This window comes from Ambystoma mexicanum, chromosome 6p, assembly GCF_040938575.1.
Source record: "Ambystoma mexicanum isolate Mex_15411 chromosome 6p, UKY_AmexF1_1, whole genome shotgun sequence".
NCBI classification, from domain to species: Eukaryota; Metazoa; Chordata; class Amphibia; order Caudata; family Ambystomatidae; genus Ambystoma; species Ambystoma mexicanum.
Window position 1 is genome coordinate 1,428,506,419 of NC_090935.1, and position 144,179 is coordinate 1,428,650,597.

General features: G+C 46.1%; 1 long non-coding RNA gene across 1 annotated transcript; it reads left to right on the forward strand.

Annotated features, from left to right (window-relative positions):
* The first annotated feature begins 59,015 nt into the window (after positions 1-59,015).
* Positions 59,016-118,005, forward strand: LOC138510469 (uncharacterized). Its single transcript, XR_011280396.1, has 4 exons — positions 59,016-59,202; positions 115,975-116,100; positions 116,537-116,728; positions 116,956-118,005. It is a non-coding gene; the product is annotated as an uncharacterized lncRNA (long non-coding RNA).
* The last annotated feature ends 26,174 nt before the right edge of the window (positions 118,006-144,179 follow it).

A 144,179-nucleotide genomic window follows, 5' to 3' on the forward strand; every position in this document is an offset into this window, starting at 1 on the left:
CACTACACATCTCCTGAGTATCAAAATGACATGATCTCAGTTGTGGCAAATCTTATACGTGAAAATATCGTTAGGAAAGTGACAAAACACTTTGCAGGGTTGGTTGATGAAACCAAAGACATTTCACATAAAGAACAGATGAGCTTTGTGATCCGGTTCGTTGTTAAAGATGGGAACATTCAGGAAAAAGCCATGGGATGTTAACACATGGAGAAGTGGGATGCCTCCAGTATAGCTGCATCCATTGACAAATCTGTACGCAGTGCTGGCCTAGACTGGAAGAACTGTGTGGCACAATGCTATGATGAGGCATCAGTTATGAGTGGCTGTTTCAATGGAGTGCAAGCAAAAATAAAATAAATTGCTCCACAGGCAGTTCATATTCACTGTCATGCACATCGTCTAAACCTTGCGTTAGTGCAAACTATCACTAACATACAAACAGTGAAAGATTTTCTTCTCAACTTTGCAGGCTGTGTGTGTGTTCCTTTCACAAAGTTCTCCTCGACACAAACTCTTTGTAAAAGCTCAAACAGAAAGCGGTCTGGCAGTACACAAATTAGAAAGACTTTGTGGCACTAGATGGTTTTATTGGTACGCTTGTGTTAAAAAACTACAGGCTCGATTTGAAACCATTATAGTTGTTCTCAGTGTAATAGAATCATCGCAACAACGTGACAAGCAGGCTTGTTCAGAAGCCAGAGGACTTCTCCAAAATATGCAGTGCTTTGAGTTTTTGCTAACTTTGTTAAGTATGGAAGCAATTCTGAAAAAGATTAGTGTGTTATCTGATGAACTTCAGAGAAAGAATCTTGATTTGCCAGATGCGAGTGACCTAATTCAAGTGACAAGAACTGCCCTCGTCAACCTTCGACAAGAATGCCATTGGGTGAGAATCGTCAATGACGCAACGGAATTGGCAGAAAAATGTGGTATTGAAACTGTTGAAGACCACGACCGCAGAGCCTTACCAGTAAGGCAGCACCAACTGAGCAGCAAACTAAAAGAATACCTTGTTGATACTACTGTAGGGAAGAGGCCTGGACATTATGAGCACTCTGAGGATCGAATGCCACAGACTGAACGGATAAAGCAAGAGGTGTTTTTCTCCACCTTGGATAGGTTTGTAAGAGAGTTGGATGCTCGTTTTATAGATAACATGGGCCTTATCAAGGCTGCCGGCATTTTCAATCCAAGGGCTAAAAATTTCTTGGAGGACTCATCTGCAGATTTTCTTGCTCAACACTGCCTAGGGCCCCAAGTAAATTATGCTGGATTGCATTCAGGCCTTGACATTGCAAGACTGACAAGACTGACAAGACTTTAGCAGGTATTCACTCTGTCAGGTACTATCTCAATGAATATCCAACAGGCTTTTCTGAGGTCCTAAACCTGTTGGATCTGGTTCTTGCATTGCCGATTACAACAGCAACAAATGAGAGGTTCTTCTCCTGTTTGAAAAGAGTTAAAAACTATTTGCGAAATAGATGTGGAGACAAGAGACTTAGTGATTTGTTGGTAATGGCATGTAAACCTATGGAGGTTGACGAGGTAAATTTGAGTGATGCCATTGACCGATTTGCTGACATGGGACACAGGAGGTATCCTCTGAAAAGATGAATCATTATATTCTTTGACACTGTTAGATTATAGCTCAATTTTCTAGTTAGGTCTTTCTTTTCAAGTTCCGCAGACCTAATCAGCACCACATACAGTCTTCAAAACCATCTGCTACTCTCCTACACCAGCAGCCTCTTCTCCTCATGAAGTCAGCCATGATACATCGCTCATGCACTACAACCAGTTTGTCTTGCCTTCAGAACACTGCATGGTATGCTGTTGAGTTTTGTCAACATCCTATTTTTTACCAGTGGACCACTCTGGTGGTGATATTGCGAGGTACAAATATCCTTTAACATTAACATTAACATTAACAGTGAGCTAAGCAACAATGGACCATTACGTCAGAAACATCATGGGCGTCTTTAAAATGGCAGCATCTGCCACACTGCCGGCATCCTACAGATTTTCAGTCTAAGCAACAGCAAGACATTCAATTAGCATTTTCCTGTGAAGCCAGACAGGCACTACTAGTAGCACAGCCACAAGCATCTGTCAACCGCCAGTCTCTTAGAATTTGAGTAGCCTCTATCAGCATCTTGACAAGTCAATGAAGCAATGATGAGCCTTCTAAGCAGCAACTTCCTTTAAGCCAGTCACCAGCTGCCCCACAGCTACAGTTCTGTCTTCACAATGCCAGCACCGTATCCTTGATTTGTAGTCAACCTAGCAATGATGAGACACACCCAGTCAGTGTCCTCTGTTAAAACCAGCCCGGCACCATCCGCATCACAGCCAGAATTCTGTGAACTCAAAACAGCACCTGCCATACTTGCAGCCTCTTCTCTGCCAAACACCTGCAGCTCCACTACCAGAGTTATGTGTCTTCTTGATCTGTTGCCATTGAACTCTCACAGACCTCTCCTCTGGTTTCTGGTCACCTAAACAACAACCTGCCTTCGAGTCAGAATCTTCACCTCACATGCCATTGAAACAGCAGCACCGGCACGTCTGTTAAGCCACTGTTCTGCTCAATCTGGTAAGAAACTACATTTTAAGTCTTATGATCAGAGTGAAGGAAGAGCAACTTTTGGGCATTATCCCAAAATCTATATAATAGTACTAATTGTTGGAATGTGTACCATTGTGGAGAGGTGCGGGGTGTGGAGGACAATGAACATGTAGGAACAGAAACCTAGGCATATAAAGAGTGTTGGTGAGTGTGGGAGTAATGCAAAATGCAGCCAGGATTTTTTCCCCCATAAAATATGGGGACAGGACTGGTGAGGCTTTTGGTACTGAAGTTTGTATCCCTCAGTAGTGCACTGTATGCCTTGAACACATTTTGAACTAATCTTTTGGCAGCCAAAATAACACAAGAAAAAGAATCATTAAAAACTGAGGATGCCATACATGTTTTCTGGTGAAATATTCTCCCTCTCCCCTTTTATCCTGGCTTTTCTCTATCCCCATGCCCGCCTATCCGTCCCTGTCCCCCCAGAATGTGATTTCGCTCTGTAGTCCTGTTGAAATAACAGGGCAGATTCACATAAAGAGGGGATTGGGGTTCATACACTTCACGTGGCAACATGGACCATGTCACTGCTACATATGATGATCCATTCTTGTATGAAATGTCTCAATACACTGATATGGTAACCATTTTTTTTCTTAGTGCACTGAGGGATAATGCTTTATGAGGCCACTTCCTGTGATGTCATGGTGGGGCGTGGTCAAATGACATCACTGCCTTTGGGGTGTGGTCTAATGACATCACTTCCTGTGGGGCGTGGTCAAATTACATCACTTCCCATGAAGCCACTCTTGGGGACGTGGCACTGTGATGTCACTTCCGCTACCCCTGGCATTTTGGTGAAATGACGTCCCTGATGCCTGTGACCCCTAGCTATATAAGTTCCCTATTGCGCAGCACTGGTCAGTTTGCTTCCAAGGCTGATGTTTCAGCAAACCTTGCACTGCTACCGTGTTCCTATGCTGTACCTCGTACTGAATGAACGGGTTGGCCTTTCGCTTAAATAACAACCAGGGTGAGGTGATAAAAAAAATATTCTGATCAATTAAATACAAGATTTCAGGTATTGCATATTTAATGAGCAACTGGCTGTGCAGTCTCACTCGTCTAAGAGGGTTTGTGTACATTACACTAAACATGATTTCATCAAGATTGCAGAAAAAGACTGGGGCGGATGTTCCATAACTGGGGACGGACGAGCCCATAATTATTAGCCCACCTCCTCCATTCTGTTGCTTTGGTTCTGTAAGGGATTTTGCCACTCAGTTATGTTGCCGTCTAATGGGCTTGGCACATTTATTTTTATTGCGCCTAGAAAGCCATGAAATATGTTTAGAGCGGGGACGTATTTGGACCAATTGAGGTAAAAACAACTGATAATAATATTTTCATCGATAAAGGGCATGGAACGAAACAGGACTAATAGAAAATTGAAAATATTTGGCTTGGTGAAAAAGACGAATTGCTGGAATGTTAAGTAAACATTTTATTCATTTATGATAAATGCTTTAATAATACAAACATTTAAAAATAGGCTGTAGGGGCAGAGAGCCGGGCTATGGTTGCTCCATAATCCGATTGGGTGGCTCTCCACCCTCACCTGCCAAACCCACCCTCACTCTCTCTACCCCACCCACCCTACCTCACCCTCTCTACCCCGCCTACCCAACACCACTCTCTACCCACACCCCCACTCTCTCTACCCCCACGCACCCACACTAGACCCACTCTCTCTAAAGCCAAAAGCCCCCCTCTCTGCACCCCACATTCTCAACCCCCGTTATCTCGACAACCACCCTCTCACCCATCACTCTCTTTACCAACCAGACCCACACCAACCCTACCCCACACTCTACCCCCACCCTAACCCCACTCTTTCTATCAAAACCCACCCACCCTATCCCCACCCTCTCTACCCCTACTCTCTACCCCCACCCATCTTACTCCCACTCTCTCCCTGTACCCACCCACCCTACCGCCACTGTCGCTGCTTCCTCCCACCCTACACCGACTCTCTAACCCCACTCATCCATCCTACCCCCACCAACCCAACCTACCCCCATTCTCTCTACCTACACTCACCCACACTAGCATAGCCCTCACTTATTATACCCCCACCCAACGTACACCCACTCTCTGTACCAGCACTCTCTCAAATACCTACCCACACTCGCTACCCACCCCCACTCTCTCTAAACACCCCACCCCCACACATTGTACCCACCCTACCCCCACTCTCTCTACCCACCCACCCTACTCCCACTCTCTCTACACACCCACGCACTCTACCCCACTCTCTCTACCCACCCAACCCCCCACTCTCTACCCACACACCCTACCCCCACTCTCTCTAAAACCCTCACTCTCTTCCCACCCACACTAGCCCCACTCTCTCTAACCACCCGCCCTACCCCACTCTCTCTGCCCACCCTACCCCCACTCTCTCTGGCCACCCTACCCCCACATTCTCTACACACCCACCCGCCCTACCCCCACTCTCTCTACCCACATTACCTCTCTCTCTCTCTCTACCTACTCGCCCACCCTACTCCTACTCTATCTACCCACCCACATTACCCCCACTCTCTCTAGCCACCCAAACTAACCCAACTCTATGTACCCCAACTCACTTTACCCACCCACCTTACCCCCACTCTTTGAACCCCCACTCTCTCTACCCACCACCCTCCCACCACTCTCACTACCCATCCACCCACCCTACACCCACTCTCCCTGCCCCAACTCTCCGTACCCTCACTCTCTCTACCCACTCACCCACCCCACACCCAGGGGTGGACTGGGAACCAAAAGAGGCCCTGGAAAGAATGTTCAAAGTGCCCCATATTACACATGTTTAGCAATCCCAACCCATTTCTATGAGAAAATGTGGAAATAAAATAGATTACCACACAAAAGAGGCACAGGCTGCAGAGGCCTACTGGGAATTCTACATAGTTCACTATAGGCCAGTCCACCCCTGCCTACACCCACTTGGACCTACCCACCCAGCTGCCCTATCCCCACTCTCCCTACCCCCACTTTCTCTAAAACCACCACACTCTCTACCCAAACCACTCTCTCTACCCACCCAACCTGAACTTGTCTCTCTCCCCCATGCTCTCTACCCACCCACCGACCCCACTCTCTTTAACCCCACTCTCTCTACCTACCCATGCACACAAACCCCACTCTCCCTAGCCCCACTCTCTCTACACACCCACCCAGCCCACCTCCACTCTCTCCACCCCAATCTCTCTAATACCACACTCTCCCTATACCCCCAATCTCTCTACCCACCCACACTAGCCCCACTCTCTCTAAACCAACCACCCACCCACCCGCCCTACCTCTGCTCTCTATACCCAGCCAGTCAACCCCCACTCTCTCTGCCACCACTTTCTCAATCCACCCGCCATAACCCAACTCTCTCTACCCCCACTCTACCCAGTCTCCCTACACCCACTCTCTCTACCCACTCACCCTAACCCCAATCCCTCTACCTACCCACCCACTCTACCCCCACACTCTCTACCTTCCCACCCTACCCCCACTCTCTCTACCCCCACTATCTCCACCTACCACCCACCATAACCCCACCCCCTCTCTCCCTACCCCCACTCAATTTAACCACCCACTCTCCCTACCCCCACTCTCTCTACCAACACACCCCCGTACCCCAACTCTCTCTACCCGCCCACTATCTCTCTCCACCCATGCACCCCACCCCCACTGTCTCTACCCATCCACCCACCCCATGCTCTCTCTACCCACCCACTCCACCCCCACTCTCTCTATCCACCCACCATACCCCCACTCTCTCTACCGCCCTCTAGCCACCCACCCTACCCTCAGTCTCCCTACACCCACTCTCTCTACCCACCCACCCTACCCCCACACTCTCTGCCCCCCACCCTATCCCCACTCTCTCTACCCACTCACCCTACCCCCACTCTCTGTACCCACCTGCCCACCCTACACCTACTCTTCCTACCTGCAATCTCTCTAGAACACCCCCACTCTCCCTACCCACCCTACCCCGACCCAACCTACCCCAACTCTCTCTACTCACCCATGCACCCTACCCTCACTGTCTCTACCCACTGCCAAACTCTCTACCCACTCACCCACCCTACCCCCACTCGCTCCACCTGCCCACCCACCCTACCCCCACTCTCTCTACCCACCCACACACGCTAACCCCACTCTCTCTACCCACCCATCCACCCTACCCCCACAATCTCTATCTACTCACCCACCCTACACCCACACTCTCTTCCCACCCACCCACCCTACCACCACTCTCTCTACCCACCCACCCACCCTTCCCCCACTCTCTCTACCCATCCACCCACCCTAGCCCCACTCTCTCTACCCACCCACCCACCCTACCTACACTCTCTCTACCAACCAACCCAACACCCTCTCTCTCTAATACCCACAATCTCTCTACCCACCCACCCTACTCCCACTCGTGTCTACCCACCCTACCCCCGATCTTTCTACCCACTCTATCCCTGCTCTCCATACCCACCCTACCTCACTCTCTCCACCCACACATCCACCCTACCCCCACTCTCTCTACCCCCACTCTCTCTACCCACCCACCCTACCCCAACTCTCTCTACCCACCTATCCTACCCTCATTCTCTATGCCCACCCTACCCCCTCGCTCTACCCCCTCTAGCCACCCACCCTGCCCTCAGTCTCCCTACACCCACTCTCTCTACCCACCCACTTGAACCCCACACTCTCTACCCAACCACCCTATCCCCACTCTCTCTACCCACCTGCCCATCCTACCCCTACTCTTCCTACCTGCACTCTCTTTACAACCCCACTCTCCCTAAGCACCCTACCCCCATCCAACCTACCCCAACTCTCTCTACTCACCCATGCACCCTACCCCCACTGTCTCTACCTATCCCCAAACTCTCTACCCACTCACCCACCCTACCCCCACTCGCTCCACCTGCACACCCACCCTACCCCCACTCTCTCTACCCACCCACATATGCTAACCCCACTCTCTCTATCCATCCACCCACCCTACCCCCACTCTCTCTACCCACTCACCCTACCTACACTCTCTCTACCAACCAACCCTACACCATCTTTCTCTAATACCCAAAATCTCTCTACCCACCCACCCTACTCCCACTCTTGTCTACCCACCCTACCCCTACCTCACTCTCTCCACCCAAACATCCACCTTACCCCCACTCTCTCAGTCCCACTCTCCCTACCCACCCACCCTACCCCCACTCTCTCTACCCACCTACCCTACCCCCATTCTCTATGCACCCCTATCCCTCTCGCTCTACCCACCCTACCCCACTATCTCTATCCATCCACCATACCCCCACTCTCTCTACCCACCCGACCCCATTCTCTCTTCCCGCCCTACCCCACTCTACCCACTGAACCCCAACTGTCTTTACCCACCCACCACCCTATCCCCACTCTCTCTATCCACCCACACACCCTACCCCCAGTTTCTCTAAAGCCCACTCCCTCTACCCACCCACCCTACCCCATTCTCTCTACCCATGCATTCACCCTACCCCATGCTCTCTACCCACCCACCAACCCTACCCCCTCTCTCTCTACCCACCCATCCTAGCCCACTCTCTCTACCCAAACACCCACTCTCTCTACCCCCACTATCTCCACCCACCCACCCTACGCCCACTCCCTCTAATCACCCACCACCCCAGCCCCACTCTCTCTACCCACCCACCCTACCCCCACTCTCTCTACCCCTGCCCTCTCTACGCACCCACCCTACCCCCACTCTCTACCCCACTCTCTCTACCCACCCACCCACACTACACCCACTCTCCCTACCCCCACTCTCTCTACAAATCCACCCAGCCTACCCCCATACTCCCTTCCTCCCTCCCTCATACACTCATACACCCACTCTCCCCACCCACAATCTCTCTACTAGCCCACACTCCCAACTCACCCACCCACCCTACCAGCAAAACCCTCTATCCACCCACCCTAGCCCCACTCTCTCTACCCAGCCACCCTAACCCCACTCTCTCTAGCTGCACTCTCTCTGTACCCTACATCCCCTCTCTCTAACCACCCACCCCACGCCCACTCTATCTGCCACCACTCTCTCTACCCACTCGCCATACCCCCACTCTCTCTACCCCCACTCTACCCACCCACCCTACCCCCAGTCTACCTACCCCCACTCCCTACACATCCACCCACCCTATCCTCACACTCTACACCCACCCTTCATCCACTCTCTCTACCCACCCACCCTACCCCCACTCTCTCTACTCACCCACCTGGAAAGGTATGCCAGAGGACTGAGGTTTCTGCTATACAGTCACCATTCAGAAAGGTGCCCCAGACCGAATTAATCGTTCCCTAGCAATGACGAAGGACTCAGCCAAGGGCAAGTTAGAACTGTCCTTTATTGTCCATAACAGACAGGGATCTTGAGCAATCACAGTTTCTGGGCCCATGCCACGGGATTTTGTTACCAAATTGCAACACAACTTTGATCTTTCTCCAAAAACCTAAGAGCCCATTCTGTTGGGTGGCTGGGGTGATGGTACCTATAGAAGGCACCTATATCAGTTAGCTAAACGGTCCTTCCATGTCAGGTGGTCTTGCCTGAGAATTCCCTATAAACTATCTATTATATTATTGGAGGGTCACAGGACTACCATTGGCCCTTGCCCATTTACACACCACCTCAAGATTTGGCCTCCCTGATTGGCTGGAGCGGGTCTCCCCAGGCTTGGGACCCTGCTCTATTCCAAGCGCTCAATGTACCTTCTCAAGGTAATGAGAAAGACGGTGTTCCCCCAATTGTTGCAACTGGTATATCCACCTAGCCTGAGAGAGTGCATGTGGCCTACAATGTTTGTTGGGCAACACATGTATCAGTTCTTGAATGCTTTGTTGGGAACAGCTTCTCTTCCCACCACGGGTAAAGGGCTATTGTTCTGCTTTGTAATGTGGGTGAGGATCGCAAAACAGAACTTTTTCGGTCTGCAATTAGTGAGAATTGATTTATTCTGTTGTTTTGTAGTTTTGTAGGTGGCTCCTTGCCCCTGGAGTCGGGAATGTTCCAACCGCCATTGTCATTGGCTGCGAGCACTGACTTTTTGCTTCGTGCTGCAGAATCTGCATCTCTTTGTTCCTTATTCTGAGGCCTGTGGCTATGTGCAATTTCACTACAGTCGTTCTACAAAGTCCTTTTTACAAAGATTTTGTACAGAATGGCATAGGTTTTTAATAGGGCAACTTAACCATAACGTCCCTTTAACAAAGTTTTTTTGTAGTGAATTTTGGACATTTTTAGTAGGGCAACGTAACCATGATGTCCCTTTGACAAACCCTTTTTGAATGATTTGCATAGGTTGGCAGTACTGTAAGTGATTCATAACATAAGTTGACCAAATTTTTGTTGAGCATTTAGAAGGATTCCAATAGTAACATACTGTAAAGCAACATTTGACTTCACTGCCCATCTTTCTACGAATTTCATAGTAGCATATGCTGTTGCACAGCATGTGCACATGGTGCAGAACTCATACAGGCTTCACAATAATATGGGTGAGTCGTTGATAGTGCGGAAGGACATTGTATATTGTTGTACGAACTTGTAACTGCAACACTTCCCGTTCACAACTCAACAGGGCAAGTTTGCACCACAATAGAGCAAGAGTACATACCGAGGTCTTTGAATCAGTAAACCCCATTCCACCCTAAAAAAATGGGGGATGAATGCCATCACCAATACAGATTTTACGGCACTAACCCATTGCACCAAAAAAAATGATTTTTTTATCTTCAACCGGAATGCCTCTGGCGTTCCCGTTTGAAGAAAACAAATCCTTTTCCAAGATGGCCACCATGGAAAGGGAAGGTGAGCGTTGCATAGAAAGTGTTTTTGCGCTTTCCATTACAACTGCCAGAAAGTAAAAAAGAAAAATGTGTGACCGTAGTGGGCGAAGAAGATTTGTATTTGTTCTAAAATGTGTGGTTATCAACAACACCTTTAACAGAAAGGCAGTGCCTGGTGGACATGGCGACTGCAATACAATGTTTTGTCCCAACCAGTAAATGGCAGTATTTACGTCCCCGACATTGTGGTCAGTAAGCATACCTACAGCGTGCCCTTCAGAGACGAAAGGAGTACCGTGGATTTGTTATGTACATGATGACACTTGTGAAGTATGAAAACACTACCACATGTAAAACACAAAAGTGTTTGTTTGTGCGCAATGACCTTTACATAAATGTGTGGAACATACAGTGAATATGTTTGGCAAAAATGTGCGTACAGAAGGCAAAGAAGTAGTCTTCTAATGTGTGGACAAAATCACAACAAACCCTGTGAAGTGAAGTGCACTAATGGCAGAAATATTGCAAGCAACACCATTACCACTGACCTGTGCACACATTTTTGTGTAAGTGCCACAGGGTGAAAAGGGTGAACAAATGTGTAGTGAGAAGGTATAAGGAAGCATTGCCTCTGAAACATTTCTGTACAGCAAACACTTTCACTGCACCTGATCTCATTTTTCCACTTTTAGAAAGATACCAAATCTGACAACATAGCGTCTTCATGCAGAACTAATCTTGGTAATTGGGGCATCTGGGTAACAGAAAGTACCCTAACGGCACAAAAGCATAATAGATGGGCCTGAGCCTTACGTTGCCAAAGCAAGTGGTGTGCAATAGCGTTCTGGATAACGTACCTTGGCAGCGTAAACAAATGATTCCATAAAGACTTACGTACCGTGATACGGCACCTATTAAAGAACATACTGCAACCTGCAACGTAGCATGACAAATTGTGAAGGGGAACATAAAATGATTAAAAAACACAATAACATGTAAAAAGTAGTAAGGTGGTGGTGAAATGCCAAGCCCATACCAACAACACAGATGCAATCTCCTTGGGAAACGCGGCAGCCGACGCAGCAGTGAAGGAGGCCTTGTATTTCAATATAACACCAGCAACCGAATGCATTGTAAAGGCAGCCACTGTAGAGCCACTAGAAGAAGCCTATAGTAACACACCCATAGCACAGCTAAAAGAGCTACAGAGGAGAGCACCACCGGAGGAGCAAGAGTTGTGGAGCAAGCAGGGGTGCAAACAATCAGCAACAGACCTCATTTGGAGACAAGAGATAACGGGAAAGGTAGTGATGCCGGTGGAATTACTAGAAGTAGCATTCCAACAGCTACACTTCCCAGCCCATGTAGCGAAGCAACACATCACCGCAGACATCCAGGAACATTGGTTTTTCCCCAACTTACAGGAACACTTGTCAAAATTTGTCATAGAGTGCACAACATGTCAGGCATACAATTCAGGGATGACATGAAGGACATTGCGAGGCACTTTGCCACAACCAGCAGGGTCATTCAGGGAACGCCACATAGACTACGCTGACATGGGAGAGAGATGTAACGGAGCAAGGTATCTAATTGTGGTGGTATGTCCCTTTTCAAGGTGGGTGGAAGCGGCTCCATGTCCCCACCCAGATGCGAAGTGTGCGGCAAAGTTTAGTGCGAGAAGTGTTTTCCCGGTGGGGAATATGTGATGTGATACGTTCAGACAACGGCACACACTTTGTGAATGACCTTTTCAAGGAAGTGACGTCACTCTTGGGGGTAAAGCATGAACTGTGTTCTATTTATCATCCGATGGCCAATGGAGTGGTGGAAAAGATCAACGGCCTGCTCAAAAGTAAATTATCGAAGTTGTGTAACACATTAAAGAAAAACTGGGTGTATTGCTTGCCCCTAGCACTGTTCCAACTCAGAACGCAACCATGCAAGGACCACCATTTGAGACCCCATGAAATTGTGACTGGGAGGCGAATACACACACCATTCTTTCCGATTAGGAGAGCATCAGACGCACACAGGGGTGCCACAGTGCTGGGGGAAGAATTTAAGGAATAGTTAACTCAGCTGACGCATGCAGTACGCGGCTTAGCGCGACAAATAGCACCACCTTTTACTGAAAATGTGGCAACTCATACTACTATGCCAGCTGCAGACAGCCCAGCTGGGCCACTGATGCCAGGGGCACAAGTTTTGTGAGGAGATGGAATTCACCAAGGTTTCATGGCCCCTATGAAGTAAAACATAGTACGCCCACTGCGGTGAAAGTTAAGGGACTGAAATATTGGGTGCACCTCTCAGATGTGAGGAGGGCACGCGATAGCACACTCCCTCAGAGTGAACAGGAATGTGCAAGTGGCACTACAAATGAGGTTTAGAAACAATGACAATGTGATTTAAGGAAAAGAAAAAGGGGAAAAGAACCTGTAAAGGGCGAAAGTAATGACATGCTCTCTGATCTGCCACGCCCTATGTTCGCATCTTTCTTCCTTTCACTCTCTTTTTCATCACTATATCTCTCTCTCTCTCCCTTCTGCTATGCAATGCCTAAAACAAAGGACATAACTGAAACGAATGTATAACAAAAAATGAGTAAAAGTAAACGGAAGTAATGAGTAAACATGAAATGTAAATATATATATATGTACATATTATGGTGACTTAACAAATTTATATCGTCCCTCCAGGTGACAAATGGCCCAACGAAGCGCAATCACGGAGAATACATTAATGTTAGATAGTAATAGGGACGCCATTAGGGCTAATAGGTTTAGCAATATTGAATGCGTTTTGAAATGTGCTGCAGTTTTGTTTTCAGTAATGTTGTTTTTCATGGCCTGGTACTATACTCTCTTATCTCTGGTTAATGACATGCACAGAGGGGGGAGCGGGGCTAATCTGATACGAGAAGGTTCCAACCTAATATGGACTGAAGTAAAGACAATGTGGAGAGAAACATATAACATTGATACTAATGGTACAAATGTAATGCAATCTTCAGAACATGCCGCTGCAGATCCAACAATTGTCTCCTTGTTACATCGTGGCATTAATATGAGCAATGATTATGAATCGAATGAATATGATGCCGACTATTATTGGCCAAGCAATGTAGCCAACACAAGTACGCATGCACAGACAACCATAGACCCTACCTCATATTCCTCATATTACGCCGCTGCTACTAATGAGAATACACATGCCATATTGAACAGCAATGACACTGCCTGGGCTGGAATATTCCCAATACATTACCAGAAAGTGAGAAGCAATAAGGAGGGAGGGAGAAGGAGAAGGAAAAGGGGGGCGGGAGGGAAAATATACGACAATTATCATGACCTGGGGTTAGATGAAATAGAAGACCCCTGCCACCCTGATCAATCTAATAGATGGTATTCAGACATGAGTGCCACGGCAAAGCAAGCAACAAATGAAAGCTGCTATGTCTGTTCACTTATACCACATGCATCAGGAACACCGAAAATGTTGGTACCACAGGAAGTGCCCTTGTCGGAGGCCCAATGTTTGTTTGATTCATTTAGTTTTGTGCAGGATAAAAAGCACCTTCCAGGCACACACCGTCACTCTAGAAAGGCTGGAAAATGAGAGAACATGCACAAGCCGACGCCAAGGAGTAATTTGCCTTAAAGAGCCATTCCTTGTCATCAAAGGGGCGAGGTATGCAGAGAATAAGTGGCACAATGAAACTATCGAATGCAAAGCAGAAGCACTCCGGGGGCTATCTGAGGAAACCGTCCAATGGATAAAGGAAATGTGTGCCCCTATCTGGTCGCAACATGTCACAAAGCTAACATGGGTCACAGCATTGGAAAAGCCTATAAAAATACAAAAAGAAGTACCACAAGAACTATGCTTCCATGGGGAAGGAAAGGTGAACATGGGGGAGGCAAGGAAGTGCAACAAGACAGTAATAATACCTGATATGAAGAAAGGTACCGCGGCACTTATGGACATGTACTGGATTTGCGGCAAACAAGCTTACCTGCACCTCCCTGCATCCTGGAAAGGTACTTGTGCCTTAGCCACCCTCCATACACCCCTGATGGTAATACCAGAAAGCCATATCCAAGGAGCAGCAGAAGAATCGGCTGGCACATCGGCAGCAGGGCAATGGGCTGAACCATCGACAGCGCCCCAACTAATAATAACAGAACCGCCAGCATATGAACTGTTGTCAGAACATGAATTGAAAACAAAGCTATCATGAAATAAAAGATCATCTAACTATATCTCTTCTGAATCGTCAAAACTCCTTGCTGAGATTCCGCAAAAGTACAAGCTCTTTTCATCTGCAGAGACATTTTTCGCATCGCTTCTAGCTCCGGGGCTCCAAGCACGAGCAAATGCCAAATGGTTACAGATAGTGCGCTGGGAACTCATCCAACTGGCCAACGACACTGAAGAAGGGTTCAACGTTATAATAATAGAGCTCCGTGCCTTGCGCCTAATGACAATGCAAAACAGATATGTTCTAGACCTCCTTACGGCGATGGACGGTGGTGTTTGCCAGAAAAGTGGGGGGGGCCTGTTGCACATTCGTGCCATCTGAAGATGCAGATAATGGGACATTCTCACATGTGATAACAGCAGTCCACAACTTAGGAGAAAGGATGAGAACAGAAGGAGGAGCTGAAGAAAGCACATGGTTTGACAACATGTTCAGCTGGATACCATCATGGGTAAATGTGGCAGTGAAAATACTCGTCCCCATCATCGTCTTTGTGCTCCTATTCTTCTGCGTGTGCCAACTAGGACTCCGGTGTTGTGCAAAAAGTATGCCTACTTCAACTATGATGATGGTAACAATGGGCCGACCGACAACGGGAGCAACTATGAAAGATGCACAAATACAAACAGGGGAATATAACACCCCAAAGTACAGGATGACTGCCATCTACAGGCAATATGGGGACAGGGTTGATAATTTATATCACACCACAATCAAGGAACCAACTGAATTGCAATGGTACAACAAGGTTTGGGTAGACCTGGACGGGGATGGTGGAATATACTTAACATGTACTCCAGATGAATATGCAAGGAGAGGGAATAGCTTGAGAAGAGTATGCAGAGCATGGATGCCAATAAAGGGTACCCCCGCATGGGAAGAAGCAATTGCTGAAGCTGAGTACTACCGAAGGGAGAATGAAAAGAATAAAGTGTCATAATTCGTTACTTTAGATGTAACAAAAGGGGGGAATGTGTGGGAGCCAGGGGCCATCAGGCCCCTCGCATCCTTTACTTCCCAGTACAAAACTTGGACCAAGTGCCTCAAGTAGTGGGTTCACCCCTTGCCCTTATGCAATGTCAACTTTGGTTGACTTTCACGTAGATGGGACCACTGAGCAGGACACAGGGCATCCATTTTTGTACCCCCTTTCGACTCCATCTTGGTGACTAGCCCTCACTGCGATAGTACAAAAACGCTTCTCCTCCCTTTCCTCACAGTGGCCAGGCGCACAGGGCACATGGCCCCCACCCTCGTTCCCACTCTGACTGGAAAGTCTGCGGTTCCATTCTCACGCTGAAGCCGGAGTTATTTGCAACAACTAATAAATGTAACACATCACTCTCCCTCTGAGATCACTGTCCTGCATGTGAACCAACATGAACTAAGCCCATGGCTCGTTCATCTCCACAAATGTGTCCTTGCCCCCGCACCCTCGCCAGTGGAAACTTACTGCCATTCTGACCCTGTGTCCCTGCAAGGTATTCCTTTCATGTGTCAGACCACTGACCATGCCATGATGCCCACCCAGCAGACCCCCAACTAACATTAGACCCCTGCTGCTGCATATCGTGCCTAGCACTAACGAATGCCACATACCTGAGATTCTTGTGAGCACAGACCCACACTTCAACCAGTGTATTATAGTGGTCAAGACCCTTAACCTAAGGCCTGTATAATCGAAATGTTATTGATAGTGTAGAAATACGTGTGACTTTTATAGAGCCATGATGAACTACTGACAGACTTTGAACAATTGTTATTTAGTGCATGCATTGTTGAGAATATATTATGTTAGCTTAGATAGTGACCACCCTGCTTCACAGCGACTTGACCTTCACCTATTCGGAGCACAGATGTCTGACGTCCATCCTCCCGCCAACCAAGTAACCAACCTGGAGGAAGAGATGCCACCCACACCTAAGGCACCACGCAAACTAACCAATCCGGGACCAACGTAGTATTCTATGTTAGTTGCGTCACTTTACTTATAAAATGTATTGTAACGTGAATTTTGTCAGAGCGCTCTCAGAGATCTTTTGAATGCCATTTATTAGATAAACATTGCCTTGAACTCTCGTAGCCTGCTCTCTTTGCCTTTTTCCCCATCAAGGGTGTGTCTGTTTTATTCTTTTGCACGTAAAAGACGGGGAGGGCACAAACAGGGGTCATTACGAGTTTGGAGGTAACCATGGCGCTATTAGCGCCATGGCTGCCTCCAAACCCTTACCGACTCCGCCCTGGTGAATTTAGGTATTACCGCCCCATTCCAAGGTTGGCGGGGGCGGTAATTCCCCATTCACCAGGGCCTTTCCCCATTCCCATTTGAGCCCCCATAGGGCTCAATGGGAATGGGCAAGGTGGTAATAATGGTACCACAAATTGTGGTACCGTTATTACCTCCAAAGTCCCTTTCCGGGTCCCGTCCTTAATGCCTGGTAAAACTAGGCGTTAAGGGAGGACCCGCAAATTGGGGCCTCGTAATAGGGCGGTAAGGGATTACCGGTACTGGTGCCCTTACCGGTACCGGTAATCCCTTACCGCCCGGGTCATAGTGACCCCCAAAGACACAACAACACATACAAATATGAGCATATACAGGGAAAGTGAAGTAAGCAAAAAAGCAGCAAGCTAACTGATTATCTTTATGCACAGAAATAATTGCTCTTTTCAAAGCTGCTACTTCCCCTATGTATATGTATCACATGATGTGACTGGACCCTAAGGAAAGTAATGTGAGTACAATGTATACAAATATGAGCATATACAGGGAAAGTACAGTAATAAAAAAACAACAGAGCTATCAGAAAGTGCTGATAACCCTACTGATTATCTTCATGCACAGAAAGGATTGCTGTCTTTCAAGCCTGTGTCTTCCCCTATGTATATGTTTCATATGATGTGACTGAACCCTAAGGGAATTACTGTAAGAACAGACTTGAAGGATAAGTCTACAAATTTAGTACCTTTTCAATTTTTAGTTCCTGACTGTTACTGAAGAAAACCATGTAGCCTAGATATGTCAGTAAAGGAAAAAAGAGGGAGCCAGACATGTGATGTCATCAGTGATGTCATCAATGACATTTGTGATGTAATCTTTGATGTCCTGGGTGTTAGTCATAGCAGTGCACAGTGGTGGCGCAAGTTATGGTTGCTTAGCTTACCATAACTGGCGAATTTCAGGAGTTTTTCGGTTTTACTTTGAACCATAACGTCCCTTTAACAAAGTTTTTTTACTGAATTTCATAGGTTTTTAGTAGCGCAACTTAACCATAACGTCCCTTTAACAACGTTTTTTTTACTGAATATACATTTTCATGGTGTGAATTTGATAGATGTTTACTAGGATTCCCTTACTTTATATACATGTAACATAGAACATATAGAACCCCTGGCTAGTGATTTTTATGTCCGTGGACTGTGCGTATGTCCGCAAACGGACGCGGATGACATCAACACTACCCAAACACTCAGGGGGTATCTTAAATTGTTCTATCTTACCATATAAAGACTGCACAAGTTCAAAAAGCAGCACATAAACACATTGGGCCTCATTACGAGTATGGAGGCAGCCATGGAGCAATTAGCTCGATGGCTACCTCCAAATCGGGCTCCTTTACCGGGTCCCTGCAATGGGGACTTACCGGGTCATTCCGACATAGGTGGATCCGGTAAATCCTCCTTGCAGGAACCATTCCCCATTCACATTTGAGCCTCCATAGGGCTCAATGGGAATGGGGATGGAGGTAACAATGGGCACATTATAAGTGTCCCGTTGTTACCTCCCTCTTCCCCTCGCGGGACCCGGAAAAGACGTCTGGTTTTACCAGACGTCTGATCCGGGTTCCGCGAAGGGAACCTCGTAATACACGCTCCCGGAATGAAGGGGGCCGGTCCCGTACCGGCCCCCTTCATTCCGGGAGCGCAAGGGTCGTAATGAGGCCCATTATATGTAATAATAAATAAGTAGTGCAACCTACACATCTAACACATCAACCATCCATTTAAATACCATATGTAATAAAATGGAATATACTAAAACAAAAAAGATATGCCTCCAACATAATTACCTCACAGAAACTGCAGAGCTCGAAGCAACAGTAGATCTACACAACACTGCGAATACAATTTACCAGAAGCTAGTAAGTGAACTTCAATTTTCTTATATATTTCTAAACTTTTTATATTAGGTACACTAAAATGAATATATTTTTGTTTTTTAAACAGAAATGTGCAGTACTTTGGAGTGGCTTGAGGAAAATTTTCCACGTGAGCAAATGTCTGAAGACAGTCATAATAATGGTAGACACTTCTCTATATAAGCAAATTAATATTCATTACTCTGTGTACTTAACGTATATATATTTATTTTTAACAGACCATACAAACATTGAAAATAATACACCAAAAGACACATTGGAAAAGACTCTCCAACGCATGCAACAGAAAATAGACACGTTCAAGGAAAATTTCAATGGTTTGAAAGAGTTAGTGGAGGACCACATAAAAGAAAAAATTAAATACCATTGTCCCACATGTACCTGCCCCCCCCCTCCATGTCGCAGTGAACTATCCCCAAACCCTCAACACCAAGAAATACGTTTTGATGAGACTTCCATCCCTTCATCCCCTCCCATCCATCCTCTCCAAACCCCTAATTTCCCTGTATTTGTATCAGCTTCTGCTTCCTCGTCTCTTTCATAAATTGTGTATATGTATATAATAAAAAAAATGTTATGTTTCTTTGAATGAAATTCTTTGTGTCTTATTTTTTTTTTTAAAAGCAGTTAAAAGGTCAGCAGACAGCGTGCCTTTCCGGGCTGTCCGTAATTAACAAAATGGGGATGTCCTAAGAACACTACACCTGTCTGTGCCATTTGCAACTAAGATGGAACTTTTCTTAGAACACACCTGGTGTCCGGGATGTCCGTAAATGAACAAAATGGGGGTGTCCTAAGGACACTATACCTGTCCGTTCTGTTCGCAACCAAGATGGAACTGTTCTTAGAACACACCTGGTGTCCGAGATATCCGTAAGTGAACAAAATGGACGGATCCTAAGGACACTATACCTGTCCGTACCGTCCGCAGACAAGTTGAAACTGTCCTTAGAACACTCGCGGTGTCCAGGATGTCCGTAGTGAAACAAAATTGAGGTGTCTTAAGGACACTATACCTGGCCGTACAGTCTGCAGAATATCTACGCACATGCGCACCACACCCGTAAATCCTGTGAACATCGCGCCTGTCCGTAACTATCCGTCTCACTTGTGTCGCACTTTTAATTAGCTTCAGGACCCGAACACTGGGCCTCATTACGACTCTGGAGGTAATGGGTTAACGGCGCTGAAAAGGCTGTGGCGCCGTTAACCCATTAGCGCCTAATTACGAGGTCCCTTTGCGGGACCCGACCTTAATGGCTGGTCTGGACCAGCCGTTAAAGTAGGGACCCGCAAAGGGACCTTCGCGGTAAGTATGGTACCGCAATTTGCGGTACCGTACTTAGCACCTTTGCCATTCCCATTATGCCCTATGGGGCAAAAATGGGAATGGGGAAGGGCCATGGGGAAATGGGGAAATGCCGCCCGCCAACCTTGGCCCTGGCTGCAACCACTGCAGCATATCACACCCACAACCACCGCACCATATCACACCCATGCTGGCTTATAACTTCAGTGCTTACAACTTCGGTCTTGCACCCAAGACTCTAGGTCCTGCCCACAACCACCGCAGCATATGACACCCATGGTGGCTTATAACTTCAGCGCTTATAACTTCGGTCTTGGGTGCATAACCTTCGGCCATGCACCCAAGACTCTAGGCCCTGCCCACAACCACCGCAGCACATCACACCCATAGAATCAAACATTTTAACTGCAGCATATGGTCAATTTTTATGTCCGCTGACACTGCGCATGTCCTTTGAACAGTTTCAACTTGCCTGCGGACAGCACGGACGGGAATACTATCCTTAGGACACCCCTAATTTTCACTAATTACGAACATCTGGGACAGCACTTCGCCTCTGTTCGCCGCCGCGATGTCGGACGATCCAAGATGACAGGCGCATCGGAACAATCTGACGCACATCACGCCTCACTCCAGCCAATCGACGGACATTTTGCATGTCCGCTGACATGATGCGAGCTAATCGGTGTCCTGCCCGCGGAGCGAACAGGGAAGTGTGTCCGCGGAGCGGACAAAGATATCACAAATTTTTTTAGACCTACTTTTTGATCGTTTAAAAAAAACTACTGGACAAGATTTTCACCAAATTTACAAAAGCACGCTTTCGGGACCAAGCCGCTGCTCCTGCTGCAAATTTGATGAAAATACGTCCAGCGGTTTGGGCTGTAGGCATGCGCAAAGTTTTTTCCCCATTCAGTCTATGGGAAAAAAAGACATTTTGGGACCCCCCCTATAACTTTTCCCCCCTGGACCAAACCTCACCAAACTTTGCAAAAAAATTAAGAGTGGGCCATATACTTTTGCAAAGTTTGGTGTGGATTCTTCCAGGGGGAGCGAAGTTATAAGCCACCCAAAAAGTGCTCTTCCTATGGGATTACACATACCATGGCTGTGTAATATTGTACTGCTTTTTCTTGGGGTTAGTAGTATTTGGTTCTTACAGGTTCCATATATGTCCCTGAAGTCCCATAAAGTTAGTTGCAATAAGCAGCTGCAAGCTTGTTTTGTGTGACTCTTGCTTTCTTGCATTTCTGTGTTTGGCTAATGAAAGAAAAAAAATTCTGACACTATGTACATGTATATATCCTCTATCTGCAGAGCTCTGTATGCATGATCTTTGTGTGTGCACATGCATTTCTGTGTAACTTCGTGCAGGGATGGGAGTTTGCTTTGTGGCTAACGTTACTACGTCGTGGTGTCTCTAATAACGTCAGTTAAGCTGGATGTTTATTATTAGTCAACTTGTTCCAGTGATGTGGCACCTGTGTTTGCAACAATGACAGCTGGTTAGGGTTTGAACGGTTGTCTAAGAGAATATTTGCTCACATATGAAGAATGTACTGGCCCTCCTGGGGGCTAGCCAAACAGTGACTGGCATCTGTCGTTTCTCATTCTTCGGGCTGTCATGCGAATGGGGGATAGGAGGGCCATTGCAGGGACCCTTTCTTCATTCCACATCTTCTTGGGAGCCATATTGTGGCACTCCTCCCAGGTGTCCATAGTAGTTTGCATGGTCGTCTAAACAGCATGTCATCTAACAGCACTTTCCTTCCAGGTTGCACCATACCCATTAAGCTCAATATTTGTATGTAGTCATTGGGATCATTCAATACTATAATTTCAGTTGGGAATAGCGGACACTCCTTTATCTGCACCCTTATTGTATGTTGAGCTTCTACTAACTTCTCCTGCTCACCATTATTGTCTACCAATATTTTCATCCCTACTGTTTTCTCTGTAGTCTTCCTGCATTGGTTTATGGATATCCTTATCACACACAGTGTCAATAATACTAATATCAGTGCTGCTAATAATACTTTTAGTCCATTCTACGTCCATGTGGGTATCCATGAGAATATACATGACAGCCAGCCTTCATCCTTTCCTTCACTCTTTGCTTCTTCCTTCCTTTTGGCATGCATTTTCGACAACCTGGTAACTGCTTCAGTTAGTGTTCCATTTGCTTCATCATTTTCTGGCACGAACGTGCAGCAAGAAGACCCGATCTTGATGCAAACACCTCCTTCCATTGCTGTGAGAAGATCTAGAACATATCTGTTCTGGAGGACCATCAACCGTACTGCTCTGAGCTCCTCTTTCATGGTGTTGAAGCCGTTGACAGTTGAGTTTATTGTCTGCATAAGCTCCCACATCATTTTTTGGAGCCATTTTACGTTTGTGCATGTCTGTCCAGCAGGAACTACCCACGCAAAGAACATTTCTGTCCTACTGACCAATCAGCATTCAGGTGGTATGTCGTCCAGAGAAGCTTCTGGTGCCGACGATATGTCGGTCTGCCTTTTCACCCTACTCAATTCTACTGACCTCTTCTTTCTTCTGGCATGGTCCCTTTTAGGGAAGTCTTCTGTTTTGATGTCTTTTTTGTGTAACCACTAGTGCTGGCATATTGATGTGCACTAGTGAGCATACTCCTCCACAGCTGGGTGGCAGCTTTTCATATGCCTTAGATCTGCATGCCTGATAATGATCCATTATAACTGCCTTCCCAGTCTTCATACCTGGATGCTTTAATGTCTGCTTGCAGTCTTTGTTTTCTCCAATTTTTACTGCTCCATCATTCTGGAAACATAATGCTGCTTTCTTCAGTGGTATTATGGTCATTGGTGCAGCTTCATTCTCCACCCAGGTCAGTAATTTCATACTTGCGTCCCATTCCTTTAGACATTTGTCATTTTCTGCCTGTACTGTGTTTACTGGAATTATTAAGAGCGTTTGTGATTTGCTCCCTACTACACCTTATTTCCACCCTTCTGCTGTGTAGAACTGGCCATACACAAGCATCTGCAGTCGTTTTCAACATCCTGGTTCTCCTATTTCCTTAGCTCCCTTCTTAGGACATGGTAATTCCTTCAGTGTTATCGTTTTTGTCTGTACTTTTTGTGGCCCGTCAGATTTGTACTGTATAGCCTGGTCTTTTTTCCAATGACTATCCATCATATCAAGTGTCTTTATATAGCTATCTTCATAAGGAAATGTTGTCTTGGACATCCATCACAGTGTTGCTGTTCTCCCTTGGAATCTTCCTCGGGTAGTACACATTGGCCCTCATTACGATTTTGGCGGTAACCATGCCGCTATTGGCGGCATGGTTGCTGCTGAAATCGCGTCGGGGTCCGGGTCCTCGGAATGAGGATTTACCGGGCCATTCCGAGTTCGCAAGGCCCGGTAATTCCTCCCTCCAAGGACCCAGACACGGTCCTTCCCCATTCCCATTTCAGCCCTCATGGGGCTGAATGGGAATGGGAGAGGGAGCAAACAACAGGCCATTACGAGATGGCCCGTTGTTTGCTCCCTCTTCCCCTCGCGGGACCCGGTAAGCACGCCTGGTTTTCCCAGGCGTGCTTACCGTGTCCCGCGAGGGGAACTCGTAATGCGGAGGTACGGGGTGAACGGCGCCAGCACCTTTTACGGCGCCGTTCACTCCGTACCGCCAGGGTCGTAATGAGGCCCATTGACAGGTAGATATGGCATTGTGCTCTTGCTGCTGGTATTTCAGTTTCCACAAACATTCTGGAGTCACTCATGGCTTAGGGGATAAGAGAGCAAACATAGCAGATCTCTCCAGTGGTTTGTTTACCTACTTTAGTCCTGTGCTTGTACCACATGTTATTGGATACTCAAGCAGTGTCAGTGAGATAAAGATCAACCCCTCCCATATCTACATTAGCACTGCGTCTACCTCTTCTTACTGATCCAGCAGTGCTAACCTCTCCATCAGACATGGTAGTTCCACCTGCCGAATTCGGGGTTGTGTTAGTAGGAGTTACAGCTTTATTCTCTATAACAAAGGACATTCACCAAAAAATAACAGCAAAAATACAAAACAAAAAGAAGACACAGGACACAATTAGCACTCTTTCAATAATGGTATCCATTACTTACTCTGCTTTAGACTCTTGTGTAGCTGTGGAGATGTGTATTGACTGCCTGCAATGCGCCAGACATGCGTTAATCTCTTAGTATTTTATTAATTCAAGCCCCGCAAACGTGATGTTGAGTCATTGGGGGTATCCTAGGATCATGAAGTACTGCAAGCACTGAAGGATTTCCTATTTTCAGGTGTGGGCATGCTTGGGACAAATAGGCCAGAAAAACACAGAACAATACACTAGGATGGTGTCTTCTAGTACTGTTGGATCTTCTAACAAATTGGACAAATTGGCCTTCGAATGTTGCAGGAGGAGGGTCATGGGGAAGCATCGGACAATGCAATAATAACAATTGCAACTTTCACGATGAATGCTGTTAGTGTGTGGGAAGAAAAATAATAAACTGACAGTGTGCCCTCAATCTGGATATGTAGGAAGTCCTTTCCTCTCTCTCTTGCTCTGTAGCAAATCAATCATAGGTTGGCCTCTGCTGTGCTGAGATGTTCTGAGGTGATCGTTTTGTTCTTCTGCTTTTGGTTCATTGGCCCTTTCATTGTTGGTACTAGGAGAGGTCCCTGCTTGACAGGGATTGATGTCTCCAAGGTAGTTCCAGGCCTTCTTATCTTGGAGCTTCACTGCCCGATCTGTGACCTGCTCCACTCTGTATGGTCCCATAAATCCGGGCTTGTACGACTAGCGGGTGAAGTCCCTCAAATGTACATGTTCACCTGGATAAAGTTGTGGAGCTTTCAAAGGTTCTTTGTTTGCTTCTGGGTTGTTGTTTTCTTTGTTTGCTTTGGGCCTCTCCCATTGTCCCTGTACTTGGAAATAAATAAAAGAGCACTAGCCATCAAGGAAGTGGTGTACTCGTACATTTCCTGCCCCAATAGCAGACATTTCTTCTGCATCTAAAAATGCCTTAGTGGGAGGAGCCAGGGGAGGTCTCATGCGTTGAGGCGCTCACATACTCCATTTGCTTGCGGATGCTAGGCACAGGAGAATTTGTGTTGTATTTCCAGCAGGGTTGTGATGTGGTGAAACATCTCATTGGTGAAGTGACCATTGTCAGACCGCAGGACCTCACACACGCTCCATTGTGTGAAAATGTACAGAACCAGGAATTTTGCTGCTCTAATGGCATCAAGATGAGAACAGGGACCAGCTTCGATCCATCGGGAAAATGGGCATACAACCACTATCATGTAGCGGTAGCCCTGGCATACTTGGAGAATGTCCACGTAGTTGACACGTAGGTGTTGGAATGGACCCATTGGATGAGGTATGGCTTCTCTCACTACACTTAGTGTATGACCTGCTGTAAATTGCCTACAAACAAGGCCATTGGTCTTGTATTCTGCCACATGTTCTGCCAAATTAGGACAGAACCAGTCTTCTTCAATATGCGCAGCAAGCACATCCTTCCCCATATGGGTAGGATGGTGGTGTAACTGTGTCAGTGCAGTGTGCAATAATGAAAATGGCATTACCACCTTCCCTGTGTTGTTTTGCCGCCATAAGGTGTCTGTTGAAGATACTGTACATCCTCTTTTCAGCCACAATTCCTTCTCTTCCCTGGTTGCAGCTCCCTGCAATTCCATAATCTGCGTCACTGGTAATGTGTTATACCCTTCCTTCAACATCATTGTTCTGATACATGGTTGCGTACTGGGGCCAAAGTGTCCATTTCCAAAATGTCCCCAAAATAAGCCGCGTGTTTTGCTTCCGCATCTGCTTCCTCGTTGCCCCTAGAGATTGGATCCTCCCGACTCATGTGGGCCTGACACTTCACCACTGCCATGCGCATTGGGAGCTGAAGCACCTCTGAGTCTGCCCATTAGAGTGCGTGCTGCACTGGTGACCCATCAGCATGTCTGAAGCCCCTCCTCAGCCACTGTGACAGCCCAGAATGCGCACATAGGCTAAATCTGAATACACTGTCACTTATTTATTTTTGCTGTGTTCCAGTGCCAATATTAGAGCTACCATCTCCGCAGCCTGCATTGAAAAATGTGATGGTAAACATGCGCTCACCACTACCTCGCCCGTCCCGTCTTCCTTTAACCTCACAACCCCCATCCCAGTACATCTTTCTCCTGACGTCTGGTTAGTTGTTGATGACCCGTCAATATAAAGTACGTCTCCTTCCCCAAGTGTGTTCTCCTGTACCTTTGGGATATTGTTGTGGTTTTCTATGTTGGCGGTGCAGTCATGCACATAGTCATAATTTTCTATGGGTTCGCGGGGTAGACAAGTTCGCATCTCACTATCTTGAGAGCTGGGTTTGACAGCAACACCTCATACCCCGAAGTTCTCTGTGTTGTCAGCGTACTCTTGGGCCTTTCCAGTATTGTGAAGAGAGCATTCTCCACAAAAAAAGTGGTGCTGCATCCCATGGTAATACTCGCTGACTTGTCTACTGCGAATGTGGTGGCAGCTATTGCCTGCTCGCAAGCGTAGTGTCCTCTCATCATTGGTTCTAATTTCCTGCTGTAATATGCTAATGGTTTGTGACCCATCATTGTCTTCTGTGTCAGTAGTGCATTCATTACTACTCCTTTGGTGTGCCAGAATAAGAAGAATTTGTCTTTATAGTCTGGGATCCCTAACACGGGAGCTGTGCATATTGCTATTTTGAGCTCTTCAAATTGTCATTTCTTCTGTTCACTGTAAGGTGCCCTCTCCTCTTTGTGCTTCTTTCAGTGCACTTAACAAGGGCTGAGTATATGTGCTGTAATCGAGTACCCATGCTATGCAGTAATTACATAGTCCTAGAAACTGCTGCATCCGCTTATGGTTGTGGGTTTTGGGGTCTTACGTATTGCCTCTACTCTTTCTGGTGTCACTTTTCGCTCGTCTTGTGATATCAGTTGTCCAATGTACAGCACTTCTTTTTGGAAATATTGTAATTTGGCCTTGCTACCTTGTATCCCTTTTCTGTGAGCACCGTCAACATGTGCATGGAGTCATCTCTACACTGTTCCTCTGTTTTGCTGAAACTCAATATGTATCTACGTACTGTATAACAACACTCTCTAACTGTACATTCTCTAAGTCCATTTGAAGGACCCTGTTGAATACTGAAGGTGATGCGCAGCACTCCTGGGGAAGTCTAGTGTGTTTCCACTTTTTATTTCTTTACAGAAAGGAAGTTAGGTCTCGTGAGTCGGGGTATAGTGGTATAGAGAAAAAAGCCATTCTTCAAATCTTTAACTGTGAAAAGGCTAGCTTCCGTAGGAATGCTACACAAAATTGTTGCTGGGTTCGGGACTAAAGGAAATTCTGCCTCGCCAATATGGTTAAGCGGGCGAAAGTCCTGTATAAAACACCTTGACCCCTCTGTTGCCTATTTTACAGGGTACACTGCCATGCTGAACAGTGAATCTGATGGTATCAAGATACCTTGCTTCACTAGTGCTGCAATTGTCTCATAAAAACCCTTGTCTGCCTCCCTCGACAGGGGATATTGCCTGGCTCTTCTTAGTATTGCTCCTGACTTCAGTTTTATTTTTACTGCTTTTATCCCTTTCAGGAGCCCCAAGTCATAGGGACTCGTGGTCCATAAGACACTGGGGACCTTTGCCAAGGTCTGCTCGAGAAATGTCGGCGGTGCTTGTAGCATCATCGCTATTCTCTGTGGTACTTCTCTCTAATGTATCTTCACCCAGTATGTAATGCTGATGTCAAACACTAGCTCATGGTCTGAGCGATTGTCTTTTAACAGTACCTTGTCTGTCACAGTAGTTAGCCTGTAGCCTTCTGCTACCACGATCATGGACCTCCATGCCCGTCCGTTGTCATCTGTCCCATGTACTGTTATTCTGTCATCTCCCACTATTACTGCCTCTAATTCTAGCGGTATTACCATGCCCTCTTTTTCTTCTAGTGGTAACACTGGTCTGAACATCTCCTCATTTGGAAGGCAGCACAGTTTACCCTGTGTTCCCGGAAGCCATGCTATTATCACCTCAGATCCATGCCAAAATAATTCTTCATCTGCTGGTACCCCCCTCTGTACTGTGCCCAATAAGCTTGAATAATTTCCCTCACATTTAGAAGGTGAATCCCATGTGTGGAACACACCATGCCCTTGTCAGTGAACAAGATGGTCATATTGAGATTACTCATGATATCTCTCCCCATTATGTTTACTGGTGTCTGTCGGGAATACAATAAAGGTGGAGTTAGGTCATGTTCCCCTATAGAAAGTGTAAGATTGTCTGTAAACGGAACCAATTACATCGCCCCAGCGCATTCATGGTGTTGCCTGACTTTCTATACCTCTCCTCCCAGATGCAGGATCTAGTTGCCCTTGTGTCTACTAGAAAGGAGAAAGTCTTGTCACCTATCGTCAACCCTATATGTGGGTTCTCTGTCGGGTTGGGTGTAACCGATAGGACGGAACACATCAGGTCTGTCTGTGTGCTGTCCTATTGAGGGTACAGTGACATTACATTCCCTGAAAATGGATTGTCCCCCACCACAGTAGTCCCCCCTAGTTTCCGAATGGCAGTCATTCCCACAGAGTCTGTTTGTGTCAATGTCCTGATGTTTTGTGGAGCCATGTATGGCGGCTGCATATTATTCTGCATCTGTGGTGCCTGGGATGTCTGCGAATATGGTTGCGCTGGTGCCTGAATTTGTGGTGTCTGTGTCATGGGTTGGTATGACTGCGTTTATGCTTTTGGGGCATGTCCTTGTCACTGTGTCTGGTCCTGAGCATAGTACTCAGTCTTTTCCCCCTTATATGTTGGCTGATATTGCATTCCCCATTCTGCTGCATCCCCCCTCTGCTTCTACATACCCTGGAGATGTGCCATTTCTGTCTGCACATTGAACACTGGGGTGATTCCCTCATTGGCCTCAGATACCCACCTGAAAGCTCCTCCTGGCATTGTTGTACTGAATTCCCGTATCCATGATACCCTCCTGAAAACTCTGCTTCACCTGTGTCACCTAGGTGGCCACCCTTTCCCCTGATCCTGTGATGCACTTCTCCTCGCCCCATGAAACCTCCCCTCATGGGCGGTGGTGCACACTGCGCTTGTGGTGCACCTTGTCATCCTGCGGGCATCAACACTGCTCCTTTCATGGCATATTTTGACAATTTCTTCTGCGCCAACTTATCCTCTTCCTGTTTTCTTTCCTCATGCATCTTGCTCACGTTTTCTTGCATTAACCTACAATAGTGCACTATGGTGAGTTGAATTTCTGACCACAGTGTTGCCTCCATCCCCACTAACTTCTTCAGTTGCTTTTGCACCTGCAAGTAACCTGCGAGTTGCTTTTGCACCTACATAGTAAATGGTAGAATAATCCTACTGTCTTGTCCCACGGTTCTCGTGTTTCAAGTCTCCATTTCTCTTGAATAGCCTGAATATACGGTAAGGGGCCTTCGTCTTCCCCCATTTTGCATGCCATGATCACACTAATGTCGGAGGTGTCTGCATACTACACCGTAGAGCTTGCCATATAGCTGTTGGGCACTGGTTAAACAGCGAACCATTTCGTGCCGTGTTCTGGGTGGTTACTCCCGGGTAGCTGGCACTTTTCCATACATCATCACCGACCTCTCTGAGAATCACAGAGATTCAACTTTTCATGTCCTCTACCACTAATGTCTGACCTGCTGTTAGTCTTTCCATCTCGTATACCCATTTCCCTGCTCCCTCGATCAAGGAGTTTAGCGTACACCTCAAGTTGTCTTTGTCAATCCTTTGCCATTGTATTTATTGAGGTCGCTCCCTCCCTTCACCAGTAAGGGGAACTGTGTCAGTCTGATCTCCCCATTTACTCTTCCAGTGTTTTAGGTGGCGATGAACGCCCTCGCTAATTCTCCCCTCCTGTGTGCTCGAAGGTCTCTGAGCCTCTGTGCATATGGGGTAATGCTGTCGATGCTGCGTGATGTAGCCTTAGAACGATGTACCCTTTCGTCTTTGTCACCCCCGCAATCCACCCTCATCTTGATCTACACCCCCTATCATGTCTCGGTGTGTGCCGTTCCCTATGCTCCCTATGGCAGGCCGTCCTGGTCCCTCATATTCACTTCCTCCAAAGTCGTTGTATGACCCAGTGTCTCCGACATCACTGTCAATATTGTCTTGGAAGCTCAACCTTCTCAACACTGTGCCCCACGCTGTCCTTCTTCTATGTTAATCATGCTTCCGCAGTCCCCCCCTCACAGAGTACCGGGTATTGCTTTTGGTCGGCAGTGTAGCTGTCCTGTCATATCTCTTGCTTTGCTCTCGCTCCACTTGTTCTTCACACCCCATTCAATCGTCAAAATGTGCTAAACCCAACTTTACTCACACTTCGCTCAAAGCCTGCTCTTCTTCCTCTTTGCGCCGTTGCATCGCTCTCTTATGAGCTGTTCTATTTCCAACTTCCTGTTTTCCCTCTTTATCTGTACTTGCCTTTCCCTTTCTTAGTCTTCCCTTTTCCTTGCCATTTTCTCAGGCTCTCGCTGTCTCTGTATCTCTCGTTGTTCACGTTCTAGCGCTTCTGCCTTCTGTTTTTCTCTTCACACCCGCTTGCGTTCTTCCTTTTCTTCCTTCTCCCATCTGTCTACCTCTTCCATTATCTCTGCCCATTTCCTAGCTTCACACATGTCCTTACAACCCATTGGGCCTCATTACACGGCCGGCGGTAAGGGTTAACGGTCACCGTTAATGGCAACGGTGACCGTTAACCCTTACCGCCGTACTATGAGGTCCCTTTGCGGGTTGGAAGATTTAACGCCTGCTTTTTGCAGGCGTTAAAATCCAACCCGCTAAGGGACCTCGGAGCTAATTACGGCACCGCAAAATTGCGGTGGCGTAATTAGCGCCTTCCCCATTCCCATAGAGCCCTATGGGGCAGAAATGGGAATGGGGAAGGGCAATGGCGGAAAGGGGATTTACCGCCCCACTCACCTTGGAATGGGGCGGTAAATCCCCTTTCCGCCAAGGCGGTGCCGGTATTTTACCGGCATGAGCCATGGCACTAATAGCGCCATGGCTCACCGTCTACCGTGTAATGAGGCCCAATGCTTCGTTGGTTGGTCCTCCCACTTTTACCACTGTCTTCCCATTTAATTTAAGCAATATCAGTCCTCCCACCCACTCATTCAATGCTACATTTTCCAATCCTTCCTGTTTGCCCTCTGGTCCCAGGCCGCTCTCCTTTGTGTGCGGTTGTATCTCGCTGTACTCTCTCTTTTCCCCTCCCGTGCTTTCTGTTCCTGCGGCTGTTTGTCCGACTTCGTCCCACCACTCCTTTCTGCTGTATGATGGAGGTGGAAATATTGGGTTTGTGTACCCTGCCACTGCTCTTAGTTCCCTTGCTGGATATAATCCCTGTGCCCCTGCTGTTGGCCCTCTTTGTTCCCATATTCAGGAGGGGGATTGAGAGCATGGGCTGAGAGTTTTTCTCTTGGGGCCTCCTGCTGGTTCAGCATCCACTGATGCTGCGCCACATCCCCTCCGTCGTCCGGAAACATGTTCCACAATTCAAATATCGCCATTTGTGTGCTTTATTTCTTTCTTCCCCTTGTAGATCTCTTGTATATGTGTACGTAATGGTTGCTGCATATATTTGGACAAGCTGCCACCTTTTGGCCATGGCTTAGTTAATTTACCTTCTGTGCTCTCTGTCCTTTCTGTGCCATATTTACAAATGTTGTCCTTATATCACGGAAGGGACTGGCCCAAATGCTGGAGGGGTGTGTCCCCCACGTTACTTCCATGATACATTATTCTTGATACTTACTTGACTCCAAGTCAGGGCTTTTGATACGTCTGCTGTCACTAAATAAATATACTTTTCTTAACATTTTCAATTGACAGTTCCTTTTACAAATTAGGGACCCTTTCCGGCTCTCAATCAATATCCTGGGAGTGCTTCGCACACCTCCCCTTTACAACCCTCTGGGGCTCATTACGAGCCCGGTGGTAACCGTCCCGGTACTACCGGCGGGTTACAGCAAGACCTGTAAGGAGTTACCGGCACCTGACTTGCCGGTAACACTGTGGGAATACAACCCTGGTGTTCTGGAAAGTCAGGCACCGGTAAATTGTAAATCCCCATTCCCATAAAGTCCCACAGGACCGTTATTAACTATTCCGATGCTTCTGTGACAGTCTGCCTACCATGGCCACTGTGCCCGGCAGGGTCCGACCTGTCAGCACAGCGGCTCTGGCAGGCAGACCTGTAATGTGCCTGTCCGGAAACAAGGGTGCTGGTAAGCTTACCGGCACGGTTGTTCCTGGACCGGCATAGTCGTAATGAGCCCCCCTGTCTTTTTGAGCACACCCTCTATTCTCGTGCATGCGCCTTCTGCCCACCACCTCAGAACACTCCAACCCTGTTGCACCTCTTGGTGCTCTTCAAGTCCTATACAGAAACCTCACTGGTGACGTCACCTGTAATATGCATAAGTGAAGGAAACAGACCACTAACAGAGCTCATGATATCATTGCCCAGTGACACAGCTATTTTTACGAATATAAACAACATATACACACGGCCGTCATCCTGCCTCCTAACAGGGGATACCAATATTTCACATGCTCAATCTACGCCTACAGCATCGCCTTGTAGCTAAAACGCCTCCATAAGACTTTAACCAGAAGAACACCTTCAGTAATTCAAGCTAGCTTCAGTTGCTAAGCTCTATACACGGGGTTACCATCATCCATGACCCGAGTTTAGACACCCAGTCCACAGGAAATCCACCATTTACATAACTTCTGTCATCCATACCCTTAAGTCAATAGTCTAGGCTAACTGCCTTGACCTTTTACCTCAAGATTGAATGTTCCCTAAACAAAAACAAATGACATCTACCTCCGCTCCTTGCTCAATGATACTTGACAATACTCAACAATACTAAACAATACTCATCACCAGCCAATACTAACACCACCCCACACCCAACATCTCTTCACCACCTCCCCTCTTTGCCCTATGGCAGAGTCAATACTTACACTCTGTGATCCGCTGATGCTGCTCAGTCGCGGCTCTCCCCAAAGCTGCCAATCTGCCCTTCTGGTCTGCTGGGCTTCTCAGAAACCACGGGCTGGATTTTCTCCAAGGCGGCTCTTGATGGCCTCTGACCTCCATGTGACTCCTGCGCTCTGTGGGTCACCTCACAGTCCTCCAGGAGTTGCGACGGGAAAGGCGGCTTTGTGCCGAACGAACGTAGCGATCCGTACTCTGCTGCCAATTTGTAAAGTTATGCCAGAGGACCGAGGTTCGTGCTGCACAGTCACCGTTCAGCAAGGTGCCCCAGGCCCAATGAACCCTCCCCCGGCAATGATGGAGGACTCAGCCAATGGAAAGTTAGAACTGTCCTTAATTTTCCATAACAGATAGGGATCATAAAAGGAAACCAAAATCTCCAGCAGTCACAGCTCCTGGGCCTTTGTCACAGGCTTCTGTTACCAAATTGCGTCACAACTTGTGACCTTTTCCCAGAAACCTAAGAGCCCAGACAAGAACTGATACATGTGTTGCCCAACAAACATTGTAGTCCACAGGCACTCTCTCAGGCTAGGTGGATATACCAGTGGCAACAATTGGGACACACTGGGCCTCATTACGACCCTGGCGCTCCCATAATGAAGGGGGCCGGTACGGGACCGGCCCCCTTCATTACGGGAGCGCCTATTATGAGTTTCCCTTTGCAGGACCCAGATCAGACGTCTGGTAAAACCAGATGTCTTTTCTGGGTCCTGCGACGGGAAGAGGGAGGTAACAACGGGACACTTGTAATGTGCCCGTTGTTACCTCCCTCCCCATTCCCATTGAGCCCTCTGGGGGCTCAAATGGGAATGGGGAATGGTTCCTGCAAGGAGGATTTATCGGGTCCTCCTGTGTCGGAATGACCCAGTAAATCCCCATTGCAGGAACCCGGTAATGGAGCCTGGTTTGAGGCCCACAGTCTTTTCCATTACCTTCAGAAGGTACACTGAGCACCGGGAAAAGAGCAGAGTCCCAGGCCTGGGGAGACTCGGTCCAGCCTATCAGGGAGCCCAAATCCTGGGGTGGTGTCTAAATGAGCAATGGCCAATGGCAGTCCTGTGACCCTGCAGCAATGTAATACATAGTTTTTGGGGAAGTCTCAGGCAAGACCACCTGACATAGAAGGACCAGTTAGCTAACTGATATAGGTGTCTTCTATAGGTACTATGTTCTCAAAGGTGGTGAATTCAGCCAGAATAGCATATGGATGTGGACCAAATAAAACTTCAGTCCACCTCTGTATGCTATTCCGGCTGAATTCACCACCATTGAGAAAATAGTCACGAGAAAGATCCTGGATAGCATAGAAAAGAAAAACTACTATAAAGACAACCTCAATAGAGAAGAAAGGTCAGCCCTCACTGCTATGAACAGCAACACCATCATTACCATTAAACCAGCAGATAAATGTGGCAGCATAGTCATGCAACACACAAGGGAGTTCGATAAGGAGTGCCTACGACTATTGTCTGACACAGAGGATTACAAGAAAATAGACTTGAACCCAACCACCAGATTACAGGAAGAGATTTAGAACCTCACGGGACACGCTGAATTTGAAGGCTGGATCTGCGAAGACGAAAGGCAGTTCCTCAATAGAAAACATCTGAGGACACCAGCATTCTACATCCTTCCAAAAATACATAAGAATGCAAGACATCCACCAGGACGCTTGATTGCCTCCGCATGTGATTCTCTGTTAGAACCCCTGTCATTATATTCTGATGTTTTCCTTAAACCATTTGTGACATGCATGTTGTTTTACATCAAGGACACCACTGACAGCATTAACCTGTTGTCTTCAACCCTGTTACCAGAGGACTGTATTTTGGCGACCATGGATGTGGAGGCACTTTACACCTTCATCCCCCAAAATGCATGCCTGGAGGTTCTACGGAGTGTACTCAACAATAAGACGCTGACACAGTACCCAGAGAATTTATACTGGAGTGCATCAGATTAGCAATGACCGAAAACTTCTTTCTCTTTCGACACCACATGTACAAACAGATAAAAGGAGTAAGTATGGGGGCCACCTTTGCACCAGATGTGGCAAACCTGTATATGGCTAACTACAAAGCTAATTACATCTACGCAGACACCAACCTGTTTAAACCATGTATATTGATCTGGCATCGCTATATCGATGATGTTTTACTGGTCTGGACAGGTTCCACGGACCAATTGGGAGCATTCCACATGTGGTTGAACACTTGCAATAGTTACATCAGATACACCATGAACTGGAACCATCACCAGATTGATTTTCTAGACCTACACATTTATAGGTCCGGGTTGGAATTGAATACAGAACTTTACCGAAAGGAAACAGCCTGCTACACTTCACAAGCTACCATCCAGCAGGGCTGAAAAACAACTTACCCTATGGTCAGTTTCTCAGGATCCGCAGAAACTGCATGGAAAACAAGCATGCTCTTCGTGCTGAAGGATTACAAAGGAAACTAATCCAGAGGGGCTATCCCAAAAAATTGGTGAGGCAGACCAGGAAAAGGGTGGCACAAACCCAGAGAGAGATCTGCTTAATTAATACCGAAACCCAAATAACCCCACGAAAGGGTGGTGTGTGTAACAACGTTCAGCCCTGTCAGCACTACAATAAAAAGTATTATAACCAAGAGTTGACACCTGATCAAAAATAAGGGGACTTTCTCCAGAAAACCTTTTTTCGCATTTAAAAAGAACCAGAGTTTAAAGGCATGGGGCCTCATTCCGAGTACGGCGCTAACCAATGGCGCTATTAACGCCTTGGTTGACGCCGTACCCGGACCGGCAGCGCCTTGGTGGTTGGCGGAATTACCGCCCCATTCCAAGGTTGGCGGGGCGGTAATTCCCCAATCCCCATTTACCCTTCCCCATTCCCATTCTTGCCCCATAGGGCATAATGGGAGTGGGGAAGGCGTCAATTACGCCACCGTAAATTACGGTGGCGTAATTAACATCAAGGTCCCTTAGCGCCATGGTATTTAACGCCTGCTAAAAGCAGGTGTTAAAAGCACCATGGCGCTAAGGGAACTCGGAGTATGGCGGTAAGGGATTACCGCCACCGCTCTCGTTAGCGGTGGCCGCTATCCCTTACCGCCATACTCGGAATGAGGCCCATGGTCTAGTAAAAAATGTTATTGTCCCTACGGGTCGGCCATGTTTTTTTAAGCCTAAGTGGCTCGATTTTAGAAAACTTTCCTATGGACCTTACCCGAGTTTTCGTCCATTAAACGCACGCGAAAACAAGCACCAGGGAGCCGCCATTTTCTGATAATCCTATCTTTTCCCCGATCGCCCTGGCTGACCTGCTTTTGCGGCACTAAATCAATTCCCCCGCCCCTGAGCCTGACATTATCAAAACATTCATATTCCCCGCCTCTCCCCGTGATGTTACTGTGCTGCGTAGGCAAACGCGCCCAGTCGTCTTCTGCGCGACTCCACACAGAACCCGGAAACCAACACAGATCAACTCATAACACAGCGCGCCACAATTCGGAATATGAAACTGTACTTCAAAATGAAACAGCAACACGGTACATTTGGTAAAGTACATTTATTTGACATTAAATGTTTATAGAATATTCAGCAATTGCCATATGAACTCCGGAAGCCATTTATTTTATTTTATCTGTATCCGCAATAACTGTTCCGTTTCATCTTGAGTCACGCGCTGTTCCTTTATGGTACACAGGGTGTTCATTTTCGTAAAAAGAATCACTTTGGAAGCACGGTGAACCGCAAGGCTGTTCCATCAACTAGGCACTAGTCCAGCCTAAAGGTTGTTATGTTGCTTCTAGCCACTAGTACAGCATAAGGGCATGTGGGCCCTTGGCGATCGTCCCATAATATGGTGATCGTCCTCCAGTTGTTGACACGAAGCTGCAGGTGTCTGCTGAAGAATCCATCCGCCGGTGTCTCAAACAGATGGCAGTGGCAGAATGGGATCAAATACCTGTTATGAAAACAAAAAAATGATAATTAGTCTTGCTAGCCGAACTTCATTAATATTACTCATTTTATTTATTACGGCCGATCAGAAACTATTTGCTTGCAAGGATATTTCAATGGAGTATGTTCGTCTCTAAAATCAATGCGAAAAGTAACGAGATAAATCGAGGCCAACACACAATGATAAACAACAGTTAGTCTACATGCGTGAGGAATGATATGATATATGATATGGCATTTGTAACGCGCCTATACTCAAGTGTTTCTAGGTGTGACGAGGCAGGTGGGGAGCAAGGGCAGACAGACAATGATCCTACTAGGCCAGGTGTCTTTCTGATCGCGCATGGGGAAGGGCTGTACATGGTTAGTTGAATACAAATTAAATAATAGGGCCAGCTGGTGGCAAGTGCAAGGTAAATGCCGGGAGAAGGGGCTGAAGGATACAGAGACAGTCCCGTAGTGCAGGTAGGCAGTGCAGGGAAAAGTGGCTGGGCCAAGGACCGAGATCAGTGAGACCAGTGGACCTGCATGCCCATGTGCCCACTACGAACAGTTTTACTTGCTTTTCCTAGCTCTTCATTTATTCATGCATCCATTCATTAAATCTTCATTCCGGTATAAAAGCGTGTAAAGATTTACTTACATTATATTTGAAATTTCCATTGTGTCTCTTCGTAATGCAGTCTGTAAAACGGACCGTGCTCTTGACAACGATTTTTCGTATACTGACCTAAAATGAAACTCGGTCTAGTTTCTGAATTTTCTGCCTTATCGTCTCTTACGTTATTGCGCACTCCCTTCAAATGTAGTTCTTTCGGCATGGTCCCTGTCTCAAGGTCAAAAAACAATAGACCCTTAAACTTCCAGTGTGACTTGTGGGCCTCATCTGGGCGCTGTCCTTCGCATTCTTTATTTGCAACATCACGTAGTATAGGCATCTGTGAGAACTTGAAGTTTAGAATCCGTCTATGTAGTGCACCTCAATGTGCAAATGCGAACTGGCTTCTCTCCCAAATGCCACGGCCCGCTTGGCTGGCGCGTTCCAAGTGCCCCAATTTTGTCCCCGTTGTCTGCGAGCTTTGCAGCCCAAATTGAGACATTTAATTTTTGGCGGAAGGTCAGGGAAAGTATAAAGTACCACAGGAGTTGAGTTAAAAGTGAGATTTATTGTTTGTTTGTTTGTTTGTTTGTTTGTTTTATTATTTGCAATACGCAAGCCTCCCCTCCGTTAACAGTGCGCAGCATTTACATTTGCATGAGATGAGACATGAGAAAAATATATACATACACATATGTGAGGTGAATAGAGAGCATTCAAAGATGACACCCAGCTTGTTCGCCACCCATGATGGTGAAGGTAAGGGTTAGGTTTACAGGTACACTGTACAATAACATTTATTTACAAAAAGACAATTGTATTGCAATTATTTAAACTGGGATTTGTACTTCACAATCAGCTGTGCTTCGGGTGGGCATGGCACAGTCACAATGTTCTGTGGCAATGGATCACTGCTCTGCACAGAAACGTCCAAAATCACCAAGTTGTCGTTCGACTACCGATCAATTTAAGAAACTACAATACAAGTCCAAGAGTCGTGGTAATTTCACAGCAGCTGAACGTCAGACACTCAAAAATCTGCTAGACAACAACAAAATTATTTTCAAACCAGCTGACAAAGGTGGAGCACTCGTCCTGATGGACAAGAGTATGTACATAGCGGTAGTCGAAAGACAACTTGGTGATTTCGAGACTTACCAGCAAATTGATTACAATCCAACAGAACAAGTGAGAACCCTCATTAAAGAAACTCTTGATGAAGCAGAAATGAGAGAAATAAATAACAGAAAAAACACAGATATTTCTAGAAAACCCCCATCCCATCATAACGGTTATGTACATTCTGCCCAAAATTCATAAGAGACTTATTGACCCACCTGGGCGTCCCATCATAGCAGCTACTGACAGTTTACTGGAACCAATTGCTAAATATCTGGACCAGATTTTACAACCACTTATACAAGAAACAGAGACGTACATCAAAGACACTACGCAGTTTTTGAAAAAATTAAGGGAAATTACTTTTGTGAGCCAAAGGGATACACTCTTTACTATGGATGTTACATCTCTGTATACCAACATTGCACACGAGGCCGGACTGGAGGCCGTTGAATGGCTTTTGCTTAGGTCGGATAATTGCCAAGGTGACAAACTGTTTGTCCTAACACTGCTCAAAATAGTACTGATGAACAACTTCTTCAGATTCCAGGACAATTTTTGCTTACAACTCTCAGGGACCAGCATGGGTGCCACATTGGCACCAGCTTATGCAAACACCTACATGTACTATTTGGAATCAGAAAATGTCCTTACATCCCCGATGTGGACACGCCATCTGACCCTCTTTGTCAGATATATTGGCGACATTTTCGGCATTTGGTCTGGCCCCGAAGACGAACTTAACAACTTTTTCGTAAGGATGAATGCTATGCACCCGCAAATTAAGTTTACTACACTCACGAGTAAATTGAAGATTAATTTCCTTGATGTGGAGGTCTATGTCAAAGATGATAACCTTCAGACCAGGATATTCACAAAAGCCACTGATAGAAACAGTTTGTTATTGGCTACAAGCTTTCATCCCCATCGAACAATAGACAGCATTCCACTGAGCCAGTTCCTGCGCTATCGTAGAAACATCTCTGAAGATACCGAATATGTAAGACAATCTGTTACATTGCGCCAAAAATTCAGAAACAGAGGGTATAATCCTGATGTGATTACTGGCATTGAACAAAAAGTATCCATCATCCAGCGAGATACTTTGCTAATTTCGAAAAACCAATCAAAGGATGACCGTCTGGCCTATGTAACAACATACTCAGCCCAAAGTAAGAAAATTAGGGACATTATTTAAAAGAACTGGCCGATGCTCCAGATGGACCCTCAAACTCAACCACTCTTTCAACAACTTCCAACCTTCGCCTATAGAAACAGTAAGGCCCTGAGAAGTAGCCTTATCTGAGCCGAAACATCAAAAGATCAAACTACGGCTAAAACATTCAAGGGGACACAACCCTGCTATAATTGCCAACATTGTAGTAACATTTTACCTGGCAACACAATCTCACATCCACATACTGGAAAGCCTATCTCATTAAAACACTCTTGTACTTGTGATTCCACTAATGTAGTATATGCCCTAAAATGCCCTTGTGGATTCTATGTAGGCATCACAATGAGAAAGGCCAAACTCAGATGGACAGAGCATAAGTCCAATATAATGACAAAGAGTCTCAAATCCCCTGTATCGGTGCACTTTATGGAATCCAGGCACTCGATAGCCCAAATGAAATGCTTAATTTTAGAGCATGTGAAGGTTGGCCCTAGAGGGGGTGACATCCATAAGAAACTGCTTCAGAGAGAAATCATATGGATCGATTTGTTAGACTCACTCCCCGTGGTATGAATTGTGATTTTGATCTGATGTGCTTTCTATAATGTTGTAGGTGTGGAAACAGAACTTGGCAAACAAAGGTGACACTGTACAGTTTGAACAAATATGCTGGACTTGTCCTCCAAAGTTGATTATCCATAATCTGGAGTATGTTAATACACAAATATGCATTTGTGTATACTTGTCATTCATGAATATGTTTGTTCCTACAGAATGTGAACGGCTTAGGGACCGTCAGCATAATAACTGTTTAGACAGGTTCTAAACAGCGATATGTTCGAGTACCCATGACTCGCGCCAATTGGTCAGTCACCACACATGTACACACCCTACAGTGTATTTTTAACGTTTTGACCCACTTAGGGATGGGAGCTGACTTGATTGCTTGCTCCTCACCCTGGGTCTCACTTACCTTGCAGGAGGTGGGGTGCCCCACAGTCTATCTTGTACTGTGATGCCCCCCTCCTGCCCCCTAACAATTTTTAAACATGACAGCCCATGTCTACAATTCACTGTTCTCTTACCCCCCTCCCCTTTTCCATTTACTTTGATCCTCTCGATCCGGCATGGTCTCTTCAGGATCATTATTATTACATTGACAGGCGCCGCTCGCCTGTGTGTGGAATATGCAGTATTGTTGCGGCCTCGCTCACAACACTGCGTTCCGTACGTCCCGACTGGCTATATGCCCACACCAACATGGCGCCCTTGCGCTTACGCGCATGCGTGGCGTCCCTAACAACCACTTTATCAGTGATCATTTGCGAGCGACCCGTCTTGGTGACGGGACGCTTGTGAATTAATTCTCCATGCAGTAAACAAGTAAGTGCATTTTACTTAGCCGGTTACGATCTCTGTCACAGACACGATACCGTGTCCTATTTACAATAGCTACGATCATTTTTTTACACTAGAGATACGTTTTAAAACACTGAATTGCGTTCGATTTTTCTCCATTATGTTAGAATTTCAGGGACCCTTGTCCCTCTACCCCATATTTGTGAGTAATTCATCAGTACACCATTCTGAACAGTAACTTGTTTACAACAGGTCCTCTACCTCCCATGACAGGGGCTTTTAATTCTCTTGCAGATTCCTGCTAGGGACCTGCATCCTGCCACCATTTACCTGCGGTCTGGCGGTTAGGAGACTCACTACAGACCCGATAATACCTCATGAGACCTGCTTTCTGGACCCATTAGGTTAGTATATCTTCCGGTTAATTTTTTTAGCCTGGAATATTATATACAGCACCAACTGATGAGTTTATCTAATTTTGTTAGGACCCACCCAGAGACTGCACTTTGAATATGTTTTGAAACATGAGCACATCCAGTCCTGAAGATGGATTAATGTAATCCGAAACGCGTTGACACCCAACACCACCTAGGAGTGCTTATTCTATGTTGAAAACTTGAAAAGATTGATGTGGGAAGTTCTAAAAGTTATCATCAATGATGTAATTGTGACACAACTTGTAATACCCATTGGATTGACCTTATTTTGGTTTACACAATCTTTTACAGCTCAAACTGTACCATTGTTGTTTTTTGAATCAGTGTCTTGTGACAATTTTTTACTATTTCCTACTGTTTATACACTACACTGTGGAAATTAACAGTGCAACGCACAGATCCTTTTAAATATAAACATTTGAAGCTTTCTGTTGAACCTGCCTTGAGTTAGTCTGGTTGTTTTCCTTTCTCTACTCTAGCAGACAGACAGAAATATTGAAAGAAGTGCATACTTGAATGACTATAAGATTTTGTTAAATTGTGGAGCACCTTGATATGGTACTCGCCACGAAAATTGCAACTTTATGGCCTCAACTATTGTGGATAATTGACTCAGTTGAGTCTTCTTTCTCGCTCTAGTTGAGCTAACTGACCTGGGATACTATCCCGTTAGGAGTGCGGCATTGGGCACCTGGGCAGCAACGTCCAGGGTGTGTTTTGTACAGCAGGGAACATCCCATGGAGTACAACATGGAACAGGCATTTTGCAAGCCAGGACACAAGGCGGTATAGTTCACTGTAATGTTATGTAAGCAGACTACGGGTAGCCGGAAGATCATCACGAATGATACCTGTCCGCCTCGTCAACCCAGCCAGCAGGGGCAGTACATAATCCCAGATGTACACATCACATGGTAAAGGGATGTCGGTCTGGGTGTACACACCAGCCGACAAGGGGGAATGGGTCTGGGTGGAGGCATCCCAGCACTTTCACACTGCTGCATTCGATGGGCGAGGGATAGGATTTTGCACATACACCTCCACGTGGCCTGCACAGCCTCATACTCCTGCGACAGGACTGCAGTATGCACGCCCACATCAACACCCCCACCTGACCCCATGGGCTGGGCTTCAATGGTCACCTCCTCCTCTATCAACCAGGAGAACTCTGGTTCATCTTCCGCCATGGATGGCCCCTGTGTGGCCTCACCTGGCCCCACCTCTGCTGAGGAGTCCACTCCAACCTTCACCTTCTTGCACTTACCCCCAGCAGCCATGTCCAATGTCACTAGTGCTGCCCCAGCCACATCGCTGCCTGAAGATGAGCTGTCACAGGGGTGGGGCTGTGGCCTCTGCCTGGTGGAGGCATGCCTGGATCCCTGCTCCACAGCACTGCTTCCGCCCGCTTCATCAGATGCATCTGTGGAAAAGGAGACACAGAACAGCACCAAATCGGGCATGGCATCACCAACATTCACAGGAACATGACTTGTCAAGGGAATAACCATAAACATCCACACACACAAACATTGACATGCAATCCACATCCATGCAGACACCTGCATGGCCATCACTCAACACAATCACATCAAACTACATGCCACTGTCACAACTAATCTATTGCGTATGCCATATTCACATGCATCAAATGCACATGCACATGTGAGCCTTCCATAGCAACAAGCACATACACATGTCATGCACACACATCAACTCAGAGGGCCCAAGCAGTGGCATGAGCACCACATCAGAGTCCCGTGAACTTCAATGCAGCAACATGACTAAGCCAGACTACCAGCTTTGAGTGATGCACAGTCAAACATTTCTATTGTGTTCACATACATATGAGCATCATGCATGCACCTAACGTGGGCAACACTACCTGAACTGGCACACTTGCCATCCTGGAACATTGCAGACAGAAGTAACATTGCATGTGCACCGTCTGCAAGACAGCACTACAACACACAATGCAAGTAAGAGCACATTTAAATTCCAAAGATGACTCAGTGCACACATGGAGAGCAATGTCTGGGGCATGCAAGCAGACATCCATCTCAGAAGCATACTTGCTGCAAGCATAAGGGGGTCACTGCCAACATGCTGGCACATGCACAACACGTTTGCACCGTACAGCAGTGCACCACATGGCTACTCACCAGTCTACTCCAGACGTGGGCATGATTTGCAGACCTGGGTGTGCAGCGCTGGGTAAAACCACTCCAGGACCTGCAAGTTGTTCTCTGACATCTGGCACCTCTGCAGTAGCACTGCCTGGATGAAGCGCATGGCCTTGCCGTGGGTCCTGGATTTGAGATCCTCCCAGCGTTTGTGCACGGTCTTGAAGGAGCGGACTGCCACCCCCCCCCCACGTAGATGGCATCCATGATCCCGTCCTAGATCTGCTGACGTCCTTCCTTGATGCGTTGCAACACAGGGTTGAAGAGGGCATCATAATGCTCCAGGACCTTTGCCACCAGGATGTCAACTTCCCTGGTGCTGAAGTTGACAGCCCTCCGCCTCACTGCCAAGGGGTTGCTGCTCTGGTCTGAGGATGATGGTGCAGACATGGCAACCCCTGAGGCAGGTGTGGGTGGAATCAGCTGAGGTGGTCACATGGCTGGAGACAGGAGCATAGGCAATGGCTGGACAGCAGGCACTTCAAACTCAGTGTAGGTGGGCAGCAGGCACACACACTGTACAGGCAGCAGATGGCAAAGTTGGAGGCAGCACAGGGCAGGTGGAGGCAGGTAAAATGGCACAGAGGCACGAGCGTGGGTCTTACATGTCTCTTAGTGATGGCGGCCGTGAACAGAGTGAAGGGACTTTGTGCGTAAAAAATGAGAAAAGCGTTGACACGTGAAATCTGAGGAAAGGCCCTCAGCGCATAACTTACATGACACATGCTGCGCGCATAATATGGGGTACTAGTACGTGTAGAAGCATTTCCGAACATGCATGCGAAGAGGGGAGGAGACGGACGAGTGGAGTACAAACTTCTTCTTTTGGTGGGGGATTTGCCTCTATGCATATGCGTATCTGCTTTTAATTGTTACAAGGCTATCAGTGAGTCGCGTATGCATTTTTTACAAATCTTAGTTCCCCTGTGTATCACGTACCACTAATCTTACCTTTCTGGTAGCTTTCCGGTGTTCGCATATGCATTTTTTGTGTAGCTGGGTGCCTCTGGTATCGTGTACCGCTTTTTTCTTTTTTCTTTTTTCTGAAGGTATCCTGGTATCGCGTACTGATTTATTTTTATTTTGAGGTGCCAGTGCGTTACGCATAATGTATTTTTGGGGTACAAATTGAGCCTTGCTGGACCACATAACTACGTCTTCCAACACATAGACTGCCCCCTCACTCAAATTGCCCAGGACAATTACTTGGTGTGCCTTCCACAGTTCTGTTACACCTGGAAGATGAGTGGAAAGACCTCAAAAGGGAAAGGAGCCAGAAGGGGCCCGGGGTCAGGGACATGCTGTGGAAGCATCTGTCCCAGCCCCAGGGGTTCTGGGACATGCTGTGGAAGCAGCTGTCCCATTCCCAGGGTTTCCGGTAAGTGCTGTGGAAGCAGCAGTCCCACCCCCAGGGGTTTTGGGACATGCTGTGGAAGCAGCTGTCCCAGCCCAAAAGGTTAAGGGACATGCTGTGGAAGCAGCTGTCACAACCCCAGGGGTTCCAGGACGTGCAAAGGGCAAGGGACGTGCCATGGAAGTAGCTGTCCCAGACCCAGGGGGGTAATGCCATGCCCCAGCCCACTGGTGGCCCGGCATCTGGACCCCAGAGTGGTCCCAGTCACACAGGGGTGGCACCAACACCTTGTGGCAAGAAGGCAAAGCCTGCACAGCAGGAACAGGCTCAATCCCATGACACAGCGCTGGACATTGGCACATTGAGGAAGAAGAATTTCAATGATGAAGAACTCAAGATCCTCATGGACTACGTAGCCATTCACCACCGTGACATGTGCTAGCATCAGGGGAGCACATATACACCAGCTCAGCGTATGGTGCTTTGGCAGCATGTTACGGATGAGATCAACGCCTTAGGTTATCAGATGCAGACTACTGCACAGGTAGTGAAGCGCTGGAATGGTCTTACCCATCGCACCAAGTCCAAGCTGGATGCCAACCTCGCCTCTGCCCTGGTAATTGCGGGGGGGGGGGTCTCCAGAGGAGGAGGAGCTGACCGGGCAGGAAGAGGCTATGAGCCAATTCATTCTACTGGAGCAGGTGCGAGGCGTGGGAGGCCTGGAAAATTACGAGGACACGTCTGGTCAGTGCCCAACATTGTGCATCCTCAGTATGTGAAGTAAAGCATCAGCAAGATGTATAATTGTGGTACACATCTGGCTGCATTGGAATACTTGCCCCAGGTGAACCATGTCATGTGGTGTACTGACTCCTGTCCAGTGTAGACAAGAGTGGATTCAAATCATGTGTTGTACATCAGTTGAATATGTCTGTGACAGTACTCATCCCCCACTAGCATAACCCCCCAACATCTGCAACATGATACCACAACATGCACAGTTGTTTGCTGCATCCTTGATGGAAGTGACTCTGCTTTGTTAGACATGTGCATGTGTCCAAAATAGGAGTTACACTTTATGCCCTGCAGGGTATAGAACCTCTTTTCCCAAATGTACATATATGCTTCCAAGCTACATAGAACATCCAAGAGGACAACCAACACGCTGTTTGGTGTACCCTGAGTGAGTGTGCATATGTCTAGACTGTGCACATCCCTGCTGCCCCAATGGCAATGACACCTGAGGCAAATTGTTGTGAGGCCTTCTCCCTGTTACCCTCCCACACTCAGCCCACAATCCATGGGTCCATGCCCCTCTCCCTCTTGTGGATCACTGTACTTTGTTCCTATCTACAACTCCATTGACTTACTCTCTCCACTTCACAGACCTTGCCTATCTGGTACTCTTACAACCATAGATCAACTGGGACTTTTTCCCTTTTCCCAGACTTATGGCATTTTCCCATTGTGTACAGTCCCTGGACCAAGACAGCACTGGTATGGCATGTGATGGATGCAGACTTGGATGTGGATATGTGTGTCTGTCTGTTGCCATGTGATGTAATTGCATGTCACAGAGTCACATGTCCATGCCCATTTCACTGGTATTAGTCAACAGTTTGCGGTGCCATGCGCCATTCTGTGCTTCTTAACGACCCTGTTGGTTGGCAATGTGTCCACTGGCAGCATGGCACTGAGCAGGGAATTTTGTTGCTAGTCTGCATATGCCATGCTCAGATAACTTGTCAATAGTGTGTGGATGTTGTATTTGTTATGACGACATGCCATGCATTTAGTTGCATGACAGCAATGTGATGCACATGTTTACTGTAGACATGTTGCACATGACTCCACATGTCTTGTTCTGTCCATGTGCAGGTGAGGAGGCACCAGATGCAGAGGAGGAGGAAGAGGATGAAGAAGAGTCTGTGGTGCTTCAGACCACCAGTGGAAGACATGGTGTGGCAGGCCGTGAAAACCCATTGGTGCTATAGACCATCCTGGACCATGCTGCAGACATTTCTGACTCTTTGGACTGAACTGGCTCGGATGCTGAACCGGATGTGCAGTCCTCAATGCTGGCCGGGGTGAGTGCATCAATTGGTGGAGCAGTAGGGGCACGCCCGTCTGTGGTGGTTAAGGCTGCAAGGCCACGCTCCCATGTATTGGTCTCTGGTCTAGAGACACATGTGCAAGGGAGTGTTGCAGTCCTGCAGCCAGGGGAAGGGCCATCACAGCAAGGGCCATGCTCCCTTGGATCAGGCAGGCATGGGCCCCGCACACGTGTGGGACGTGTGCAGACTGGGCAGAGTGGGTGCTGCCTATGAAAATTTGGCTGAGGGCATGGATAAGGTAGCCACTTCCATGATCCCCCCAGCAACATAAGTTGAGCAACAGCTGCAGGTCATGCGGTCCACATGCCGCTCCCACAGGCTGTGCATGGAGGCCAACATCAAGGGCCGACGGGCAGATCGCAGTGTCTGCAAGCATCCCTGCTTGCAGAGGGTCAGGCACACAGGGAAGGCGTGAGTTGTTGGCCGACAGAGATGCATTCTGCCAGGAGATATTATAATTGAGGCAGATAATCTCGGAAGAACTCAGTGCAACCTGTGAGGTTGTGCATAGTGATCTCCAAGCCCTCAGTCTGCTGGTGTATTTATCAGTGTCACACATGGTGCTGTCACTGAGGCACCAGGCCAGGGCACTGCATGGAGAGCCTCCAGCACCACTTTCACCTTCAGATGCAATGCAAGGTGGGGGGGGGGCAGCACAGACATGCCTCCAGGTCCATCATAGCCGTGCGGTCCATGAGCCCATGGAGAGGAATTTCTTTGCAATTTTTTGGGACATCCACCCATGCGGATGTTGACATGCACCCTGGCCGCCCCCACCTGCCCCCCTCGGTCCATGATGGCCATTTTTTTGTTTTAATGTGACACTTTTGTAGACCCCAGGCCCGGATGTTGCCATGTTATTTTTGAGTTGCCCTTTCCAGGTTTTTATTTTTTTATTTTTACCTTGAGTTGTGCAGTTGCCCCCTCCAGGCCATTACATTTGCAGTGGTGAACATGCAGGCAGGATGGCATGTGCAGGTAACTATGGGTTCTGTGTATGTTCGCATACGTGTGCTGTGTGAATGTTAGTTCACTATGCCTGTTGTAATGTCTTCTCCCATGTTGTTTCAGTAATACATGATGTGGCAGTGACTGCTGTCCTTGGGGAGACACCCTGCACCCTTTGACGTCCATGCTCCCCATTCCCTCCACCAGGCACTGGCCCTCCTGTCACTTGGTCGGAGACACAGTTCCTGGTGAAGGTGATGCGGGATTCACACCATGCCAGCGCAGTCAGCGGGTAAGCATGAGTACTGTCTTGAATTTTGAGCATGCGTCATTGTTTCCCATGTTTGCTGCATGTGTAACCTTACTTATGTGTGCTTTGCATGCAACCATGCCAGGATGGTACTCATGTCACTGTGTTACCTCCCTCGGTCAACTCATCTATGCCTTCACCTAATGTGGTGTGGTGCATGTCATTGGCCATCTCCAATCCTGCCAGTGTACTCCTTGATTTGTGTTTTACTTGACCTTCCCTTTCATTGTCACTCTCTCTCACTCTCTCTGTTTTGGTGCGCTGCATTCATGGTCAGATCACAGTCTATGTCCTGTCACCCTCTTGCACCCTGTGGGGCTTCTGCAGTGGGTGCTCTCTGCCTGTTTTCAGGATCCATTCATGTGTTGTCATGGATGTGCAGTTTCTTTCTGTTGTTACTATGCATGTCATTGCATTTAGGGGATGCATCTCGCGATGGGTTGCATCGTATGCAAGGCAGGTGGGTACCCTGTGCAGGTAAGTGAAGGGCATTTGCAGATGCGTGTGTGGTGTTTAGCTGGGAGTCTTGCACGGTGTGTGATCACTTTGGATTGGCTTGTCTTGTGGGGCACCAGTACTACTTCATAGGTGCATGTTTCACAGGGTGTGGTTCTGGTGATACGTCTGGGCATGGTGTTGTTTCTATGGATTGGTGGGGCCACTGGTTTCATATTCCAACTGTGTGGGCCTTTCTTGGGTGGTTGAGAGTGGGTGGCGGGGCCGGCTGTTTGTGGCCTATGACAGGTGTTGATGGTTGTGCTGGTGTGTGTCTCATTGCATTTTGACCATGTGTGCTGAGTGACACTTCACATCCCTTGCAATGTGTGTGGGGTAATGGTTCTAGGGCACATTTGGCCTCTCTTGCTTAGGGTTCCCCAATTATGGTGTGCAGCCCAAGTTACGAGCCACAACAATGGACAATTGATTCACTTTTTTGGGATGCTATATTGTGAACCAGCACATTACATTGCGCAGTGTTGGTGTTTTCACATGCATGTTTTATGCATGCCGCACCATGGTATTTGCAGCTTCAGGTTAACCGCAGCTGGGTGCATGGTACTGCTACATTCAATTGAATGCACAATTGGACCAATTGTATGCTGTCAAAATGAAGTCTGCCCTGACCTTTTGTTTTATTCGTATTTATATAGCGCACAACAGCCCGAGGACATTGTGGCACTTGTTACAGTACAAAGCTTAGTTACTTAGTTACATGGTCATTAGCAATATATATACAGGTTGCAATATAGTTACATAGTCATTAGCAGTATATATACAGGTTACAATATAGGTATATTACATTTGTTTTATATTACAATATACATGGCAGAAGTGGAGGAGGCAGTCCTCCACTTGCTAGTTGAGGAGAGTGGCCTTGAGGTTGTTACGGAAGACAGAGATGGAAGTTTCAGCTCTAAGGGTGGCAGGGAGTGAGCTCCAGAGTTCGGTGCAATATAGGAGAAGCCTAGACCTCCCGCTGTGGCTCTCTTTATGCGTGGTATGTGTAGCTGGTTGGTGTACTGAGCTCTGGTGGGGCGAATGGATGTGGTCCTTGATATTGCTTCAGATAGGTATGCTGGAGCGGTTTTGTTGATGCACCTGTGAGTGATGGTGAGGATTTTCAGAGTAATACGGTCTTTGACCTGGAGCCACCGGGCTTCACGTCTGGCGTCGGATATATGGTCTCTTCTAGGGATGCTCATGGCGGTTCTGAGGGCATTGTTTTGTGTGGTTTGCAGTCTGTGAATGTTTTTGGCGGAGGTGCCAGCTAGAAGGGCGTTGCAATAATCGAGTTTGGCTCCTATAGTTGCTCTAGCTGTGGCCAAGCGGTTGGGGGTGGATAAATAGGGTTTAATGGCATCGATAAGTTTAGTGCTGAACGCTGATGCAGAGGCTATGGTGCTGACTTGTTTGTTCATCGATAGATTTGCATCAATGTGAACACCCAGATTCTTGACAGAGGATGATACAGAGATGGTTGAGTTGTCTATGGTGAAGTTGTTGTATTGGGGGCTTAGTTTCGATAATGTGTTTGTCTGGCCCAGGATGAGAATGTCAGTCTTCTCCCCGTTAAGACAGAGGCCATTGATTGCCATACAAGCTTGGATAGTGGCATAGATGTTGTGAAGGCTGTGGCGTATTGGTGATAGAGTCCAGATAAGGGTAAAAGTACTTGAGTGTCGTCTGCATAGTTTGTATATGCAACACCCATGGAGTCAAGTAGGTCAAAGAGGGGTTTTGTGAAGAGGTTATAGAGGGTGGGGGCTGTACAAGATCCATGGGGGACACCGCAGTTTATAGTGGTAGGATCTGCATTAGCTGTGTCGGAGTAGACCTTCATGGCTCTTCCTTCAAGGAAGGAAGTGATCCAGGATGCTGCTTGATTAGAGAAATGGGTTGCATGGGTGAGGTGGGTGGTGAGTGTTTGGTGATCTACCAGGTCAAAAGCAGCTGATAGATCGAGGAGGAGGAGCAAGGAAGGTTTGCCTTTGTCCATGATCTGTGAGATTTGATTTTTTAGGTGTAATAAGGCTGATTCTGGTCCATGCCCGACACGGAAGCCAGATTGTCTTTTGCCTAGTATGGAGTTAGCTTCTATGTATGATTGGATCTGGATGTGAGCTGCTTTGTCCAGGATTTTAAGGAGGAACGGGACTGTCGTTATCGGTCTGTAGTGGTTGGGTTGTGCTGGGTCAAGTGTGGCCTTTTTTAGAAGTGGCCGCACCCAGGCTTCCTTGAGATTGTTTGGGACAGTTCATGTTTGGAAAGATGCGTTAATGAAGGCAGTAATCAGGGGTACTAGGTCATTGATGCATTCCTTGATGATTTTGGGAGGGCAAATGTCTGCTTTGCAGAGGGATGGTTTGAGGTTTTTGATGAGATTAAGGACCTCAGGTTCAGTGACGTTTCTGAAGGAGAATTGAGCGTGACTGAGATTACTACGCTTGTCTTGTGTAGGGCAGTTGGTTTTTTGGTTTGGGAGGGCTTTGTAGTGGTTTTGAATTTTGTTCTGGAGGAGTTTTATTTTGTTGAGCATTGCGGACTGAATGCTGGCACACCAGGCTTTGTCTTTAGTTATCTCGTCAGCGGTAGCCGGAGGAGTGACTAATTCATTAAAGATTGCGAATAGTTCTTTAGCTTGGGAGTTGGCTTTTGAGATCCTATCATTGAAGGGGTTGGATTGTGTTGCTAAAATGCCTTTTTTATATTGGAGGGCTATTTGTTTGAAGAGGCTCTTATTTAGATCACTCAGATCCGTTTGCCAGTTTTTAAGCGACTGGCACTTTTGAGCTCGGAGGGTTTGGAGTTCTTCCGAGAACCAAGAGTTGCAGTGAAATTATTATTTTTTTTCCTTCTTGCTTTCAAGTGGGGCTATAGAGTTTATGGCATTGGTGAGAGTACCATTGAAGATAGCTGATAGTATATTTGGGTCCTGAGAGAAAGGTGGTGCTAGGCAGGGGCTTTTAAGGTGGGGACGCAAGTTGTCTGCGTTGAGTTTTTTAGAACTTCTTATTGTGGCAGGTGGTGTGTGGGGGAGAGTCTTAGGTTTAGGGTTGGTGAGGATGAGGAATTGGATGCATGTGTGGTCTGTCCAAGTAAGGGCGGTGTTTGAGGTAATGTTGGATGCACAGTTGTGATCCATGACCCAGTCAAGGGTGTGGCCTTTGGAGTGAGTAGGGGTGAGGACTCTTTGGGAGAAACCTAAGTCTGCAAGTTCTTTAGCTAGGGTTGCGGCTGATTTATCCTTAGGATCATTGTATCCTACATTTAAGTCTCCTAATAGAAGGATTTTGGAGGACTTTTTAATGTTGTTGCTGAGTCGATGGGAGAGGTGCTCTTGCAAGTGAGCTGGGAGTCCGGGAGGTCTGTATAGGATGTGGATGTTGATTAGATTATTGGGGGAGAGCGTAAGCTTGGCTGATAGGATATCAGCATTACCACTCCATGTACTATGGTCTGCTAATCTGATGGATAGTGAGTCTTTGTGGATAAGGGCGACTCCCCCTCCAATCTTATCACATCTATCTTGCCTAAGGATGGTGTAGCCTGTGGGTAGGGCTAGTGCGATGGCTGGGCAGGAGGCATCATTGAGCCAGGATTCGGTGATGCAAAGTAAGTCCAGATTAAGTGTGGTTAGTAGATCATTTATCTCGGGGCATGTGCAGGTAGGGAGCGTACGTTCAGCAGTGCACATTTAAGAGGTGGGTGTTGTGTGCCTTTGATGTTTTTGTTTGTACTAGTATGGGGTGAAGTGTGCTTGTTGTGGTGTGTGGTAGTGAGGGGCTTAATGCGAAGTAGTGTAGAGGCATGTTGGGGTGGTGGGGGAGAGGGGCAGTGCCTATGCTCATCTTAGTATGGGGTAGTGGTGCAGTGCGGGTGCCTAATCTGGTGTTTCTAGTCGTGATGTGTGTGGGTGAGCAGAGTAAATACCTAGGAAGTGATCAATTTCTGAGATTGCGGAGTCTGGTGGCTAGGCTAGGTGGCCGAGACTGTGTGATGTTGTAGTGTGGTGCTGCTGCATGCAAATTTAGTGCTGAGCGCTGGGTGAGGTGTGCTGGGAATATGTGGGGAGGCGTAGAGACCATTATAGTGAGGGCTGTTAGGCTGGCTGAGCGGACTGTGGCAGGGAGAGTGCGGGAGAGTGAAACTATGCTATGATTGGGAGGTGAATTCTTGGGCATCATGATCGTGGAGAGTGGCTGTGTGTGTGTGTGGGTGCCGCTGGTATGTGACAGAAATGACAGGGGGATCGTGCGACTAGTGCTAGGTAGCTCAGAGGCAGGGCATAATAGGTACCAGTTCATCAAAATACAATGCCTAAATTCGATTTTCTAAGTGGGGCAGGCAGAGGCTAAATGGTGCATTGGCATAATAGGTAGCAGTTCAACAAAATACAATGTCTAAATTCGATTTTCTAAGTGGGGCAGGCAGAGGCTAAATGACAGTTTTATTTTGCATCCTACATTTAGCATGCATTTGACCTTGCTTGCAGTATTGCATAGCTTTGCCTTGTCTGTTTATGTGTTCCATGGCAGTTGCATCGATGGCCAGCCTTCCAGTCTGATAATGGCCTCTGTGAATTGCTGCGTCAAGCATGATCCTGCCTGGAGTGCAATAGGTGAGTATTTATGTACTTGCATTCTTGTGCTTTGCATCATGGGCTCCCATGACTGTGTTCAGTGCATTGTCCCAGTACTATGTAGGTGATGGCATTCTTTGTCATGTCATTGATAGTCTTCGGGGCAGTGTCCCTGCTTTTTTGGGGGCTCCATTATCTGCATATGTGATGTCTTCTCATTTTCATGCAGCATGTTGACTGATGCGTGCGTTGTGTACGTGCCATCGTCTTGTGAATGGGAGAATGTGACATGCACATTTGCTGCATGTCATTCAGGGGGACAGGCATTGTTGGGGCTGTTGTTGTTTGTCATTGTGTGTGTTTTTTGTATTTGATTTGCATGCAGTGCACAGTTGTTGCTGCATGTGTGCTGGGACACATGTTGATGGTTGTCTTTTGAGTTGTTTTTGCATGTGTTGTATCTCACTGTCAGTGGTCCGTGGGTCTTGAGTTTGTGGGTGCATGGTTGAGTTGACTGCACTCTGTTTCATTTTGTTCATTGTCTGCAGATCCTTCCGCCAGGTAATGATAGCTATTTCATGGGATGACGTTTGACTGTCAGCTGCATGCCAAGGGACAGGTAAGATGTGCATTTATCTTGATCGTTATGTAATGGCTACATAAGTTGCTGCATTTCTGGATGTGGCCATTCTGGTGTGTCACCCTCTTTGTCACAATTGTCAATTACCTCTTGTTAATTAATGGGGTTTATTGTGGTCATGTTGCCAGATTGTGTCACTTTTATACAGCACACAATAGGGACAGGTTTGTGCGCATCATGCACATTCTAGGACATGTCTGCATCAATTTGCCATTGTGCTTGTTATATTTTGAGTCCATGTAAATTTTTGAAACCATGTATGGCTTGCAGCTCAGACATGTTTCAGGATCTAACGCTGTTTACACATTTGACAGGTATGTTAGTTAGTGATATGGGAGGTTTTTTGTGCCAAAGGAGTGATTTCATTAAATGGTTGGCATGGTGGTAGTGGTGTCCTCCCTCGTCAAGGTGTTTCTTTAAGAAACACAAAATGAAATGTCTTTTTAGTTCAAAGGGGTGCACACAAATTTGCACATCCAATGGCTCTTTCACAAGGTGGTTTTGTGGGAACAGTGGATTGGCCTATTGCCATCATTGAATGGCACCTGGGATTTGGCGGGATCGTGTGCACTCCACAGGGGAAGGATTTTAGGTGAAAAAAGTTTGCACAAACTGGGTACGTGCAGCCTCTCCATGTGCCCTTTGCTCAGCCATACGCAAGCAGTGTGCCTGTGGGTGTGGATGGTGTGCCACCACCGTGTCCACCGGGATGCCACGCCATGTTGCAACATTGTGCAGGACACATGCTGCCATAATGATCCTGCAGGCTACTGGTGGTGCATATAGCAACACACCACCAGAGTGGTCAAAGGAGCGGAAACGTGAATTGAACACTCTGAATGTGCGCTCCACTATGCCCCGAGTTGCAATATGGGCAGTGCTGTACCTTACCTAGACAGGTGTGTTGGGGTTGCGTAGGGGTGTCATCATGTATGTGCTCAGAGGGTAGGCACTGTCCCCTGTAGAGGTGAGAATGGTTGTCATTTTCATTTGTTGACAGTCTCTATTGGTCTGTGTAAAACATGCATGCATATACATGGCCATTCATATGCACCAACGAGTCATGTGTTGCCATGCTTCCCAGTTTCCAGGGCCCTGTGTAGCAGGGACATCCTGAAGATGTAACTATCATCTGTGCTACCAGGATAGTTGGCATACGCTTCAGTAATGATGTCCTTGTCATCACACACAACCTGAACATTGATGGAGTGCCAATGTTTCCAGTTGCGGTCGATGTGCTCTGTTGCTCGAGGTGGACGTAGAGCAGCATGGGTGCAATCAATGGCACTAAGCACTTTTAGGAATTGTGCCACCCCATAAAAATCTTGGACCACTGCTTGCCTCTCTGCCAGTGTTCTGGGCATATAGATATGCCCGCGGACAGAAGGACGTGCAGCTATGATTGCCAACACCTGGTGAAAGCAGCAAGACTACGTGGCCTGGGAGATGCCACCTAGTATGGTAGTGTTCCACTGGATTGATCCAGTGGCAATAAATACAGACCAGTGAGCACCTTTTGCAAGGGGCTCAATGCTTGGGAGCACATTGTGGGTGATGGGAGGTCATCTTCCCACTCTGTTACCAGGTCTAGGATTATATATGATATGATATGATAGTGTATTTATATATTTATATGGGAGGAACGTATTCCTGCCATACACCTGGTCATCAGGCATCCCAAAAAGGGTGGTCCTTGGGTGCAAGATTCAGTCCCTGGCCATCCTCCTCCTCCTGCTGGATCCCTGGATGATTGCTGCAACAAATGGTGCATTCATCATGGCTGTGTCCATGCGTTGTTGAGCGTGTGTGCTTTTTATGCATTTGTTGGTGTGCACGTTGACATTTAAGCCAGCTATCGTGTGGCGTAGGTGTTTCTGGATTTGAGCATGCTTTTTCGCAAGCCGGCGTTCCCTGTTCAATTCCATGAATACGTTTACATTGCACACGTATGGGCGGTGTGATTGTTTGACAGTGGAGCGTCCCTCTTAATGCCCACATTTTCGCTTGTTCTCCCTCATTCCATGTGTTCTCCACCCCCCTATGCGCTCCACTGACCCCATTCTCAACCCGCCCGCAACCCATTCTCAACCTGCCCACAATCCAGAAACACCATGGGCCTCATTACACAGATGGCGGTAAGGATTTACCGGTAGCGGTAAAATACTGGTACCGGTAAATCCTTACCACCTTACTACGAGGTCCCTTTGCGGCTTGGGGGATTTAACGCCTGCTTTTTGCAGGCGTTAAAAACCAACCCGCAAAGGGACCCAGGGAGCTAATTACGGTACCGCAATTTGCGGTACCGTAATTAGCGCCTTCCCCATTCCCATTGAGCCCTATGGGCCAAAAATGGGAATGGGGAAGGGCAATGGTGGAAGGGGGAATTACCGCCCCGCCAACCTTGGAATGGGGCGGCAATTCCCCTTTCCGCCTAGGCGGTGCCGGTATTTTACCGGCATGAACCATGGCGCTAATAGCGCCATGGTTCTCCGCCATCCGTGTAATGAGGCCCCATGCCTTCCTTTTCTCCATTACACCCCACACTGTTGTGTTTACAACAGTACTCTCAAGACTGACAAAAACACAACCAAATAAAATGCATTTAAATAACTACCATTAGTTGGTCGTTGCCCCTCAGAGGTTTCCTGTCATTTTTTCGAACGTAAAAGTTTCGAATGGCAAACTTTTGCATTTTTTTTTTCGAAATGCCAATCTTTCGAATGACAATTTCATTGAAAAAAATTTGAAAGTGCCGTCGACATGGGTTAGGGTTGGGGCTTGGGTTAGGGTTGGGGGGTGGGAGGGTGGCATAGGGTTGGGGGGGTTTGGGGGAAACCGCCCCAATATACGCTAAAACTTTGAAACGTTACATGGAGCTGTCCAGTGCTGAAATTACAGAACTGGACAGCTCCATGTAACGTTTCAAAGTTTTTGTGTATATTGAAATTTTCATTTTTTTTGTTTTTTTGTTGTAACTTTGAAACGTTACATGGAGCTGTCCAGTGCTGAAATTACAGAACTGGACAGCTCCATGTAACGTTTCAAAGTTTTTGTGTATATTGAAATTTTCATTTTTTTTGTTTTTTTGTTGTAACTTTGAAACGTTACATGGAGCTGTCCAGTGCTGTAATTTCAGCACTGGACAACTTCATCTAACGTTGCAAAGTTACAAAAAAAAGCATTGAAATGCTACTTTTTACATATAAAAGTGCATTTCAATTGAAACCAGTCCATGACTATTGTCGACAGATTGGTTTCGAAAGAAATGCACTTTGCATGTTAAATATAGGCTGTCACAGCTTTGTTTTTCGAACATTTGTTTTCGACACTTTTGTTTGTCGAAACTTTTTTTTCGAAATGATCACTATGAACCGCCTCAGAGCATGCAGCTTTAAGCAGCCTCCCCTTCCAGTCACCCACCATTCCCACATCTTAAGGGACACGCCCTGCCTCCCCTTCCAGTCACCCACCATTCCCACATCTTAAGGGACACGCCCTGCCCGGTATCTGTACTGACATTGTGTCTGCAGCAATCCATGATTAATTGCCTAAGACACAGATCAGGCCAGCAGGGCTTTGTGACTGCTCCTAATGAGCGTTAGGTCCCACGCAGTCTCTACAAATGAACAAGAGTAACCCAACAGCTGCATGCTAGCGCAGCATAGTGTGACCCCAGAACGGCCCTGTTCAAATCCCCCTAGTGGAGGAGTTCATTAAATACAAGTGTCCTTCACTGCCGTCACAGTGCTCCAAAGTAAGGGTACATCATAGTTCCCACCCAGAGGCACCACCAAGGGGTGGCCAAGGGGGGCCACGGCCACTCTTATAAAAACGCTGCCCCTCCCCCGCCAGCCCGCTTGCCAGTTATGTGTTTGTTTTGGTGTGCCACCCCAAGATTTCCAGCGACCTCATCAGACCACCCCTATGAAAAATGTCTGGGGGCGCCACTGTTCCCTCACATTTTGACCTGTGAAACCGGCCTGGAAGAGGAGTGAACTCTGTCCAATCAGAGACACATGCGCGCTGTGTCTCGAGCTATGCGCTTTTTCAAATGCGTATACATTAAGATTCAGGCAACGCTGCATGCTAATGCCATTGATTGCTGTATAGATCCGTCATGACTGGAGAAAGGCAAGGGTCGGTAGTAGAGGACAGAACAATGCTGAAGGCAGCCGGTGATGGCAAACGGTTGGCATGCTGAGGATAATGTACGGCGGTGTCACCTATTAGCCTCATTTTACACTACACCCGATGTCACCGAGAGCAACAGTCAAAAGAACTCAACAGCTGACTGTCAACGAATGCTGGGGTATTCCTATTGGCTCGGATTGTGACCTCCACTGTGTGGCCCTGTTCAAACAGGAAGCCTTCTCTGCTAAGAGGCATGACGGTGTACGCCGTGCTGCGTCTCCCCTTTCCCTGCCATAGACTTTCAGTGAGGCGTACAGAGTGTCCCATTCTTCTCCAGCAACGAGCCAGGCTTTTATGGAAATCTGACAGCCTATCTAGGTCAGGCTGTAAAACAGGCTAAGCAACTGCGGCGCAGTTCATTTGAAAGACCCCTTTTCTCCCGCCTGATTGATCGCAGATACAGGGCCGTGTCAGCGAAGTCCGATTTCTGGCCGAGCCAGGTAACGACTTCCTGCCCGGATGCGTCAGGCGTTTCTGAAAGGTTTGCAAAAGCAGGAGCACCCACGCCTCGGCTGCCTTCTGCCGCCCCCCTCCCCATTGCACCATCGTTCAATCTCTTAAACCTGTCTGACAATGACACTTTCCATGTTAATGCTTTCAGGGGTGTAATGTATGCGGCGCTGGCAGCAGGCCAAGCTAGAGGAAAACCTGCCAGCAAATAAAGGCAGACATGCTGGGTGCTTTGGCGGAACATTTTAGAAAGAAGATTTGCCAGGGCCGGGCGCAAGGCAACCTACATTTCACAGGGGGTGGTAGTGAGGGGGGGGGGGGGGGGGTTAACTGGTAGTGGGAGGGGCCACTTCAGAATCTGGGCGGGGTAAACTTGGAGGCTCCGTCCTACCGTTCTACCACAAGGGTTGTCTGGCGTGGGGCCCAAGTATCAAATGGTAGCAGCCCAGTATTACGCTTAAGCGCGCACACACGCACGCACGCACACACACACACACCCTCTCTCTCTCTCTCTCTCTCTCTCTCATTTAAACATCCCATTCACCATACACTCGCTCATTTATATGCGCACCCAGTCCCCCATACATCATACACTCATTCACACACACCCATTCATTCACACATACATTACAAACACACTCCTACAAATGCATACATTCCTAATGAGCTAACATGCAGCAGCCTTTAACCCTGCTAGTTTCAGAAAAGGCTTCCCTTGAGTCTCTGCCCAACAAATAACGCGTGTGCACATCAGCCCCATGCCCATGGATGTGAAAGAACACATAACGTGGTTATATGTTTGCTCGCATCAGTGGGGAGGGGGCTGATGTGTGCATTCCATGTTTGCCAGGCAGAGAGGCGAGGGAAGCCATTCTTGAAACTAGCCTTAAAGTGGTGCTGCGTTTGTGCATGTACACAGCCTCCGGTTTCAGGAAAGGCTTCTTTCCCCTCTCTGACTAACAAAAAGCTATGTGTGGCTCACATTTCCTGGGGGATGCTGAAGCCTGATTAGCTCAATGGTGTTGCGTGCCTGATATGTGAAAGCGCAAAGTTCCCCATTTGCAGACCTTATGGGCCTGAAAGCTATCAAAGAGCCGAATTATTGATTTGCCATTGGTGGGTTTCCCCCGCAGGGAAGATTTCATCCCCGGGGAGCAGCTGTGCTCTCCCCTGACACCTTAGAGTGTTACATCCTGAGCATGTCTTTTGATCAGGGATGGCTAGGCCTTTGAGCCTTTCATGACACTTTGGTGTTTGTGTGGGTGTTTCCATATATTCCGGGCTAAATTATATGTTATCTTGCTCCCCTTTTTCCACTTCCTTATCTGTTTGTTAGTCTTGTTGTTTGTGTGGCCTGACGCCGACGGGCAAGTGGCGTGTAAGACAAATTAAATAAACATAATAATATGTTATGTTATTGTGATTAATACTGCACACTGCTGCCATTATCCTGGTCTACAGGTGTTCTGGCGGATCTGAAAAATAAGGAAGGCTCGGGAGGGTTAGTTAGTGAGATGGAGTGCACGTGAGCCTTGTTGTGCTCTTGGTAGCTTCACTTTGGAAAAACTGGCGCGGGTTGTGTTTGCTTTTAGTTGGTGAGGGTTGTCAGTGTTTTGGTTTATGAGCGTGTATGAGGTGGTTTGCGTGTCTGTGGTTAGTTTTCTGTAATGCGTTGGGTTGAGTTTGGTGTTGCAGAGTGTGTGCAGTTTGTGGTGTTTTCAAGTTTCTGCTGTGGTAGTGGTGTGTGTGTTTTGTTTGGTGGTTGAAGGTGAGGATACTGGAACGTTTTTATTAGGGTTAGTGAAGAGATTGGTCTGACCCGGTTTCGCTTTATCAGGTTTTTGGTTTTGGGTGTCTCTCCTTGTGTTGTGGGTCGCTGTTTCTCTTTGATGGTGTTTCCTGTTTAGCTAGCCTAGTTAAAGAGCCAGGTTTTTAGTAATTTTCTGAATTTTAGGTGTTCTTCTGTTGTTTGTATTTCCTTGGGGTGTGAGTTCCAGCGTTTTGCTGATGCATAGGAGACACACATGCGCAGCCCTCAACTCCAACACCTGCATAGAAGAGCCGAATGAAACACTTGATCTGGCTGTTAAATGGCCACATTTATTTGAATTATATTTTCGTCACAGTCAACATTTTCTGTAGTATTGACGGGGACCACCTCAGAGGTCATCCTCAAACAATTTCCATGACCCAGATGTACTTGCCGTAACTCAGACGGACTTCCCAAGCCCCGGAAAACCTGCATGTCTAACCAGGACAGATATTATATAGTTCATATATGAGATCCCAGAAAACATATGCAACATATGAGGGTGGTTCCCAGTGCCCCAGAACCTGCCTCAAACCCCATGGGCAACCCGGGGTGCCAGTCCAATGTCCCCGCGGATTGGCCTCCAGGACATATTAAACCCTCATCCACAACTAGGGGAAATGATTGGGATTCAAAATCCAGCATATTATGGAGCTATGATGTAATCCAAACTGTTTGGGTCCCTGTCAACACTGCCCCCACACTTGCAAAACAGACCATGAATGCGATAATTACAATACTTCCACTGGCTGAACAAACTGGTAAACATCACCATAGTATATGTTGTACATATCAGTGTGCAATATCATACTGCACATCACAATATTCACCATACTTCACTGGACGAATACACTGGTAAACAAATCATCGTATCAATTGTAATTATCAGTTTACAATCATTCTACAAATCAAATATTCATAATAATAAAATAAATATAAAATATCGAAAATAGATTTGATAAATATTAATTACAGAAACATAGCAACTGCGAAGGGATGGGTGGTTTTCCAAAATTGGGTGCTGTGAGTCATGGGGGCAAGGCAGCAAGAGAGGCAGTTTCCTGGCCCTTGGAGCTCTTATAAGGATGTGCCTAAAATGGTGTGCCCCTTCTGCCCTTGATGTTATTTCCTGGGCTTAGGACAGACCTAATGCCCCACCTGACCACCCAAAGGTGATGTGACAGGCATGCTTGGTGACCCTTAAAGGATCGCCAGCATGTAGGCTGCAGTGTCACCTCCAGGAGAATGCTGATCTGCCAAATTTCAACTTTGAATATTGCTTTGGTTCGAGGCGAATGTCATTGCTGGACTGCAATGGTTTGGTTTGTAGATGGAGATTTTTTCCTGTATGATTTCTGCTCCTTGGCTGTGGATTGCTCAATGGTTTATGCACAGTGTTTTAAAGTAAATGATGGGTTCTCAGTGCTGGTGTGAGGTGTTCTCATTAGCGAGTATGGGGAGTAGTCTTGCTGCTGCGTTCTGGATTCGCCGTAGGATTTTGGTAAGGTAACCCGGCACTCCAAGATAGATGCTGTTGGCGTAGTCTACTTTTGAAACGATGAGGGAAAGGACGGCGAGGGCTCAGTCTGGGAAAGTGAGGAAAGGTAGTATCTACTTGATTGTGTGTATGTTATGTTATTTGGCATTTATATTGCGCTCTATACATCATTTGTATGACCTCAAAGCTTTGGTAGGTTGAACGCCCTCGGGAACCGTAGTTCTGGTCAGTAGAGAGAGGTAGAGTCGTAGGGTGCGTGGGTGCAGCAGATAAGTCTGCAGCTGATGTAAGTGCCGGATGGTAGCTGCATCCTAGCGATAGGTGTGGTGCAGAAGATATCATTTGAATGTGTGTAGTCTGGTGGGTGGACACCTAAACTGGGCTCTGGCTGCGTTAGGCCTGAAGGACGCATATGTGTGCAACTAGGCCGCAATATGCTCGGCTAGCTGCATTTTATTAGGGTGATGAGGTGTTCATGGGGTCGGATTCGTATGTGAACAACTAGTCCGAATTAATCAGGGGTATAGCTGTGTTCTAGTTGTATGATGGTGTATAGTAGAGAGTAAGCGTAGTGATGTGATATGATGGTTATCTTTAAAGCGCCTGAGACCAGGCACGTGAGCAGGGTGGCAGGGAACACGGCAACACACAAACACATAGAGACAGGGGGCTGGGTTTACAGCGACAGGAGGGGGGATGGGATATATAGCAACAGCATGGGGAACAGGAAAACAGGGTACACAGTGATACACGGGGCATGTTAACATTTACATGTTAACATCGGTCCATTTCATCCATCCATTTCATTCATCCATCTGTTCCATCTTTCCATCCATTCATCAATCCGTTTCTTTGTTCCATCCATCCATTCCATCCATCTGTTTCGTTCCGTCCATCCGTTCCATCCATCCTTTCCATTCATCCCATCCATCCGTTCCATCCATGCATCCATTCCATCCATCCGTTCCATCCATCCATCATATCCATCCATCCATCCGTTCCATCCATCCATCCATTCATTCCATCCATCCGTTCCATCCATCCATCCATTCCATCCATCCGTTCCATCCATCCATCATATCCATCCATCCATCCGTTCCATCCATCCATCCATCTATCCGTTTCATCCATCCATCCGTTTCATCCTTCCATCCGTTCTATCCATCCATCCGTTCCATCTATCCATCTGTGCCATCCGGACTATCCGTCTATCCGTTCCATCCATCCATCCATCCATCCATCCATCCATCCATCCATCCATCCATCCATCCATCCATCCATCCATCCATCCATCCATCCATCCATCCATCCATCCATCCGTTCCATCCATCAGTTCCCTCTATCCATCCGTTCCATCCATCCATTTCATCCATCTGTCCGTTCCATCCATCCATCCATCCATCCGTTCCATCGATCCATCGTTCTGTTCCATTCATTCATGTAGGTGAAAGACGCACTTTTTTACTACTGGGTTGACGATGTACGAGTCCATTAATATTCAGAGTTTTAAAATCTTTTTTGGATTATTCTGGTCGATTTCCCATTGTTTAGTTCTGTGAAGCAGTTGATAAAGTTATGGTCTGGTTCTCCAGTAGTGTTGATTTTAGATGATTTGTGTGTTGTCTGCATAGTTGTAGCAGGCAAGTTCATGTCTTTTGATGAGATTGATGACTGGGGTCATGTAGATGTTGAGTAGTGCATGGTGCTGAGTTGAAGGGGGTTAGTCACCTTGTTTCTGATCTTTCTGTCAGGAACAATTTTACCCATAGTAAAGCCCTGTTGCTGATTCCAATTCCTCAGTCTTTTGATGAGGATTTCACTGTAGACTGTGTGAAAGGCTGCTGATACATCTAGTAGTATGAGCGCTGAGGTGATGTTGGAGTCAGCATTAACTTTTAGGTCGTCCCAGATGGAAATCAACTTGTGGCTGGTCTAGTATCTGATTGTTGTCTACATGTTCTAGGATTTGTTTGTGTGGGTAGCATTCTAGGAGTTTCGCCGAGTATGGGACATTTGATATAAGTTGGTAGTTGGTTAGGTCTTCTGTGTTTCCTGAGGGGTATTTAAGGACTGTTTTGATCTATGCGGATTACAATCTGCGCAGTAGATTTACTATTCCTGTTTCTAGTGAATGGTTAAAGAGATTGTGGAAGTATTCTGCAGATGTTTTATGGATGAGGATAGTCTTGCACATTTCCGGTGGGCAAGGGTCTGCCAGGGAGCTTTTGCTTTGATTCACTATGCTGGCAAATGTTTCTGTTGAAATTGATGAGAAGTAGTTTAGTCTTGTGGTTTGTTCCAGAGGTGGCTGATTAGGGGTGTTGTTGGTGTTTCTGTGTATACTCTTGAAGACTCGCTGGATGCTTGTGATTTAATTCTTTTAATGGTTTGCAAGGTCATCACACAGTTTGTGTGAGGGATGCAGGTTTGCTGTTGCAGGCTGTCAAGTTTCTAAGGTCAGTGATGATGCTGAACATCTCTTTCGGGGTGTTGCTTGAGTTTGTGATACGCTCTACTTAGTATATATATATATTTTTGCTTTCATAATTTCGGCTTTGTATAGTCATATCTGTCTTAGATATGTGATTTCTTTTTCCGCTGTATGTTGTTTTTCCTCCAGTGTCCTGTTAGTTTTCTCAGTGCTCTGAGAGATGTGAACCATATTGCTGTTGTTTTCTTTCACGAGGGAGTGAATGGTTTTTCTGGGGCAATATCTAGTGTTTTTGTAATTCATTTTTGGATTGTCGCCGTTCTTCCTTCAGTGAAGGATGAGTCAAGGACAGTCATCTGTAGTTTTGTGGTTTCTAGTATGGTGTTTAGGTCCATGGTATTTTTTGATTTCCAGTTTGCTTTTTGAATTGGAGACATTTTGGGGAAATTAGCTTGTATTTGCATTGGTAGATGCATCACAAAGGGTATTGTAAGGGGGTCATTCCAGAGAATCTGCACTGGGGTGCAGTTGTGGTCAGGTTTCATTTGAAAAAGATTGCATCTAAAATGTGCCATGCTGAATGGGTCATTCCCTTTACCAATTGTTGTATATGCATCACTGATGATTGATTTGTCAGTGTTTTAGGTGACTTGCTGTTTTCTTCATCAAACCAGATATTTAAGTCTTCTGGTATGATCAGGTGGTATGTTGGTAATGACATCTACAAATGTGTCAGTGAAAGGAGGGTTGTATGTTGGCGGTCCCGAGATGGATAGGAATGAAAGGTTGGCTTGGTGGTCTAAGACTAAGTGAAGGAGGAGAGATTCACAGTTTGGGATGTTTAGTGGTGGTGCTGTGGTCATCCTTAGGTGGTCTTTGTCTGCAACAGCAAAGTCCTCCTCCTCATTTTCCTTCTCTATTGGCTTGTTACAATTTTAAGTTGTTGGGTTGGGCTCTGTGTACGACAACGTTGAAATGTTTGTGCTAGCCAGGTTTTGGGGAGGAATAGGGTATTCATTCCTCCATCACAGAGGAATAGACACCCTCATACAGTAAGCTTGTAGCATGGTGGCATGTAATAGTGAAGGCATGGGTTGAAGTGCATGACTTTGCATTTGTAGCCATTCTGTGCAGGATTATTTTGGTAATGCGGGTTGTGTATTTTGATTTGGGTTGGACTTTCTTCTTGTAGTGCGTGGAAGAGGCTCCGTAAATTAATTTTTTCTTTTATTGTGCATTTGTAAGGCGTTTATGTCAGGAGCGCCATTGTCTTCTACTATCTGCAAGGGAGGTGAGCACGAGATTGGGGATGCAAGGAGGGCTCTGTAGCGAGGCTTAATGGCAGCAGGTGCTGGGGATCCCTTTTCTCGAGGCAGTGTCCCCAGTGCACTCGACTGGCTGAGACTCGCAGCTGAGGCCTAGATGGATCCATCGAAACCTTGGACTTGATTGCGGCACTGGTCAGGTGGAAGAGGAGGTTGCAAGGTGCGTGATCGTGTGTCTTATGCACCAGGTTGATGATGTGAAATCTGTGAGAGGAGTGTGGCAGGTCTTCATGCTTATGGCAGGACCATAGGCTTTTGGACGGAACCTCTTGGAGCGGGGAGGAATGGCCAGAGGCATGAACTGAGAGAGTGAAATGTGTATGTACTTGGCTAATACATGCACTTTGCTTTGCATGGGGTCATGGGGGTGGCTTAAGTGAACTGATTGCTGCTCTGAGTGGAACCCATATTTTGTATGTATGGCCAAAGACGTGATCTAGTAAGAAAGGTGCGATGTGGGGCTTTAGCCTAATGGAACATGCAGGGTACCATATATCCCATGTTAGCCTTCAGGGCCGTCTCTTGTGATGATGCATGTGTGAATTGGGTGCCCTAGTAACATTTTGGTGAAACAATGTGGCGTTTGAAAGGAACTGGGCAGATGGGGGTGATTCAGAAATTATATGGCGGTCCTTTGTATTATTTTGGTGGGTGTCTGAGATAGGCTGAGGTGTATTTCTGAGGTACTTCGAGATATGGGGCCTCATTACGACCCAGACGGAAAACCATGGTGCTAATAGCACCATGGTCCATGCCAGTAACTTACTGACTACGCCATGGAGAAAGGGGGAATTACCACCCCATTACAAGGTTGGCAGGGCAGTAATTCCCCCTTCCTCCATGGCCCTTCCCCATTTTTGCCCCATAGGGCTCAATGGGAATGGGGAAGGCGCTAAGTACGGTACCGCAAATTGCGGTACCGGACTTAGCACCAAGGTCCCTTTGCGGGTCCCTACTTTAACGGCTGGTGTAGAACAGCCTTTAAATCGGGTCCCGCGAAGGGACCTCGTAATCAGGCGCTAATGGGTTAACGGCGCTGCAGCCTTTTACGGCGCCATTAACCCATTAGCGCCAGGGTCGTAATGAGGTCCATGGTGTGCTGTTCAACATTTGATTCATAACCGTTGAAGGACTTCCATTATGTGAAAAGACAACGTTCAGTAGAAGTTTGGGGGGGGGTGGTTTATGGTGAAAATGTTTCTATCTTGCTTGGTTACATGGAATTGCAAACAACAGGGGTTTGTTGACCCAATAGCTGAAGGTTGTGTCGACGTAGCCTTGAGCGGTATAACAGCATTAGTCTTAGCGGTCTTGTGACTGTGATCAGCAGCAGCATAGTGCAGCCTCTTGTGTGTTAGTGGTTTAGGGGTACACCGATGCTCTGTGAATTTGGGATTGATGAGGCCTCCTGGCATCGTAGAAACTCAGTGTTTCGGGGGCTTTAGATTATTGAGGGGAAAATGGGGTGTTCCAGTAGAATTAGGTTGTTGTATTAGTCAAATTTTGGGTAGCGGTGTTGGATGGTTTTCAAGGCTGTGTTTAACTAGCACGGAATATTTTCATTTTGTTAGTAGAGGAGTTGTTTTTTAACAAAGCATTTGTATTATCCTTCGTGGTTTGAGGGCCAGCTCTGCCTGGTAGTGCACTATTTCCATTGCTTCTTCTTCACCTTGGAGTATGGGCCTAAAGCGTCTGCTGTTTGTGACACACAGCAAATGTTGAAAAACCTTTTAGGTCTTTGATGTTTTGTTGGTTGCTTGTGTATTTATTTTTATTTATTTATTTTTGTCATTTGCATAGGGCACCAAACCCAGGGCTATCTGGGCACTTATATGCCACCATAAGCATAAGGGGTGGATTAGGAGAGAAATCTGGTCTATTGGTGGCAGGGGCGAGTTGGAGTGATAGTCTCCGTTGCACATTTTTGCTTGAAGTCTGGGTTATTAAAATTCACCTATGATTGTAAAATTGAGGGAAGTTAATGGGTGTTTCCAGTACGTTACACGTGCCTATCTATTTTAGAGTGAGACAAGTTAGATTAGTCTTACTTTACTGCATTGTATCCCCTTCCTCCGATAACTCGTTATACACACTCTCTCCAAAGCTGTTATATACAATAAAACACATATTAATCTTTGGACTTTGATGTCATTGGCCTTGATAGCTTATTTCTCTAATCCTATAATTAGATATTGTCCACCCAACGGTGACCCCGATCAACCATACCTCCACTAGTCTTAGGATAGCTCGATCACATCTTGAGCCCCTCATGCACTCAGACTTCACATATATATTCACAATACATCAATCCGCACCCACCCTGCAACCGCGTGCACACCTTCCTCATACTCCGGACCGCATCTGACCGGAACTCACTTCTTACTGCTTCTTATTCCACACTGGATTTCTGGTCAATCTATCATAAGCAGACTAAGATCCTGCTGTCCCCTGGGTGGGACTTAATGCATCTTAACTCAAACATGGTTCATGCGCTTTGAGAGTACTATGGTGGTGAGTTGGCGCAGAATACAAACAACTGCTGACATTAATAGGAAATCCAGTCATTTTATTGCAGACAAAACAGAGTGGTACATAACAGAGCGGACAAAAACACTAAAAAGATTAAATAAATATATAAAGGGTAATGGGGTAAGGGGTTGAAATGGGTTGTGATGGGCTTAGGGTAGCTTTAAAAGGGTGGAAAATAGGGGGGCTTGGGAGGCAGACGCCAGCCCCCCAAATTAAAAAAAACTAAAAAGAAATTCAGTGTTTTTTTCCGTGATTAAATTTACCACTCTGTAATTGTGGTCAGTAAGATCCACATATAACCATTAAAAGTTGCAATGTTTTCAGTGTGGAATTTTGGCCGGTGGTTGTATTTATTGGAATGTGGACATGCGGCTGAGTGGTTGGTTTGATATGTTTATGCAGAAGAATATGGGTGAATATGTAGACTGATGATGGGTTTAGGACTGATCATTTGGTGGGTGGTAGTGGCTCTGCACGTTTAGAGAGTGGGTACAGTGGCTGAGTGGCAGTCATATTTGAGGATTTCTTTCTAATGCTTCTCAGGTGATGTTTTGCCAAGGGTATAATCTGGTGGTTGATGGTTGGATTTGGGGGTTGGGTAATGGTTGTCTAGGTACTGGGTGTCAGTAGCATGGTGGTTAGGTAGATAAATGACCTCTGCACTTGATAGTGAGGGCTTCTACAGATGGAGGTGGTTGTTTGCTCTCTTGTGAGTGGACGTTGTACAGTGATAATATCACCTGCTTGGATTAATATTGCTGTTTTGAATATAAGTTGTAGTAACTCACATGTCTTCCACTGTGCTCAGTAATGTAATAGATATTTTTAAGGTGCAGACGAGCTTTAACGCGCATTTATAGGTGACATTCCATCTCCATCAAACCTTTACTTTAGACAAGAAAGGTGGGTTGGGCATCTTCACAGTTGCAATGTTAGTCCAACCTCTATTTCCATATCATGAAGTTACACCATTAAATATGTCTCTCTCTCTCTCTCTCTCTCTCTCTCTCTCTCTCTCTTTGCTGGTGACCTTGTGAAGATCTTTTACGACTGGAAAGACACATTTTACTTTACTTTCGCATTGACTCTTTCTGTTCCGGGCTCTGCCACTCATGTACAGGAAGAGTGAGTTAGTAAAAACGTCCAGAAAATCACAATATTTTGGGGAAATATGAGAGATATATCATGTTGTAGTGGCAGTTATATACTCGGCTTGACTTTACATGTATCGTGACTGGCAAAGCAGGTATACACTGTGGCACACAATATTCAGAACCCAAGAACTAGGTGCATGTGGGCCAGTTAATGTAGGGGCTGCGTAATTCTAGCCAGTGTAGTCCTAAATGCCTGAGAAATGGGAAGCTCTTACTAGGTGGAAAGAAAGAGTTTCCTTATGTTGCGAAATGGCCATGTCAATATCCTGTGTCTTTTCAGTAACTGGTCCTGTCCATAACCGTTGCACATCTCGCCCCTCTATTGGATGTGCTGTCAACGTGGTTTGTCTTGGAATTTTATGATCAAGGGCTCAGATATTGGGCCTCATTACACGGTAGGCGGTGAACCATGGCGCTATTAGCGCCATTGTTCATGCCGGTAAAATACCGGCACCGCCTTGGGGGAAAGGGGAATTACCGCCCCATCCCAAGGTTGGCGGGCGGTAATTCCCCCTTCCACCATTGCCCTTCACCATTCCCATTTTTGCCCAATAGTGCTCAATTGGAATGGGGAAGGCTCTAATTACGGTACCGCAAATTGCGGTACCGTAATAAGCTCCCTGGGTCCCTTTGCGGGTTGGTTTTTAACGCCTGCGAAAAGGTAAACCGGTAAATCCTCACCGCCATCCGTGTAATGAGGCCCATTGTCTTTGAGCTCTCTGCCAGTCCATAAACATGAGCGAGAACAGTTGTCTGTATCCCAGTTATAAGGCAAATTGAGACTTGAATAAAAAAGTTAATCTCAGGGAGTCCGTGGTGCCTAGCGGAGCATGAGACTGTTGCTTTGGGACTAAATGAAGCCTCCCTATTCTTGGTCCCCACTAGGAATAGGCACTGTCCTTTCCCGACTTCCTTAGAGGAGCTACCTGGCATTTTCTAACCAAATGTCCTTTAGATTTTCAGCACATGAACAAGTCCTGAGACATGCGCCGACTCCATCCTTGGGGGTCAATATGCAGTGCCCAACAGGCTCTGAATCTGTTGTGGGCTCCAGAGATTGTATTGGAGAGCGGTATAGCATTTGTGGAATATGGAAGTGTACCTTCTTCTGATCAAGCTGCTGTACCTACCAACAGATGACTAATCGGAGCACCACCGTAACCAGGGCAGAGAATCATTCTGGTCGAGGGGCCCCCTGCCAGCTCATCCTTTCACTCATCATTAAGATCATGTCTCTATAATGTGAAATAGGCTTCATCTGGCAAACCTTTCTCTTTGGCTAATTGTTTAAACCGAGTTTTGTGCACAAATACATCCTGTGATCCTTGCAGAAGATCAAGCAAGGTATCTTGTGCTGCTTAGGTCATGTCTGGGCGATGAAACATCCCCTTGAAAGCCCGAACAAAAAAAAAGAAGCAGATTGATGCTGTTTTAAGTGAGATGGGCCACTAACATTATCTATAGATGGCAGGTGGGCCAAGGCAATGCGGTGTGGCTCAGGTTTGACATCTCAAACCCTGCCTTGGCTCTGTCTGTTTGATATTTGAGGGAGTTACATGTGAGGCCCACAGTGCACACATCCTAAAACGTATAAAATATTTTTGGGGATCCATAATATCACTCAGTAACGACCTTCAGATTACAGCATCAAAGCCTCTTGGGCTGCTAACTCTTGACAGAGGGTAGTGCTCTTCGTTTTGATGTCTTGAACTTCTGACGTCGAGTTTTGTATTGAGAAGAGTAGTTCTTGCAACTGATTCATCTTACCTTAAGTTCATTGGCATCACAATCTATCAGCGACTGGGATCGTATGGGGCAGACACTTGGTGGAGGATGCAGTGAGATATGGTCTTAACCAAACCTCTTGCCTTATCTTCTTCCTCTTTATCAATCTGGTGTTTGCCAGATGCACTCAACTGCGACTGCAATACTGTATGTTACAAATTCTTTACATACTGTTCATCATGGTAAACAGTCATCTATTCTGATCCTCCTTGACCTCTCTGATGCTTTTAATACTGTTGATCACTCATCTCTTCTTACCACTCCTTCGTCTATGGGCTTTTCTAGCACTGCCTAACTTTGGTTTATCTCTTATCTTTCCAACCCTACCTTCTCTATCACCTCGACCTGTACCCGCTCTTCTCCTCTTCCTCTTCAGTCTGGGGCTCATCAAGGCTGTGTTTTTGGTCCTTTTCTTTATTCTCTTTATACTTCTTTCTATGCTGACCACTCAGAAATCTTTGTGTCTTTCTCTAACTACTAGAATAATCTTCCCTATCGTATTGTATTGTATTGGCCACCCAAAAGAGTGGGGGCCGGGGAATGAGGCGCGACAACCAATCAGGTATCTTAGCTCACTAGCTACAAGACCATATAGACAAAAGAGGCCAGGTTATAACAGATATGTTTTTATATGTTTGCGAAATAGAAGATGATTTTCTATAATGTGTATGTTATGTGGAAGATCGTTCCAAAGTTTTGCAGCATTAAGAGTGCTGGATCTCCCATAGCCTCTAGTTCTTTGAAAGTGGGCAATGGACATAGCGTGTTTATATGGTGTTCTCTGTAGGCATTGTGGGAGGTGCTATTTTAAATCTTTCTTTATATACAGGGGCATACAAAGTTTTATGTGCTATAGTAAGGAGCGCTTAAAGGAGATTCTAGCTTTAATTGGAAGCCAATAAAGCGACTTCATGGCTGGCGATATATGGGTGTGTCTTGGGAGGTTCTTGTTAATGCGAGCTGCAGTATTCTGTAGTAGCTGAAGGGGTGGATCATAGATCCAGTAGCACCTGCAGGGATGGAATTGCAGTAGTCCAGCCTAGCTCCCACTATCACTCTAACTATAGTGGCAGAATGTGTATGCAATGGCAGGGGTCTAGTTTGTCTGAGTAACATCAGCTAAAAGTTTATAGAACGCAGAGTGTTAATGATTTGAAAGACATATAGATGGTTGAGTCAAGCCAAAATCCAAGAGTTTTTACGGCTCTGAATGGAATCATAGTACGTCCAGATAAGACGAATTCAGGATATCACTGTATAGTTTTGAGCTGGTGTGGAAGGGAGGTAACTGCCTAATAAATATTTATGTGTCTGATTTAGATGATTTCTTCGAAGCTTCCCCCCCCCACTGCCTAGATTATACTCGTCTCCGATGGCTAGCATATGCGATTGATGTCTTACTCTTGGACTATACACAAATTGCCCTTCCGAGACTACTGGGGCCTTTCATAGATACGCAGCACTTAATGATTTAAAAGTGAACATATCCAAAAGCAAGGTCATGAGGCTTTCAAATAATAGGAAAAAAATGGTTATAGATGAGCAATGTATAAAATGTCTCTTGAAGTTACCAATCACATTACTTATTTAGGTATTATGGTTTATAGTAATACGAATAAAGCCGTTTTAACAGCCTTGTTTGAGCCAAATTTGATAACCATTTACCAAAAGAAATGAACAATAAATATGGAAGATATTCTACGCTCAGAGTTATTAAATGTTACACCGCTAAAGTGGTACTGAAGCTAATTTATGGCATTGAAACCATACTGTCTTTTGTCTCGAAGCAAATTAACTTACTAGAAAACAGATTGTGGTGAAATGTCGTGCAAGTCTTTCCTTGCTGTAATTCATTTTGAGCTTGGTTTGTTGTCTCTTAAAGCAAGAGTAGTTTGGAACTCTATTACTCGGGAAAGTTCTACTCCCTCCACCGCATCATTCCTTGAGTTGCGCACTCTCTACACAAAACACAGATCCAACTACCTGAAGGGATGGGGATGAAGGTGTAGCAACAGTTTGGAAAATTGCACACAAGACCATCTGACAAAGTCCCCAAACTTTTAAAAAGTTTTTTAAAATTAATTTTTAAAATTATAAAAGAAAACAAACAAACAATCAAGGAGTCTTAGCATGTACAGTATTGCCTCTTATAATACAGACCAGTAATGTGGCTGCGTAGTATCCCCAAAACAAAATGGTAATTCAGATATTCTACTTGTCAGGACCTTCTCTCTCGGTCCGTCAGATCTAGAAATACCAACTTGACCTTTCATTCCTCTCAGCAACAAACTCAACTAACAGTTACCCACAAGGTTTAAATCGGGAGAAGCTGTGAGAGCCTTCAACAATTGCCCCAAGTCAATCAATATGCCTTTCACAAATATCCATCTCTTTTTCCTGATGTAACACTTCTGATTCAGCTAAACCCTATCTTTTTATATCCACCACCCATTGTGGGATAAGTGGGCCCCTGGGACACTTCCACGACATCGCTATGCTTCTTTTCGCCAATAACAATAGAAAGTGGGCAATTTGTATCCTTTGTTTCTCTTTCTTGTTCCCCAGTAATTTTCCCAGCAAGCACAAGGACGGATCACATGCATGGGACTTATGAAGTCATGTGTTGATTCGGTCTATCACTTCCTGATCGCACTCCCAAACTATATGCCAGAATGCCGACCATTTGTGATTACATGCATGAGGCATCTCCGGGACAATGATATGCATCTTAGATGGAGTCATGTTGATCCTGTGAATGAAATTAAACTGAATCAACTTGATCCTTCCATTCCTGGACACCTTTTTATTTTGTTCCCATATCACAGGCCATTCCCGTTCGGATATTGCATAGCACAGATCATTTCCCCATTTTCCCCTAATTTCAAGAACAAGGACAGGTCTCCTATGCAATAATACTTTATAATTCTCTGAACGTGCTCTGTTCCTCCTGTCCACTATCGAGAAGACCTCCTGCAGCAGTGGGGTGGATTCTGGCTCATCCGGTATAACTGTCCATAATTCAGCCATTCTCCTAACCACCCTGGCATAGTTCAGAAAGTGTCTTCACGGCATCTCATATTCCTCCACCCATTAATTAAATGAAAGCAAAGAGCATTCCCTAAAGAAATCTCCCAACGATCTACAACCATTAAACTGCAAGGTGGAAAAACCCATATCCCTAAAATTCCCAAACAGAACCTTGTCAAATTCAATAGGTAAATCAAGGTGCGAAAGAGCAATCGCTTGGAATTTGGTCATAAGTCTCTTCCATGCCATCTGCAATATTTGTCCTATGCACGTGTCCCCTCTAGATCCCATTCCATCCCCTATTAACTCAATCTGTTGGCGATATTTTGGAAGGAACTATATTAAGCAAACGCAAAGTTATTATTTCACCAAATATTTTAGCATCTATGTTGATCAATGAAATCGGTCGATAATAGTGACAATACCTCAGATCTTTCTGGGGTTTGAGTAATACCATGATCATGGCCTCACGCATCGATTCCGGAAGAGCTGCGACATGCAGAGCAGAACTATATACTTTCTGCAACTGAGGTACCAATAGATCTATGAAGGTTGAGTAAAATTCCTCCGGTAGCCCATCGGACCCCGGTGTAATGCCCTTCCGCAGAGCATGAATAGCACATCAGATTTCCCCCTCCCCTATCGGTGCATCTAATGCAACCCTAACTTCATCTAACAAATGAAGTAAGTGAACCTGTGCTCACACATCTGAGGCCTCTCCCCCTTCATAGGTGTTTGCACTTGAACACTAGGGTTTTGTAATAATCCTGAAAGACTGCATGAATCCCTTCTTGTGAGGACATCAAAGCTCTTAACCTATCGTAAAATCAGGTTTATAGTGGATCTAGGTGTTTCCTGTTTGCGTAACCATACCAAAAATCGAGCTGCCTTGTCCCCTTCGCCATGAGCAGGCACCATGTGTTGGAGATTCAAATTTCTTTAGAGACTCCTGGAGTTCCCAATACTTGTGAAGTTCCCTGGACAGGTTGTCTCTGCATTGGTTCTCCATCACTATCTCCCCCTCCAACCTCTTAATGGCCTGTACAAATCCCATTAGTGACCTGTGAAGAGGTGTACGCAACCCCGAGGCCCTGGCCATACACAGCCCCCTAATGGTGACCTTAACAGCCTTTCACACGAGGCGAAAGCCCACAATGGATTCCCCATTTCTGTCAAAAAAGGAAGATATTTCCTCCTTAATATGATACCAGAACGTCCTGTCTTCCAAAGCTTCCGCTCCCTTAACCCCCAGGATGGTATAGCCAGCGTTTTCTCCTTCCAAGACTGCATGGTTGCAAGAGTGGAGTTGTCAGAATAACACCTCCACAGTGCCACCAATTCCAATTCCTTCACCAGGTGGTTCAGAGATGTGGATGATAATCTTTTAAAGGGAAACGTAATATCTGATCTATCCAACCAGGGTCCAACAAGCAATTAAAATCACCACCCCAAAGGAAAATGTCATATCTATAAGCTCCAGTCTGTTCCAAAACCTCCTGATCTTTGTTATCCATATTTGGTGCATAAGAATTGATGAGACATATTTATTTCCCATTCAAACAACCCTTCAATATCACTGTCCTACCAGCCGAATCGCCCACCTTTTTTTCAATGTGCATAGGGACGCCTGTCACCACCCAAATCATGACCCCTCTTGCATATGATGAGTGATCCGAACCAAATACCACTCCTCCCCACGAGTGCTTCACATCCTCCAGGTCAGAATCCAGAAGGTGAGTTTCCTGCAATAGCGCAATTTGGATCACATGTTGTTTCAGAAAGCTACCTATTCTTGTAAACTTCCCTTTATTGCCAAGGCCCCGTACATTCCTCGTAACCAATCTCACCTTAATAGGATCCATGTCACAACATTCAAAAGATTAGCTGCAGAGGAACTTCCCCAGCCTTCCATTGATGCACAGTATTCACGCCATCCTGTATTTTGACTCCCGCCATAAAAATAAAAATGCCAGACTCCACCCCCCCTCACTACTGAGTATCCCACCCCATCGCCCAACTCCCAACATAATAACCATACAACTGACAACCAAACTAGACAAACTCGGTCCTTGGACCACAAGGGGAAAACCCCCAGAATACCTGCAAAGAAGGCCCACAGAATCCCAGCATTCGCAAGTGCGAACCACACCCTCCATATGGACCATGGAACCATGGGCTGGGTGGGTCCGTAGCTCTGCAATCCAACCGTCCATCACCACATTTTCTTGTGGTGTAAACATCTGTGGAATTCACCCACATGTCACATCAAATAATTTCCCTCTCCAAACACCAAACTGGATGATTAAATAATGAACATAGAACACAAGTCCACTAAAAAATTCTCTCCGTCCTCCCAACCCATCAAGCAGCCAGAAGCAACTGCCGAGTATTTACCCAGCGACTCCAGTGCTCATCAGGATGTAATTCCAATATGGTGCCAATGAAACAGGGTGGACAGTAGGTCCTCCTGCACATCCATACATTTTTCCCCTTAGATAATGAGTTGTGAAGCCAAACAAGTATTCAAGCTTGGAACTGCAAGTGTTTATGTACTCCTCAATGCTTCGGAGCAGACTCAGTCTGAGTCAATCCACGGTCTTCCATCACCATCAGGTAAGCAATTATTATTCTGGCACAACTGTCGTCAATGGCAGATGGGAACTATGTGATCCATGACTTCTGGCCTTGAGGGGTTGAGTCTCTAGCCAGTTTCAAAGATCCTGCACTTTCCTGAAAAACAGCAAGGTAACATCCACCATAATTTTCAGGTTGGCCGGAAAAAACATTTAATATTTTCATCTCTTAGTTTCTTCCTCACCATATCAAAGGATCAGCACTGTTTCTGCACACATCCTGGGAGAAATCCAGGAACAGCAGGATATGGGCAGACCCCACTCTGAATAAAGCATTACTCTGTGCCTACTGCAGTACAGCATCCCTGTCCCTGAAGTAGAACAATGTCACCACCGTTGCCCTGGGTGGAGCATCTGGAAGGGGTTGTCATAGCAGCACCGTACGCGCCCTTTCAATAGTGAAGAATTTCGAAAGGCACTTGATTTTGGGGGTATCCAGGAGCAGCCTTTCCAAAAACAACCCTGCACACTGACCTTCTTCCCTGCCAGGTAAACCGATAATCTGTGTTGCATCTTTGAGATCGCCCTTCCGCGTCGTCTCTCTTTCGCTCAAGAGTCTTTGTTGCCATTGCTAGACCATCAATCTGCTTTAGCAGCAATGAGTCTTTGATATCTCTGAACCGTTGTTCGGCAGCAGTCACCCCCTTGCACAAATCCACCCTTATAAGGAAACGTCTGCACCAATCTCCTGGATTTTTTTTACCAAAGATATTTCGGAGGCTCTATAGCTTCCAAAGGGCCATCCATAGTCACCCTCTCCGTCGTGTGGGTTGGTTTCAGGGCTGTGCTTCAATCTGCATAACTGCCCTGCTTGCTCCTGGTGCCCAGATACTGGTCCATTTTCTGTTGGCCTTTCGCTATGGTGGGGACTCTGCAGCCTAAGGGTCACTGTGGGGTCCTGGTGTGCTCAATCTAGGGGCAGTCCCTCAGCGCACCCTCTGCAGCAGGGTCATAATGAAGGGAACCAAAAAAGTGCTCCTCCCCACTCCATTCAAAGCATCCACCCGAGTAAAGGGCCAGGCCCCCCTTTTACTTCCTGCTCACCAGGATATCTTGAAGGTCTGGGAAGCCCAATCGACCATATGTCCCCATTCGGGACTCGAAAAAGAGTTTCCAATGAGCAGGGAATCTGTCCCGTCTGCAAGCCGCACTGCGGGCCAAGTGTGGTTCCTGGAATCCCAGCATGGGAACAGCCTCCCGGTCGGGGATACAACAAAGGGAGCTGACACTGTCTAAAGCCCAGACAATGTGCCAGAGTATATGCGCGGGCCGGGAGCCCAATTATTCCTCTAACCCCGCCCGTAGCTCACACAGGTGGTCGCCATAAGTAGGGAGACCATTTTTCCGGTTTACCTGGCTGTGACACCACACTTGATCACAGAGAACACTCCAAGTTTGGTTTAGTTTAGTTTATTTTCTTATATAGCGCACCTAACGCAAGGGTAACTGGGCACTTATACTTAGACAGAGAAATAGTGTTACACACATTAAGTACAGATCCCGAAAGGCGAGGAAGAAGTCGGATACATTTCACCTTTTTGCAGAAATGGATACTGGAGGTGTGTTACAGATCACCTTGAAGGCATAGTCAAAGAGCAGGTGATCCGAACATGGGCAATGGCGAATTATTATTAGTTATATTTATACATTATTATTGGTTATATTTATACATATATTTGCATATATTCGTGCATGTATTTACATAGATTAGGAACATTAGCAAAATTATTTGCAACCCATCAGAGGAACCACACTCAAGGAGTATGTGGTTATCAGGCAGGGGATTAGACATGCTTAGGAGTTGTTTGGACTGAGGAGCCAGGCTTTAGTTTTGGCTCTAAAAGACCAGAAAGCAGAATCTGCTCTGATGTCAGGAGGGAGGGTGTTCCATCGTTTGGCTGCTGGCACTGGGAAACTGGCCCTCCAAGCCACAGGCGCGCCCCCCCAAGATGGTGGCCGTGTCTGTGGAAAATAGGTCCAGAAACCCTAAAAGCCTGGGTCTTTTCTGAGCGGGATATGTGGTCCCTGGGTCACCAGCCACTCCACATCAGGCCTCTATCATCCGGTCCTTCCGTTGCAAATAGGAGATCGGTTAGTATGGTTACGGAGATCGCACCCTTCACATCTGCAATGAATGGCTCCTGTACTACACCCCTGTCCCCAAAATTTGGATAAACAGCGATGGTGGGACTCGGATTGGTTGGCTACATGTTCTATACTTTCTAAGTATAAGCTTTACTATGATCTGGCCCAGGAGCATAGAAAATGGGGAATTCGTCCATTGTATTTGGAAAAAATTCCTAACGGTTTCATTTAATCTCAACTCGGAAAAACTTAAAACTAAGTTCTCTTCCCCAGTTTCTCTGCTTTTGCAATCGTTTGCTCTTCTCTCAAAGCTATTCACATCTTGTTTTTTGGGAAATACAGTCGCAGTTTTATTGAGACTGTTTCCTTTCGGTCACGTAGCTTTTCTGAGACTTCTATCTCGTTAACAATTACGCTTTAAAGATTTTTTAAATACTTAAAATTGATTGATATACAAACAACTTTATATTATGCCAGGTTTTAAAACTGATCTAGTCTTACCTGATTTAGAATATCTACGCACTCTTGTTATATGGAGGTTCTACTTATTTCTTGTCTATATTGTATGCACTTTAGTCATATTGTGACATCACATTTTATACTGTATGACGTTCTTTTAGATTTTTGGATAGTGTGTATTTGTGAAAGGGTTATTTTAAACAAATGCACAACAAAAACTTAAAAAACAACACTTATCATGTTTGCACTAACCTTAATGCCAAGTAAAACATGATATGCCACAATAAGAAAGTATATGCAAATTGGCACTGCTAGTGTCAGTCTGTAAATACTTTTTTAATGTGGCGTGGCATTTTTCACTTGGCATTAAGGGAAATGCAAACATAAGTGCTATTACGTGGCTAGACTGACCTAAATTACAGGAGGGCCAGTCTGAATTTATTTTCTTAAGATGGCATGACATTTTTAACATGGAATCAAGGGCAAAGCAGACATGATAGGTGTTATTACGTGGCTAGCTTGGCCTATTATCTCAGTGTGCACTTAATTTCTTGCTGTAGCATGGCATTTGTTACTTTTTACTTGACATTAAGTTTAAAACAATCTTGATGAGTGTTGTTAGGTGGCTAGACTGCCTGAAATTGGTGTCTACAGTCTAGCCATGTATTATTTGTGTGCCATGGCATTTTGTACTTTGTTTCAAAGGTAAAAGCAAACATAAGTGTGATTACTTGGTACACTGGCCTATCTTGGTATAACCAGCCTGGATATACTTTCTTTCTGTGACATGGCATTTTTAATGGCTGGGAGTTCTTAAATGTTATGTTATGTTATTGCGCATTTGTATAGTGCCTTTTTACCATTGATATGATCTCAAAGCACTGTGGGTTGAATGCGCTTAAGGACCGTAGTCGAAGTCAGTGGAGAGAGTAGGGTAGTGAGTAGTGCTTGGGTGCACTCTGTATGTGTGCAGCCAGGCCGACTTTTCATGGTGTGTAGCTGCATTCTAATGCTAAGAGTGGTGTGGAGGTTGAGTGAGGTCAGTAGTATGTATGCAGCAAGGTCGATTGACATGGGGGTAGCGGCATTCTGGCGGCGGTCCTTGTATATGAGGTTATGTGTGCAGCTATGCTGATTTTTCGTGAAGGATAGCTGCGTTCTAAAGATTGTTGGTGTTTATGGTGGTGTATATTTATGTGTGCAGCTTGGACGAATTAATCGAGGGGTATAGCTGTATTCTATTGTTTGTTGGTGCAGTGGGGAGAGTCTCCATATTGGTGTGTGTTTGAGTGTCTGTGCAATTGGAGGAGGTCCCCTGTTCCTGCTTACCTCCCAGTGCCTCCAGAGGTAACTATTTCTCCGTATTTTAGAGGTTCAGTGCTTTAGTTCTTCCAGAAACATTCTCAGTCCAGTGTGACATTAGTTCTGTTTACCAAGCTTGGATGCATCTTTCTGGCTTAACAATATCAACAGTGCTGAATTCAATTGCGTGATTCCTAACCTTTACTGGGCCAAGCGAATTGCCAATCTATGCTCATCCCTGTGTCTTATTGCTTATCTGTTAGCACCTTCTTGATGTGCAGTTACATCCAGTTCTGTTTTATCAGAATTGTGAGTACATCCTGGATACGAGGACTGATACTCAGTAGGCCAGGGAATCCAGCGTTTAACCAGGCCGTGCTGTTGGTGCTGTGCCTGTCTGACATTAGTACGTGCACCAGCACTTTGAGTGTTCCAGGTGTAGTGTAGGGTTTGAGTATTGATAACAGGCGTACATCGTTGTTACTTGAAACACTTAGTCTTGTCAGATTTCTCACCTGAATTAAGAGCGTAGTACCCTGACGGTGAGACAAAGCCGGTCTACTTCTCATGCTTGAGCATAACTGCTGTTGAGCCCATTTTCGGAATCCAGGATATTTGTTTACAGTGAGTGGTTGTGTATTCACGTGGCTAGAGTTGTGAGTTATACGTCATCATAGTCCCATTGAGAGATCTGAACATGCTAGAGACCTCACCCGATCGAAGAGCATAGTGCCTACTCGGTAGAGACAAAGGGCAGGCCAAGTCATAAGTGCTAGTATGATAATGCTGGCATATATTGGTGCAGCATGCAAGGACATGTATAGGCAAGCAAGGACATGTATAGGCACAGCCAGCATGAAATTGTATTATATACTTGTATATGTTGTGGGCAAAGGCATAATGAAAATGCCTTGGAAAATGGTACTGTGTACTGTTGGTAACTTTCATTCATTGGGATTTTTCAGCATGAGCAACCATACAAAATTGATTGCAATCTGTGACTATTTACCCAACTTTTGACAGACAGTGATGTGAAATGCAGCATTTTAACCTATTATTTAAAAAAATGTTCTTTGGGGAACACTCCCCTGCCCCCTAAGTCCTTCTTGTTTGGGTGCAAGCTCTCTCGCTGCGCTCAGCCGCTCATGCATATTACACACATACAATGACGCCCCTCCGGCTGTCGCTGGTTGGCTGCATAATGTGATCAGTTGTATCTGGTGAACTAGGTCATTTATTGTGATAATGTGGCATTGGGAGAAATGACCTTGATCGTTTGAAGCCTTGCAAGTGAAACACATGGCCTTGAATTTGATTAATCAAATTTTACACAAGGATTCCAGTCAGTTGTTTGATAGAGGATTTATCATAAAAGGGCAAATGGTTTGTATGTATGTATGTATTTATTTATTTATTTTTTGCTTGTTAGGCGCTTATACAATAGGAAAATACTGTTCCAAAGCGCACACAGGGCACGGAGGGAGGGAGGGAGGGAAATACATTACAAAACATTATTAAGACCAGAGGGGGGAAGAACCTAGTATGCCATGTGAGTATTCAGAACGTGCAAGTGCATAAAGGATAGACCGGAGCTGGGAAGAATTGGTGAGGGAGGTCAAGGCCCTGAAGATGCATAAGGGCTAAGGACACCGATGCAGCAACTGTGGGATTAGCATAGGAGAGAAGGAGGGAAGGAGGAGGAAAAGAGGAAAGTCTTAAGGAGCTTCAGGAATTTGAGAATGTCAAGCTCAAGGCGGAGGGGGGGGCTATTCTAAAGGAGGGAGCTCGCAGAAGAAAGTGAATCAGACACAGAAGATCAAAAAGAGCATCAGTTTGAATTTGGGAGTAGGCAAGACTCATTCAAACAGAAATGTTTTTAGTTGACGTTTAAACATCCCTAAAGAGGCACAAGCCCTTAGGTCCAATGGTGAGGCGTTCCAAACCGAGGAGCTGCCAGTGGAAAACACCCTTCTAGAACCAGGCAGAGTTTGGCTTTCGGGGTTAGCAACAGACTGGCAGAATTGGATCTCAGAACCTGTCTATCTGGGAGCCAGCTCAGCAGCGAGGAGAGATAGATCAGACTTTTACCATAAAGACAGGCATGCGTAAGGCATAAAGTGCGAAATGAAATTCTTTTCCTTATAGGCAACCAGTGAAGAGCTTTTCAGGCCACAGAGATGTGGTCTGTTTTATGCATATGACAAACAACGCAAACAGCATTATTCTGGACCACCTGAAGACGATTCAGTTCGCCCTGCCCAAGGCTAGAACAGTAATCCAAGCGAGAACCAATAATGGCACAAGCCACTGTGGCACAGCTGTTCTCGCTAAGGTAGGGACAAATCAATGCTAGAAGCCTCAGGTAATATGAGGACCAAGAGACTAGGTGGCCAGCATGGGCGTTCATGCTCAGTTCCCAAATCGAAGATGACACCCAGGGTCTTGACTTTTGATAAAGATTTTAAAGTTCAGTCTGCCACCTTAAAGGACTGTAACGTGGGGTCGAGCGCACGTAGCTCTGTCTAGTGCCTCAAACCATAATCTCAGTTTTTTCATTGTTCAAGGCCAGCCCATTGAACATCAGCCATCTATAAATGAGATCATAGGCGGTATTGATGGTTTAAGGAGTCTGCTGCATGATTGCCGGTAAGGGAGAAGAGACACTGAGAGTCGTCTGCATAATTTGCATATTTAATTCCTTCTAATCCAGCATCTCAAAGAGGGGCAGGGTGAAGATGTTAAACAATGTTGGCGACATACAAGAACTCTCTGGTAGCCCTCTGCAGTCGCCGTCTCACTATACACTCTGGCCGTCCGATCAGAGAGGAATGATGATACCTTGCCGGCAGCTTCCTTGGAGAAAGAGGCAGTTTCCTGAAGCCTAGTGACTAGAGTGGCGCGGCGGTCGAAATATACGGAAAGAAGTAGTGGAACTATGTTCCCTATTGGCCTGCACCGCTCCCCAAAAACCTCATCGCCACGCACCCTCCCACGCCAATACAAACCACAAAACACATGCTCCTGCTGTTTAGGGGAACGTTCAGTGCAGGGCACTGAAAGTGCAAGTTTCAACTTCTTCCTACACTTTTATTTTAAAACGAAACCATACCAGAACTGTTTCTTTTTAAAATAAAAGTATAGGAACATTAAAACTTAATTTAAAAAAGTAGAGGAGCACTGCTCCCGACAGCCCCCGCCCACTTCGACCACTGGAGTGGCGTGATCAACCAAGTCAAAAGCAGTTTTAAGGTCCAGAAGCATCAGGAGAGAAGATTTTGCCTTATCCATAGAGCTCATGATGTTTGTTTTTAGATCTATTAAGGTAGACTCTGTGCTATGGTAGCTTCTGAACCCAGACTGTTTAGGGCCCAAGATGTTGTTCTGACTCAAATAATCCTGGATCTGTTGGTGAGCTATTTTATCTAGAAATCTGAGCAGGAAAGGTGTGCTAGTTATGGGATGGTAGTTACCAGCCTCTGATGGGTCCAGGGATGGCTTCTTCAAAACAGGGGCAATCCAAGCTTGTTTAATGGATGCAGTGACTGTGCTTTCTCTAAAGGAGCAGTAAACAAACTTGGAGCAAGTGAACCGGCATATGTTTTAACAATAGCTGCCGGGCAGGGGTCGGCATTACAGTTGGTTGGTTTCAGTGTGCTTAGTGTGTCTCAGATCTTTGTTTCTGTTACTTTTGAAAAAACAAAAAGGTGGATTATGCACCATGCACATTTTTGCAATCCTGCTATGCTACTTTTGGGCAAAGAGGATAATTTGGCTGTGATGTCCACCTTAATGTCTTCCACTTTACTGTGCACGGAGTCCTGGATGAGCTGACACCATTGTTCATTTTTAGTAATTAGTGAGGTGGGTGGGCAGGTGTCCTCCAATTCACGTAAGATTTTAAACAATTCTCTTGAATTGGGAGCTTCCTCAATCCATTTCTCATGTGACAGCGTTTGTGCCTCAAAAATAGCCTTTTTGTGATTCTTTACCCCTCCCAAGTAGATAACCTTGTTATCCACTGTGGGGGATTTTCCCCATTGCTTACAAGCTGTGTCTTTTATGACTTTCAGATTATGTATCTCTGCAGAGTACCACGGTTTAGATGGCTGGGCTTTAACCACTCTCGATTTAAGAGGTGCCAAGGTGTTTACTTCCAATAACATCATATTGTCATAGGCTGTAGCTAACGTGTGTGCTGAATCCAGGCCACCGAGATTGTTTACTACAGGAGAAAAGAAGGGATGTAGTGCATGTGGAGTAAGTTTAGGTAGATTCTGGCAGAGCGACTTTCCAGGTATACTTCTCTTTTTCAGAGCAGGTAGGATTTTTGGTAACTGAAAGAAAATAAGCGAATGGTCAGACCAGGGGCAGTGATCAACTCTAAAGTCATCCACAGATAAGCCATAAGAGGCCACCCAATCCAGAGTCCTGCCTGCATTGTGTGTGGGATGGAGAATGTGTTGCTCAAAGTTCCATCCCTCCAGTGAAGTATGGACGGACTGAGCTAAAGTGTCCTTTGAGTCATTGAAGGCTAGATTCAAGTCTCCTAATACCAGGACCCTAGATACGGGTTTAAGAGTAGAGGAAATCCAGTCATTAAAATGAATCCGAAAATCTTGCATACTCTGGGGAGGGCGATAAATGAGAAAGATGTTTACAGTGGTGTTAGGATCATGTAGCATTTTTACGTGCAGAGTTTCACAACCACCAATCCCCACTGAGCCAATGCTGTGTATATTGAGGGATTTACGAAAGATAAGAGCAACTCCTCCTCCTCTCCCTTCTAGTCTATCTGCTCTCAAAATGGTATAATCCTGGGGAATGGCTAGTGCTAGAGATGGCCCTGCAGCACTATGTAGCCACGTTTCAGCAAAGGTACAGAAGTCAATGTCATACTCTAGAAGATGATCTGCCACTTCTGTAGAGTGCTTTGATATGACATGATATGGAAATTATAACGCGCCTTTACACAAGTGTTTCAAAGTGCGACAAGGCAAGGGAGGGGAACAGAGGGAAGACAGAGACAACAATCCTACTAGGCCAGGTGACATTGAGATTGCGCAAGTGTAGGGGATTGGGGAAAGGAAGTGCAAGGGGAAGTGCAGAGAATAACAGTAGATAAATAAAACAATAAATAAGAACAATGATAAAGTGCGACCAGCTGGTGGCAGGTGCAAGGGTAAGTACAGACATCAGGTGTCAAGTACTGGTAGGGGACTGTTGGTATACAGAAACAGTCCCAAGTGCAAAAGAGTTGCCGGGGGCAGTGCAGGTGTGCAACTGGCAGGGAGGAGACCCGGGCCCGAGAACAGAGGGTAGCCAGATGACCAGTGCAGATTAAGTTTCAGCCAGGAGATCAACAGGGGAGAAGAGGAGAGAAAGCAGAAGCAAAGAGGAAGGTCTTGAGGTGCTTCCGGAACCGCAGATGGTTCTCCTCGGTTTTCAGCGAGGAGGGAGGCTGTTCCAGAGGGAGGCCCCAGCCGAAGAAATAGATCTACCACCAACTCATTACTTGGAGAAGCAACTGACCCTGAGGGGGTTGGAGGAGGATGAGTGAAGTGCTCTAGAAGGAAGATATTTAGGAAGAGAGAGTTGAAGGTATTGAGGCCCCAGAAGGCCTTGTGGACAATGCAGAGGGTTTTGAACTTAATACTCGCAGCCATTGGGAGCCAGTGCAGAGATTTCAGTCCTGGAGAGATACGATCCCTGGGCTTGAGGCCAAGGACAAGTCTCGCAGTCCTGTTTTGGATGAGTTGCAGAGGGCGGAGAGTAGAGGCAGGCAGATTTAGAAAGAGGCTGTTGTAGTAGTCCAGCCTAGAGAGAACCAGAGCTCTGGAGACAGTGAGCTTCTGGGGGAAGGAGAGGAAAGGAAGAATACCTCTGAGGAGGTGCAGCTGGCAGTGTGACATTTTAGAGATGTCGGAGATGTGAGTAGAGAAGGAGAGTGTGGAGTCGAAGATGACCCCAAGGTTTTTAGCCTCACAGGAGGGAGCAGGAAGAGAGCCAAGAGAGGCCATCCAGAGAGTGACAGGAAATGAGGGAGCCGGTGTGCCGATGAGGAGAATCTCAGTCTCACTGGCATTGAGGCAGATATTATTGGTGGCACACCACTCCTGGATAGCAGACACTCAGTCAGAGGTGAGAGAAGGAGAAGCGGTGGCTGAAGGGAGCCAGAAAATGAGCTGAGTGTCATCCGCATAGCACTGAAAGTTGTGGCAGAGAGTGGCAAGAAGTGCCAGGTGTAGGTTGAACAGCCAGGGAGAGAGGTTAGACCCCTGGCCAACACCACAGGTAGAGATAGAGATAGAGGAGAGGAAGGACCCAAGTCAAGTTGGACCTGGGAGGGTCGATCGGAGAGGAAAGAAGTCAGTCAAGCCAGGTCCTGATCGGTGATGCCCAGGTTATCTCGGAGACGGTTGAACAGGTTGGCATGGTTGACCGTGACAAAGGCAGAAGAGAGATCAAGTAAGATGAGGACACAGGGGGTGTTGGAATCAAGTTTGGAGAGCAGGTCTTCACGGATGTTCAGGAGAGCAGTTTCCATGCTTCTGGCTGCTTTGAAGCCAGACTGATAGTCATGAAGACAACCAACAGATTGAGTGTGAAGATTAAGCTTTAGTAGTGATCTGGTATTCAATAAGACTGCCTTAAAATCTGTTATCTGCGTTTGGTCTGGAGACTTAGTGCTCTTAGTAGTGTTAATATTTGATTCCACAGTGGTAGCAAGAGGAGCTGATACAATATGAATTGTCATCAAACGGTCATCATGCCTTAACTACTAAGAGTGGAAGGGAGCTTCTGCTGGCCTAAAGAGACCCGAACCTCTTCAGATAGACTACTTGTACACTGAGGTCCAATGGACGCCTCAATTACTTCATCCTGCGATCCTAAATGAGTACCACTTCAATAGCAGAGTGCATCAGTCGGTGTGTATCAACTTCAATACAAACAAGTTGGACACCATTCACTTTTGGGAGGAAGGTTTGCAGAACATTTATGATACAACATGTTCATCTTTCATCTTAACGTTCTATTCCCCCTTGTTAACTAACTAAAAACATAGGTCTATAGAATACTTCATATACTTGGGTTACTCACAAAATACTCTTAATATCAACTTAATTTAGGCAGCGCCTGAGAACATGACAAAACAGTTGTGTTTTACTATATATATTGTAAATGGTCTGACTTTAAATAAAATGTAATGCTTTTCTATTTGGCAACAGAATAGACATGCGCAGGACCCTTTAGTTCCGTCCTTCCTATGCACTTTTCAGTTCTAGAAAGATTCTGTCACAACACTATCAATCAACAACCTCTGTTCTCAATATAAATGAACCCTTTTCCTTTACCCCGAGGCATTGAACAATCTTTCATTCAATTTGGAGTTTCTCTCTCACTCTTGTTAGAGAGTGTGCTTTTAAATCAATTGTTTTCACTTTGTTCAACCTAGAAAACACTTTCCTGAACAGCACAGACTCAGATATTCAATTGGTATCTGGCTCCATGTCTGCTTTAATGCAGGGGAGTGTTCAACAGTTTGAAATTTTGTTTTGCATCCCCCTTCCCTTAAGGGACATTTTTAAGTTTTCAATAGGGATACAGGTGGTCAAACGTTACTTTATAGGATTATACAATTATTCACACTTCGAGAGAGGTTGGAGATGTGGAACTTCTCGAAGATCACCCATGCCATTTAGCTATGTGGGAATTAATTAAATTATGAATAAATAACAATGGTTAGGGATCTACTCCTGGATGCCCACCCCACGAATGTCTAAATGGGAAAAGATACCAATTTAACAAGACTCCCACCAATGGTTGTTCTGTTGGTATTAGGTACTTACATTGAATATCTCTCTCGATGTATGCTCAGGAAAGTAATCCAGCTCCAAGGTCATCTCATGGGAAGCATAGAGATCTGGTAAGACTACCCCGCCAGACTAAGTTATAGATAGCCTCCAGCATCAATCCCTCTGTCCTGGTTCCCTCAGGATATTAGTCTTTCTTCTTGTCTCATCCACTTCTGTCTCCCTTCCAATTGTTTTATAGAGCTTCATTCAGCTTAGTCAGTTCAGATCATTTCTGACAGCTCTCCCCTTTTTAGTCAGTTCATCATTCTGGACAGACAAGCCTCATTTTGGCAAGAGCTTCCCTTTTCTCGTTGTGCGTCTACCTTTTAAACCCCTAGTTCCTTTAGTTACTAATCTCAATTTCTGGAATTATGACTCCACTAATTTGGAAATTGCATTTCTAAACACTTCAACTGGGCTTAGAATCTTCAACCTGACACTTTTCTTCAATTTATAAATAAGCATCACAAACTATACATTTCTGAATGTGTCTGATTAAGCTTGTCGTGAGCACTGTATCTCATGCCGGCACTCAGTTGCAGGTGAGGTCAGCTTAGTCAGTTCAGATCATTTCTGACAGCTCTCCCCTTTTTAGTCAGTTCATCATTCTGGACAGACAAGCCTCATTTTGGCAAGAGCTTCCCTTTTCTCGTTGTGCGTCTACCTTTTAAACCCCTAGTTCCTTTAGTTACTAATCTCAATTTCTGGAATTATGACTCCACTAATTTGGAAATTGCATTTCTAAACACTTCAACTGGGCTTAGAATCTTCAACCTGACACTTTTCTTCAATTTATAAATAAGCGTCACAAACTATACATTTCTGAATGTGTCTGATTAAGCTTGTCGTGAGCACTGTGTCTCATGCCGGCACTCAGTTGCAGGTGAGAATGGCAGATTTTTATGATTTATTAAAACAAGATAAAATTTAGCATCCAAAGAGTTTGTAGACAGGTATCTAATTTTATAAGCTACTATCTTCCTGACTCTCCGCTCTGTAACTTTTTCTGCAAAGCTATAATCAAATTTTAACTTGTAACTCTAGTTCCCAAAGTCAAATTTCAAGAGAAGCTTTTCAAACATAAATGAAACATTTTTGTAATAGTCACGGTTCTCAAGTTAATGGACAAAATATGATTCTTCTCATAAAATTATGGCATTCTATTAATTACATACATTTTTTTAGTTCAATAAAACAGCACATTTCTCTTCCCATGACCTGTAAGTAGGCCTACACCTCTGGCTTTTGTTGACCCAAGCCTGCACTAAAGACCTTAACATTTCTGCTCCCATGGTTGATGCCCATCTGTGTCCTTATGTTCTTTGAGCAGAGGGGATAACTCCATCCCCTGACTCATGTGACATTGTCCTGGAACATGTTAATTGTCATTGTGCTCGGGGAGAGACCACAAATTGAATTTTAATTCTGACTATTATTCAGAGTGCCCATTCATTAGCTGGGCCTTTGTTGCCTGCGTGGTCATCTGTTCATCACAATAAAACTTTGGTCTGGCACAAGCTATGACCCTTTTTAGCTCTTTGAGGCTTCATGGGAATTCCCAGATGTCCTGTAAGTGTAAGAGGGAGGTCACTGCTTGGCCTTTGAATCTGATGTGGGGAAGACCTCTTTGGATGTAACCGCAGGTTTTAAAGTCTGCTCTGATGAACAGAAATCGGTGCTTTAAAATGCATTTTTCTTTCCGCAATACAAACTTTGCTTCAATGACTTGCATCATATATGATGCATTTTGCTTCCATCTTCATTCTCGCAGTTTATTTTAAAACAGCTTTTCTGTAGCCACCAGTTTCCTTAATCTGTGCCTTTGAATTTACTTCTGCAGTGGAGTTTCATCTATACATGTTAATTTTCATGCTGCAAAATGCACAGCTTTCTATGGTAGCTCTCTGTGTTACCAAAGCTGAATTTTCAGGTATAGAGCCCACGTATTGGACATTAAGCCTCCGGTTTTGGGCTTTGTCATTTGAACACAGGGACAATTTAATTAAATTTTTCCTTTTTCTGAAACCAACATTCAGTTACTTCATAGCTCAGAGGAGAAGCTTGGAGGAAGAGAAGGAGGATGATTTGGATGGGTCATACCTTGCTGACTGTTCGATTTCAGATGTTTATCGAAGTGTCTGGAAAGATGCATCACAGGGAACTCCCAGCCAAGGGAAACGATCAGGACCATCTTGTGTTACAAACCCAAGAGACTGATTTAATAAATAGGGTGACTGAACTAGGATGATGAGATGGGGGAGTCATAGTGTTGTGGTAGAACCATTGTTTACTGCTTCACATCATTATGTGAAGGCTGACCTCTGTTGGGGATGTTGGGAGAAGAAAGTGACATTGAAGAGAGGGGCTTAGGGCAAAGAAGAAAAAGGGGGGTTGAGAATAAAGTTAGAGTTGGAAATCAGCCTCCTTTTTATTGGTGTTATTGTGTATGAGTCTGCTGTTCATGCAGATAGCCATCAAGACGGCTACTATACAAAGCAATACACAAAGGCAAAGCAGAGGACAGGATTGCACATACCAGACACTAAGAGCCCAAGGAGAACACAAGGCAGGAAACAGGGAGAGGTATATTTCAAGGCAACACAAATGCAGAACAAGTACTTAGGAGCTGGGGACAAAGGCACATGTCGAAAAGGAGTGGTACAATGAAACTGCAGCAAGGCACTGAAAACTAGGTAAGCAAAGCAGCTGTTGAACTGTACTCGAAACAAGTAGAAATGGGGGACAGAGGACTCACGCAGAACCAAGGGTAAAGGGAGCAAACAGAATAAAAGATGAACAAAGGCTGAATCTACAGAATATAGATTGTGACTGCAAAAACCCAAGGAAGTGGGAAGCAAGCAGATCAGGGAGCAGCAGAGAATACTGAAAGGACACTGTACAAGGAGCAGGACGTTGGGGCTGCATTGACACAGTGCAAGGAGCCGGGGATGGAGACTGTAGTGGCAAAAGGAACAGGTGGTGCAGACTACAGGGACATAGCACAAGGTGAAGGAGTAAAGAGATTGTGTGTCTACAGTGACGGGAAAGACTGTGAGCTGCAAAGGCATGTATAGAGGCAGAGCAGCACAGAAGCAGGGCACAAGAACTGGCAAACACTAGGAACAATCAAAAAAAGGCAGGGATGAATTTGGCAAGTGTATCAGCTGCTAGAGGTTCGACAATCAATGCACGAACAAGAGGTTCGGGGAGTGTCAGCCTATAAGCAGTTCTAGCAAGCAGCACATCCAGGTGGAGTCATGTGACTGGGCTGTGCAAAAACCAGTCAAATGTGAGAGTTTTTTCCCAATCTCTGGCATGGTCTTCGGGGGAGGAGCCTGTCCTGAAGATCTCTAGGTGCTGATGTAAAGAAATCAAAGCACAGTAGTTGCCCTGACATTCAGATTTCTTGTCATTGCATTGTGGGTTTTGTAATTCTTTAGAAACATGCTTTTATATTTAAAAACTTTCAGAATCTCAGATACATGCAAATAGAGATCTTTGAAAGGTTCTGTATTAGATTGCTGGGTTCGCAGTAGTTCTTGGCAGTGCATTATGGGAATGGTTGTGACACGATAACTGCTTGTAGTCTACCATTCGTCTGGAAATATGGGTTTATGCAAATATAGGCCAGATTAGGATTCTGGGTCAGATCTGGTGACAGTTGCCAAAACCAGGCTGATCTGCAGACGACGTCTCTAAGAGGCAAAGATGACAAATACTGGCACCACTCCTTTTTGTGGACTTATTTTGCCATGCACACGTGCATATCATGAGCAATATGTGCCACTGGGGAGAAAGAGACATCTTTACTAGGTAACTCCTACGCTTTTTACGCAAGTGTCATGGACCTACTGGCACGTCCCCCATTGTCTAAATTGCAGCGTTCAGATGTGTGTGGGCTTCCAGAAAGCAATGCCTTTGATTCTCATTTACCTACAAAAAGCATATCACTACTGAACATGGAAAAATCTCCGAACTGAGGCAAGAGCACAATCTGGATTTCAGAACAAATTGTCATCGTCGAACTTAGTATATGCAAAAATCATGATAATGTAGAGCAAGAGATTTAAAGATCAAAACAATTTATATTGATAACAGGGATGCAGCAGTAATGAGTACTGGTGCTGGGATGCAATGACTGAGACATTCAGTGAAAGTGACTCAAATTAGTTTATTAGCTAATTCCAATCACAGTAATACCAGAGAAGTTGACTCACTCAATAAAGCTTTTAATTAAAGTTTTCAGTGATCATCAGCTGAAATGAGTGACTACAGTGACACATCGTGCTTTTAATTCATATTTTTGATGCTTACTAAATGTGATCATAGCAGATGATTTGGTAACTTGCATGCACCATTTTACTTCTCACCTACTTACACCTTTAATCCCTTAATGAATCTCCAATGAAAACAGAATTTGAATTATGCCCAGGCTAAAACCAGACTGTCTGAAGAAAAAGAGAAACATGGCAAAGAATGGGGATCATTTTCCACATAGCACTAGTTGTGAACAGTTTAAAAAAAGCATGCAAATAATGATGTTTGCAGGTTTTTGTTATATATACTTTTAATTTTCCTGCATTCCTAATAGCGAGTGGAATTATGGATCGAGATCATCATTTCCGCCACTCCATGACATGCCGTGTCACTCCGTGCCACTCCACGCCACTCCATGTTAGGAATCTGAAAGGATCTCGGTCCGCCTGTGATTCAGATGCTGACAGTGGTGCTGTTTAGTTCTATGGATTATGCATGCTTTTTGCACCTACGCAAAGTATGCAGATTCCATATGAATCCATGTAAACGCCATCAGCCATGTATGGAGATGGCAGTCAGCATTTACACTAGTTCCTATTGTCGTGGTGAAAAAAATTCTATATTCATGTGAGTAACTAATGCCTTGGCATGGAAACAATGGAAATATCACAGAGATGACTGCTATCATGTATGTACGCTTACTTGAATGTGGGATCCTGCCCATGTAACATAAAGATTCTACCGGGGTTGAAACTCAGAATCGTATTGAAGCCACCCAGGTAGGAATTTCTGGGTGAACCAAAAGGGATCCTGTCACATTTTCCTATTTAACTCTTGGAGGGTGAAGAGCCTTCAATAATACTGTGATTCAGAGAAGATTTAAAGGTTGCATTGTGGAAGATCATAAGGCTCTTCACGAACTGCCCTCTTGGTCCCTGGCATTGAAAGAAGAGACAAAGTAATGTGTCTAATATGGCCGACAGAATGTCTCGATCAGACATTGAGAAAGATAATGCCTTATCACGAGTTGGGAGGTAGCCCTTAAATCTGGCAGTAACGGTATTAGCAACGGAAATACCGCTCCACCAGATCACAACTTCAATCGAGTCAGCGTAATTCCAGTCAGGCGCTACTGCAGCTGTAATTGCGGCGACAACCAAACGTGCTATTAGAGACCTATCACAAGTACAGTGTTGGCGCTCCTAGCGCAGGAAAAACTGGTGCTAATACCGCTGAAAATACCCCCGGCCAAATGCTGGAGGTAAAACAACACATGTGAGAATAACAAAGCCCCAGGTGGAAACAATGCACACAAGAGGCCTACAAAAGACCCACACATGCCCCACACCCCCTCCCCAGCACCATGTTGCCATTAGGAGCAGCAAGGAGACAGCAATAACGCCCCAGGTGGAAACAATGCACACAAGAGGCCCACAAAAGACCCACCCATGTCGCACACATCATTCTCAATACCATGTTGCCATTCGGAGCCGGGAGCCTTGATGTGGAACCCTACGTGCTGCGGCAGGAGCTACAGAGGCCTGACAACCAGGCCATGGCACACAGAGCAGGGGGGGAGGAGGAGGAGGAGGATAAGACCAGGCCCAGCAGGGCTGCCAGCCATCCCCAGGGTCAGGCCAACACCCTGGGCTCTGACTGATGGTCATTGGCTGGACAGGGCAACCATCACCCAGTTGCTAGACACAATCCAAGGTGACATAGCTGGCCGGATTGCCATCAGCACTGCTGTGCCCCCACTCGTGAAGCTTGTCAGTCCTACAATACCTTGGAACTGGCAGCTTCCAACACAAAGTTGCCATGATGCATGGTATGGCCCAGTCCACATTCAGTGCCATGCTGGGCCAGGTGATGGATGCACTGCTGCGCCATGTGAATGAACACATGGCATTTCCCACCACACAGGCACAGGTTAACAAAGTCAAGGCACAGTTCTATGCCATTGGCCAAGTCTCGAACGTGATTGCAGCCCTGGACTGTACACATGTTGCACTGGTAGCACCCCGGAACCATGAGGCAGCCTACAGGAATCTGAAGCATTTCCTTTCTCTCAATGTGCAGATGAACTGTAGCCCAGACCTGACTATCAGCCACTGCTGCACTCGTTACCCAGAATCCACCCACCACTCCATAGTGCTGCGCAACAGCACACTGCCAGCCTACATGAAGAGGCACCAAGGCCAACGCACATGGATAGTTGGTGAGTACAAACCCTGCCTGAAATGCATGCCAAAGTCCACCAAATGTAGGGGGTGCAGACCCACAGGAATCCTTGCATGCCACCAGGAGACCCAGCCAGCACCATCACAGCACCAGTTCCATGTATGTATAGCACACAAGGACACCTGCACACAGCCACCACACCATAACCTACAGAAGGTGATGGGCACACACTTGGGAATTCACCGTTACATATGGAAACACAACAACCACAAAGCACCTTGTCTGTGTTGCAGTGCTGCTTCTCACCCTGACACCCAAGAGCAACTTCACCCAGGGCACCACAGAGGAACTCTAAGTGAGATTAATGCAAACCCATCCGCAAAACCACTGCAGATGATCTGGAAAATACACGACCATGAACATACATGAGAGAGTGACCCCTGAATGCCCTTTTACATGCATGCAAACATTTAAAATAATGTGCTATGTAGCTAACGCCACACCAGCCACAGAGACAGCCACAACCCATTACAAATAAACATTGTCCGTGAACAGGCAGACATGACGAGAGCCTTATCCTGACGTAATGGATGCACAACTGTGCCAATCAAACCCAGGAGGTGGTGCATGTTGAAAGTTTGCGACAAGGGACAAAGCGAATCCGGGGCACATGAAAACCCCATAATCAAAGGTCAAGTGGTAACATGACGGTACTTGTTCAGCATGAGTGTTCCACTCATATCCGTACACATAGTTCATCATCCACTGCTGCAAGTCCATTAACACCAAGTGCATGCAAATGTAACCTGCCACAGAATAACTTACTCAATGACACAGGCTGCATGTAGGGGTTAGATCATGCATGTCCCTAAAGATGATGGATGTTTACCAATCTACCAATGACATTGCATGTACCCGTTGCACACATAGATGACCACAGTGATGTATACCAATTGACCTTTTCACAATTGACCTCGGGAGAATTGACCTCGGGAGAATTTACCTAATTTAAAAGGTCAATTAGGACATATATGCTGGGGGAAACCCCCTGCAACTCCTCACCCAATCCCTTTATATTATTTATAATCCAAACCCAACCCAATACATAAATAAAATAACTAAAATAATATAAAGGTCAATTGTGCAGATGGTCAATAAGGACCACTATAATTAGGTCAATTAGGACAAAAGGTCAATTGTAAAAGGTCAATTTGGGTAATACCGACCACAGTGCATAGTGTATTGATGCATATCCCTTGCGCACCCAGTGAAGCAACCTAGGCCTAATGTAAACATGTCATCCCCTGCAGGTGATTCTGGATACCCGTAGCTCACATGGCTGATGACCCCTGTGGTGCGGAATCCACAAACGCCTGCACAGCTGGCATATAAAAAGGCCCACAGTCGTACCCGCATATGTGTGGAAAGGACATTTGGTTTGTTGAAGGCACGTTTCCAGTGCCTAGACCATACCGGAGGGGCACAGATGTATGCGCCAGATAAAGTCGGAATGATGGTACCTACCTCTGCCATGCTGCACAGCTTCTGCTGCCATAGGCATGTGCCACTACCCCGTGATGCTGACACGCAGCAGCCAGGGGATGGGAGTGACGATGACCATGTGCCCGTTGCTGGGGCTAATGCACACAGGAATGGGGTGAGGGAGGGGAGGTTGGCCAGACAGGCGTTGACTGACAATTGTTTTTGATTTGGTGGATAGGTACATGTCACGAAGATCACTTCTAAAATAAACACTTGAACACAAACATGAATATCCAAGCTTTCTGTCATGTTTCAATGGGCTTTAATTAGCGTGGGACAAACCCCCTCCCCCAACCAACTCCTCAACACACAATCCCCCCTCCCCCACCAACTCCCCAGCACACATTCCCCCTCCTCACCACCAACTCCCCAGCACACACACCCCCCTCCCCCCACCAACACCCCAGCACCCATTCCCTTCTCCCCCACCAACACCCCAGCACACATTCCCACCTCCCCCCCACCAACTCCTCAGCACACATTCTCCTCTCCCCAACACAGTGCATATGGGTCCATGTGCCCGGTCCTCAGGCCAACAGTGCATTGTCCATCTAACAAGGACGTTGTCACTTTCCACATCCTCCACCCTCAGGTGAGCGCTGTTGGGAATGCTGCAGTGAACCATGCCTGGGTGACTCCTGTAGGGAGCCCTATTGGGGGTTGTTGAGGTTGATGGCAGTGATGCAGCCAACTGCAGCTGCTGGCAGAGGAGGTTATTGGCCTCACGCATCTGTTCTGCAGTCACAGATTGCACCTTGCACCTCGCATAGTTCTCAGACTCTCTGCCCAAACCCTGTGAGTGCTGCAGTACATCCCTCCACCACTTTATGGGTGCAGGCATTGTCCCGCGCATGGTTTTTGCTGCCCCCCGAATCACACTGCTGATGGTCTTGATGTGGCAGTTGTGTTTGACAGCTATGCCCTTGATCGCCATCTGGCGTGCCTCAATCACGTCCAGACGTGCCATGACTGCAGTGCCCGGAGCTGTTTCTGTGTTACGTTTGGAGCTGCTGTGCCTGGCAGATCTACGCTGGGTAGTGGGGGTGCTGTTGCTTGTCATGGTGGCATGTCTGGTGGGGCTGCCATGGGTGGAGGGGCTGCCAGCAGGTGACCCATATTAGAGTGTGTCCTCACTGTCACTGGTGTGTGTGTGCGTCGGCAGCGTGCACAGACATGGAGACTGTGGCTTGAACTCTGCACATGCTCCGGGGTCTGTTGGGGTGTGGCCATTTGCTGCTCCTGACTGTGGATTGGTGTCAACATAGGCACTGCATGCTGCTATTCACAGGATGAGTTGCTGTCCTCTGGGTTGGTTGCACTGGTGGCAACTTCTACATCCTGTGAGCCACTGGTAGTTTGGGGGCAATGAGGTGGTGAGCCCCTGGTGGCTTGGGGGTGTTGAGGTGGTGAGCCCCTGGTGGCTTGGGGGCCTTGAGGTGGTGAGCCCCTGGTGCGGTGGGGTGGTGTGTGTCCTCCGCCTTGGCGTATCCTGCCGGGCCCTTCGCGGGGTGGTGGTGCTGGTGGAGGCGTGTCTGGGCAGACGTTGGGATGGGCCTGCCTCCTCGTCATCCACGTGGCCCTACAATTATTTTCATGCATTTCATGGTTTACAGGAGGGGGGAGAGGACAGTTTCAATCATGCTTGATCCTAACCTGTGTAGTATTCACAATGTTGGTATTGATGGGGCATAATACGTGGGTGGGGAACACAGTTTGGACTTGTTATTATCATGTATCTGATGCAAATGCACAGCTGGCATGCCGCTGTCAGTGAGGGGTGGTTGGTAACACACACGCCCACCTGACGTTGGTGTGCCCACACCATGGCTGTGTGTGCCATGGTGCTTGCATGTGGCCATTGGATGTCCTACTGACTGCAGTCGTGGGTGGCTGTGGTCAGTCACACGCACTGCACCCATTCACAGTGCATGGATGTCAGACATTCACACCGGGAATGGAGTGGTGGACTAGTTACAATGCTATTTGCACGTGGGGGTGACTCACCTGCAACCTCCTGGGCGCCGGTGCCTGCCTCCGGTCCTCCCACTCCCTCAATTGATGTCATGTCAATGAGGGTGGTGCACTGCTCCTCTAATAGTGTCAACTCTGGTGGTGGTGGCCCTCTGCCAGTCGGCATGGACTTACTCCTGTGCTGGGCCAGGAGGCCACGGACACGCAGGCCATTGAAGTGCTTGTGGTAGTCCTCTCCATCCCTGGGGACACGGCCCGCGCTGTGACCTTCTGGCTGATGGATGTCCAGATATGGGTGCGCCGTTGCGAGCCCGTCTTTTTTCGTTGTGGGCCATAGAGCTCATCCTGGTGGGAAATGACCTCCTCCACCAGTATTGCCAGTTCTGAGTCAGAAAACGTGGGTTTCTGCACCCTTTCCAGGGCAGACTTGCCCCTGACACACTCCTGAGACATTTTCCATATTTTTTTGGTGTGGATTGCTTCCAGGGGCTGCGATTTTGGGCGGATTGTGATTTCCAAAATGGCTGCCACTTTGTTTCCCGTTCCGGCGGTGACGCATATCCCGCTGCGCTATTAGCACATTCTCACAGCGCACGCTAATAGCGCGGGACGCCGACGGTAACGCAATGTACGCTGAGTTTTCAGGTTTGCAGCCCCTATTACCGCCGGACACTCTATTTTCGTTAACACCGGGTCAGTGTACCTGTGCCCGCCAATTTGTGATGGGGCGTTGTTTGCACCACAACTCACAGCGTTAACGCAAATACCACTTGGCAGTATATGCACCCGGATACCGCCAAACTCGTGATGAGGCCCATTGTCTGAAAAGTACCAAAATGTGCCACTTTCCATAGTGTACTTTGAAGGTTCAGGGATTTCCCTAATGTTGCAAGGGGTAATATTTAATACATGTTCAGGAAGTGGTTGGGTGCGTGTATGGCACAACAACAGGGATGGTGGACTCCATGGGAGACCCCCTTTCCTTTCAGACCATAAATTGATGTTAGAGGCCTTCCCTCTCCTTGCATCCTCTCGCACTTTCCCTTCCTTGTCATTTGCTAACTTCCTCCTTCCCGTTCTCCAATGCGCCCTCTCACCGGCTCTCAGACTGCCATCTTTCTGCATGGTGCTGGGCAGGATGCATCTGCAGAACAAGAATCAAGGCACGCTGCCGGGTGTCGGGGGCAGAGGTGGTGCCAGAGGGAAAGCGGGCTTGCAACATCCATAAGTCAAAAAGGCAAATCCTAACGGATGGTTCACCAGGGGCCAGATTAATGACCATCCATCTGGCAGTTTTAACCAATATTATATTACCCACATAATGTGATCTAAATGAACAATTTCCCATAAAGGTACCCACAGGCACGACTCAAACACTATTGTGAAAAGTGGTCAATTGCAGTCATAAATGTATGCCCAATTTCTTTGGTGCCCAGAACTATTTTTTGTCCCAGTCCGCCCCTTACCGAGGGACGGAAATGGTGGCTGAGATGGGCTAATCCAAGAAGTCGGACACATATATGCAGTAATAGTTTCTATGAACCTGGAGTCATCCTCTCTGACCCAGTGAACTTACATGGTCAATAAGGCCATATTATAATAATGCGCCACACTCCCATTTCACAAGTCCTCTCCTCTAAGGGGCGGACCGGTGCGCGGCTGCACTCGAGGTTGACGCGCATCTTCCTATTCCCCTCAGTACAGAAGACATTTTCATGAAGTTCCTGAGCTGGCAACAAGCTGAGGAAGCGCTGCATAATCACATGCCCTTTGGGTCCAAGCGCTGTCAAGTTTAATCAAAGTTGCAGTCTTCACCTGCGAAGCCAGCCTGAATAATGGCATGCAAGCGAAATTATATGCCCCGGTGCAAGCATTAATCAATAGGTTCCTCTAGGAAATAATCATGTGAAGCCGCGCATCCTTCGACACGAGCCGCTGCTAAGAGAATGGCTTTAATAGGCAGGGAATGAATACAAATAGACCATGTGGCATGAAGATCACGCTCACAATGACTGCTTGGCACTCTTTACTCTGAGCCTGGTAATGAGAAGTTGTTTCAATATATTTATCATGTTGCACATGGAGATCAAGCGACTGGCTGTTTACTGATAGGGCAGTCCTGCTTGTTATGCACCTCTTGTATCCTGGATCTTGGAGCGACCAGCCACATTCAGGACCATCACGGCAGCAGTGATCATCAAATTGCTTAATGGAGTCATGGCTAGTTTTCTTCCAAACAAGAAAGATAAATTATTGTATTGTATTGCCATAAAATATTGTTATCACAACTTTTGTCAGCACTCTGTGATCTATCGAGTAAAACTGCATTGCCCACAGTGCTGGAAATAGAAATCATTAACTGTGGGATCCCACAGGCAGGGGTGAGGGAAGTGCAGGGGGGTTGTTTGTAAGTTAGGGGCAAGGGGGAACTCAGCAGATTTTTCTCAGCCCCCCGTCCACCTGAAATCAACATTTCCAATTATTAACAACTGGAAAATAACCCATGAAAGGAGGAGCGTTTCCTATAATGTTGCAAGACAATTATGAAAAGGTTATTTTCTGCAGAGTACAATCCTAATAGCCTTATTCACAAGTGGTTTCAACAGAGGCCATGCACCCAAGAGTCTTTCCAGTGGCTGCAAGTCGTGTAATAGTATGTGTACAGAAGTGGCTAGGTTGTGTGGCAAGTGGTTTGTTGGAGTGCCCTGCTTTTCTTGGGCGTATCATAGTCTGTGCAGTGGGTGGGAGTAATGTTATAGTATGTGAAGTGAAGTGGACAGGGGGTTAGGTGGATGAGTTATGTGTTTGGGTTGTGGCCGCTGGGCACATTCTTGGGTACTTCACTGTATTATGCTGTATTGGTTACGGGTAGTTAGTAGAGTGTTGGGTGTGCAGCCGAGAGTCTGTCCACTGGCTGGAAGTATTGTAACAGTATGTGAACTGAAGTGGATTGGGTCTCAGGTGGCTGTGTTATGTGTGTGAGTTGTGGACAGTGGGTAGATGTCTGCATGCATGACTGAATTATGGTGCAGTGGTTGTGGCCAGGCCCTAGACTACTGGGTGCATGGCTGGAGGTTGTAGGGCATAGGCCTCACACCCAAGAGTGTAGGGCCTGGCTACAACTACTGCAGTATAATACAGGTATGCACTGAACATTGTGATACTGGTATATGGGTTGTACACATATGTGTACAGAATGAAATTTGTAGAATACAAAGAAGTATGACACCAAAACTCACCAGTTATGGTAAGCTCATTGATGTCATCAATGACTTTAGTGATGTCATCTTTGATGTCATGGATGTTAGTCTTAGCAGTGCACAGTGGTCGCGCAAGTTATGGTTGCTTAGCTTACCATAACTGGCGAATTTCTGGGGGTTTTTGGTTTTACTTGTAACCATAATATGGATAGGTTGTTATTAGTACAAAGTAACTATAATGTCCCTTTAAAAAAGTGTTTGCACTGAATTTGATTGTTTTTTCTTAGGGCAAATGAACCATAACATCCCTTTAACAGAGTTTTTTCACTGAATATATATATATATATATATATATATATATATATATATATATATATATATATATATATATATATATATATATATAAAAAGTCCTCCCTGCATCTGAAACTTGCTTCCTTATGTTCCCTCCCTCATACTTCACACTTGCTTTTGTCCTCCTTCCTAGCAGACAAAGGTCTGGATCCCTGAGGTAGGAGTACAAAATGCATCGGACAAGGACCAGCACTTTCAAACTAATACGGTGGCGATTTGGCATGTACAAAAGCAGAGTAATATAACTTATACTACTTTCATGATGATTCGCCCACAATATATGCCAATATTCACATTATAAACCACTTTGATGTCATGCCCACACTGTTAATACGTGCCAGCATTGAGATTTTAAATCACTTTAAAAAGGAATGCTTGATCCTTCACAAAAAATATGGGAAATTCTCATATGTCCCGATAATAAAATTTTACCAAAGCAAGGTGTCCCCAATTTTGACCTTCGGTGCCGAAAGTATGTTTGGATGCGCGTCCGAGATCTGGTCTAGGTGCGAAAGCAAGTTCTGGAAGCAAATCCTACAAATACCTCTGAGCTTTCCAACAGCCTGTGTGCTCTACGAGGTAGGGCTATCCTCATTAAACGCAAGAATAATGTGTAACAAACTGTCCCTATATAGGAAGACCCAACCGGAAGCAGAACTTGCACCTTTTGAAGCCCTAATGGACCCAAAAAGACCACAAGAAGGCAAGACAGCTTTAACTACATGGAAACAGCAATGTAAAGAGATCTGGATACAACTGTTCACAGATGAAAAAACCCTATGGGGCAATCCGAATGCAGGAATGAAAAAATTGCTTCAGCTTGACTGGATCGAGACGATGGAAAAAAGATCGAGACACAAGTGTATGACCAACTCACCGGCTGAAGTGAAAAGACTCAACACAATTGCCAAATATATGGTTATTTGGCCCTGCAAGCACTCGAGAAGGTTGTACTTAAAATTCATGAAAACAAATAAGTGTGTCCTTGCTAGTGAACAATACTCAAGGCAATTGTTTAGTTGGACCGATTCAGGTGTTTAAGCCGGTCCACAAGTTTAGTGGAAGGCTTGGTCTGCTAAGTGGCAGATCCAAGCAAGGGGTCAAAAAAATGTACAATCCGCTCACTGTGTTCAAGAATACAGAAATTCGAAAGCAATAATTTGTATTAGTAAATTACCGTCAAACTCGTTATCCAGCGCTATTAGCGCCAGGGAGTTCGGCGGTAGGTCTAATACCACCGGTGGTAATACCGCCAGCATTACTGCCAAAGTCGTGATCAGGCCCATAGTCTGGTCATCTATTTTTTGTTCCCCACCTCCTCCTCTTCTTCTTCTTACTTTAATAATGTTATTTTACTAATGTTATTTTAGTAACGTTATTACGAGGTGTTATGTAAATAGTAGTTTTGTAGTTGGTGATGTAGTTATTTCAAAAGTTTAATCAAACTGTATGAAATAAAAATAAAAAAATAAAAAAAACTGCACCTACAATACACATCAACATTCACACTGTATATCACACTCATGATGTATGCCTACATTATATATCAGCATTCTCACAGTAAATCACCTTTTTGCAGTGCACACAATATGCCAACATTGCCACTGTAAATCACTCTCATGAAGCTGCACCCACAATATGCCAGCATTGCCAGTTTAAAAGCAACAAGGCTTTGCAGTCTTAGCCTGGTGACTGGCTGTTGTTGACAAGGACATTTCAATTTGATTAATTAATCCTGCAATATGTTCTGTGTTCACTGTAGTACATTTAGTATGTTCGTCCTCTGTAGCACAACTCCTGGTGCATTTGTACCTTTCTCTGGGGTATATATTGATCATGTGCAATAAGCAAAGTTGAAATGTATATTGATATACGTGAGTGCTACTCTAGTACAGAATATAGATTGGTGTGTTAAACACTCGTACAGATCTGTGTTCATATGTAAGATCTGAGTACCAAATTCTGGCATGACCGACTAAACCTTTCCTCTCCCCGGGAGTGATACACTTTCATATGTACACTTTGTTGACAGTAAGACCTACTATCCTACAGCACACTGTCCCTACCCCAGATAGCACTAGTTATAAAAACTAACATAACATCCGCATTGTGCAGTTCCTGAGCTTGGAAACGCCAAACAAGGGCTGTAAGTTCTGGGCAGCCACCCACAATATAGATCAAAAAGTGTTAAGAGGAAATAAGGTAGTCAGCTTGAAGCTGTGAAATCAAAGTGACTCATATCTTGATTGTACAGTGATCCTGGACAGATCATCTGCTCTCACTGTAAAGTACTCTGCTGTCTTCAGTGAAAGGGTTTCCTTTCTTACATTCCGATGGCATTGTTAGCCCTTGCTCTTTCTGTTTATCTAGGCCATTTCAGTGGAAGGATCCCAGATAGGAAAGAGACAACCGCATGTCACAGGCCTCTGGCAAGCATATTTTCAGGAATGTTTAATTGTTTATACACTTTCAAATTTCCTTATGCATACTACGAATAACACACCTCAAGTCTGAGTGTTGGGTGTATTTAAAGCTTTAAAACTTCCCTTAAAAATGCAGAAGATGAAGCTAGAATCGTTCAAATTTTGCAAAGATGTCTTCATTGAGTGTTTCCATAACAAATATTGTCATCGTTATTTGATTTTTCACTTTCCAAGTCAGGTTCTACAAAACAGGATATTATTTCAGTTCATGGAAGTCAGCCATTCACAAATAGTTTTACTTTGCTGTATGGCAAGAACTGGGGAAAATGTGGCCAATTGCAGAGATTTCAGACTGGGGTTGATTCCCAATGTCACCTCTTCAGCTAGCTGAGTGGTCCTGGGCAACCCATTTATTTTCATAGTGCCTAAAATGAGAATATTGCCTGTCCCTAATATTTAAAAATGGCCAGCTCTTGACAGTATTTTAGTTCACAAGGTATGGTCTCCAAAACCGCCTCACTCATATGTTACCTGGCTTTCGCGTTGCTCCATATAAAATAGTGACTTTTAATATATTGCGCACCATAAAGTCATGTGTTTCTTTACTCACTAATGGCAACACACTTGAACACCATGTACATCTCTAATGTTGGTCTAGGTCCAGATAGCAGCACCATCCTGTAGCTTCAAACGTGTATCCATGATCTCTGCTCTGGCGTGTATACCTTGCATCCATATTGGATTATGCTAACATTCTGAGAGACTGCTGCTAACTTGAGCTCTGTCTCTATGCTGGGATATGGTTACTTTTTCCATACAGCTACTCATCTGAGCTCTGCATCCACACTCTCGGACGATGTACCATTTCCATGCGGCTGCTATGGTTGAAAATGTCCTGACCCTATGCCGGAACGCAAGCCCTCCACCCCCCCCCCCCCGTCCTCCCCTTGTGACTGGTAATGTTGCCCTTGAAACAGGGGTGTTACCAGGTCTGTAAAAGATCCGGGGCTACGCTAATGTCGGGATTGGCGGGACTCGGGGCTAGCTATAGCCTTTTGGATGTAGCCCCTGAGCTTCTATCCGGGCTTACAACAAAAAGACCCAGGGCTAAAGCCCCCTGAGCCCCCCCAACCCCCACCCAGCAACGCCTCTGCCTTAAAATACCACTTGTTTATTGTTCCGACTCCAGCAAGGATGAAGGGCCAAGGAGACTTGGAGGGAGTATTTGAGCATGTTTTGTTTGATGCCAGGGCAGCATATCAACCTGTGTGTTTTGATTGCCATGGGTATGGTGGCACTGGTGACTCTGGATCCCTGAACTGCTTTGGTTAGGAAGGGGCACAAAATGTGACTGTGCCCCACGCCTCAAAGTCAATTAAATGGCTTCTCCCTCCTCTACGCATTTTACTCTGCGTATCTTTTCTCGTGCTCTCCTCTCCCAAGCACCCTTTGCACACCCATTCTTGCATGCTGCACCTGTTTCCCCTTTACACTCTCTCGCAGTGACCCTTCTCCCCTCTTTCGGTTCCCTGCACAATCTCACTGCTTGCTCATTGCTCGCCATCAGCCCTGCAACCACAAAGAACTGGCAGCAGCTCCCTGTATCTTAATAGCCCTTCTCTTCTAGCTGCAACAGCAAAATAGACATCTTGCACAGGCAGGTAGGCACTAAGCAGCAGAGGTGGTGCATTGTGATATGAAAAAAGAGCCCTGAGGATAGCCCCAGGCCATCCAGAGATGCCCCAGCATCTGAGGACTTTTTCAGAGCCCCACTAATTACAAATAACATCTGCTTTAACGAGTGCATGGACTGGGTTTAAAGTTAGAGCTGGGCCTATCGACCACCACAGTAGTGTCTACAATGTTCTCAACGGTCATCAGTGGTCGAATCATAAAAAGCAAGCTAGAGTTCCCTATAGGTGTGCCAGCCCGCAGAACCCTACAAAGAACTTGAACTTGACTTGGATGCACAGCGGCCCATTGCACGCGGTGCACTGCAGACTGGTGTCTAGCCGGTGGTGGGCAATGCAGACTGGTGTCTAGCCGGTGGTGGGCAATGCTGACTGGTGTCTAGCCGGTGGAGGTGGAACTTTAACCACTCGTGCTTTAAACCTGTACCATTGGCTTTCTCCATGGAATGATAAGGGTCTGGTAGGTCACGTCGTTAGCCCATTCATTACTTAGCTCTGGGATGGGCAACCTGCAGCTCTTCAGATGTCTCCAATCAGCCAGAGCCAGAATAGTCAACAGTGAGGGATCGTGGACACTGGCCCTCATTCTAAGTATGGCAGTCTGGAAATAAGGGTGCCGGTAGCAACGTACCAGCCTCCTTTCTGGACCGCCATACTACGAGAATGCCGGTAGGTGCCACGGATCCCCTAGCAGGCCTGACCTGATGGGTTTTCAGGCCCCTATCAGCAGTCTCTCACTGAAGCACCGTCACTGTTAGCAACGGTGATGGTGCTTCAGTGACCCCATTTCCATTTAGTCCTAAAGGACTCCATGGAAATGGGGATTAACCCTAACTGCCGTGTCATTCACTGTAGACTGCTCCGACATCCGTTGAGCACAGCGTGAGCCTTAGGATTGCTTCCCCAGTAGAGGTGGCTCACATGCAGTATGCACGATGCCATTGGCAGCACTCACCTGCACGATCCCTATGGGCCATCCTCCTCGTCATTGCGGGCCTCCTCGGCCGTGGTCAAAGTTGTGGGCTGAATGCCTCGTTCTTCTCATTTTTGGTGCTGCGGGGGCCATCATGTTTGCCGATCCCTCTGCTCGAAGTAATCACGTCATGGTACGAACAGGGAAATCCGATTGGAGACGGAGACCCTGGTTGTCAGGCAACTACCACAACGCTGCCTCGATCTGAACCCCAGATATAAAATGGCAGAATATACAGCGTTCTGAGCGTCTCAACGTTCTTGTTGCCACATGCTTCTCCCTACTGCCTTTTCTCTGTGCATCATACATTGATGTTTCCTGACTACACCCTATCACCTATCTCCATTTCTTTCTTGTATGTCTTTGCCTCCACCTTCATTTATACTCTGACTCTTGATCTTACTACCTACTGTCTACTACCTTGCCTTACTTGGAAATTTAGTCTGTGGTTTCCCAGTCTGCTGGTTTCCACCGTCCTTCTACCGCGTTAATCTGGGGTACCGCCTCCTGGTACAGGTTGAGTTGTCCTACACACTTTACCTGAAGGATAACGTGTTTGGGGAACAGTGGTACGGTGGTATTCTCGTACCATCCTTGCTTCTTGACCATCTTTGGAAGCGACTTCTGGAGGACATCATGGCGTACCATGCTAAGCTGCATCCCACACCAGGTACACGACAATCCTTTTCAACTGTCCTTGCCATGCCGTCGCTTGTCATATCTCAGTGGCACTGGGATATCAGACGGGGATAAGGGTTGCCGGTACAACCCTCCGATTACCGGCAGGTTTTACCAGCAACTGCATAATGGGCCACTGTTTGTTCATCCCTGAGTAAAGTCATCCAGCAGCCCAGTGGGAATGGCTTTAGCTAAGGTGATATTCCTGTTTCACTGGTCTGCAATACTATGCCCATTTGGATCCGTTTTTAGTTTTGGCTCAATTGGTGGTGCAACCACCAACTGCTTACTATTGTCAAGTCCACCATGGAGGTCTGAGGAGAGCGACTTGACAAAGTACTCCAAGCTAAACATTCTCTGCTCTGTGTAGCCTTCGGCATGCGAAATAGTAGTGCATTGCAAAAACATACAAATACAAGATAACATAAAACAATGATGTAGAGTACATGTTCCCAAAGGAAGAGGGGGACAAAGGTGTTCCACACACCCCATGTAATAATATTGTGCTTCAGATCAAATAATACGAGCACGGGGGCAGAGGATGGCAGTAGCTGACAAATGGGGAATGCTGAAAGTATTGGCTTTGTAAATACTTGCTTTAACATGTTCTGTGAGCCTTAGCTCATCTGCAGACATTGGAATGTAGAATCCAGAAGCGTACATGCTTCGTCAGGCTGAGGCCACACTCACTGCACCCGTTCAACAGACTGCCAGCCTTTAATAGACTTCGCATCTCCCTTCTTGTGGTAAAACCAAACCAATAAATGCAGGTGAGAGTATGTTTGCTGAGTCAGACTCTGCGCGTACGGGAAAGGATTCCGACGACGAGCACTGTCGGGACCCTGGCGCGTGCGTGCTACTGCTCTGAGTAATTCTGCTGTCACGACCTTCCGAGATAAGGGCTTTACTTTTTAGCTGTACATAATAGTTTCGGAAGAACAAAGTCTGAGCTCGCAACGTTTGAATTACGTCATGTCGACAAAAAATGCCTCACGAAGCTGTGTCAGTAGGTTAACGGAGCAGACGGAGTTCGCAGAGAGGTGAAGGGAGGGAGAGAATGTGACATGTACCCGTTTTCCCGCTTTTTGTTGGGCGTCAGTCAGGGGTGAACTGGCCTACCGGGAACTCTGCAGATTTCCCGCCGCCTCTGCACCCTGGGGGGCCTCTTGTGACCTATTTTATGTGCACATGTTCTCATAGGAAAAGGTTGAGCTTTCTAAAAATGAGCCACTTTGAACATTCTTTCCAGGGCCTCTTTTGGTTCCTAGTCTACCTCTGGCGTCAGTAACTATGGCCCAAAGGGAGAGTACAATGCCAGGCCTGCTGGCTCGTGCACATGGCAGCCATTAATATACTAGGGTCTACATGAAAATGGCCGGGGTGAGCCAGGGACCGAGCATGAAAGCACCAATGAGTCACATGTTTGCGCCTAGCCAGACAGCCGACTCATATATGTCGTAGTTTATGTAGGAATTTAATGGGCAACATTTTTTAGGGGATATAGGAGGTAAGCAAACGTTTCTGAAATTCCTCAAAAACTTTGTTTTTTTTGCACACCGTTTTACACTAAATATTGCGGTCTGTGTAACCGACTTGAAGTTCTGCGGTGCTTCACCTGTGGGTGTGAAAAGGAGCGCCTCCCAGCAGCTGAAACCCCGTGTATGTATATTGCATCCACACGCCCAATCCATATGTCCACTCTTATATAGTGGCTCCACTTGTCTCGGGATCCGGCCAGAATCACCCGCCCCAAACCTCTGCTCTGTACTGGGGAGAAGAAAAAAAAAAGCGCAGGCAAGCAAACTGTAACTTCCTCTGGTGGCGCCATGCAAGAGGTCACAAGAGAAAGTTACAGTCCTCAGCCACGACCCGGTTTATTTATTTATGTATGCAATGTTTGTCGGATACCTGTATCCATATTATTTATTTATTCATGCAATGTTTGTCGGATACCCGTATGCGATAAACATTGTATAAATAAATAAATATACAGGTATCCGACAAACATTGCATAAATAAATACCCCTATTAACATCACACACGATGCAGCCACCCAACTGCTTCCAGAGGGGAGCTGCAGGAGCTGTGCCGGGTGTTAATGTTAAAGGACATTTGTACCGCGCACTATCACCACCGGAGGGGTCCCCTGGCGCTCTGGCGGCTCTGAAAGAGAAAGGGAGGGCGGCTTAGTGGGAAGTAGTTGGAAAAGTGCAAGAGAGCCCTGATGTGCTGTTGGCGGCCTCAGCCCAGTGGGTCTGTTGGCTGGGCCTGGGGTGTTTTGCGGCCGGTAGTCGTTGTGTACTGTTGTGCGAGTCTATGTGTGTTTTTTGTTTTGTGGTTGCAATGTAGTGAAGTTTTTGTGGTTTGTTGTGCTGTAGGTTTGTGGTTGTGTTTGGTTTGGAGTTTGAGAGGTGTAAGCAGAGGGGGAAATAGTTAGTGCAATTGGTTAGTTGGCATCTTTATCCTGAATTGAGGCGCAGGGCTTCTGCAATCTCCCCAGGTGGGGTTCGGAAGCGCCCCTGCGCCTCTGTCCTGATCTGGGTCGGTCTGGCATTCGAGGTCCCTTTCACATCTGGCCCCCTTCTCCCCCAGTCTTCCCTTCCCACTCATACGGCTAGCGCACCTGCCCATGTCCGCAGCTCATATAGTGTGGTGATTGCTAATATCCTGATAATTCCACTATACTGTGGTACCCGGTGGCAACTTGCAGACGAGTGCAGTTGTTGGGTGGGATGTTGATTCCATCTCAGTTTGGGTGCCGCCTGTGTTCCCCTCTAACCGGCGTCCTTCGTCCAGGTGCTGTGGGAGATTCTTCACATAGGGAGATGTCCACAGTCTGTACTGGGGGTTGTCCGTGTCCAGTTTATTCATCCCTTTCCTTTCTGATTCGGTTTTCAGTTTGAGTCTGTGGTGTTGAAGAGCCAGGTTTTTAGTAATATCCTAAATTCTAGGTGATTTTTGGTGTTTCTTATGTCTTTTGGGATGTTGTTCCAGGTTTTTGCAGCTAAGTGGTAGAAGGAGGTGCCTCCCAGTTTCTTCTTGAGGTATGGTTTAGGTTCCAGGCGGATTTCGTTGCTTGACCTGAGTGGTCTTGTTGGCTTGTAGATTGTTATTTTCTTTTGTAGGAATTCTGCTCCTTGTCCACTGATTGCCCTGTGCGTTATGCACATTGCTTTAAAGGTGATGAAATGTTTTTCTGGGAGCCAGTGTAGTGTTTTTAGGGCAGGGGTGATGTGTTCTCTTCTTGATAGTTTTAGGAGTAGTCTGGCTGCTGCATTTTGGATCCGTTGTAGTTTCTTCAGGAGGTATTCTGGAATTCCGAGCTAGAGGCTGTTTGCATAGTCAATACTTGACATGATGAGGGTGACAATAGTAAGTGTTTTGTGCGTAAAGGAGAGGAAAGGTAGGATTCTTCTTGCCGTGTGGACGAGGAAAAAACATTTCTTGACTTTTGCGTTTACTTGTAGTTCTAAGGTTAGGGTGTTGTCCATCAGGACTCCCAGATTTTTTACTTCCTTAGATGGTGATGGTGATATTCCCATTTCCGTTGGCCACGGGATGGTGATTTTGTCTCTTGGTCTTTGGATATGATCATGATTTCTGTCTTTCCTGGATAGATTTTCAGGTTGTTGGCAGCCATCCAGCGGGGCTCAAGTAAAGGAAAACATTGCTTATGGGGAACAGAAATCACTCTGTTAGAATAGTACCTAAGGGGACGTTTTTATTTCCTTCATAAAATGGAATGCAAATTATTTTCTCAGCAGCACTGGTCAAAACTATTATCCGCAGAGTGAAGTAACTCATCGCCAGTGCCACGGAAGAGGGTTAAAGTGGAATTTATATATAGTTTGGAAAAGAAGTAGCATGAAAGAAATAGCGCCATTTTTATTTTGGACATTTCCTTTGATCGGAGGTCAACTGCGAGCTCAGCCCCCCCTTAGCCCCACCTCTTCGGGCATCGCCCCCCCATACTCCGCCCCCACCCCGGCCCTTGTGGGATCCCCCACCAATATTTTTCCGTTTCCACCACTGCTGGTCGCCATCAGGTTTAAAGGCATTTCCTTCGGAGCAAGAGGATACTGAAATATTCGATACTCTGCGCCTTTGTTATCACTGGAGCCCAGGCGCAGCAGTCTTTAATGTGTTCCTTTGAGCACTGGAGATTTGTGTTGGGGCTTGATTATAATTTTTAGGTTTTTGGCCCAAGGTGGAGCCTTCTCTGTGATGTGATAATGTGCACTTTCTACTTAAACGCGTACGCAATATATGCGTGACCGGGGCACAAAAAGCAATTTTTTCTGTCCCGAAATTCTGCAGCGACCAAGAAAATGGCCGCCGGGAAAAGGAAAACGGAGTTCGTTTTCCCTTTCCATGGCGGCCATCGGGAGCGATGGCAAGTGTTCCCAGCGCGTCCGAAAAAAAGAAGAAGCAGAAGGTAAGTGGGGTTGGGAGGGCAGAAGGGAGGGAGGGGAAAAAAATAAATACCTGCGTCCCCGGCAGGGGACGATGGAAGCCTCCAGCCGTGTGGAGGCGCCGAGCGGGGATCGCCCTGCTCCGAGTCTCCACACTACTGGTGGCTGCCATCGTCCCCCACCGGGGACACAGGAGCAAGAAGGTAAGTGGGGTGGGGTGGGAAGGGCAGGGCAGGGAGGAGGGAGGGAAGGGGAAAAAAAAAAAGAAAAGCTTACCTGAGTCCGCAGCAGGGGGCGAAGGAAGCCTCTCAGCCGTGGGGAGGCTTGGAGCGGAGATGGCCTGCTTCGAGCCTCCTCATTTGCTGAGGGGCTGCCACGCCCCCCACCGAGGACAAGGCGGCTGGAATCGAAGGATTCTCGGCCAGGTAAGGACACGGCGAGAGCCAATCAGAATGCATGTTGCATTCTGCTTGACCTTCGCCGGGTACTAATATTGGATGTCCCTGGACTGATACATCTGAACAAGTTCCAAAATTACTAAACATTGTTTTGCGTGAGAAATCGCGAGTGCTGTGCCCACCGTATTCACTGCCTACTGCCTGACCACCAGGGCACTGTATCATTGCATCTACTGCATGCTAACTCCAGTATCCATTGCCAACTAATGCGAGTATTGTACTTGTAATGGCTTCATTACATTGTAATGCAAGTACTCAAGGCAGTTTCTAGCCAACTTGCTGCCCAGGGCGAAACACTAGAAAGCACCCTGCACCCCCGACTCCCGACTGGCACACGTCACTCCCAAACTACAAATATGTCTCGTGCGACAAAACCCCTCCTCAATATGAATATATAATTGCTATATAAATGGAACTGGTTTCATTACATTGTAATGCAAGTACTTACAGAAGAATAATAGTGTGCATTCTAATGTGCAAACACAGCTGTTGTTGTCCAAGTAAATGGTTTTTCTGTCACCGGCTCTTAGGGAAGGCCTTACCTGAATGCACTGTGGTGTGACCAGCCTACCGGGGCCTGAGGGCCCACTGACCACTGGCTCTGTGTTGCAGGTTTTCTGTTCGTAACACCTCACTTGTATTTTGCAAGGGGCAATACTAGCCTAACCATATGAATTATTTTCTGATGGAAAGCTATCATTCCAAGATTGACAGTCTGGTACACTCTTATTCAACTCTTTCAAAATACCTCTATGAGAGTGGAAAAGGGGACAAATAGCACCAGCAAGGGTTCCTGTAGGCTTTGCATTAAATCACAGATCCTTTCAGGATTATAACAGTGATCAGAAATCTCTAAATTGGATAAACAAGTCTGTGATAAAAAGATTGTATGTGTGAATCTCTAAATGTATAACAGATGCATGGCTTGGTGCTCACATCACTGTTCACAACACTCACCTCAACATTAAAATGTTTGTAACAATAAACCATACATACTCATTTGGACAGCTTAGGTTTGTGGATGTGAGTATACAATGGCTGCAACATCAGACACTCAAATGGGGAGCAAGGCTCCTTTGCGTCTTGTTTCTGAAGAATTTTAGAGGAGGAAGGGGTGGGTCTCAGTGTGGGCATTCCCAACCCTCCAATACCGAAACATCTTTTGGGAATTATATATATAGACAGGACAGGATACCGTAGAAGAGAGACACAATAAAAATGCCAGAAAGGTTACACAGAAATGATTGTACCTCTTACAAATGTGTTGCAGCGGGGAGGTAATTATCTGAATAGGGTGCCATCACCCTATTGTTGTTAAATGCACCCACTCCTGCAAGCGCATTTAATTTCAAAAGGACACTTCTCCAACCATGTAAGCTCGGGCTAGCCCTTGAAAGACTCCCCCGAGCTGGTACCCTGGGGGGCTATGGCGCCCCAGGCAGTCGCCTGGCCCGCCCTGCCACAAGGCCGGCCCTGATGCTATTGTATGGACTTGGGACACATCAAACAAAAACAGGCATATGCGCAGCTACATACTGGTGCGCCACTTAGACACCATTAATCAACAGGGTGGTGACTTGTGCAGTGCACAAAACATTGCTGCACACATATAACTGCATTGATTTGCCATGGACTAATGGCTGCTTGGTGACACACAATGAACTCTACTTTCCTAATCAAGATGCCAAGAGACATTGAGTTGCCATCTGGTGCGTGCTGGGCAGTGTCTGGCTTGTTTAGAAAATTAAAAGACCGTTGATGCTGAACACATTTAGACCATGTCCCAAAGCAGCCACTAGAATACTTAAACAAGAGAATGACAGTTAGCCTTCCCAGGGATGCGCCATATGTAACCTAAAAGTAATATACAAAAAAAAGTTTTAGTGTTTAAAATAAAGAGACATGAAAATAAAGAAAATAGTTTAAAACTTTGTGTGTATGGCATTTTAATTCTCATTGAAGAATGCATAGGTTTGGTCAGCTAACGGATACTTGTGCTGGCCTGGGGAATTAAAATGCCTCATGTTTAGTTCTTAACATTGAAATGTTAAGCACATACTATGTAAAAACAATGGCTTCTGAAATGAGCCATCACTTAGAAATTGCCCAACTTGAAAGGCTGTCAACACAAACAATGAGGGGCACCCGTTGGGTGACTCCAGAGCATCTTACACGCTGCGTTTGGAGGGAGGGAGTGGGTTCATGAGTGGCTAATTTGTTCCCCAGCAGATGCAAACAGTGTTGTTGGTGAAAGCTGCCAGTGGAGATTTATCTTCTTGGTGTTTACGAACTCTCGAGGCCAGGATGGATAAAGACAACAAGAGTGAACTCTTGGGAGGAAGATGTCTGCTACTCCAATGCAAATATGCTACCTTTTTTAAGATTGGTATCTCAAATTATGATTTCTTTTTTAATGTGTGTTTTTATTTTATTTGGGTGTTTTATATTGTTTTTTGGCCCCTTCAACTGCATAAAGGGAGTGATCGAGTAGCTTGTAGGTGGGAGAGGTTGTGCGGGTGCGGGTGGGGGTGTGGATGGAAGATAATTGTGTGCGCGTTGTTGGGAGATATTGTATGTATGGGGGTGTAAGAAGGGTAGGGGCAGAAGGGGAGGTAGTTGGGGAAGAAGAGGGCTGGGGTAGTTCGGTGAGAAGAGGGGTGGGGGCAGTTGGGGTAGAAGGGAATTTGGTCACTGGTCATGTGTAATATTAATGTTTGTGCTACTATTTCAGTGTACTGGGATATAAATTTGCATCAGAAGCTGGCCATTGAAAGTGCCTGTAACTGGCTCTTCAGTGGAAAAAGAGGGGGACCGGAACCACTGAGTGCCTGATCCTGGTCCGGCAAAAGCATCAGACGTAAGCACCCCTTGAGTAAAAAGCAAGTTGGTTGACACCCCTATTAAAAGTAATGCTTTATTTTCTCAGTCAATATGCAAGTGAAATCCTAGTCTTCTCCTGCCTCATCTCTCCCCTGTTCCCCCTGCATTCCTGTGAAGACATCTTGAGGTCGATACCCTTGTAAAATTTGCAATCAACTATATGCCTAAGCCTACAGAGCTATAATTGTATGTATTGTGCTTACAAAGCTGTTTCACCAAAGCACACTACTATGTGAATAAATAACCAGTTAGGCTGAAAAGCAGCAAGGAAACAAGATAAACAGACCACCAAAAAGAGAGCATATACTTGTGGATGTGGTTTTAGTAAATATTGAAATCTGAACAATTTACATATCTTGATATAGTTTTCAGTTTTGAGAAATCTAATCATTTTTCATTTCTTATATACACAGATAAAAATTCTTCTTGTTGCAGGCTTCATGGTGAACCCTGTGAAAGCAAGGGAGATTGTAATGACATCAAAAAAAGACAGACGAGCAACTTGGCCTGCTACCTGCTGAACAAACTGCTGGACTTTGAATGTAGCAAAATGGCACAAAAGGGAAGATTCACATTGGATTGTCATCGACAAGAAACTATAAAAGGTACAAATGCCATTCAGAACACACGTTTAATATATTTATTTGGAGTTTGTACAGTGCAAATTGTCTACTGTGCTTCCTTTCATCCATGCATCCCTGTGCCACGCACATCTTCAGCTAAATTATAATGCTTGTTGAGCACCTCCTTTCAAGATTAACCTGTTGGTTAGATGCTTTTTGCGAGCTCTTTTCAAGCTATTTCTACAGAATTCCATATTTTTGCATTTCAGAATTCATCAGTTAAAGCAACGGAAATGGACTTTGCAGAACCTGAAAAACACTGCCAAACAAAATTGGGATCTACCGACTGAAGCGGAAGGCAACCGACTTGTCTTTTTCTATGCAAGTCTAGTTGCAATTTAAGGAATGCAAAATTCATCTTATTTTTCAAAACATTTAGTTATTGTATTATAAAATGCTACCTGGGCTCATTCAGGGGATCTGCCTTGCTGCCTGTGCTTATTCTGCCCCCCTCCCGCAGCCGTGCTTGCTCCCTGCGTTGGAGCTGCGTCCTCTCTTCCCCTTACTCCCTTACATGGTTTTGTGTTCTCCGCTCTTCGACTCTCTTGCTGCATGGGCCGGGCAGGTATCCCTACCCTTTGCTCTCTGGGATGGGTTTTCGCCACCCTCTCCTTTCCTCTCTGGGCTGGGTCTGTGTCCCCACCTCCCCCTTGCTCCCTGGAATGGGTCATGCCCCCTCCGACCACCTAGCTCCTTGGGCTGGGTCTGTTGCCCCTCCCTTGCTCAATGGCATGGTTCTGGGTCCCCATCTGACTTCCTTGCTCCCTGGGCTGTTGCTGGGTCTCTACCTGACTTCCCTAGGCTGGGTACCCATCTGGCTGCCTGGGCTGGTTCCGTGTCCCTCCTTTACCCTTGCTCCCTGGGCTGGGACCCCACCTGACTCCCTTGCTCCCTGGGCTTGATCTAGGGTCTTCATTGGACTCTTTGGCTGGTTTTGCGTCCCCACCGGACTTCCTTGCTAGCCAGGCTGAGTCTGGGTACCTCCTTCACAATTGCTCCCTGAGCTGGGTCCCCATCCCCAGCTAACTCCCTTGCTGCCTGGGCTGGATCCCCACCTGACTTCCTTGATCTCTGCGCTTAGCCTGGGTCCAAATTTGACTCCCTGGCCGGTATTGTTTTTTTTTTATTCCATCCATGTCCACAAATTGTAAAGCACCCAGTTCTGGGATTGCTATAAAGTCATGTTTGTGTGCTATGTACACAGTTTCAGGTTGAACCTCATCACGCCTCTTTTAGTAAATACAATTGACTAAAAAGCAGGTGTTGTGTGTTTTTTAATTTTTTAAATAATATCCCAATAACCTTGCTCCACTTTCCTATTTCAGGTGCATTAAGCTAAAAGGAAGACAAATGCATCCATTGCTGGATTTATTTGGGGATTGGATTGTTTGGGGATTTTTCCTGGATTGTTTGGGGATTGGATTGTTTTGGGATTTTTCCTGGATTGTTTGGGGATTGGATTGTTTTGGAATTTTTCCTGGATTGTGTGGGGATTGGATTGCTTGGATTGTTTAGGGATTGCATTCCACTGAGGATTTTTAATTAACATATTTCGGGTGCATTAAGCCAAAAGGAAGACAAATGCAATCCACTGAGTACAATTGGATTTTCTGAAGTTAAAGAGGATTTAAAAAGGATTTAAATGTTTGGGAAAATCCAGTAGTAATGCACTTTCAATCCAGATTTCTTTGCTAGGGTGTGTTTGGGGGGAAGGGCCTGTGTTTGTGGGGGGACTGGTGACAAGTGTGTGGAGATGTTTGAGGGGGCTGGGTGTGTGTCTGGGTAGGTCTGAATGTGTGGGTATGGAGGGGTGAGTGTATGTGTGTGGGGGTGTTGCTTGGTGCTGTTTGTGTCTGGTCAGGGGGGCCTGGATGCTGAAATAATAGGCCTTCTATGAGGTATTGTTGCAGTTTACAGAGCTCATGCCTTAGTGTCTAAGTGGTGGGTGGGTCTCTGCAGAAGGCCTGGGGGTGGTCATTGGCTTGCTGGAGAGCAGATTGTGTTTAGGTCGCTGGAAGTGTGTGTTTTAGTGCAGCGCTTTGTAATTGTGGGAGTTTATTGGGTGTGGGGCCATGTTAGCTAGAGGCGAGAATTGAAATGAGGGAGTTTACAGGTTGGTTTGTGACATGGGGGGGATTTGTAGTTTTGTACACTAAATCACTGAACTTAGTTAACAGAGCCCACATTCAATCCAAACTGGACTACTGCAACAGCCTGTACCTAGGTGCTAACGAGTCCATAATTAACAAATTACAGGTACTTCAAAATAACGCACTGCACTTAGCCCTCAACATTCCCAGGCGAGAACATATCTCCACTGCCAGGAAATCCTGCAAATGGCTCTCCATACGCCAGAAAATTGATCTGAAAACCATCTGCCTCACGTACAATTCCCTTAATCACCTAGCCCCACCATATCTAACAAATTCACCATGAAACCAGCCAACAGAACCACTAGATACTCCAACACTCTATGCTTGTCAGTGCCTAGATTTCACCTAAAAAGAGCTGGAGGGGTTAGCTTCACAGTACTTGCCTCCCAACTCTGGAACACCCTACCACTCAACATCAAAACTATCGAGTCCTTCCAGATCTTTAGGAACCATGTTATCAGCTGGCTCCTGAAAAAAGAGTAGCACCACTAACACCTGGCTACACTCCCCTCTGCCTGATAAATTGCTGTATGTGATGCTAAAGTACCACCCAGACATAACTCCTGTAAATGGATGTATATTGAAATTGTATATTGCAAACTGTATATTGTTTAAACATATAACTTTAAATTGTATATATCATAATTATGTAACCGTCTGCTTTAAGCGCCCTTCTACCTCTGGGTTTGGAGCGCTATACAAATAAATAAAACAAACAAACAAACCCACATCGCCTCACCTTTCTATTTCTATCGGACATCAAAGTCCTATTACAGGTTTGGGTCCCCTCCACACCAAGGGGGCTTCATCACAAAGAGACCTGCTCAGGGGGAGGGATCATAGGGCCATATAAACCCAGACTCCCATTCAATTCGGAGAGGATGTTGGAAGATGGGACTGCAGAAAGGAACAGAGTTCTCAGTAATCACGCTACACTTTGCGGAAAGTTCAACTGTCTTTTTGTCCTATTTGTAGGGCCTCGTGACAGTCCTCTCTCTTTTGTCTGCTGCAGGCCACCCACACTAGCCCAGGTGTACATAATTCCTGATTACTACTCTGGTTTGGTAAACCCTACAGTCTAATATCTGTTCTTATTCTGAGGTGATTTCCTAAATGCAGGCTTACTAACTCCCTCAGAGACTTACGATCTGTCCCTACTGTAAGGAAAGTAAGCCTTTCTAAAGCTTGGGAAAAAGTGCCTTACCTCTTGCTCTGTTAGATCCGTCCAGTCACTCACAAGTACTTTTGCTATCCTTCTTCTCTTATTGTCTACCCGCCATCTTATTCCTACTTTGCCCCCTCTGATCCTACCACAATTCATTCCTTCTTCCTCCTTCGCTCTCCTTGCCTTCACACTACTACACACCTCCTCTCAGTACTGCACCCCTCCTCTCACTACTACTACACCCCTCCTCTCACTACTACAGTCCTCCTCCTAACACTACACCCCTCCTCTTACTACTATACCCCACCTCCCCTACTACACTTCTCCTTCCCCTACTACACACCTCCTCTCACTACTACACTCATCCTCACTACTGCACTCCTCCCAATGCTACACTACACAGCTACACTCGTTTCAATCAGTACTATTCACTTCACAGGTACTGCCTATATAGACCTCACTTCAGCACCCACCACACTATTTCTATTTCTATTTCTTTTTGTTATTTTTATAGCGCCACACACCCAGAGGCCTCAGAGCCCTGGCAAACCCATGCACACACTCTCTGCAGAACACTCTTCACTCACCTTGTTCAACAAACTCCTCAATGAACTGCTGTTTCCTCCTTTCATCTGCTGGTCTCTTGGCCCACCTCCTCCACTCCTGATTTCACCCGGTTTACCCACACCTTCCTGTTTGCTGTCTCCTACTTTATACTTGCCCACTTCCTGCTATTGGCCAGATTTGCCTAACCAATCTGCTTCCCTCTTTTCCTTCCAAGGGCGTTAATGTGTGATGCAAATTTTCCAAAACGCTTCGAGCCGTGCCCACTTCTTACACATGGCTTTGCGGCTTCAGTTATTCGGTGGCTTTGAAATTTGTTTTTGATTTGATTTGGGTATATATATCACGCACACCCACGAGGGAACCAAGCAGGACCTACATCTAGGTACAGATGTCAGTAACAAGTCAGAAGAAAAGGAGCCATCTGGCCAAGTATTAGAATGGTCATTGGAAAATATATGTTTTCAGATTTTTCCTAAACAGAGACAAAGAATTAATCTTCCAGAGATCAGCAGGCAGCAGATTCCAGCCTTGAGGACCAGATATAGAAAAGCATCTGTTCTAGTGTGGATGTAAGGGTGTCTTGAGGAACATCCCCCTTTACTCCCTTGAGGTATGGGGTGGGTAAGTATTTATATGTTATATACTACTCGGGCATTACAGATCCTGCTTGACGTTGGCTCTGCACGGTTGTGCCGCTTCAAAGTATGTCCCTTTAACGCACGGCTTCTCTCTTCTACCCTCCACTGGTGACGGCTCTGCTATTGGCAGCGTCTGAGTTTTGCTTCAGCGATTAGCTGCAGCAAATGTTCCTGGCACTGCCGGGAGTGAGGGACACATTTGCTTTCCATTTCTATCACAATCTGAAATGACAAACAAAGACTGGCAAGTATCCATCCATTGAGGCATGGAAAAGTGTAGGGCTTATGAACTAGGTCCTTTCTAGGCCTTCTTCTCTCTGAGCGGGGGGTTTTGTACTAGTTTTCCTCCCGGTAGACCCCGCCCACCCCAACTGAGAGGAATCTCTCCTACCCCCTCTTGACAGGTTACTGGCCCCACTACACTATCCATCTTTCTATTTATAGTGCTACCTATACACACTTTTTATTTACAATTGTTTGAAATTGTTGGCAATGCCAACTTTAAAGTGTAATCTATTCTTAAACACAAGAGATAATACAATCCCAAATTGCTGAAACATTACCTGTCCTATTCCTTTTGGATTGTTGTTAATGTCCTACACTTTATTGTGTTATGCTTGCATACTGATGATGCATGCTTGCCTGTTTGTACTTAGTCTGTGAATGTTAGTAATTGCTTTCTGTTCAATGCCCTATGAAGATTGTAGTAACAGTACACTTTTTGGTAAGATAGTTATTTTTGTCAGGGGTCGTTTTTGTGTTTATGTTATTTAAATTATGTTGTTTTTTAGTACTATGTATTCATACTGTAATGTCATGTGCTTCTAGACATTTTTGCATGTTTGCTTGTATGTTGGTTTGTTGTTTTTTTTTTTTTGTTGAAAATATATACATATGTGCTGGCCTTATTGTTTTACTTGTTATTTATGAGGGTGTGTTATGGTTCCAACAATGTTGGTTTTGTTATGTACAGTGATTAATAATGTGTTACCTATTAATGTTGGTGAATGTTATGTTTTATTGGTAGTAACCAAAAGAAAAAGCTTCCCAATGATTTCTACATTTGCTTTACATGTGTAAATATTGGCCCTTTTTCACAGACCCATCTGTTTGATGTTTACAAAAGAAAACATTTGAGTTCCTGTGATATGTTTTAATGGTAATTATAGTGCATTTCATTGAATGACTGGTTGGACTATACTTGAAGTGTGACAGTGTGCCACTGTGACGTGTCACCTGTTTGCATGTTTTTATAGGTTAAATATGTTCTTCAATTGTGTGTTGTTCCACATGTTTGTGTGCATGTATTTATATTGTGGTAATCATGTGTCCTATTGAATTTTGGTTGCTGTTCATGTACATTGAAAAGACAACTCTGCATTGATAAACAAAGAAATTAAACCTAAAAGAGCGTAAATGAAAACACAGAATCAAATTGAATTATAGGTTTCTGTTCCCATTTGTAGGCACACCGAAGAGATCAAAGGTCATCAGGCTAGCTGGCTTTTAAGACCACCCCAAGAAGCTCCTTATTTTATTCAAGGCAGACTTTCAAAGCACTATACATTTTCTGCAGGCATTCACTCTGGCTGACTGGGTCCCTAGTTGGTTCTCCCAAAACCAGAATTTATATCTGAAAAGGTAAATCAACTCCAATACCCTAAATTGTTCAAATTGAGCAGGGTGAATTCTGGAAAGGTAACAAGACGGGGAATGCAGGGAAATGCAAATAAAAAAGGGGACACAAGTGGTAATATCCCAATGTTCTATGTTCCTTCTATATACATTCAATACAAAGCGAGATATGGTTTCTTTATGGCCCAGCCCACATTGCAATGAAAAACGAAACCCAAATCTGAAAGCATTTGGCTGCCACTTTAAGGTGGGTTGTCTTTGAAAAGTTAAGTATTACCTAAAAAATAAGTAGTGGTTTGAACCAGTGCAGAGCCACTTCGGGTCATAATATAAATGCATGGTACTATTGCCTGGAGAGCCATCATGCAATTAATGTGACAGAGGAGAGCCATAGCATAGTCCGGATGCTTGCGCGATGAAATGCATGTTAAAATAATTAACTCTATTAATTAAGAACTGTGCAAAGTGCAAGTCCTCTGGATGCTCCTGTCTTGCAGAGTCAGGTGTAGTGTGTGAGGTAAAGAGTTTCCAACTAAATATCTAGCCTTACATGTAGGCTCATCTCACACACACACACACACACACACACACACACACACACACACACACACACACACACACACACACACACACACACACACACACACACACACACACACACACACACACACACACACACACACACACACACACACACACACACACACACACACACACACACACACACACACACACACACACACACACACACACACACACACACACACACACACACACACACACACACACACACACACACACACACACACACACACACACACACACACACACACACACACACACACACACACACACACACACTCTTTTTCTCCTTCTCTCTTTCTCTCTCTCAGAACACATAATTACTTAAGACAATGGTCCATTCTGCAACGTTGGTGCCTTTCACGCCACGCTATCTCAGCACGTTCAACGGTGTAGACTGAGAACTCTGAGTTGCAACATAGGAAACTCACTGTCCTTGAGGCTCTGTTCCTTACCCCTAGTTCTGCTTCTCCTCTTCCCCTATCTCCCAGAATCCTCATTGCTCTGATCTCTGATTCTCCCTCTCCTGATACTTGTTCCTCCGTGTCCTGGTTACTTGCTATATGTTTATGCCAACCTGAGTCCTCTTCTTCAAGCCACCTTCCTATTCACAGGGTTTTTTGACCAACAGCCTTTTCCCTCTGGAAACCTTTTGGTCTAAGTCATCCCGAGGGGTTGTGGGCCCTTTTTTATAATACATATCTTTGGGATTGTTGTGGCTGATATTGTCCCCTGCGACCAGCTGTACCCTAGTGCCACACTTTAAAGAAGGTAAGCGAGTTGTGCTGAAATATGCCATTATTCTGTGTAACCAACACAAACAACACATGTGTATAGGGAACTGCAGCCACACAGTCAGAAAACATGGGATACATGTGGGTTCAGAATAGAAAATATAGATTCCCGAGACCCTTACCTGTGAATTCAAACTTAGATGAGCCAATGCAAACAAGTCACATTTTGAATGTACATGGCTTGACACACAGTCCTATGATAGCCGGTCATTGTCTGTTTATCAAGTGGACTCTACATAGCTAATATCCTCAATCAATCAATCAATCAGTTATGTTTATTTTGAATACAAAACATTATCCATAAAAATAATAACGCAAACAAAATATAAAAATGTAATTGGTTAAAAATAAATCATATCCCACTTGGTATGACCACAATAGTAATAAAAAAGGAGTTACAATCTCTATTACAGGCTAAAAAAAAGAAGTCAGTATTAGAATGCAGCTACAAAATTTCTCCTGTACAATGTTTGTCGTAAATAAAACAGCAAACAACATCCGACTCGAGGGGAGTTGGCCCATTAAAAAAAAACAATAATGCTGGCATTGTCTAAACCCCATTTCATTAAGAATCAGTGTCAGGATATTAGCTCAAATATCTGCATTCAACGGACACAAAAACATAAAATTCAGTAAATCTTCTTCTTGGGTTAAACAAAAAGAACAATACTTTTCAAGAGGTTTATGTGACCACACTGCAGTAATCACCCTAAGGGGCAAACAGTTGAAGCGTGCTCTTATATTGATGTTCCGTTCCGAAAAGTTACTAGCTCATAACAAATAGGCTTCTGTTAGCCAGAAGAGATTATTATGCGATTCTAATTGAATGGCTTAGTGAATTTGTAGGATTCCAGCATATCTGAAATTCAGGAGGCTAAGCATCCTTTAAATGGGTTACCATTGTAGAATTTAGATTAGCTGATGCAAAAAAGGTTTACTGCATTTATTTTTACCGAGTAAGATTTGACATGATGTATCCACAGAATTTAATCGGCCGCTTTTTTGGTCATAATTAACGCTCCCGTTTTTACGGTGTTTATTTTTTTGACAATTCCATCTGTATTTATCCATATTTATTTGCTGGTCTTTTTTCCTGTATTTATCTGCATTTATAATTTTTTTATACTGAAATTAAGTTTTACTAGTATTTGTCCATATTTTTTCAAATCAAATGTTGATATGATCTCTTTAACTTTGAAGATGCATTTTCAAAGTAAACTGCTGAATCCCATTGTGGTGGTAATGCTGAGAAACTACTGCCTACTCTTTACACCTGAAATCACCATGGAGAATAAAATTATCACGATTCACATTTAATGTTGCTTTAGGATGAGGCATAGATTAAGCAGCTGTCGTGCATGAATAGTTGGCTTTCAGTTGCTAATTTAGTGCTAAAAGTTCTGAAAGCACAAATCTTTAACAACCTGCAGATTGACAATGATCACTTCAACCATTCATTCACCAATCGCTGCCGATTGGCAGATGAAAGGGCTGCAGGTTACAAACCAGGGCAGGAAAACAAGATGAATTAAAAGTATGTTCCAGGCCATCAAGAGGCCCTGCATAGGTTACACCTTCTTTGATTACATTTGCCAAGCTGCCAGTCTGCGTGGCCAGGCCTGACTGACCAGCATGTGAACACATGCGTTTCTGTTTTTTTTTTATGGCTTTTAAACATAAATACAGGCAGACAGAAAAGCAATTCATTTCCATCTGTATTTGTGTAAATTTCCGTAAAAATGGCAAACCGGGAGACCTATTCATAATAGCTATCAGAATTTTATGAGATAACTCTGTAAAGCAGATATAAAGACCCAATTCTAAGTGAACACCAACAGTCAAGGCCAAATGAGGCAGTTCAAATAATTTTTCAATAAAAGGGTGTTCTACCACTTGTAGGCCAGTAGTATTCGAGTAGCCCCAAAGTGAAGATCCATACAGAGGCTGCCTTACTCTTCTATACGTGCATGAGGTTGAATGGCTGGGATTTAAACATTCTCCTAAATCGATTTATCGCATCTAAAGCTTGGGCAAACTGAGTCTTTTGCTTAAAACGATGACACTCTCCCATAAATTTTGCTTATAATCGAATAGCTAAGTAATCAAATTCTTGAACCTGGGGGGTTACTTTATTATTACTTAACATAGAGGGAAACTTAATTCTTCTTTTACCAAGATAGCAAACCATGACAGCAGATTTCGCTGCATTAACTTGTAAGTACAAATCATTTGTCTACTCAATATAGGCCGTAGTCAAATACTGCAGTGCATGAGGAGTACGGGGAATAAGTACTGTATCGTCCACATAGGCCAATCTAGGACATTTTATAAGACCTATTTTGGGAGTTTTGGCTACAGCTTCAATCATTTGTTCTTGCAGCCCGTTTACATGCATAGAGAATAGCAGTGGGGCCAATACACAACCCTGGCATATTGTTGTGATGGATACTAATCAAGAGATTGCCTAATTCCGAGGGGCACTCCATAGACCTGAGCACAGACCACAACGTTGTTCAATTCACTTTGTCAAAGGCAGTGCTCAAGCCCACGAAGGCTAGATATATTGGTTTGTGTTTTAAGTACAAGAAGCTGGCAATGATCATGTACATGTTTTATGCTTGCTCACTCCTGCCAACTCCTGGTCTAAATCCCAATTGAATGTTAGAAAGGATTTGGTTAGTCTGAACCCAATGCTCCAATCTGGCAAGAAGAACTCTACCCAAAATGTTAAAAACAGAGGATAGAAATTAAATAGGTCCATACAATGCAGCGGAACACCTGTGACTGGTTTTAAATATAGAGTAAATAATTGCTGCCAACCAAGGTTGTGGTATGGACTTATTTATAGCGTTAAAACAAAAGATTAAATCAGGTGCCCAAAGCCACTATATCACAACTTTGCAGGGAAGTTTATTTATTTATTCACATTTATAGAGCACACAACAGCCGTGGGCATCGTGGCGAAGTTGGTGCAAGATATATGTGTACTTTGGATGTTGATTGATGTAACTTTCTCTACCAGAATTGTCTTGATGCCAAATGTTTAACCATACTTGCATTATGTAAAATGTTCTAGTGAGAAATCAGTGATGTTTATACAGGGATCAATGTAAAGCACCATATGCATCTAGGCCGCAGCTGCTTTTTTTGCACAGAAGTAACCACCAGCCTCCTGTAACCAACAGGAGACTTTCTTTCCCAGTTAGCATGCTTCTGCAACTGGCATCAGCAACCATTTCCATATCGGGTGAGAGCTTCTGACTTTCTCGGGGGGACGGAACAGATAACATCTGCACTTACCCTTCCACTTGCCACCAGCGGGCCGTACTTTACTTATTGTTATTATTCTTTATCCCATGTACTGCACTTCCCCCTCTCCCTCGCACTTTCCCCCTTCCCTTGCACTTGCGCGATCTGAATGACACCTGGCCTAGTAGGATCGCTGTCTGTCTTCCCTCTGTTCCCCCTCCCTTGCCTCGTTGCGCCCTGAAACACTTGCGTATGGGCGCGTTATCAATGCCATATCATATCATATCATATCATACAATGAATTACACTTGGTGAAGAGGCCTAGACTTCCTGCTCTTAGTAGAACACTGCATTTTGGGTCACAATAACATTAGGAGTTTATGCTATGTTATCTTAATATTATTGTGTAGGGCACCACAACACCAAAGTAATAGTTTCAGAGTGCTTGGGCTTGTATGTGGAGTGGCGTACTGTGCCGCCACCCAGGGAATGCAGACCTTTGTATGCTGGAGGAAAGGAGTAAGCAATGGGATAAGAGGATGAAAGGATGGGAAAGTGGTGCAGGGCATATGTGTACACAGGGAAGTGGGTGAAGTGGGGGAAGAATGTTCTGTGGTGGCATGGGTGCATGTCTGTCCAATTGGGGTGGAGCAGAGTGAAGAGAGAAAGGTGGGTATGTCCTTGAGTGTTTTGATAATTGGATTGCCTTTGAAATGCAGTTTGGGAAGATTGTAAATTAGTTCCTGGTATAGTGTTGGATGTGTGAGGAGATTGAGAATGTGCTTGCTCAATCCTGGATCTTTTCTTATTTATTTGCCCAGGAATTTGTAAACATTGGACCACAGGTCGAATTCCAGAATGTTCATTTTGAGACTGCCTAGTCTGCCCCAAGTGTGGCCGTGCCACAAAAAAAGCATATATATGGTGAATGTCGGTTGGTAACAGAAAGGTGGGGGAATGGAATGAGCAGATGAATAAGGTACATTTGAAAGCCCCTGGCACCTTTATGCATACACATATTACTTTGTGTTTCTTTTGGTTCGTTTAATGGTAGACTTCATTGTAGGTGAGTTGAACAGACATAAGGGGCCTGATACATGGAACATTTAGCGCTGTGCAAAGTCGCTTTGCACTGCCAACAAACTCACTGATTCACATAGTAGTGCAAAGTGTATTTTTGCAGTGAAAGTGACTTTGCACTGACTTGGCACTGTGCTAAAAAATCCATGAATCAGGCCCAGGGTCTCTTATTAAAAAGAAGAGTGTAAGCTTTATGGCTGGCCAGTAAGCTCTATGCAGATAACATGTGCGGGTGTTAAGTTACACTTAAAATGCGTACTCTGCAGGCAGTTCCCTGAATCCCAAGGAATTCATTTAAATTCCTATAATGTTACTAGGTTCTAGAAGCCTCCGATACAATGTCAAGTGCAGATGGAATGAAGCCTCAGCCCTTTCACCCCGGCTGATGGATTGACCTGGCCTGCCCATATCATACAAAGATGAAAAGCTTAAGTCAAAGGGCTTCATCACGAGTTGGGCGGTAGCCCTTCAGTGCAGCGGTAACGCTATTACCACCGCATTTAAGGGTCTGCCCAAACATGGGTCTGGCGTGTTTTGCCCCAGATCAGAGCTGGGGGTAAATGCGTGGAAAAAATTCCCATTTTCGGGCGCGATTAGCACTGCGCTATTAGCACACGCGAATTGTGCCGGAAATTCCCCATTGGGTCAGAGGAAATGGGGAATTACAGTTACCGGCCAACCCTTGAGCCGGCGCTAATAGCGCCGGACCAGTTGGTGGTAACGCTATTAGCGCGGCAGTAACCCGGCGCTAACACTGCCAGGATACGTCCCAACTCGTGATGAGGCTAAAAGTCTTTAGTTCTCAGCTCTTGTGATGAGAGAGATAACAAATAGTCATGATGAGCTGAGCTTGATTGCGTGTATGAGGGATCTCGTGTTAATAAATAAATACATGACACAACTCAATTTAGTCTGTGTGAAGAATGCATGTGTATTAATCCTATTTCCATATGCTGGAACATATTGTCTTCAGCCTCGGGAAAATTAAAGGTCTCAAATGTATTGTTGGGTGAGAACATCTACTGGGGCATTGGTAAAAGGTATAGCCAATTAAGAGTGGAAACAGCGTGCGCGAAATATATTCCTAACAGCCAACAGCCCGGGTAACAGCCACAACTATTAATAAATGTGCTTGCCATCGCAGGAAGTGGGGTATGTGTGCAGCTGTTTCAACATGAGAGGTGTGATGCGCAGTGTGGGAGGTGACAGAGAAAGTGGAGTACAGAGCAAAATAGGTCAGAAGGAAGCTCCCAGAGACAGCAAGAAGAGGGAAGCAGAGGAACAGGGAGACAGGGCTAGAGAAACAGAAACAGGACTGGAGCGGTTGGGAGGACCGACTGGGAGGGAAGGATGGAGTAGAAGGTAAACTGAAATGAAGGGAGGGAATTGGAGGTCAAGTAATACGGACGGTTTGAGGCCAAATGCAGACAGGTGGCATTCAATAGGTTAAAAAGGGCAGGGGAATTGAGAATGAGAAAAATGCATGTGCCCAGTGGCTGCTTCTGAGCGCTTTGAGGCAGGGCCATCTTAAGCACTTTTGCGGCCCTGAGCACGAATATCTTTGGGGCCCCCCTCCACCAAACCAAAGGAATTAGGGATCAAGAATAATGGTTGCGCTTCCCACCCTCACCGTCGTGCTCACAGCCTATAGTTTGATATGCTGTCTCGCAGCATAATAAGCACGTTTACTCCCTTTAAGTCCCCTTACGCTCTTCATTCTTGCTCTAATCAGAATGATAAACAAGTAACATTTGAAGACCAACATTAGCCGTCTACAAAGGGGTTACTGTTCTAGTACATACAGGATACTTTTTATCAATAGCATACAGGAAGGGATGCAGCCTGTAGTATTAATGCAGGACGGTATGTAAAAGGTACATGTAACCCATAATAGACAGAGAACTGACATTAGCTGCCTCACAGAATGCAAAAGTGCTCATGAATGGATAGAAGAGAACAATTGAAAGGAAGGAGAACACTACACACACAGTAGCATGGATAGTGGATGCAGATTAGAAGCTACCAGGAAGGTGTCTTTATCCAAACAGTCTGAGATTAGAAGTGGATATGGTTTTCAAATAGTGTTGCCATTAGATATCAAAGGAACAAATGCCTGTGGTGTGTGATATACATATGCTCACTTTTAAAGTGGCAGCAACCCTATAGCCAGTGAAACTATGAATAATGCTTTTTATGAAGATCATACCATGAGAAGGAAATCACTCTGAAGGGCTGACAATTTTGAAAGGTGTAGGCACTGGCAATATGGAGAGGGTAGGCAATACAAGATTAAATGAGATGCCCAGGATCACACATTGGTGAAGGGGTGAAGCTGGGAATTCTGCCAACTCTGCAATTTCTGCATTTGAACACTTTCTTTTCCAGTTCTTACCATGAACTAAAACAATCTCTAATTTTATAAAAACCGACTTGGAAAGTACACAAATTACATTACCAAACATGACCATTTTTAAACAAAGTATTATAGAGGGTGTTATGCAAAATGAGAATGATTCTAGCTTCATTCTCTCCATCATCAAGGGAAGTATATAAGTACCAGCATACCAGTCTATGCAATTTAACAAATTTAATCTGGCGTTGTATTCTGTATTTTAAAGCTTTATATACTTCCAAAACAATTACTTGTATAATTTCCATTTATAAACGTGCATAAAAACCTTTGACTTTTACCAAAAAGCAAATCGTTTTTTGTGTCAAACAAGCAGACCTTAAAATATGCTTGCCTGAGGCCTGCGATATCTGATCTCCTCTCTTCTGTCTACCAACCCTTACACCCAAATGGCCTACATAAGAAGAAAGATCAGGTAATGGGGTAAACGATAGCAGCAGCATGCAAGAAGGCAAACCTCACAGAAGACAGCACAGTAATGTAAGATATATTAGATTATTTGACCAGGATCACTGTATCGTCTGCTGGCAAATCCAGGATACAAGCATGAACGCTTTCGTTCCACAGTCCCGAATTTGGAAACGTATTCACCTCTTGGACTAACAGTTTATGCCATCGTTGGAGGCGTTTTCCTAGGTTTTACAACACCCCATCTGAACAAACCAATTTCTAGACCTTCACCATACAGATGATATGTTAGTTTTTATAGCAACCCCTTTCTGGTGATGGTGCATTTCTGATATGAGCAGATGTTGTTCTGCAAAACCAAGTACACAGGCAGGCAGGTTTATAAACTTCAGACATAGGAAAGGCTCAGCCAGCCTTGCTGGAATATGATATTCTAATTTTGCATATGAACACATATCTCTGCAAGGGGTGCTTCACACACTGAGCTAACTTCTGAACCATTGTGGCACTCAATTTATCAATGTGCATTTCACTGTTGCCTATTGCACATGATCATTATAATTCCCACAGGAAGGAAAGAATGCTACAGAGTTGTGCCATAAGGAACACACACACTATGTATACCACAGTGAACACAGAAAGCAATACATGCTGAATTGATAAAGGAAGTATGCACTTGCCAAAACAGAAAGGCAATGGGTTTAGAGCCTCAGCAGCACCCCATACAATATCCTGGCGTGTGCTATTTAAGACTGGTGAACAATGGAATCTTACTTCTTCAGATCAGGGAGCCCTGTGAGGCCCCCATCCAAAGTGGCCCTTTTTGCCCTCCCATTAAAACGTCTCTGCTTTGAGGCACTGCAGAGTAAGTTATGGTAATTGTTCTATTCGTTTAAAATTAACAGCACGGTTTTGGCACAATAACTTGTGAGCAGGTCTTTAGTGCTACAGTAACAGATGGACAAACTGTACAATTTCTGCCACAGCAACTGTCTGGATTTCGGGACACTACAACTGAGGGGGTTAGCGTGATTCTGCCACTGTAACTGATGGCCATATAGCCCTAATCTAGGAATACAATATATGTTCAGCATGGCTTCTGCCTCAATGCCATTTTGTGAGTTTGCGCTCACAGTCATCATGTTTACCTCACTTCTTTTCACTCCCATCGCTATACACCCACCCCAGTCCACAACCCAACCGTGGGACCATATAGCCTCACACTTCATATCCAACGGTACAACTATACAGCCAGACAAATATATATGGTACCTAACCAATGCCCCCTGTGCTACTTCTAGCCTACTCCTGGACATTAAAGTTTGCAAATACAAAAGATGGTTTGCCTCCCTTTGAAATGAGATGTATTACAACCTCCCCACCCCTTGGATGCTGGTATATTAATGGGGTGTAAACATGTGTAACCTCACACACGTCACACACTCCCCACAGGTACCACTTTGCTCCATCAAGTGTTATTCCTTTCTGTGTTAGCCCACTGTACAATTTTACGCCGAGATTCAATAACCCTTCAGTGTCATGCCAGTTTCTAATTATAAACTTCAACATGAATGCATGTATTTTTTAACACATTACTTAATTTATTTTCCCGCTATATGGTTTCCACATTCTTACAATAACGGCGCAGAGGCAGGTACACGTTTTCCCCAAAGCGGGCCCCTCCCAGGTGAAGAAACTCCCGCCTTCTGCAGTTACACTATGGTAATCACAGAGGTGGGATCTGCGCATGCTCGTGGCCGTGCGCAGTCAGATTCACTTCTGCAGAGTGCAGGTGAGGGGCATGGGGACTGCTGCACAGGAGGGGTGGAGCAGTGGCGAAGGGGACATGTAGCCATGTAGCCCCCCCCACCAACTTTTCTGGCATGCCTTTTTGTCCTCCCCATCATTTGGCAGGGGCAGTGCCAGGAGTTTGCATTGCGGCTGGCTGGCGGGAGCCTGGCTGGGGCTCCCAGCCAGCCTCGCGCTGTCTCATTGGTTGGGTTGACCCAGTTGTTGGCGCTTCCGAAGTCAATAAAAGAGTAAGAACCAGTGAGTCAGTAACAGTCAACACCTGTCCACGTCTCTGTGATTTATCCCTGCTGCCCTATTTCTACTCAGCAAGAACTGTTGGTTGGTGTTTGCTGGTGACCCCTTTAGTGTAGTCTTTGATGTATTTCGTGCCCTGGAGCGATACACAGACAATAACATAAATGCTGGGGAGAGAGAGAGTTATTTTCTTTTTTTTCCCCTGGGGCTGTGCTTGATCATAGGTGACACTGTAAATAGAAGCTTGTGAAGTGAATTGGGCAGGAGCCCTTTGAATCCGCCTCTGCCATCTTGAAGGAGGGTGCAGGTACTCACAGGCAGGCTCTTGGAGCAGTACTAAGAAACTAACAGAAACAAAACCACCTGTAAGTAAGCTGTGGGCAGGCAGTCAGAGGGCATTGGAGCAGGGGCAGGGAGCTGAAGTAGACAGAGGTTGGTGAACACTTGCCAAGTAAAAGAGGAACCCTTTGCTTGATTCTCTAAAACGAGAAAGGGCTGCATGTGTGCAGTGCAGCACTGTGTTGAACCACTTTTGCTGCACTCACAAGAGAAGGAGAGTCCCATCCATTAGTGAAGATTGGTATTTCCCATGTGGGACTGCATTTCCTTTCTCAGCCCTATCCTGTTCCCCATGTCAATCCCACCACTGCAGCGTGGCCATGCATTCAGAGCTATTGATTTGCCCAGAGTCACACTCCTCGACAGAACTTTGTCATCATCGGGGGGATTACTTACCTCACCAGACTGTCGTTCAGCTACACAGTAGTGAGTACTCCCTGCTGGGCCATCTAACACCCACCCATCACCACCTCAGCCCCAAAGTGTTGTACCAAGCATGATGAGGGGGCTGGGGAAGCTGGCTTGGTGTTCACACATCATCAGTAGCAAGTGGGAAACATTGTGCAGTTACTGAACAGTGACACTATTTCTACCAGACACACGCTCATGGTTCCGTATGTTTATAAGTCTGCATAGACTATGATGTATTTTTCTGCAGGGGCATTTAATATATGTGTGCTCCCTGGAATCCACCATCTCAAAGCTGATTCCAGAATGTTGTTGGTCTATGCACTGACTCCAGTTATTGGTCGAAAGGTTTGGTTGCTTGTTCAAGTTCAGTTGCTGTGCTCCTTCATTGATCCTTCATTGATCCCACCCATTCGATCCCTTGGTCTCTTGTTCATTTCTGCAGGCAGCGCAATCCCGCAAACATATTCTCTTATCCATGTTTATGCAATGGGGTGGCAGAGCTCTGTATAATCAGTCACTCCTGGGGGGCGCTTGTTTCATTCCCCCACAAATGGACGTATTTTTTGGGGGGCGGGTTCAAAGGTGTTTTTCCGCCCAACTTTTGTGGCACACCATTTTGTCCCCCTCATTTGTCAGGCGGTCCCTTTCCTTTAGATGTCATGCCCCCCCCCCCGAACATTTTCAGCAAAGTTACTCCACTGATGCTCAATACTGCAAGGGGGGTTCTCAGACACCTGGCAGCAATTTCCTGACCCAAAGAAAAATAATCGTTCTTGGCATGAGCGGCACTATTTATGCTTTTTAATTGCATCACCCAATCATAGGGGAACATATAAACATGTAATGTACAGTGATGGCTATTGTGTGGCCGGTGGTGATCCCACCTCTGTGGGTTGCTGGGATCACCCCGACTTACAGTTGTTGCAGGGCGGGGCCCTGATCGCTGTGAGGACACGGGCCTGGGTGCAGGGGGCACCATGGATGCCGGGAGCATCCGAGATGGAGGGTGGCCTCGGTGGACCCAGGTCACCACGCTGATCCAGGGGGCCCAGACCAGCAGGGGCCTGCAGGACCGTGATCACATGGTATGGGCCTGTAGACCCGAAATGAGAGATGGAGTTGGCAGTTCCAGTGTTGGTGTCTGCAGCCATTCGGAGCCACCTGCATGCACGAGCTCCTTTTATTATGTCTGGTCATGACGCAGTCATGGCCCATCTTAAAAGGGCAATACACGTGGGCTGGACTGTGATGCTGGAAATGCATCGGAGGGACAGGGCCTCCATATCCTTGTCCTTTACTGCTTTTTATCGTGTGTTCTGTCGTGTTTTCCGCGCAGGAGTTCGTGTGGGACTCCTGGAGGTGCAGCTCTCTCCTTTTGGTTTGGTGAACAGACCCATGGGATACCCTTATGGCACCCCTGGGTAGGGGTACAACCCTGTGCCCCTAGTGTATGTTTTTGGGCACCTGTGTGTGGCCCACAGAGCAGGGTACGGGCTGGTGGCAGCTCCGTGCTGAAATGACTGGTGCCCTGAGCGTCCTCCATTTTGGGATGCCCAGGCCCTGTCATTGGAATCGGTAGATTCCTGATGGAGACAAAATGGCACCCATGGCCTCTTGCCTTCCATCACCTGTTACCTTGATCTTCCCGAAGTCCTGGAAAGCCCTGCCTCTGTCCCTTCCCCCTGACTGGCTGTTGGGTGGAAGTTCCATATATGGTAGTGTAGTCTGGAGCCTTCTCAACGACCGTATGTTGTGGGTACGCCTGTGGCTGGAACCTGGGTGAGTGGAGTGTGTGACGAATACGCATTCTATGTTGTGGGTGTCTAGTATCTGGTGGTTGACACAATGACTGAGACAACCCTGCCCGAAACCGATATGAATGCAGTGTGGAGTGTTGAATGGCTCAGTACTTGTCCAAATACACATAACTTGTTGTGAGTGTCTGGAGAGAAGTGAATGGCCTGAATGCACGATGTGCCTGATTGGCTGCCTGCCTGCATGAATGCCGTTAGTCGTAATGGGATGCTTGAGTGTGACCCAGCCGAATGAATGGGAGATCAACAGTATATCTGGGGACCTCTCACTGCTAGGAATCGTGTTCAGTCCACTACAACAAGTAACTGGAATAACTGAAGCTTGTCCTTGAAGCCCTGCTGGACGAGAAGAATTGCTGTTGCTCTCCTTGGCAATCTGAAAGCTGCTGTGCCCCCAAGGACTGACCTAGAGAGGACTTGGTAAGGCGCCCTCTTCCCGAGCTACGAGGGACCATCGTGCACCAGCTGATCTTTGCCACAGCTCCCTGGTACACAGACCTTCGACAGGCTGCCGACCCGAGACGGGGACTGCTGTGGAACTCCAAGGAGAAGCGCCCGGACTGTTGTCCGCCACTGTCGACGACCGCCGTCGCTGACCGGAACCGCCGTGCTCCCGTTTTGCCTAAGAACTTTTGAATCTAAGGACGCTCTCATCCGCATCGTCACCGCTGTATCCTGCTGGAGAAGGCCTGACCGTCGACGCGCCGAGGAGCATCCACCGGTGGGTTTCCCGCCACCCAAAGACCACAGAGACGCCGACGACTCGACGCCCTTGCTGGGCCACAGTTCTTCAAACTCTTTGCGGTCCAGAACTATCGACCCCGAGGTGCCCCGCACGCCTTTTCCTGGCAGGACTTTTACGCTTCCCTGTCAATGAGCACTGCTAGGAACGAAACTGCCACTTCACCGTCGTAGCTCGACCTTTTCTCCGTTGGACGTTCGACGACCCATGACTCCTGCCTGAAGGGAGGGCCCTCAAGCAGGGCCGTCGATTTCCCGACAAGGAACGCTACAACGCCAGGTACTTTGGGGTTGCAGAACTATTGGAAAGTCTAGTGTGAACTATATAAGGACTGGGCTTGTATCTTTCTTCTACAGGTTGCCCAGGTGGGGGGATCTCCACATAGAACTGTGTTTAATGGTAGTGACCAGTATTCTGGCATTTGTTCAACCATCTTGCTTTCCTTCCTCTCTCTACTGCTGGTTTCCGCTTTATTTTGATCTGTGTGTCATTCTGACCGTATGCACTTTAATGAGATCTGATAACGTTTGTGGTACCACTTTAGAACTGTATATATTTACCATTGTTGATTTCTGAGCACAAAATGAGTTATTGTGATAGTGTACATAACCTTGAATAATAATTATATAAAGACTGTGTTTTAACCAATACAGTGTATGGACATTCGTTTGTGGGGGCTTGGGGACTACTTTGTACTTAAGAACCAGCCTGCATCACCTCCGGAGAAGCTAGGCCTCGATTGTTCGACCACGTACCAATAATAGAGAATCTTGGCTGGGGTCCTCTGTGCCTCTCCTCTACCATATAGAGAGCAGAAGGACAGACACCCCCGTCCGGTCTTTACATGGACTCACATAACAAAGGCCTTAATTCAGCCTCTCATTTCAAATATTTTCAATAAATCTACGCCAGAGCAGGGCTCTCCAGCGACCAATCCGTGCGGGTTCAGTTGGCCAATGCCCACCTACCTGTTGAGAAAATGCCCCTTAGCTGTGATTGGGGTGGCTGTTTTAGAGCCTCTCACACCAAGATGAGCTCCACCTACGCCACATAAATTCCTTCTGTGAAGCAAGCACTTGTAATGGGCAACCTGTGCACATAGCGATGCGACAGGCAAAGGTGCCCATATACGTCTGTGGCCACAGTTGTTTAGGAATTTGGCCTCAGTGTTTTTCACGTTGAAATCTGTGCTTACTGTTGCTTTGATAACTTTTGATCTCAGCGTTTTCTCCACATTGAGATAGGAATTGGATGTCCCTAGGCTATTATATTTGACCTCTCTCTGTACTCTTGCAGTATCTAGCCACTTTCTTTTATGATGTTGAATGCATTAAATGTATATCTGCTCATTCTTTCGCATCCTAATCGTGCAGGATGTGGCCACCCACCTCCTTTGACCTTCCCACTCAATAATTGCAAGTACAGCGCAAGGAGGGCTTGCCTTGTTGAACCAAAAGAAAGTCAAATTAGAGCCTGACTAGGAGGGCCACATTGCCTGGTCCCTGAGGGAAAATAAAAAGGCGATGGCACAAGGGTGGCAGATTAATGTTTTTTATTTATTGTTTGTCTGTGTTGTTTGTTTATTTTCGAAGAAACCTACCTGCTCAATGCTGTGGACTGAACACACAGCCCCTCCCTGGCTGGGTGGAATGTGGAGCACCTAAGTGGACAAGTGGACAAGCAATGCAGCTCTTCTAGCTGGGCCCTAATTGGGCCAAGAGCTACACCATCAGCTCTAATGTTTACTCTGCCAGTTCCTACCATTATCCTACGGCAGTGGTCTATGAACTTTGGCTCTCCAGATGTTTTGGACTACAGCTTCAATCAGCCCTAGCCAGCATAGTCAATGGCAAGGAATCATGGGAGCCATGGACCAAAACACCCGGGGAACCATAGATTGCAGAACCCTGTCCTAGGATGAACACAAGCAATCTACTGTATTTATAGAAGAGTCTACTGTATTTCAGAACTCACCAATCTATGTGCAGTTTATGTGGTAAGCGCTCAACATAGAGGCAAGCAAGAGCTATAGTTGGCGCACAAATCTGGGTCAAACAAGGTAAGCTGGCTAGTGTGGCAAACAGTCACAGCAAGTGGGTTTTTGTTTTTCTTGAAATGGCCGAAGCATGCCTCCCTTTGGCTCAAGTATGGAGAGGCTTTCGCATCCAAGGTTTATTTTACATGTATGATCACAGAGAAACTTCCCAAAAAAAGAGAGGTTTCTGGAAGTGTGATATTTGGAGATGGTGCACTCAAGTATTTTGTCAAATTGCGACAGATTGCCTGATAGAAACTTGAATTCTGGTCCAACATGGACAAGACGCCTATGTAGATGTCTATGAAAAGGAGCTTGCATTGCCATTTTGTTGCCTGTGGCAATGACCTTGCTGCAGAGTTTGGGGATTGTGAGGAATTTGACCATCCGCATGGTGGGTGTACGCTCCCCTGAGCTTTTTTTTGACATTTTAAATTAAATTGAATGATGGTGGATCAACCTCCGTAAAAAAAAATGTGTGTGTCTAATCCACACACATTTTCCTATGCGCAACACACACCATACACATAGACCTGTGTAATGTGACAGCCAAGAGTACATCAAGTCATCTCAGAAGGTGGAAGGCAAAAGCTTCCTCCTGCCATGGCCAGCCTAATTAACTAACAAAGGCTCCATAGATCCGCCCCCTACTATGTTAGCTGCTGGTGGCAGCTTTGCATACTAATCAGAGCTAATTTAAGCAGGCCCACTGGAGGCCTGGTCGCAGGACTAACAAAACACAGGAAAACCCCAACAACCTTTGATATGCACTGTGTCAACCTGAAGCCAGCTCTTTCAAGGGCAGTGACCTGTCATGTCTGGGGCAGCTGTTTAAAGTAGTCATCCCTGCAGGGGGGACCCCATTCAGAAGGTACAAGTATGTGGTTTGGCAGAGACCAAAAGTCTGGTCCTGCTGCAGCTTCAAGGGAGACCTGCCGCTTCAATCAGGAACCACAGAGAGATCAATTAACCAGAGAGACTCTTTGATCCACAACAGACATGAAGATGAGTGGGACTTAGTAGTACATGTTTTCACCCCATCACCTTTCCTTTTGCAAAGAGCTCTGGTTATGACCTCACGCATAACAGCAGATTGTTGGTGGAGATCCAGGATTGGATTGTTAAGGTAGGCTTATCCTACAGCAATCACGGGGGCCCATTTGGCTTTAAAAGAGGGTTGAGCCCCTCTTTTGGCAGATAATCTGAAGACTTCACAAGGAGTAACACAAAGGACTAATTTGGACCCTAGCAGAAGGTACAGTCTGCCATACAGCTTCCGCCAGTGAAGGAAGGCCAGGATTTCCAAGAGGGAAGCAAGATCCCTCCCCTAAACATTTCCCAGGGAACAGAAGGAGATACTGAATCCAGAGGACCCTCCAGCAGCTCCAGAACCGATACTCAGCCAGCACACAGTGTGTCAGGCTAGGCTTTGCAGCAAGCTAGATTGATGGTGGCAAGCTTGGGAGACTTAAGGGGGCCTTCTTGGGGGGAGATGAGGTTGGTGTTGGATTATGTGGAGGATGCATGTGTGGGGGCTGAGATCTGGTCATCATTGGCAGAACAATTGGCTGGGAGAGCATGGGTAGGAGTACCGGCTGACTGGGCTGGGTTGGCTAGGCAGTTAGCTGAATAATGTTTGGCATTACTATTATGGCTGGTAACAGAATATGCGGGGAGTCATCTCCCAGCATGGGGAGGGGAAATATAGGTAAGTGTTGTGGATTGTTTGGCAATAGTGTTGGGAGCAGTAGCATTTGCTGTGCGATATTTGGTGCTATTGACAGATTTGGAGCTGCCGTTTCCAATGAAGGTATAAGAACATTAGTTGGCCGGGGAACAGTTCACAGCATAGGCAGGCGTATTACAAGATAGTACATTGTTTGTAATGCAATAAGCGGTGATACATGAGCAATTGTTCAACTTGCCGGTATTGCGGTCTGCAGGGAGGGGCTTATGAGCGTAGGTAGAAGTCCATGGCATTATAGAATGCGGTAATGGTGTGGTTTGGTGTCGTTGTTTGACCCGCAGTAGAGTGTTCGGCTGGTGCAGGGAGTTCCTGGTGGCGTGGGGGCAGTAGTGCTTGTTTTCCTTGGAGCGAGGAGGGAACAAGATGCATAACTCACGACTGATGGGGTATTATACGATTGTGGACTGCAGGCTGACACGGGCAGACCAGATGGCTATGCCCTGGTGATGATCGTGCACAATGGTAAGTCGTTCTGGGGCTGAGGCGCAAGTTGCGAGTACTAGTCTGCATGGGGCTGGAATGGAGTCCCGACAGCAGTAATGAGCTGGGCTGTAAGCCGTAGGTTCCTTAAGAACAGCGTGCAAGGAGCAGAACAGTGATGAGTGCTGGATATTCGTGTCGTTGCAGGGAGTCTCGAAGGGTGGGAAAGTGGTGGCATATTTGAGGCAGCAGGCAGAAATTATGTTGGCTGGATGGAGTTGTGAGGTGGAAAATCGTGGGTCATAGGTATAGAGAGTATGGGATTTGCTTTAGTAATCCAAACATACTGTAGAGGAGTGGCTGAATGCCTCTGCAGGAAGTCTTGCCCACCTACCTCCTGTATGTTGGGAGCCTGAGATCGTGCCATGTTAGACACCAGCAGTAGCGACCATACCCCACAGAATATTCGAAAGAAGGTAACCTCTAAGAAAGCCCTATCAGATGTATTCCCAAAGAGACGACAATCTGATGGATGAACTCCCCGAAGGAAAATAAAAAAGAGCGAAAGAGGAGCTGGTGACATCACGAAAGACGGACGTGATGCCTGGAGAAGACTGGCTGAAGAGAATTCATGGACCTTCTAGAAACTGATGACGAAATTAAGAATCAAGTAAACTTTGGGGGCGCTGTTGCGCACGACAGTGATAACCGCCTGATTGTAGAGCTCCCGCTCCACTGGGAAATCCTGAGCCTAAATATCCATCTCAGAACTGCCTGCTGAGCCCAGACTTTGTGTACAGACAGCCCATCTACCCGTGGTGGGTCTGGTGAACTCCTGTGGTTCGGAGACTGGAGACGCCGGAGTTACAGCGGCGCAAAGATCAGCCGGCACACACGGCAAACGCGATCCGACATCGAGCACCGGGGAGTGCTACTTGAGAGCCGCAGGCGCGGCTGAGTGCGAGGCCCCAGATGGGAGGAGCCTGAGACTGTAGCCCGGGCCCAACATCCTGATCCGTGCTACGTGACTATCTGTGCAGTCGGCCAGGGAGGGAGAAGTGAGGCGAACCGGCACACACCCGACGACGGCCCCAGCCCACGGCGGTCCTTGGCTGCTGGGCTCCAGAGGTCCCTCCACTGATCCTGTTGCATACTACGGAGCGAGACGGGTGGAGAGTCCGCGACAAAAAACCACGCAGAGACTCTGAGGCAACGACATACGGCTTGGCGCCAAGTAAGGAGGCATGGTGATACGGCGGAGGGGGTGCCACAAAGGCACACAATTATCAGAGTGTGGCGACGGCTCTGACCTGGGGACAGCTCCCTTGAGCGGACACATGTAATCTGTCCACGCCGCAGGGGCGGCGGGACCCGGTGGAGCACGCATTGTTCCAGGGTGCTCGTAGCGCGTCCCTGCCCTGGGGAGTAGCCCCCTAAGGACTCCAAATACTAGCAGTGACTCTCCTCCTGGGACGGCACTGTGTGGGCCGTTGTGGGTCTCCTGAGCAAAGTAACCACACACCAGCGGTGTGTGCAGGACGCCAAGCGCACTACAATACGTGGCATAGGACCACCGCGACACACGCTGGCAGTACTCAGTCACCGAATCGGACAATACACTGATATACACCCCGCCCCAGGGGACTAGTCGGTGGTGCTGTTCTAAGCCTATAAAAGCCACCTGGCAGATCAGAGTGGCTAAAAGCTCCCTGAATAACACTGAACTATAAAGCACCACAAACGTGACAATCCTAAAGTCCAATACGTGGGGGGACACAGTCTACTCGCGGATACCACGTATTGGCAAGTGGTATGCCGAGGAGTAAACACATATAACGCCTCTGACCGCTGAACCTGATCCTACCCCAGGGCTGTGACATAACACAAGGAGCAAGAGTGAACAGCAAATATAGGTGCAGCAAGCAATATATAGAATTACTGCAGAAAAACAACCCAAGAGCATTATGGGTGAACCACACAAGTCGGGGAAAGGCACGAAGACTCCGGGAAACAAAAAGAAAGGCCCAATGGACGCCTACACAGGCAGCCAGAATCAGACCACTGTCGCGGACATCCATACTGATGCCAACGAGGCCCCTAATATAGAGTCTGGTGATCAAGAGGACAAGTTAACTACAATAGTGCAGAATGGGTTTTGCGCAGTCAACATGAAGTTGGACGACATAGTGTCCACCATCGGTTCTTTAAAGGCTATAGTAGAGAAAGAAAGTGCGCGTGTAACAGAAACTGAAAACAGGATAAGCACTAATGAAGACAACATTGCACACCACAGCCGTGACATCACTCAAATCAAGGCAAATATGGCAAAAGGGCAGAATAAATGCGAGAACCTCGAGTCGCGCTCAAGGAGAAACAACATCCATGTGGTGGGCGTATCGGAATCCTTTGGCAAAGGTCAAATGGAAAAATAACTCGAGGCGCTGCTCAAATCCCTGTTCGGGCTGGAGACATTCTCCAAACACCTTTTGGTCGAGCGAGCACATCGCACACTGGCCCCAACACCCAAACCAGGTGCACCGCTGCGGACGATAATTGCACGACTCCTTAATTATAGGGACAGAGACACAATCCTATGAAAGGCGAGGGAGGCGGGAACTCTCCAATACGAAGAAAGTCGCATACACATCTACCCAGACTTCTCTGCGGGGGTCCAGGCAAGCAGAAGATCCTATGAGCCAGGCTCTTGAGAGAACGCCAAATCCCATATGCTTTGATGTTCCCGGCCAAGATGAGGATTCAGCATGCAGGAAGAGCGCATTTTTTTGAGTCTACAGCCGAAGCTACGAAATACATTGAAACCTTCATACCCCTTCCTCCCAGAGGGGGCAGACCGGCACAAAATAATAGGCCCAGACCTGCAGACTAAGAAACACACAAGAGTCAACCATGTGCAAGGGCTGCTACATCCCTAGGGCTGCAGTCAAGATAATTTAAAGGTTAAGCGGCACTAGGCAATTTGGTCAAATGGAGTTGCTGGACCTAATCAGCGGCCATGTCAAGCAATATGGCTGCCCTTGGAATATTCCACGAGTTTGGTGGGACACATCGTCAAGTTGGGGGTGATGATGAGGGTGGTGGGGAAGGACAGGGGGGCACTGGGAATTTCAGTTCTGGAATTGACTTATTGTGGTACGAAGTTGGGGTTTGTTGCCACTCTACGAAGCTATGTTCAGGTGG